At 34.0% G+C, this 144,179-nt stretch overlaps 4 protein-coding genes, 1 non-coding gene and 9 pseudogenes across 5 annotated transcripts; 5 read left to right on the top strand and 9 right to left on the bottom strand.

The window, feature by feature from the left end:
- Positions 1 to 4,437: 4,437 nt before the first annotated feature.
- On the bottom strand, positions 4,438 to 8,565 carry LOC120170317 (annotated as a pseudogene).
- Positions 8,566 to 15,589: 7,024 nt separating this feature from the next.
- Positions 15,590 to 21,553, top strand: LOC120170426 (annotated as a pseudogene).
- LOC120170425 (transmembrane protein 45A-like) lies at positions 18,360 to 25,349 on the bottom strand. The gene is made up of 2 exons (XM_039178357.1): positions 24,066 to 25,349; positions 18,360 to 18,370 (listed from the first exon to the last, which is right to left on the bottom strand). The coding sequence occupies exon 1, from the start codon at positions 25,280 to 25,282 to the stop codon at positions 24,314 to 24,316; it is 969 nt and encodes a 322-aa protein (XP_039034288.1). The 5' UTR covers positions 25,283 to 25,349; the 3' UTR covers positions 18,360 to 18,370; positions 24,066 to 24,313.
- Positions 25,350 to 50,793: 25,444 nt separating this feature from the next.
- On the bottom strand, positions 50,794 to 60,889 carry LOC120170396 (annotated as a pseudogene).
- Positions 60,890 to 60,961: 72 nt separating this feature from the next.
- On the bottom strand, positions 60,962 to 64,832 carry LOC120170325 (annotated as a pseudogene).
- Positions 64,833 to 65,530: 698 nt separating this feature from the next.
- On the bottom strand, positions 65,531 to 68,931 carry LOC120170324 (annotated as a pseudogene).
- A 9,998-nt stretch (positions 68,932 to 78,929) lies between these two features.
- Positions 78,930 to 80,252, top strand: LOC120170323 (annotated as a pseudogene).
- A 778-nt stretch (positions 80,253 to 81,030) lies between these two features.
- LOC120170395 lies at positions 81,031 to 83,167 on the bottom strand (annotated as a pseudogene).
- Positions 83,168 to 84,291: 1,124 nt separating this feature from the next.
- Positions 84,292 to 89,263, top strand: LOC120170321 (annotated as a pseudogene).
- Positions 89,264 to 89,666: 403 nt separating this feature from the next.
- LOC120170322 (enoyl-[acyl-carrier-protein] reductase [NADH], chloroplastic-like) lies at positions 89,667 to 93,050 on the bottom strand. Its single transcript, XM_039178285.1, has 13 exons — positions 93,006 to 93,050; positions 92,314 to 92,630; positions 91,922 to 92,031; positions 91,775 to 91,830; positions 91,604 to 91,688; positions 91,465 to 91,512; positions 91,194 to 91,268; positions 91,002 to 91,113; positions 90,828 to 90,879; positions 90,693 to 90,744; positions 90,544 to 90,601; positions 90,084 to 90,182; positions 89,667 to 89,997 (listed from the first exon to the last, which is right to left on the bottom strand). The coding sequence occupies exons 1-13, from the start codon at positions 93,023 to 93,025 to the stop codon at positions 89,843 to 89,845; spliced, it is 1,239 nt and encodes a 412-aa protein (XP_039034216.1). The 5' UTR covers positions 93,026 to 93,050; the 3' UTR covers positions 89,667 to 89,842.
- A 10,915-nt stretch (positions 93,051 to 103,965) lies between these two features.
- LOC120170394 (AP2/ERF and B3 domain-containing transcription factor At1g51120-like) lies at positions 103,966 to 104,868 on the bottom strand. Its single transcript, XM_039178334.1, has one exon. The coding sequence runs from the start codon at positions 104,866 to 104,868 to the stop codon at positions 103,966 to 103,968; it is 903 nt and encodes a 300-aa protein (XP_039034265.1).
- Positions 104,869 to 112,133: 7,265 nt separating this feature from the next.
- On the top strand, positions 112,134 to 117,168 carry LOC120170337 (annotated as a pseudogene).
- An 11,824-nt stretch (positions 117,169 to 128,992) lies between these two features.
- Positions 128,993 to 130,680, top strand: LOC120170278 (pentatricopeptide repeat-containing protein At5g56310). Its single transcript, XM_039178253.1, has one exon. The coding sequence runs from the start codon at positions 129,041 to 129,043 to the stop codon at positions 130,652 to 130,654; it is 1,614 nt and encodes a 537-aa protein (XP_039034184.1). The 5' UTR covers positions 128,993 to 129,040; the 3' UTR covers positions 130,655 to 130,680.
- A 341-nt stretch (positions 130,681 to 131,021) lies between these two features.
- LOC120170490 lies at positions 131,022 to 131,240 on the bottom strand. The gene has a single exon (XR_005520764.1). It is a non-coding gene; the product is annotated as a small nucleolar RNA U3 (small nucleolar RNA).
- Positions 131,241 to 144,179: the final 12,939 nt, after the last annotated feature.

Below are 144,179 nucleotides of genomic sequence, written 5' to 3'. Positions count from 1 at the left end.
ATAAAAATAATACATGGGACCTTTGTGCCACTACCACAAGGATAAGCCAATTGGTAACAATGAGTCTTCAAAATCAAGCGAAATGGTGACGATCAAGTGAGAGGTATCGTGCAGACTGGTGTCAAGGATATGTTCAAAAAGGTATTGATTTCAATGAAATATTTTCTCTTGTGGTTCGACTAACAACATTCGAGTAGTTTTAGCAATGTGTGCTACATTGAACTTACATCTAGCAGCTAGATGTTAAACATTTTTTCTTCATGGAAATCTTGAAGAAGAGATTTACATGCTCAACCTGAAGGTTTTGAAGAAAAAAAAAAGAAGAACTTGGTTTGCAGGTTGAACAAATCTATATATGGTCTAAAAACGCGTCGAGGTGTTGGTATAAGAGATTTGATTCCTTCATTATGTGCCTTGGATACAACAGACTAATGCAGACCCTTATGCTTATTTCAAGAGGTCTGGTGATAACGATTTTGTATATATTGATGTGTGAGACATATTGGTTGCAGGACCCAACAAGATTGAAGAATTGAAGGCATAATTGGCTAGGGAATTTGAAATGAAAGACTTGGGATCAGCAAACAATTCTAGGGATGCAAATTCACCGAGACAGTAATAGGAAGATTTGGCTTTCACAAAAGAATTACTTGAAGAAGATATTGTCACGATTCGCATGCAAGATTGTAAGCCAATTTCTACCCCTATTCCTATTAACTTCAAATTATCCTCCAGTATGAGTCCTAGCAGTGAAGAAGAGAGGATGGAGATGTCTCGAGTACCGTATGCATCAGCAGTGGAAGTTTGATGTTCGCTATGATATGCACAAGACCAGACATTGCACAAGCAGTGGGAGTGTTAGTCGGTACATGGCGAATCCAGGCAAAGAGCATTGGAATACAGTAAAGAGGATCCTGAGATACATCAAAGGGACCTCAAATATTTCATTATGTTACAAGGATCAACTTACTAATTAATGGGTATGTAGATTCTGACTATGCATGGGATTTGGATAAAAGTAATCTACTACAGATATGTTCAAAGTTGCTGGTGGAGCTGTAAGCTGGGTTTCAAAATTGCAGTCAATTGTGGCTACATCCCAACAGAAGCAGAATATGTAGCAGCTACACAGCCAGTAAAAAGCAATTTGGTTGAAGATGCTATTGGAGGAGCTGGGCACAATCAAGAGTGTCTCTCTGTTTTGTGACAGTTAAAGCGCTTGCATCTAGCAAGGAATCTAACATTTCATTCAAGGACAAAGCACATACGAGTTCAGTACCATTTCATTCGTGAAAAGGTGAAGAAGGAACAGTAGATATGCAGAAAATCCATACCAAGATAATATACAGATTTCATGACAAAGGCATCAACGCTGATAAATTTACCTGGTTCGATCCTCTTGTGGCCTGTCAGAGACGTAGCACATGATGATACAAGGTAAAAGATAGTGAAGATATGATTGTTCCAATCAATCTTCAAGTGGGAGATTGTTGAAAATCAAACCACATGGCTGCTAAGCAGCCGGTGGCTTTGAAAAAAAAATTATTAAAAGTCAATTTTGTTGATTTTTTATATGTCAAATTACAAACTTTAGTCATTAAACTTTAGTGTATTTACAAGATTAAGTCATTAAGATTTAGTTATAAATACCCTATCTCATTTGGCTTCAAAACCATCCCAAAGCATTCTAGCTTTCTTTCAATACTAGAGAATTTAGAGAGTTTCTTGAGAGTTTTTCCTCCTTTTTATCAGAGATAATTATCATTGTTTTCTCCTTGGTAGATCGAGAGAGGTTGTAATTCCTATTTTTCTCATAGTGAAATTCTTCCACCGTTGCCCGTGGTTTTTACCCTATATTATTTAGGGGTTTTCCACGTAAATTTTGTGTCTCTTTTAACTTCATTTTTTATTTTCTCAATTATTAGTTGCGATTTTACTTTATCCGATAGCCGTATTCCGCAACAGATCTTTTCGTTTATCTTTTCGAATGTTAGATTTAATATTCGATTCGACGGATTAAGATAATGCTTATTTTTATTTTTGTTAATCTTCTTTGCTTTAGATTATGGGATTGGATTTGAATATATGATATACTTCAATAATTTTTTTACGTCGTATATCTTTGATTTGTGGTTTTGTTAGTATTTTTTAGTTACTTGATCCTTTTGTGATTCGTTGTTATACGGTTAGATATGCTCGTATTTATATTTTTTGAATTTATTAGTTAGCTTTTTTTAACTTTTTTCTCTTATATGATCTAGAATGACTAGTTTATTGTGTTAAATTTTATAAGAAAATATCATAATTACCCGTTTAGTTTACGGTTATAATTATATGAGTAATATTTAATTGTAATTTTTAGATATTTTATTTTTAATAAAATTAACTATTTTTTTAAAAGAATAATTTAAATTTTTAATAATAAACTTTAAAACTCTAAATTTTTAATTTTAAAACTGAAATTTCATCGTAACATGTTTAATTTAAAGTTATATAATATTTAATTATAATTTAGATATTTTATTTTTAATAAATTAATTATTTTTATAAAAAAATAGTTTTTAATTTTTAATTTCAAAACTGAAATTTCATCATTCTAGATCCTAAATATAATATATGCCATTCAATAAATTATTTATATAATATAAATTTCTCAAAACTATATCAATATTTTTTATCATTTATTATCATAGCCCTCGAAATTTGAGCATAGAATCTCGTAAAACAAAGTACTATGGAGATTTCTAAATCACAGTTTTATTTTATTTATTTATTTCGAATAAAAATAATAATATGTTTAGTCCTGCGGCTACAACAGCACCTGGAAATTACAATGATTTTGACATATTTAATGACATGTTCAACATTTTCCAGCATTCCAAACACTTTCTTAGCTGGCTTTGCTTTTCCCTTGCTATTCTCTCTTTTTATTTATTTTCTAATTTTAAGTAAAAATATAATTATTGAATATACTAACGATTAAGGTAATTTCATTTGATGATTTTTATTTTGTTACTGGATTGAATTTCTTTTTAAATTATAGAATGATTAAAATAATATAATTGATGATATTTTTTCGTAAATCTTATTCATATATATAATAAAGAGTTAGAAGTCACTTATACCTAATGTAACATTTTTAGTTTTACATATTTTTAAGATCGTTAGGTGAGTGAAAATCAAAGGTTGAGATTAACTCATTGTTTATTTTCTAGTTAATATTCTCATTTCAACCGTTAATCTAAGTTTTTGTGTTTTTTCATCACCAATCATAAAGGGGTGAAACTAAAAAGGTTTACACTATGTAATTAGGTCCTAACCCATATATATATACCAATGAAAAGCCGGTACTTATGGAGATCCCCGCTTGAATCATATCGATCATTGAAAGTCATGTATGGTATGGAACTTGAATTGACATCATCAGTCATTCGATTCCGATCATCAGCCTCCCCGGCATTGCCGCATGTATCCGGAACTTCGGGCGTGGCGGCTGTTACGGGCGGAGCTTTCTTATTCGAATTACGAGCATTCTCATCACCAACCTCACCTTGCCCCGTTACATCAGCATGTAAACCATGTTTAAGGCATAAAAACAGCCATATCAAAGAACGCACAAATCATTCACTCTAGAACTCGAGACCGGACTAAATTATACCATTTGGTTTTCGGACGCGGAACCTTATTCGATCCGTGACAATGCTGAAATGAGACGTCTCAAAGATAATAACGACCAAAGAAAAAAAGAAGGCTTAAATGCATCATTGCTTCCCTAAATTATCTACTTTAAATAATTACTTCATGTGTTCTTATATCGTTATCTACTAAATGAAATTGCAACAAATACGGACAAAGACAATACATCATATACCCCAACAATCAAGGTCGAGGCATCAAAGCTAATCACACACTTCGGAACCAAGATCATTCGATAAGTTAAAATTATCCCTTTCAACCACAAAAGCACCGAAACTGCATTCTTCAAACGCAACACGTATTAACAGAAAAAAAAAAAACATTACACACTCCTTTGCATCCATTTTCTTTAATTATCATGCGTTCCAAGTGCTGTCACATTTGAGGTTTACTTCATTCTTGTGTTTATTGTTGATTTTTCGCCATTATGAGCTTACGAGACATTGAAACACAACCCAAACTCAAATTTAAAAGATAATTAAATTACTACCTTTGTCGAATATTTTTCATCCTAAACTAATCCATCTCATCTTTCTCAAAAGTCAAACCTGCCCCGAATTCGATTTAGAAACAAACGACCCTTGGGTTCGGGTCAAATTCCAATCCCCTATTATGTCTAAACAAAATAAGTTAAGAAATGCATTTAGATAAAAAAGACAATATTGTCCATTAAAAAATAGAAAAACAAACAAAGCATCGATTAAAATTACTCAGCATCCTTCTACAGAACTCTGGGATCTCGAAAACAAAATTAAAATAAATGAAAATAAATAAATGAAGGGTCAACATGTCTGCTGGAAATGGTACATATGCCTTTTAACAGTGTTGCCGGCTCTTCAGCCATGGAAGCTCGAGCATAATTCAAGCAACCCTTACCATGGATTCTCATCAGTGATTAGCCTTATACAATGGCTTTTCTGCTGCCAACCATCGACAGGGACCAGCTGCCGGAGACTCGTCGATTCAATACCAGTTTGTTTTATAGGAAGTAGTCAGGCGTCCTTCGAGTTACATCTGGCTCTCCTCTCCTCGGAGCTGGTTCAAACTGTTTCACACAATGGTTGTTAATGTTTATATAAACATGTCGTGTTCATACATACGCACGAAAAAACAGCTCGATCTGGATGCAGGGTGCATGTTTATGGTAGAGATCAGCTTACCTGAATGAATGTATGGCCCTGGCAGTCGTCAACTTCCAAGATGGAAGCCATGTTTCCACATCGATAGCAATAATTAGGAGCACTAAATATAGTAACACCTTTTGTTCCTGTGTAAGAAATGATATCAGTTGCACAAATCTCGTATAAGAAATCGGATTTCAAGATGAAGCATCAAAGCAGGTTGAGTACTTACATGACCCCAGTTGTATCCTTCCATGACCAGCTGATGAGCCCTAGCAATCAGCTTCAAATTGTTTGTATGGTTAAATTGCTCGGATATGTCCTGAAGATGTCATTGAAGTTATAAGGCAAGATAAAAATATGTCCTTTGACCATTTCCAAGACATAGAGGACTAAAAAAAAAAAGAAAAAAAAAAAATAATACTTGGCCAAAGGTATATCCAGCACCCCTAGGAGAAATACCCCAACCACATCGATCATCAGGGTCGGACCACAAAGATCGCACATGGGACCCTCGTGAGGGACTTCTTGAACACGGTCAAAGTTACGTATGTTATCCAGTGTTTCAATGGATGGAGACAACCCACCATGGAGGCAGAAAATTTCAGATTCAACCTTCAAAACATAAGAAACCCAGCAGGTAAGAACCATTACAGAAGATCATTCCAAACACCACTAAATAATACATAATGAATACTAACCAATGCTGTAAGTGGAAAATAATCAAACAGATCAGTGAAGATCTTCCAAACATTGGCACTGCCGTACCTGAAGATGGAAAAGAACAAACATCTTCAAAGATCAAAAATTAATTAAAGAGAAGCTTACTACTACTACTATAATACCATAGGACCAGCATGTGTGTGTGTATACATCATAGTGTAACTGAGAATGTAGTTTCTATCCTTTTAACTACTAAAATGTTTTTGTAAAAGTAATCCACTTTTAGTAGTCTAAACCAAACTAATACTAATTTAAATAATTTCTCACGTCAACTTGTTCTATTATAATCTATTCCCTTTGTTTATCTGTTTACCACAAGGTTCATGCATCGAATCTACTAACAAACAACAAAATATGACATTCAGAACACCTGTATTATTGATGAAAAGATATAACAGGGATGAAAGATCACAGGAATGGTTTGCAGTCGACATAAGGAAAATCCAACCTTAATCTAAACTTTCAAAATTAATTTATATCAGCATTGGCAAAAAATAAGCCTATAAAGATTCTAAGATACTCACTTCCTCAGGCATTCATCATAAACCCATATACTTGAGTAATCTGCATTTTAAACAGAAAACAACTATCAGTTTAAATTATATATATATCTCAACTGGATAAATAAGTTTCAAAGAAGAATGGATGATGACGACAATTCATTTTTTCCCTACACAAACAGCTAATAAAAGAACACTGACAACTTGTTCCTGCTTAATAAGCTCTCACAAGCAATTATAGACTGAAACATACATCATGTACTATCATTTAGAAACAAAGCATACCTGACGGCTCTCATGATTTCCCCTCAAGATAGTTATCCGTTGGGGGTAACGCACTTTGAGTGCTACCAAAAGCTGAACAAAAGCCAATCACAATTAAATCATGAGTTGCAACCACAACAAAACGTAACTGACTTAATTAATTAGAAAAGGTTCATATATAGAACTATTACAGTTTCAACTGAATAGTAACCATCTAAAAGCTGGAAATCGAAGATAGAAGCTCATACTTACTGTCACAGTTTCAACTGAATAGTAACCACGATCAACATAATCTCCATGAACAAGTAATTTGTATCTGGACACTGATAAAAAAATTGCAGCAAAAACTAAATGTTAAAAATAAAAAATCTCTGAAACATAGTGCCAGTCCATTTAACCCCATCCCACAAAGTATGGAAATCTATTGCACATAATTATAATTGGATGTGCATGATACTCGTGATTGTGTTCTATGAATGTCTGTTGCAGACCAGACAGAACAAAATACAACATGCATTGCAATTAGTTCGGCACAGTTAGCATCACATTTGAAACACATATCACAATCTGAACCAGAAAATTACCTTCCCTCCAATTCGAAAAAGCTCTGCAAGATCATGAAACTGCCCATGAATATCACCACAAATTGTAACAGGACTTTTAACAGGCTGTCTTGCACCAAACACAGAACATTCAAGTCATAATCAGTTTATCAACCATAGCACAAACTACTCTTGTGTACCTTATACGTCATCATATCAGAAAGAAGAAAAAAATAAGAGACCATGCATTTCTGATTTCAGTAAAAGAAAACAGACAATCTTACCATCAGTAGAAACAAAACTTTATCAGAATAAGAAAATAGACAACATAAATCTGTACTAACCCAACTAATTTCTAACCATATAATTGAGGAAAAATGTATTAGGAAACTCAAACATGAAAACAAAATGGAATTATGTGCATAAACTCAGAAATGCATGCTGAAAATAACAAGGCAAAAGGCACACATCACCATTAAAGAAACACTATCTTGAAATAGAACTAATAGAATAAAAGTGAGTGTTGACAGAGGTAATGGATGCTAAGGCACCTGAACATTGCTTTCATCCATCAGTATCTCCTTAGCCTTATCGCATAACACCCTAACCTAATTCATAAAGACATCCAGAATAACATCAGGTAACAATAACTTCAAAGAAAATTCATTATCATTTAAAAGGAGAGGTGAGCACAATGTGTTCTAGTAAGCAACAATTCTCTTAGCATAGTTTGAAATGTCAACTCCACTTCATTGCCAAATATATCTAGAAGATCAAGCATTGATAATATTATTACGCTCTACTACGAAGTTCCACACAATTCCATCACAACAGGTAGAAAAGACATCACTTTTCTTCTTGTCTTGATTGAAATGCACCTGAGTTCCGACATAAAGATAAAGATTGAAGAAGAAACAAAAAAATAGCAGCCTTTCAAGGTGTATGCATAGGCACAATAGGCATGTGAGTCAATAAAGGTTTGTTTTTGCTAGATTTATACACTGCTTTGGCCCTAAACAGGCTTCTTAGCTGCCAAGAAAGGCATCCAAATAAGATGCAAGTTAAAAGCAAGAAATAAATTTATAACAATTCAAATTATTGCACCTTGACTTTTTAATAAAGACAAACCCACCCAAATTGTGCCAATATGGCTACTTTTGGTAGATAACCAAGGCCTTTTTGTGCAGGGGTAACCAAATATATCAAAAGAGACAGCTGATAACCACGAACTTCAATTTGTCAATGGCAATCAAGTCCAAGTCTGAAAACAAGTTTCTTTAGCTAATTTTCAACGGCTACTACTATTACTACTACACATCCAATGACAATACTTTAATCTAGGAAGATGAAAGCAAGCAAGAAGAAAAAATCAATTTGCTATGGCTAATACTAAACCTCCAATTCCGGAAATGAAAACCAACCAAGAATACGGACAAACAAAATGGACCAGTTTAGGAAATAAAAAAACGAATCCACAAAGATCCACTATCCAGAAAATAAAATAGATCTGATCCAATATCCAGAAAATACTACAGAAGAATGGATCCGCAGCCAAAAAAAGCCCGGATCAAGCCGTGAAACAATAAATTTCAAACGATCCGTTCTCAACTAATTAAGAAAGTGAAAAAAGAACAAGCAATACCTCTTGCTCCGATAAGGGCTTGCACTGCATCAGCTGCGCAATCTGCTCGTCAAGGTTCCATGCGAATTAGAATCCACCGAAGACCCATCTTTCTTTTATTGTAACCCTAGATTCCGAAATTTCCCCCTAAATATTATAATTTTTTTCAAGAGATTTCTAGTTTTCTGGGAGAAAAAGGAAAGGTAAAGGAGAGGGAGTGTGGGGGGGGGGGGGTGGGATGAAGCGTAGGTGGCGAGCCCAATGCTCTTTGTTTAAGAGACGGAGATGTTTGTTTCCAACACTTCTAAAAGGATTAGCAATTGAGCATATACTTATTTATTTATTTCTCGACAGATCTTTAAAAACTATTTTAATTTCAAATTAATTTTTTTAACAATGATAGTTGAATTTTATTAATAAAAAATAATAAAATAAATCAAAATTATAATACCAAAACATAAAGGTAAAAATAAGAATAGTCACACAAAAAACTCGTATATAAAATAAAATATTAAATTTAAAATATGCGAAAAAACAAACCTTCTATTAGGTATCAAATTTGGGTCGATTTCTTAAAAAATCAAACAATCTTGTTTGTTCTTGCATACAAAACCGCCAACGTACCCCAACGGAACTAGTTTGCTAAGATTTCGTTTTCAAGATGGTAAACGACAACGAAGTTACTGAGGCATTTGAAGACCTCATGGTTGCTGTTAATCGACAAATAAACGTGCTTAAGTCCATTCAACGAAAACAAATGGATGCACAAAACAACTCGATGATCTACTCCAAAGACGACAACAAGAAAATAACAATATCTATTCAACCAGCAAAAGCTCCACAAAACTTAATGTAAAAAGAAAAGAAAGAAAAAAAAAAGGTTGAAAAAGAGACAAGACAAAAGAGGTCACTAGTCATAAAAACCAAAAAATTATAATCCACGAGTGGTGAGTGAACCTAATTATGAGAAGAAAGAGTGACTTAAAATCTATGTGTGACCACAAAGAATTGAGAGAGAACCTTCTTCAACATCCTTGCATCTTTGTTCGCTTTAGAGAATCAATTGTTTCGATTTTTATCATTACCAAGTATTTTCGTCTCTTTTACAGAATTTTCGAGAAGTGTTAGGTGACTCTCCTGACAAATTATCACTTGAAAGCCCTAATCATGGTGCAATATCAATAAAGAATCATGATGTACAAGAATCCAAAGATTCATGGATGAATCTTTTTGAGGAGAGGGGGAATGATACATGCATCAAATCTCATAATGACAAAGCCTTCGTCTTTGGACTAATGGTTCTACTCGAACCTATTAGAAGAACAAAGTCCCGAAGATTCAAAGCACATCTATCGAATTCGAGGTTGAATCCTTTTGAAGAGAGAGAGAGAGTATGATACATGCATCACAAAGCTTATATCAAAGGAAGATAGACTAACACTTCCAATTGATCCACACAAACAAAACTTGGAAAAGAAGAATAGCAGAATAAATACTTGCGACTGCTTTCGATTGGGATCCTGATCTTATTCGATTAACATTTCTATAGATATGACTGGTTGTCACTTAGCTTTCCAACGATTTTTGAATCATATCAATTCGATATCGGAAACTCAATATACGTCTATTTTACTAAAGACAACACATGCAAAAATTCTTATACGGGAATTTATAAATATTATGATTTTTCAATATTTTTATTGATTATTTGTAATATAATTTAATATAGGATGATACATTATCTTTTAGTATTAGATTTATTATTTTATTAGGAATTAAGATTGAGTTAAAACATTATTTTTAGTTTATTATTATCTTATTAGGAATTATGATAGAATCAAAACATTATTTTTATTCATTAGTCATGTTACAACAAGAACTGCTCACCCTATATAAAAGAGGCTTCATTCAACTTTGAAAAAACAAATTTTTTTATTAATAATACAACGAGAGTTCGTTTTTACAAGTGTTGATTGTCTTGTGCCTTCGAAACTTCTTTTCATTAAGTTCTTTCAAGTTCTTTGTGAGATATCAAACACTCCGATTTGCTTTTCATTGCGATTAGGAGGGTTGATTAGAGCCGATTATCGAGTTTGCCTAGTCAATTGCGATTAGGAGGGTTCGTAGGACAATTATCTATCAATCATCATCATCCGTTACGCTTCCCTATCAATTGGCGTTCAACATTAAAAAAAAATAAACATTCGTAATACTCCTTGTTTGGCTTGTCTCTGCCAAACAAGATACTTTACGGAGTGATAAATGAGTTATGAGCAAACCAACAATTTGACATGATGCGCTACACAATTATATGATTATATCAGCAAATAACCTTTTTATAAGAAAAGAGAATCTGACAATACGTGACCACCGACAAATCAATCAGAAAGAAATGTCATGATGATATTTGTGCGAGCACCAACATGACGCATATGTATGCGAAAAGCGTATCAAAAGGTATAAGGAATGTGCCACAATAACATAGAAAAGCGTGTACACAACATAAATTCTTATTTAAAATTGAAAAACTCGAGAAATAAAAACAAAAAAATAGTATGAAAAAGAACAAGAAAAATAATAATCACCGTTGATCGAACCTATATAAGATTGGTGCCGCCTAGGGGTGCTTAATGAGTTGAACAGCTCATGAGCTACTTGAATTCAATTTAGTTAAAATTCGATCATGCTCGACTCTGGTTAATTCGATCTCGAGCTCAACTCATATTAACGATTTGAGTCGAGTAAGGTTTAACTTGACTCGATAAGTTCGTGAACTATTTTGTTAATTTTTAATTTTTTAATAGTTACCTTAAAAATATTTCATTTAGAAAAAAAAGTCTAAATAATAATTATTAATTTGTTAATAGATAATAAGAAAATGATATTACCAGTTTACAGATTCAATTTGATAGTACGGAGGGTCTGAAGCTCACTCAAGCACCTTTGGCATCTCTGAGCTCGATTCCCCTGATTCGTTCTATTGATAATATGACGAGGAAGGTTTGGTCGATAAGCTTCAAATAGGTGTCGCGTGAAGCTAACAACCGGCTGATATGCTTGCTAAACTTGCTGATCATTCTCAGATTGCCACTGCTATCCTTAATGCTACGCCTATTGTTGTGCTTCCTTTGTTGAAAAGGGATGTTCTTGGACCCCCTGTATTTAAACTTTAAACATTAGTTAGGCTGGTTTCTTTTATCATTAAAAAAAAAAAACTATTAATTTATTGATATATTGTATTTATGGACATTGCTTAGAGTTTAGACTTTGAAATTTCTCGTATACTCTTTTGAATTTTTTCGGTTAAATTTGTTAATATATGTTTATATTAAAATTCTATATAATATAGTAAATTTACCTATAATTAAAAAAACAAGGTAAATATTATGATAAATTCAACTAGTAACAAAATTTTTTAACAAATACAAATTGAGCACTATCCAACTTGCGATTTACTTGTTCGATAAACACTCCTAGTGCCATTGTCGGCTAAATTCAATTTAATTACGTAGAATAAACTGCTTTAGATTAAATATGATCGTAATCCACCTATAAACCTCATTTTATAAAATTATAATATTATCTTGAATTGAGTAAAAAAATCATTTTAAATTCGAATAAGATTTAATCTTATCCTTTATAGAACTCGATCTAATCTAATATAAAAATAAATTTTTAAAATAAATCTTATATGATGATCGGATCAAAACCCGCTAAATGTAAGTAGAATTACCACTCTAGGTTTTAACTCTAGAATTCAAACTGGATTTCATATAGAATGAAGCATTGGATTGAAAAGTATGATATTCTTTTTTTTTTTGGATAATTAAGATATTATTACCCAAATAATAAAGTTATGCTACAAACCAATCAACCAAACAAAAATCTGCACAACCTATACAAATCAGGCACAACCTAGACAAAATCAATGATTGGTAAAAACTATAAGCCCCAAGTGTTACAAAGAAAAAGGTTAGTACTATCAAGCCAATTGAAGCTTTTCCCCTTAAGGTAGAATCGAACAGCATCTGAAATTTCAGTAAACAATTGTTCAACTGATCTAGATCGAGCTTGGAAAATTCTATGATTTCTTTCCTGCCATAAGAAATAAATGAAAGCAGACCACGTAATCTTTAAAAAAGGTTAAAAGAGATTTTCCTTTCCATAGTGAGCTTGCTCTGTTAACTATAATATCCCATGACAGATTTAAAGAATTTAAACCACACTGATTCAAAACAGAATTCCATAAGCAGACAACCATAGAACACTCAGAAAATAAATGATTTCTAGACTCTTGAGAGTTTATGCAATTAACGCATGTTTGCATACTGTCTCGAGTAGGCAATCTATTTTGAAGAGCCATCCAAACGATAAACTATGCTTCGGGATATGCAGTGGGAACCAAATAAGTCTATGCCAATGTACTTTCTACCCTTTTGTTCTAATCTCTTCATAAATTTCCTTCACCGTGCACATAACATAATTGAGAGACATAGCTTCTGATCTCAGTTTAAATATTCTTCTGGTACTCCAGCTGACGTTGGGGCCATGTTTAAACTGCCAAAATTTTGCTCTTTAATGACACATCTACTAACCCAGGCCACCCATAGAGAACCTTCACCAGCCAACATTTTTTATGAGATTCACAATACAAGTTCTATTCCAGTTTTTAGGTTCTTCAATCCGAGACCACCTTCCGATTTAGGGAAGCTGATTTTATCCCAGCTTACTCTAGCTCCAGTAGCCGGTTTGTCCGAGCCCTTCCAAAAAATCTTATACAAAGCTGCTCCACTTTTTTAAGTATCGAAACAGGCAAAATAAGCTGTCTGCACCAATAGTTGCTGATACTGAAAAAACAGATTTAATCAACTCGAATCTACCAGCATAACTGAGGTTCCTAGCAGACCAATGATGGAGTCTTTGTTTAATTTTAACAATAAGTGCTTCACAATCTTTTTCATTTAACTTGCGGGTGACCAGAGGAATTCCGAGATATCTGACAGGAAGACGTCCAATTTTGAAGCAAGTTATATGTTTGATGGCATCAATTGACATGAAGAAATTCCAGGATGAAATATCTCACATTTAGAAGAATTGATCTTGAGTCCCGAGATATCCTTGAAATTGTCCAAGACACTTAGAACACCACAACAGAATCGGATTACCTTTGTAGAAAATCAAGAGGTCATCTGCAAAGGATAAATGAGTGATCCCTATCTTCCTACATTTAGGATGATAACCAAATATACCCTTACTAGCAGCCAGATTGAGTAATCTGGACAAGACATTAATAGCAAGGACAAAGAGATAAGGGGAAAGAGAATCCCCCTGCCTAAGACCACGAGCTCATTTAAAATAACTGATCAAAGTGCCATTGAAAGATATGGAATACCTTGCTTGAGTAAAACATGCTTTAGTCCAATCGATGAATTTTTGAGGAAGATTAAAGCATTAAGAATAGCTGAAATAAAATCCCAATGAATTGAGTCAAATGCTTTATGAAGATCAATTTTCAGAGTGCACCTAGGCGAAATGGAGTTCCTACTATAACCTTTAACAATCTCTTGGGCAAGCAAAGTATTATCCACAATGTTTATACCTCTGATGAAAGCTGTTTGGTTTAAAGAAATGATATCAGGAAGAACCTCAGTCAATCTTTTTACAAGAATTTTGGTAATGGATTTGTAAATAACTTAACAGCAAGAAATGGGCCGAAAGTCTTTAACAGAACTTGGATTTGGAATTTTAGGAGCTAGAGCAACAACAGTAGAATTAAAAGCTGGAATTAAAGATGCAATCTAAAAGAAGTGCTTAACCGCATCAATGACATCCTTACCGACAATATTCCAGACTTTCTTGAAGAAAAGAGGGGAATATTCGTCCGGACCGGGTGCTTTATCATTTCCTTGGTCGAAGATGGCATCTTTAATTTTCTGCAGTAAGCTCTTTAACAAGGCAAGAAGAAGCTTTATAGGACAGATTGAAGTTAAGAATAGTTTTGATGAAGCTTGGGTCAATAGCTTTAACCGAGGGGTCGACAGTTCCAATAAGATAATAGAAATCAACGACTTATTTAGCCATAGAGTCAAAGGAATCAAGTCTATTTCCTCTATTGTCCATAAGAACTCTAATTGTATCCCTCTTGTTTTTTAAGGCCACCATGGAGTGGGAAAATTTAGTATTTTTGTCCCCCATTTTTTATCCACTGGATTTTAGCCTTTTGCTTAAAGAATAAACTTTCCGCTTCTTCCAAAAGCTTCAACTCATCTTGAATAGCAAGTTCCTTTTCAATAGTATCTTCTCCTTTTAGAGAGAGAATTTGTTGTTGCTCTAACTCAATTCTTTTTGCTTTTACCCGATCCGAGATGCTGCTAAAGTTATCCTTGTTAAAACGCTTAAGACTATCTTTGAGTCGTTTTAATTTGGAGAACAAAATCCTTAAAGGGTCTCCAGAAACATTTTGAATCCAAGATTGCCGAACCATTTCCAAGAATCCATGATGTGTAGTCCAGCAGTTGAAGAACTTAAATGGTTTAGGCCTATTTGCAGGAGCAACTTTAGAAAGCCAAGTAATGGTTATACAATGATCAAAAACTCCTGAGACAAGAAATTCTACAAAGGAATTATTAAAAGCAGTAAACCAGGCAGAATTAATCAGGACTCTATCAAGCTTCCTTGCCATAAAAAATTCTTTCTGTTTGTTACTCCATGTAAAAGTTGGCCCCAAGTAAGAGTGATCGGTAAATTCCATGCACTGTTGAAATCTTGAAACTCTTTCATATCCATGGTTAAATAATTGCCAAACACATCATAATCTGAACTTTCATGAGCATGTAGAAAAATATTGAAGTCACCACCTAGAATCCAGGAATCTTGATTAACCAAAACACAACTTTTTAATCTGTTGCCATAATTGTCTTCTAGCAATCCCACGTTACTTCCATAGATAGCCGATATGAAGACTGGAAATCCAAGATAAGAACCTTTAATAGTTATATTTTGGTCGGCAACATGAATTATAGTAAAATTTAAATCCTTCCTCCACACCACCCATATCCTGCCATTGGTAGAGATTTGACTCTTGTTTCAAGGAGGCAAAGAATATCAATCTTGTTTTGGATAGCTCTAAGAATTACTTTATTCTGCTTTAGAGGGCTGTTAAGTGCTCTAATGTTCCAAAAGCTTATGATCATTGAGGAAGAGGAGAACCCGAGAACCCTCCCTGACCACCAACCGAAACACTTTTAGCTTTAGTAAGATTTTCCTTCGAAATTGGATTTAATTCGGATGGGCCATTTTTGTAGTCCATTTTCTCTGATCATCGGCCATAACCGACCGCCTTGGCTGATCACACATCACTGGGTAATCAAAATTCAAAACGTTTTTCGTTTCATTTCCCTTCTCGACACCTTGCTTCTGTCGCTGCGCTCAGTTCAACTTGAAAACCCATCGGTTCAAGCCCGGCTCCTCTGCGGTTAAACCCTAGGTAATCCTGATACCATTTTGCTTCATCGAATTTTACACTGTTAAGTTCCAGTACTACGTTTTCGATTCTTATTTCTTATCCCCTGGTCCTTTTTCATTGAATGTTGGGGAAATTTGTCACCATAGAACTCACTAGTTTGTATGAATTTCATATTTTAAAGCTATTGCAATTCTTTGAATTTTTGTGTAAAGAAAGTTATACAGATATATTGAGGAATTATGATTAATATGTAAATTTAGTACGCTTATTCTCATGTTATTTATTTGTTATTTTTTTCCTGCTTTTAAATGATTATGTTCGTGGTGCTTTTTTTCCCCTACCATTGATTTTGTTTTGGTCTTTAAATTAGATATTTGCAGAAGGCTTTTATCAGTTAATTTGCTTTGATTTTACAGTGCTTGCTATTGGTTGTTGGTTTGAATCAATTTGGACTCCCTTTAAATAGATCGAGTTACGAAGAAAACCCAGTTGCTTGGACTACTAGGTTCTGTTTTTTTTTTTTTTTGTAGGAATGGAGATTGTGTATGATTGAATTTTTTCCTTTTTTCAAGAACTTGCGACAATAGTAGCTGATTGTATCCTGCATGGAGAGCTAGCTCCGTTCTTCTTTACCCTTCCCATTTGAAAGAAAAGAAGAAAAAAACTGCTCCTCGTGAGATAACGAGTTTGACTACTTCCTTTTTGATTGAATGATAGTGAACATGGTATTTTTAGCATTTGAAACTATATGATGGGTGCAGTTGTCTTTATCTATGGCAATTATACCGTAATGTAGATAGGCTCCTTTCTTGTAGAAGGTTTTAGCTTTTCATATTACAAATTGTCATGCATTAGCTCTCTTTTGCCCGGATTAAGGTCTAACAGTCAACCCATTTAAGAGAAAACACACATTAAATGCTGACTTTTTAGTCTTAAGTAGTGCCTCTACTTTGGTTTGGAGTCCTGTTGTTATTGAATCATACTGTAAGATTTTACATTAAGACTAAATGAAGAATTTATTGCTGCACATATTCTTTATCTTCTTCCTTTCTATCATATGTAGTTGCACTTGGAAGTTCTTTTGCCCCCTTTTTACCGTTGACAACTGACTGTATCAGTGGATTCCTCCTCTACTTTTGCTAATTTTATATGCTATACACATATGTCAGGGGCCATAGGAAGTTGTTGAGTGTACAGGATGAGTACAAAGATTGACCGGACACCTGCTGCTGGACTTCACGTTACCAACATGTCTGCAACTACTTCATCCACAGCATCAACTACAGGCCCAAAGTTCTCAAGGTTTGCTGCAAAGACTGGCTTTGTAATACCTAAAAATAAATTGTCGGGTTCATTGGTTCCTATCTTCCGAGGAGGTATAAAAATTTTTGGAGGAAATACTGCTGCCAATGAAGATATTATGGATACAAAATGGAGCCCTGATCTGACACAGGATGCTGCTGTCAGAAGGGGTAGAGCCTTAGCCTATCAGGTATTTGGTCGATCCCTTGGAAGTGCATATCGGAGTCATTTTGCAAGTGCATATTGAAATTTTGTGACAAATATTAGAAGTTCTTTCAACATGTTTAAACTATCTTGAGTAGTGAGTTGGAGGCATTTGTAGCCCTGGATTGTGGGAGGAATATTTATTGCTTATCTGATGGAAATTGAAAATTTACCTTGCCCCTCATTGGGTGATAAAATTCCAGTGTCCACTTTGCAATCCCTAGCATGGAGACTTAACATTCCTGGTTCCATTAAGCAATATTACTTCCTCTATGGTGGTCCAAATTTTGAGCAGACTCGAGTGTATCAGATTATCCAACAGCTGAAGTCTGGAACTCTGGATGTTGGGGATACGTAAGACTCGCCACTAGCTACTAAGAATATGGTTAAAAGCACTTCTGATATTCAACTTGAAAGTGAGGTAGACAGACAATATTGCGTGCTCTGTTAATTCCTTTTTGTTGGATTGATTTATTGGGGATTTATATTTGCAACTAACATAGAATTGTGAATGTAGAAATTAGAACTTTTGGAGATTGAAAGACGGGAAGCCATTGGTAACTCCGACAACTTTTGCTAGATAAGGAAATTTTCTTTCTCCAATTTATTTTTTTTCATTTTTTTACTTCTAGGTGAAATACTAAAATTGAATCCAAGTTGCAAAGCACCAGCAGATTATAAACCTTATTGAAGGAGGCAACTGTTCCATTCCTGTAAGCCCATTTTAATACTGACATATTATTGCATCAAATTTTCTTATGTTATCCTTTTCCTGCATTTTTTATTCTACTTCTGAAAGAAGTTCCACATTTAAGTAATTAATGACAATCTTTCTGTTCAAAGTTCTATGAAATTCTGTTGAGTTCGACGCATATGAATTTTTCATAGTAAGCAGCATTCATTGTGCATAATAAGGTTCACATTTAATTTTTCTGCATTTTGATTCTATACATGCATCCCCTTTGATCTAAATATATGAATTGTTTTTATCTCATCATCCACCCAAAGTGAAAGTTTTGACTTTGACCATCATTGCGCTTGCCTTGTATTTGTTCTTTCTTTTTGGAAAAGTTGCATCGTGGGACACTTTCAATCTAAATAACCCAGCGGTAGTACCAAAATGGAGTGGTTGATATGTTTATTAAGAACCCTGCTATGCTCATGGCATGTTGTTATCACCAGAGAAGTCATGGTGTTTTTTGTGTCAATTGTTCCAAAATGAAAGAAAAAAAAAAGAAGAAAAAAAACCTGGTTAATTGATAAAATGGGTTGTTATGGGAGCCTTCGATTTTGTTCCAATTTTCATAGCAATGCTATTCTCTCTCTAATATTAATAAGTTTCTTCCATCCTCTGGCTATGTGCATGCAACACTTGAATATTATTGTACTATATTAGTATTGCAGGTGAAAGAATATCCTGAATGCAATTTTGTTTCTCTAATCTTTGGTCGCGGAAGTGATACTAAGAAGCGACTAGAAAAGGTAAGTATTTGGTTTCTGCTATTTTGTTCAATTGATGCTGATAAACCATGAAGGCCGTTGAGACCTATCGAAGATCTGCTCTTTACGTGTGCGCGCGTGTGCTTGGACATATATACAGTCATTCATATTATATTATGTACGTGTGTACATATATTGATATGCTCTTCTTGAGTGAAAATTTATAATTTACCATTCATCTACAAACCAGGAAACTGGAGCAACATTACAAGTTTACGGCATTAAAGCAAATACTGGGGAGAAGGTAATTCTTTAGGCCGGGAGAATATAGCACCATCTAAGTTATTGCTGAAGCCTTTTCTATTTCTCACTTAAGAAAGATCTACCTTAAATATATGCTTCATGAATGCTTAAATTAAGCATTGTTAACTTGTAGCTAGTGTTTCGTCATCAGGTTGAAATTACTATTCCTGATGGTAATGAAACCCAGGATGCTTATGAAGAGTTGTATGTTCTCATCTATCAGCCGACACCTTTGAGAAAGTTGATGGAGCAGTGGCACTGATTGAGTTGCTAGTTAGTTCAATATCAGTGAGTTCATCACTTTGAACATCAAGAAAACTCTCCGAGAAAAAGGAGATTACGGAATGATATTTATTGCTACTGCTTTATGAAAATAACTTTTCTACTGCTTGAGTTGCTAGTTAGTTTAATATCAGTGAGTTCATCACTTTGAACATCAAGAAAACTCACCGAGAAAAAGGAGATTACGGAATGATATTTATTGCTACTACTTTATGAAAATAACTATTTGCACCTTTTCTGCTGGTAAATTTAGGCACTGGTTCGGTGCCTGCAATATCTGGGAATGATGTGAACGCTCTTAGTCAAATGCCCGACACAGCTGTATCGTGTGCAACTGATTATGCTTTAAATCAACAAGTTCCGCAACTTACATAGCATCTTCACGAGGTCAGTTTCAATACCACAATTCATGGTTCCCTATCAGCCCTATGCCTCCGAATTTTTCGGCACCTATTCTCAACAGTCCTGTACCTGCAAAGTCCTCACCTTCAAACCTGTCTTCACTCTTTGGGCCACGACCAGCTTCTGCAGCTGGATACAACACCATTATTCAAGACTCATCCCTTGTTTCATCCAGTCCACAGCTTCCAAAACCAAGACAAGTATATTCACAGCCACATGTTCCCGCAATGCATCCTTTGGGTCATATTGGTCAAAATTTTCTTGTTCCAAATCCAAATCTTCCATCTACGCAACCTGGCAATTTATCTTAACTGCCACTTACAGGAAGCCAGCCCCAAGCTCTGGGCCCACTCCCTCGCACAAGACCATTGATCCCTGCAGGAAATGTAGGGCACGTTGCTTCACCTGCACTTATTTCCCAGGTATCGAATCCTGTAGTTCCAAGACCAGTTGTTGCGTCAGGTTCTTCTGCCCCTCCGAACATGTTATTAACTTTTTCACCAGGGCAGTCTGGTCCTCGATTAACCAGTATGCATGTTAACCAGCCGCCTCGTCTTTTCCTCCTGGTCCTCCACTAGGGTCTTCCTCTGCATTATCATATGTTTTACGTCCAACAGCTGTGTCAGTACCTATGTCTGTGCCACCACCAATGCAATCGTCTTTACCTGCCATTTCCATGGCACCACCACTGAATCCATCTCTAAATCCAGCAATGTTATCGAGACCAATTATTTTACAAGCGCCACCCACATCATTGTCACCATCTCTGCCAAGAGGACCTTCTGGTTCTCTTCTGGAAACATACCAAATTTTGCTCCCATAATCAACCTGCAGCAGTTTCTGCAAGATCACTACATTCAAGTTCTGGGGATTTCACTTTTCAACCTCACCATACACACGGACCGACCTATCAAATGGTTCCAAGACCAGGCGATCAGGCTGCAAATCCACATGGTCTAGCCCCCAAATCAGTGGTTCAACAACAAGCACCACTTTTCCAGTTTCGTGTGCCCAATTGTACTCCCCAGCCAGCAATGCAACTGTTTCCTAGGCCACATAGTGGCAACCAGATGGGTTTGCCGCAAGCTCACACCTCTTCTTCACTGCCCAATGCTCAGCAAACTGCCACGTCTGCTCCACCCAGACCTTCAGCATTCCAGGTGGCGGTCCCATTCCGAATGCTCCTCCAGTTCCACAAATGGGATTGAGAAACTTTGTTCCATCTCCTCAAACGCCCAATATGGTCGGTCCCTTTCCTCCCAGGCCAGGGCATTCTTCGCTGCATCAGCAACACTACCCAGCTCTTCCACCTAGGCCTGGAAATTTCGCACCTCCTAACCCCAATTTCCGGCGGTATTTTCCCACAGTCCACCAGACCTACATCGAGCTGTCCTGCCGGACAACAAGTTTATGATCCATTCTCTCCCACATCTGTTCCTGGGGCATCTCAACACCAGAGAGGCGGTAAAGCAAATGCAAGAAAACAGGAAAGTGATCGAGTATGAAGATTTGATGGGTTCAGTGGAGTAAAGTAGTAAGTCGTTTTGATTAATTTGTTTTTGACAGCCATAATCAGTAGATCAAATGTCAAAGATTTAGACTCTCTGTCTGAAGATGTTAGATATCCAAAAAAAAAAAAAGCATAATAGAAAATAATTATTCTATTTAATTTTCTGGTTTTGCATGCATCTATTGACTCAGCTTTTACTCATTCCTTTGCTAAAACTCACTGCTTGGACCACTTTTAAGATTCCGAAAGAGCATTTGAAAATCCAAGTAGAATGGTCATTGTGAGAAATGAAATATTAAATAATTGGATGGCTTGAGGTTTTGAGTTTCAAATCCTTTTGGTTATTTTGGGTTTGGGTTATTCCGGTTTAAGGTTCTAGTTTTTTCGAGTTAGGTTGTCTTGGGTTTCGATCATTTCGGGTTCTAATCTATTAATGTGCATCTGTTTTGGTCATTTCGACTTTAGATCATTATGTTATGTGTCGATTTTTGTTCAGGTCAATTTAAGTTACGAGTTTGAGTTAGGGTTTAGATTGTTGGCATTTTGAGTTTGAGATTAGATTCAATTGAATCTTGGCAATTTGAGTTTGAGTTTAGATTCGATTGAATCGGATTGAGTTTAAATCAAAATTAACAAATTTATTAGGGATACAATTTGGGATTTAAATCACCAAAGAGATTATTTACAATAAATATAAAAAATAAAATGCAATTTGCTTAAAGTAGTCACCATCTTAGTGACTTGGAAGGCACCATGAAGTCGCATTTTTTAAAGTGTACCATGTTGCGGCCATTTGCTGTGACCAAACCATCTTTTGTGGTCAGCTGCCTTCTCGTCTGGAAGCAGAAACAAACCTACAAATGTTAGCAAATGCTCGCCGAATCGAATTTTATTTTTATAATATGAAAAACAAGTATATTATAATTTAAATAATAAAAATGATTTAAATTATTATGTAATAATTAATTATTTCTATTTACTTGATTTTTATATTATTTATAAAAAAACTTTAAAATAATATCAAAAACTATAAAATAAAGTCATTTTATCAAAATAAAATAAAAATAATAAAATCCAAATAGACTAAAGAAAATTAAAAATCGAACCAAATTAAACAATTCAAAAAATTCAATCAAACCATTCTCACTGCTAATCTTATACATCTCCGAGAATAAAAAGGCTAAAGCATTCTAACTTAACTAATTGTTGTTAAGTCAGTCGGATTTAATCAATTAAGGTGTACGTCCCTTGATTAATCAATAGTCGTTCATAAATATTCAGGGATGGACTTAGGCAGTGAGTAGATGTAGTCGTCCATCTTAAAATTTTTGATTTCTTACATACTTTATATTTTTTCTGTGTATTTTGTATACATAATATGTTTTTATTTCCCTCTAAAATTTAATAAATAAATCAGACAACGATATATCATTTGTAACACATTTAAATAAATATATTTTAAGCTTTTTTTTTTTTGAAAGAAGGATTTAACAAACTAAGAAATATGCCGAGGGAAAACAAATTTATTATGCCACATCCAGATTTTACTCCCAAAATTTGAGTTAGGTTCATATCAAATAAAATATCATCAAATATCGAATTAAGTAGGAGTCGGGTGAAAACTTTCTAATCTAAAATCGTAATTAGGGTAACAAAAAACCGACCCGACCCAATTCATTCGCATCCCTATATATAACCTTATTATATAGTCTTTATCTTATTATAAGTCTGATTGTACATTAAAATGATGGATTCTAATAATATTTTAAATATATATGTATATATATTAATATTTTTTAATTTTATTAATATAATTGTGGAACGAGGTAGTGATGTGTGCCATCCAAAAAAAATCAATTTTCGAAACATATTATAGATAATTTAGAAAGGTCTCTAACATTTGAGTTGAAAGGGCTGTGGCAGAATCAAAATCATTTTATGGAAGAAAACAAAATTAATTAAAAAATACATGGTGGGGTTGGTAATTTCTTGCTTGTGCAAGGATCCACATAGAAAGCTACTTCTTTATTATTTATTAAAATGCACTTTTAATAATTTAAAATATTAAAATAGTTTAAATCTCATCATTTAAAAAAAAACAGAAAGCTACTACCATGATATCATCTAATAAGAAAAAAAATTAACTCTAAATTTGTTGCTTTTCAAGTTATTATATATAATTTTTTTAATTATCGCTATCTAATTTATTAATCAACTAATTTAGATTAAATATTGTATAACTCTATATGAAGGTGATCCTCTTAACATAATTTACTCTATTCATAACTTTAAGATTTAATTTCTAATCTTATTTTAGAGATCTAATGTGTCATCGCACCAAAACGATTGGTTGGTGGCCAGGGATGGACTTAGAGGGGGCGATCGCCCTCCTAAAATTTTCAAATTCTTATATATTTTCTATTGAAAATATGTTTTCGCCCCTAAAATTTTGTAAGTTCTCCCATATTTAAAATTTTATAAGTTCGTCCCTTCTTAGATAAATCTTGTGTCCGTCCATGTTGGTGGTAGTGGTAGATGTAAGTTTTTCCATATGCCCACTTGAAATCCGAATTTCTTTATGTTAGTTGTTTATTTACTGATAGTTCCCACAGTAAAATTTATTTATATTTACCAATAAAAAATATTATATTATTAATAAATATATGTACATTTGTATATAAATTTTAAACTTTATTAAACAACTTTGTGTATACATACAAACCAAGATGAAAACACCTCAAACGCCAAATCCCATGAATTCAAACCAAACAATATTTCGCACCAAACTCTCCCCTATTAGTCCAAACAAGACATTTTCTTGCTGTTTCATTAAGCCCCCAAATTATTTGCAAAGCTTAATTAAGACCAAAGTGGGATATAATTCTACCTAAAAAAACTAAAACTTTGTACACATATTCACCTTCTTGACACATGTAATCTACCTTTCAATGTCCATAATTGCATACCCTTTTCCCATATGAATGAAGCTTTTAGGCTCACCATGTAGTTTGCTTTGACCCTTTTGTGATTCAACATCTTCAAAATCATCATCTCCAAGCTCAAATTTCTCATCTTCACGTTGTTCCAATGTGGAATACTCAACTTTTTCCCCATAGAACTTGACCGAAACCAAGTAGAAACTCACAGCGAAAATGGTGACACAGATAAGAGCCCAACTGAATCCGATGTTCACCAACGATTTAGCTCGATGAAGTGCCTCGTCGCTTGAGCATCGAACCACTTGATGACCCTCTTCGAGGTGGATGAAACAGCCTTTCGGGATCAGTTCCGGTGTCCAAAGCATGTACCCCATGACCATAAGCCATAACCCTTGGTACAATATGCTTAAAGACCTGGTAAAGCTCACCAGGAAGATCTTAGGGTACCCTATTCCCATTAGGGTAGTCACTAAACACACAACAATGGCACTTTGTAGAAGCAAATGGTATTGGCCTTCGACTCCCATGTGATCAGCCGAGTGAAGGTGGAACAAGAACAGCTGCTGAGCAAAGGCAACCGCTCCAAGAAGCTGCGTCAGGCTAGACTTAGCAATGGGGTTTATGTTACTGATTCTGTCGAGCACGATGGAGAAAGCTGCATAGACGAAGAACGTCATCGATATAGCCGAGTGTTCGAAATTGTGGAGATGGTTTGAAGGGATCGTTCCGTCGGGATCGAAAGGCTGGTGTCCTGCAGGGCCAATGAAGAGTTCCATGGATATGGAGATCGATGAGCAAACCATGATCAAAACCTGCTCTAAGTACCTAAATTTCGACGTGGGGAACCATGGGAAAGATGTGTAGGAACTTGGGTTTAAAGCATGTAGCTTGACGTGATTAAAAAGATGCCATAAACCAAGTGCAAAGAAGGCAAAACCCGGTGCAACATGTCCCACTAAAGTACCCATTTATTTTTTTATTTTGGGGGGGGGGGAGAAAGAAAGGGTTGTTTGGGGAGAGAGAAAATTGAGAGGGAAAGGTTTGATGAAGGGAAAATTGATGGGTGAAGGGTATTGGGGGACTTAGTTCTTAAAGGGGAGTAGGCTGGTTGAATTTTGGAGTCTAGACTCTAGAGGCTTCTATGGGGTTGGGGTGCTTTCAAAGGGTTTTAACATGAACTAGTTGACCAATGACTAATCTCTCAGGTTGTTCGTGTAAGAAATGAGTGCTTTCTAGCAAGTGGCCCCTTCTTTTTCTAGAATTCAACATTTTTTTTCATTATTAGAATTCCTTTGGAATTTACTAAAATTACCCTATTTTACTATTCTTCCTAAAAGGATTAGAAAGCAAATATGGGTTTATTAGTTTCTCGATAGTGTTAAAAAGTTCGAATCTTTAATGATTTTGTTTTTTGGTATAACTATCTGGATTCGATTTATTAATTTATTAATCTAGATTGAATACTACATAGATAATGATGATCCTATTAATCTAGTTCGCTCCATACACAAATGTCAAGATTCGAACTTCTGATCTTACTTAAGAAATATAGTGCATCATCCTATTAGACCAACTGATTGTTAGTTATAAATGATCTTATTTAATATATAATTTATTGACATATCATAATTTTATAAGATCATTCCTACTATTTAATAATATCAGATAAAATCCAATTAAATTGGTGCACAAATTTAATCATTTTTAAAAAATTATTAGAAAGGGTATTTGTGTGTTTCAATAATTTAACATATTTTTATAACTTATATAACTTTTTTAACAATTTTATATAATTTTTATACTATCCAAACCACCTCAATCCATATATAACGTTTAAGTATATTTGATTCCATGATTTTTCGTTCATTGTACTAACGATAATGTCAACCAAACTAAACTTAATGAACACAATTTACATAATTTAAACTACAATTCATGAGAAAAAAATGTCCGATCCGACTCGATCTGAGATAATGGTGTAATTATCCTTTATATATTTAGAGTTAATTGTAATAATATCACTCTCTATTTTTTTAGTTAGATATTTATTTTTCCTAACAGAAATGAGTATATATATATATATATATATATATATATTTGTGTCGGACAGAGTCTGGTTAAGTATATGTTTTACCCCAAAAAAGTGTGTCAAGTTTCGAATTAAGTAGAACCTTCTTAAACCTTAACCAGATCAAATTTCAAATGAAAGAGATGATTTTCTCGAATAAAGTTAATAAAAAAACTCGATCCAACTCGACATTGTCCATCTCTAATCAAAATAAATCAAATATTAATTCAAAGGGATATAAAATTCTTCAACATACATTACAAATGCCACTAGGGATGGACCTAGAGGCTAGCGGGGCAGTCGCCCCTAAAACTTTTAAATTTTTATGTTTCAAATATTTTTCTGTGTTTTTTATTGAAAATTTGTTTTCGTCTCTATTAAAATTTTATAAGTTTGTCACCCTTAATATAAAATTTTATGTCCATCCATAGATCACAAGATCTAATTACATAAAAAAATAATATTAAAACATATGATAAAATCGACTTGATATTAAAGTTTAAATAAATTTCGAGTCATATTTCTATCATAAACACTTTTAATTTCAAATTTATTAAATATTAATTTTAAAAAAATACCAATCAATCGAATTGAATTCAAAATCATCCGCTTAATATTATTTTTATGAGAAGCACGTGTTTCATGTTTTGATCTTTATATAGGTTTGAACGTCACGAAAGAAACGTAGAGGCTTTCCTTTTGCCTCTTGTGGGGCATGTGATAGATTTTTAAATTTTGGCTGCTTAACACATTATTTATTAATTAATTCTATCTAATAATTAAATAAATTATATTAAAGATCACTTAAATATGTTCAAATGATCATTTTTAATAATTTTAATAATTTTAAAAAATATATATAGTTCGTGTTTAGTGACGGATCTACAAATTTAAAAATAAGAGTGCAAAAATTTTAATACTCTATTTTTCAATAAAATAGGTATATAATTTTTTTTTATTTTTGTCGTTCCCTTAATATATTATACTATATTTAATAATTTATTTAAAATAATAAGTATGCACTTTGCCTCTATCAGGCGAAGATCGTCCACCCCGTTTGTCAACGTTTCTATAAATTATTTATACAATTCATAATTTTAATAACAATTAAGTTTAAAAGTATTTGAATTTATGACCGTTAGATGTTAATTAAATTAAAATTTCATCAATTTAATGATATTTTTAATTAAAAATTCTTTAAAATATAAAATTTTATAAGTTTATAATTCAAATTTTAATATTCTTATATTTTCACTTAATTTTATACATTTAAAAAAAAAGAGAAAATGCTTAAAAGGAAATTCCCTGAAGTTAAATACATTAAGCTTATCCACTAGTACCTAAATATAGCTTGAATGGTTCCTTAAATTAATTCTCTAGGTTACCTTATCCTATACGCATTAAATTTAGCACCATTTCCATATAGGGAGGGGTACGGGACGCGAATACAACGAATTTTGATTTGACCTAATTTTATCGGGTCATATTTTTTAAAAGATAATTCTAGGTTCGGGTCGAGGTCAGATTTAGGTAAAAAAAATTCAATTCGACCCGACCTGAAAAAAATATAATGTTAACTTATACTTTTAGGGATAATTACAATAATACCCCTCTATATATTATTTTTTTCAATTAAATTCTTATTTTTATTGAACAAAAGTAATATATTTTTTTATAAATATATTATTCCTGGTCGGGTTTGAATTTTATTTTAAAAAAGTTATTTGGGTCGGACGAAGGGTGTATATTTTTCGGATCGGTTTGAATTAAGTGGAAGATATATAATTTTTGGGTATGATCAAATTGACCAAAAACCCGACTCGACCATACTCATGCCCATCCCTAATTCCACCTAAAATAGTTATAAAAATTTCTCCTACAAAACTTAAATTAATTAGAAAAATATTAAAATTTGGCACTCCTTTTGCCCAATAAATTATTTAAGGTATAAAAATGTACAACCAAATTTATTGAGTATTAGTTCAGTTCACATAATTGATATTATAATACTCTAGAAATTATAAAAATGTTCAAACATCTCTCAATCTAATAAGTTAAGAATTCATCTTGAGATTTTTTTTATAGAATAATTACTTAAATTTTTAATGAATTAATATATTTTCTAAGAAGGAATTCTTAATTTTTTATATTTATTTATTAAACTAGAAAAGGAGAAATTAGACAATATATATAGAATTTTGGAGAATCAATTCAACTGGTTTTTTAAGGAATCATTGATTTTGACTTTCTATGTTCAAAATAGGACTGCCCAAGAAACTTGAAAATACCAAAACAAAAGGAAAATTCAATATCGCTTCATATAAAAGAATTTGAAAACGACTATTTTGGATATACATCGCTTCATATATATAATTACTAACATATAATGGGAAATTCAAGAAAATATTGTGGGGAAAAAATTAGTTATTTATCCCAAATTGAAAAATATTTGTATCCAAGGACGGACATAGAATTTTATGTTAGGAGTGACGAACTTATAAAATTGTATGTACGATATAATATATCAAGTGGCCTCAGTGATTATAGAGAGTGTCCATCTTCATAGTAATGGAAAACTCAACTAATGTATAAAACTGAATATTGTTTATTAGTTGAATTTACAAGTAACACAACTCTTCTTTATATACAAGTAAAGGTGATTATGTAACAACTATAACATCTATAACAAAAAGGTAGTTATGCTGCAAACGAACAGAACTTGCTAAGCATTGCTAAGCTGGTGCATGCTGCATGTTCGTGTATGCTTACGTTGTACTCCATCCAATATGCTCCCTGCTTCTTCCATCTTCAACTTCTTTTAACGATACAACACCTAATCTTTGTCTAAATGTATAAAAGTAATCTTTTGACAATGCCTTAGTGAAGCCATCAGCTACCAGATGCGAAGATGGAATATAGTTCACCTTCAATCTGTTTGTTGCCACATTTCCTCTCATGAAATGCACATCCAACTCCACATGTTTAGTTTTAGAATGGTAAATTGGATTGACACTCATCGATATGGCACTGGAATTATCACTCCAGATGACAGACGTGCCTTGCAGCTTAATCCTCATACTATCAAGTATTACAGCTACCAATGTAGCATTAGAGGATGCATCAGCCAAGCTTCTATACTCAGCTTCAATTGTAGACCTGAATACAATTTTCTGTTTCTTGGAATTCCATATGACCAGGTTACCAGTAAGATACAAACAATTGCCTGAGATTGACCTTCGATCATCCATGCTACTTGCCCAGTCAGCATCTGCAAATGCAACGAGCTGCAAGGGTAATTCATTTCGAGACAAAACAAGTCCATGATCCAGAGTTCCATTCAAGTACCTGAGAACACGTTTCACAGCAGATAAATGTTGCTCACATGGTGCATGCATGAACTGTGCCAATTTATTGACACTGTATGCTATGTCTGGCCTTGTGTAGCATGCATATAGTAATGACCCTACAAGACTCCTATACTCTTTTGGATCAGTGAGAGGACTACCAGTTTCTCTGGTCAAATTGAGAGATGAGACCATTGGTGTAGGCATCGGTGAGGCATTGCTCATCTGTACTTTATCCAACAACTCCATGGTATACTTCCTTTGACTCAGAAATATGCTATCACCCACATATTTGACTTCGATTCCAAGAAAGAAAATGAGTTTTCCCAAGTTTTTGAGAGAAAATTTCTCACCAAGCAAGCTAACCACTTCTTCCACTTTGCAAATCATATTGCCAGTAACAATTATATCATCCACATATACTAAGATATACACTATATATTCTTCGCTTTTTATTACAAATAATGAGCAATCAACAAGTGATGCTTCAAAACCAATATGTACCAAGTGTTCCTGCAGCTTAACATACCAGTTTCGAGGTGCTTGCCTTAGTCCATACAAGGCTCGATTTAGCTAGCACACCAAAGGAGTTCCATCTGAGTCAATTTCTTCAAATCCTTGAGGCTGTTGTATATAGACTTCTTCCTGTAAATCTTCATTTAAAATGCATTGTCTATGTCCACCTGTCTTAAGCATCACCTCTTTTGTACAGCTACACCAAGTATCACATTGATTGTGGAGGACTTTGCTACAGGACTGAAAATGTCTTGAAAATCTTGCCCAAAAATTTGAGAAAAACCCCTAGCCATTAATCTGGCTTTGTACCTTTGTAATGTGCCATCTGCATTTCTTTTTATTTTAAACAACCACTTGCATCCAACTGGAAATCTGCCCTCAGGAAGTCTAACCAGTGTCCATGTGTTGTTCTTGACCAAGGCATCATATTCTTCTTGAACAACTCCCTTCCACTTAACATATTTAAGTGCAACATAAATTGAGTGTGGTTCTTCTTCCTCATCATTTTGTATGCTCAGGTACACTTTGGATTTGAAAATTCCCCTATTGCTTCTAGTTATCATGAGATGACTAGGTACAACCTTGGAGCTTGAAGCATCATCTAAGCCTGGCTGTGTCAACTCTTGTTGCTCATTCATTATATCATTTTTAATAGTTATATGTTGCTCAGATCCAACCCCTTCAACACCATTCTCAGTTATATCTCGATGAACAGAATCAACATCTTTATCTTCAGCAGACTGATTCATCAACCTAGAGTCAGAATCTTGAACTGAACTGGCTACAGATGGTTGAGTATCAATATGTGGACTTTGACCTATGTTCATGCAATCATCAGCTCGAGCACATATTCTATGAGCACCATTGATGACTGCCAGCTTTCGAGGTGATATCTGACCTGAGTTAGTTGTTTTGTCACTACTTCCTGTAAAAGAAAAACAAGATTCATCAAAGACTACATGCCTCGAGATATATATTTTCCCACTTGGTGCCAAGCATTGATATAGCCCTTATGATGGGCACTATAACCCAGAAACGTGCATGGTTGAGACCTAAAGTCCAACTTATGTTGCTGAAACATTCGAAGATGTGGGAAACATCTGCACCCAAAGACACGCATACCACTGTAATCTGGTTGCTTGTTGTAAAGAGCTTCAAAGGGTGACTTGCAATGCAGGACCTTAGTGGGCAGTCGATTTATAAGATACACAGTTGTACTTACAACATAGGACCAGAATCTCAATGGTACTGATGTTTGTGCCATTAATACCAATGATGATTCAACAACATGTCGATGTTTTCGCTCAACAAAATCGTTTTGTTATGAGGTGTGAGGGCATGTCAATTGATGGTGAACTCCCATATTAGCCAACATTACTGTTAATGGTTTGTATTCTCCATCCCAGTCAATTTGAAGTTCCTTTATTTCAGTCTCAAACCTAGTTTTGATAAATGCATGAAATAGTTGAAATGTCTACATTGTTTGGTCCTTGTTCTTAAGCAAATATACCCATCAGTGCCTTGTACATGCATCCACAAAAGATACATAATACCTGAAACCATTTGAGATTATGTGCGAAGGTCCCCATAAATCAGAGAACACTAACTGAAAGGGTTTATCATATGCAATAGTTGACTCGTGAAATGGTATTCTATGGCTTTTCCCCATTCGACAAGCTACACAAACGTTTGTACTCTCTTTATTAAACGAGGAGACAACATTGACCCCAATTTATTTACAGATTTGCATCAATGAAGCATAAGCATGATGCCTAAGTCTTTGATGCCACAAGCCATACATGTTTATGCTAGTGGCTACATTTACTACTATTGAACTTGACTTTTTATTACAGGGTGTATCATCAGCAGCAAATTAATACAAGCCATCAGTCTCTTATCCTTGCAACAACACCTCTCTAGTCTTCTCATCTTTCACCAAGCAATTACTTGCATGAAACTCAAAAACTACCTCGTTCTCTGTAACATCCGCAATACCGGGTTAGTGACCAAATTGTAAAGTTTCAGAATTTGGTGACTAAAGTAGAAGAATGAAAGAATTCAATGATTATTTGAATATATATTGAAGGTTATTTGGTAATTATTAAAGGAAATTAAGGGTATTATGGTCATTTGACCAGAAAGATTTTTTATAATTTTTTTTAAGGGTAATAAGCACGTATGAAGAAGAGTCCAGAGCATTCTTCAGTCTTCTTCTTCCTCCTCTCCACCGTGAAGCTTGGTATAAGGTAAGTGAGTCTTTATTTGGTTAATTCTTTCGTTTTAAAGCTTGTTTTGATTCTTGGGATATTAAGAAAGATTAAGGAAAGCTTTAGGGGGCTTAAACCTCAAAGATTAACAAGTTATGAGAAATTAAGAAAAATGAGTTTTTAAGTGAATTTTTGATATGGAAGGAGTTAATAGATTGTGAAGTTGAATTTGACTTGTCAAGGATTAAATTAAGAGGTAGGAAGTGTTAGAATTGGAATTAGAACACATTGGAAATTTGGTATGATTTTTGAATCTTATATGGAAGATAGAATTTTGAGGTTTAAGATGAAATAAATGAATATAGATTGGTTTAAGTATGTGTACTAGAGTTAAGGATGAAAAGGGGATGATATATGAAGTGTTTGAGAGGAAATGAAGTAATTTTCGGGTTGAAATATGATTTCTGGGCAAGGGGAATCGGTACCATTCAAGGGGAACCGATACCCCTTCAAACGAACAAGAATTTCCAGTATGTCATAGGGGAACCGATACCCCCATGGGGGGGGAACCGATTCCCCCTAAAGGAAAATTGGGGATATGTATTTAATAAGTTCGTTTAAATTGATAGTATCCAATTACAAGGTGTAGGTATCTAATGATGGTCTCGAAATGTACATTTATGTAGATTCTACGCATAAAGCAATTCCGGAACGTTTAGCAAGTAAGATCGATCAAGGGAAAGATAAGAGATTGGATTTGGCTAGTGAGGCCAGGTGAGTGCATATTAGTTAGTTTATGGTGCTAAATGGAAACAAGACTTGCGACAAGTCTATTTCCTATGTTAGAATGCATGAATATATGATTATACGTATATGAATGACATGAATTGTATGTATGCATGAATATATGTGTTGACATGCTTTTGAATGTAATGTTATGAGAAGTATGTGCTATATAAGGTATATATATATACATATGTGAAACTGAACTATGTGACTGCATGAGAAAGATATGAGCCATATGACATGATATAGGTGAACATGAGAAAGTAAAGTATGAGATATAAACTATGTGATCATAGTAAAAATAATTATATTTTATATGATAAGTGAAATAAACTGGATAATATTGATCTATAGGATGAAGTGAAAATAGTACACCAACTAGGGGATTTGAACATAAATGATAAGATGAACGTATAAGATAAGCTAGATGGGAAAGATTCATAGGTTTAAATAAAGCTATAACACATGGGTTGAATGATAGAAATTTGTGAAGTTATATGAGAAGATTATAAGAGCTATAAGAAATTGAATTAAGTAACAGATTAGATTATATATAGAAATAATAGAAGTGAGATATGTTTATAAGTCTGCCCTAGATGAATACGAAATATAAGAGTGCTATATGATTTATATTAGGATAATCTTGAGGATATATATATATATAGATAGATATGAAATGAAATGAAATGAAATGAGTTATATGAATACCCAATTATGTGATGAAATGGTGAATTACCTGAACATGTGAATATATATGTTTAAGAGAAGGCATACGATTAAGATATAAGCAATGTGACTATAAGTATATGTGCTTTAAGTGATATGACTTATAAGTATTTCTATTATAATGTTACATGATATGTTATGTATGTTAAAGGAATTATGTGATGGTATAAGAATTGATAGGAAATATATATGTGAAAACAAGTATATGATACGAGACAAAACTTATGACTATAAGCTACGTGAAAGTGTTCTAGGTGTTTCGATATATTATATGAAGTATATGATCTTATGTGAACAAGATATGATAAGTATGTTTATATGAATAAAGGTGATTGGGTGAGAAATGATAAAAATTATATGAAAACATGACATATGTGACATGTGAATTATATGGAAATGATCTACGGGTAAGTGAACTACGTGACTATGTGATCATATGAAAAGAAGCTATGTGATACGTGATATGTGAAAGTGAATTACAAGTTTATGTGTATATTTGAAATGAAATAAATGATAACGCCCATGTTATGTGTCATGAGAGCTAGGGGTATAGTTGGCATGCCAAGAGTCGAGGGTTTATTCGGTTCTTTAGGACATATGTATATCCTTTGGAACCTGTGTGAAGTCTTGAAAGACACATACTTGATCCATAGTATATGTATATGATTCTTAAGGAATTCTACGTGGTCCTTATGGACATCATTCTACGGGCACTACGGTGCAATTCTACGGGCACTTCGGTGCAATTCTACGGGGCACTTCGGTGCATTTATACGAGCTGTGGTGACAGCATAGTGCACAACCTCTATAGACTCACATATCGATAGTTCTCACATATATACATGGGCTAATCCAGAGATATGAACAAATATAAGTTAGTGGTATGATAAATGCTATAGAAATTATATGATGTTGTGTGTATAGTGTTTGATTGAAAAAGTATGTGATTATATGATAACATGTGAATGATGAATTATGTGTATGTATGAATTTACTGCGATTAATCCGATATGATTCTATACGATATGAAAAATGCCTGGAATTGCTATAACATGATAGAACAGAACATGCATGTATCAATATATGTTTTAAAGTGCATTATAAGTGGTTATGCCTCACTAAGTCTTCGACTTAGCGTGTGATTGTTTCACACGTAGGTTTCGAGAAGAGTAAGGAGTGATGCGGAGCAAGACAGGTCAGTTTTCCTTACCAAAAGATCAGATCAGAAATATTTGATAAAGTATGTTTTTGGTTATGTATAAAGTGTTGGCATGTAATAAGTCATTAAGTACGAGCACTCTGATAAAGTCTGTATTTTGTTTTAAATAAAGTTTTAAATTTCCCGGGATTTTTCTTAAGAGTCAAGGTTTGAAAAGTCAATGTGACACTTCGGACTCGTATCAGGGTCGGATACGGGTTGGGGGTGTTACATTCTCTCTAGCAAACATAGAGACAGATAAAATGTTTTTAGTGACATCAGGAACATGCAGTAGATTATTAATGTAAAGAGCTCGAGATCTGGTTTGAATGAGGAATGAACCAGTCTTATATATATCAAGATTTTGCCTATTTCCCACGACTAACTTACTTGGTCCTGAATAATCAGATTCACTGTTAAGTTTGGAACTATCTGGGGTGACATGGTGAGTAGCTCCTGAGTATATAACCCATTTATCTGAGCTGGAAGGTGATGGAGAAGAGCTCTGTACTGGAGCACATCCATTATTTATACAGGTATAACATTCATTCTCGAAACCAGTTACCTGTGTATTGAAAGGCTCATGTTTGTCAACCAAAACTGCAGAAAATGACTGATCAAACTGATGCCAGCATCGATCCACAATGTGTCCCATCTTTCCACAAATTGACATTGCACCCTTGCTCTTCCACGACCTCGAGTACCTGTTCGACTGCGAGAGTACTGCTGTGAAATTCTTTCATTCCCAGTGTACTGTTGTTCAGTGTACTTCATCCAATACGTAGAGATCTTAGATTTGAACAGCTACATTTGTAGGATGAGTGCATTATACATGATTAAGAAAAATTTTAAACATATACTACATTTTAATCACCTCAGATTATTAAAAAAAGTATCTACGATAATTTTGTCTAAAATCATCTTTTGCTATGTTGAATTAGAAAACTATCATCGTTGATGACTTTGAGGAATTTTTCAATAGTTGTATGCGATCTGGACTAAATTGTAAGAAATAGAAACTATTTAAGGTTAAAATAGAAATCATGTAGGATGAAAATGAATAGAACAAAAATATGAAGAACCAGGTAAGAAATGATCCATTTTATCAAACTTGTTGCATATGGAGGGGCGCACAATCCATTTTATCCAATGCCTCACATTTTTTTATCAATTCACTTTCATCCTCACAAGTTTGCTTTAATTATATTTTGACCCTAAATAGTTTTTATTTTTAAAATTTAGTCTAAATCGCCCACAACTGATGTCAACTTCTCCAAAATCATCAGTCAGTGACAATTTCCAAAAGTAAAAAATCGAGTCCAAGTTATTATAAAATCGCCGTCAGCTATAATCGTAATTCGTTAACTAATTTATTTATCGAAAAAATAATTATATAAAAGTGATTTAAAAATGAAAATCAATTTATATAAGGGAAGCTAATCATACTTAGACATTGTTGACAAAATTATTTATTTATTTATTTATTCCAAAATCTAATGTCGGGTTGTGTTTGTATTTTGCATTTACTTGAGCTTGCACGCAATTTCCTTAGCCACCTTTGTGCAAATTCCCATGCATGCCCTTCTAAACCTTGACATAAATAAATAAATATTTTTATTATTTTTTTTATTATTTTTAGCATAATTGGAAAATAATAAAAACTTAAAAAATAATGAATCCATTTCTTGGGTGTATAATTTATATATTGCAAATTAATATAGATTCATCTCATTAAAAACTAAAATTTATTTGTTTATTTTTAAAATATTATAAGGATTTGTAATTGATATATATATATATATATATTATACAAAAAAGTTTATGTTAAGAGTGTCTCTCCCAGTTCAGGGTTAGGGCATATCTAAGACCCAAATAAGATTTACATAAGAATTTATAGATTGTCCACCAAAAATGACGACGGTAGGATTCAAACTTGGCCTTACATGATGTAATTCTTGAATCTCAACCACTTATACCAATACTTGTTGACATTTATGATTGATGTATGAATTTAAATATTTTTTAATATTATAATTTATTGAGTGACTTTAGTAGCCAAAGAGGTGTTGTTTTTCCTAAAGGCCTTGAGTTCAAACAATTACAACTGCATGATGTGTGTTGTCAATGATTAAGAAAAATTTTAAACATATATTATATCGTGAAAACTCTTTTCCAATAACATTAGCCTTATTAATAATGTTTTAGTTGAGAGACGAGACACTCAATTTCTTAATTAGGTTGGAATGATCATTTTTATAATATATTTTTATAATATTTGGTTCAAATTAATCGATCAATAAATTAAATATAAATCATTAAACAACGTTTTAACTGCATTGGCAAGGTTGATACCCTGGGTGTTCAAGTATCCAAATTTGATTTTCACAATGCATAATTATCATACTTGAATCCTTTTTTATATTTATTTTTGAATTTAAACCTCATTATTTGTGGACAATGTTTAGATATATTTTAATTTCATTCATATTATGTTTTCTATTGATTTAGTTGGTTTTAGTTATTTAAAAAAAATATTATTTGGGATTGTAATTAAAACTTAAAAAACTTTTTAATATAAATAATAAAATCGGGTGGGATTTTTTTTAAAATTTTAAAATTGTTTATTTTAATTCAATTCAACTCTTAAAATTATCGTATAAATTTTGAGTTTTTTTTTTTACTTTGTCATGACAAAATGATTTTATTTTATATTTTTTAACATCGTTTGATAAAGTCTCAAATTATTTTCATAAATATTTCTCGCAGAGTTAAATTTTAAGTAATAAAAACAATTAATTTTTATTATATAAGAATTTTAAGTTACTTATATTATTTAAAACATAAAAAATATATGATAAAAAATAAAATTCAATTTCATTAGACTGACTATAATATTAAATTTATAAATTATTAACCTTCCAAATACTATAATTCAATTTTATCTTATTAAATTTCTTTATTCACCATCATAAATACAACAACAACAACAACAACAACAAAACCCAATTCCCATATGCAATGGGGTAAGGGGAGGTAGGGTAGTATGCTGTCCCCAACGCCAGGTTGAGAGTAGCTTCCGTGGAAGACCTCCGGCAGTCAGAAAATTAAAAATATAGATAAAATGCAAAGCATGTATAAATAAATACATAAATACATAGTTGAACAGTATTCATATGCAGTCATAAATATCATTAATATCATATGTGCGTTTGAAATGGGAAGTAATCCCTGCAAATAAATCCCTGCAAAAAAATCTCTGCATATAGACAGAAACGTAAGACCCGACTAAATTTAAAAGTGAAGAGAATATTACACAGAAGTCCACGATAGCAAGCCCAGTTCTAAGCCTTCATAAATACCAATAACAGAAATGTATAAAAACTAGAATTCATGAAAATTACTACAAAGGCATTAAAAGAAGACAGAGATGATACACCCTAGAGATGTGACCCACACTACTCGACTACCCTAGTCTTTAGTCTCCATACTTTCCTATCAGAGGTCATGTCCTCGGTAAGGGCTAAATCCATCAAATCAGATCTCAAGCAGTCTTCCCACTTCTGCCTTGGTCGTCCTCTCCTTCTGGCACCGTCGACTGTAATCGACTCTACCCTCCTGACCGCATCCGATGGTAGTCGCCTAAGGACATGCCCAAACCACCGTAGTCTTCCCTCCCTCAATTTTTCAGAAATAGGCACCACCCCCAAGGACATCCTAATAGTAGAGTTTGTTGTCATATCCCACAGAGTCCTACCGCATGTCCATCGAAGCATTCTCATTTCTGCAGCCTCTATCCTCCTTACATGATCCTTCTTGGTTGCCCAACATTCTGATCCATACAACAACGTTGGTCTTATTGCCATTCTATAAAATTTTCCCTTAAGTTTTAGAGGCACCTTCTTGTTACACAAAACTCCAGTAGCAGCCCTCCACTTTAGCCATCTCGTCTTTATACGGTGTGTTACATCATCATCTACACCCCCATCTTTATGTATCATAGACCCTAGGTACTTGAAACAATCCTTTGAGGGGAGAACGTGTCCTTCTATGCATACTTCTACATCTTCATCGTTTTGGTCCCCACTGAAGTTTGAACATAAATACTCTGTCTTTTCAATATTGATCCTTAGACCTTTTTCTTCTAAAGCAGTCTTCCAGGTAGTCAGTCTATTATTCAACTCGGATTTTGTTTCAACAACTAGGACAATGTCGTCAGCGAAAAACATACACCATGGTACACCGTCTGGTGTCGCACAATAGATGTCGTCCATAATCAAGGCGAAGATGTAAGGATTAAGAGCCGACCCCTGGTGGAGTCCGATTTCCACCGGGAATGCCTCGGTGTCACCAACTGTAGTCCTGACGTGTGTAGTAGATCTACAATACATATCACGAATCGCCCGGATATAAGCAGTTGGGATCCGTCTCGTTTCCAAAGTCTTACAAATCGTATCTCGGGGAACGCTATCATAAGCCTTCTCAAGGTCAATGAACTCCATGTGAATATCTATAGACTTTTCCCTATATTTCTCTATAAGTCGTCGAAATAGATGAATCGCCTCCGTGGTAGACCTGCCTGGCATAAATCCAAATTGGTTTTTCGAAACCCTAGTAACTTGTCTCAACCTAGCCTCTATCACCCTTTCCCATAGCTTCATGGTATGACTAAGTTGTTTAATACCTCTGTAGTTACCACAACGTTGGGGATCTCCTTTATTCTTATAGATTGGTATCACCGTGGACTCTCTCCACTCCTCTGGCATCTTGGTAGTCTCTAAAATAATATTAAAGATGTTGGTCAACCACTTAACTCCCTCTTCTCCTAGGGCCAACCACACAGTGATAGGAATTTGATCAGGACCGACAGCTTTGTCCCTTCTCATCTTTCTAAGAGCCATTTTGACTTCCTCAAACCCAATCCTACTTGTAGGGCAGTCATTGGCCATAGTATGATGGTCGACTGACCCATCAACGGTAATATCTCTACAGGGAGAGGCACCCTCATTAAATAAGCCAAAGAAGTAACTACCCCAAACCCTCTTAATATCATGATCTTTCGCTAGAAGAACACCATTGTTGTCCTTAATAAACCTAATGCTACCTAGATCCTTTTTCTTATTCTCCCTAGATTTTGCAAGCCTGAAGATACCGTTTTGTCCTTCCTTGGTGTCTAATCTCTTGTACATTTCCTCGTATGCCTTATCCTTTACTTTAGCCACCATTTTATTGGCTTCCCGCTTTGCCTCCTTGTATCTTTGTTTAGCTCTCGACCTTTCTTCGTCGTCATTGCATTGTAGTAACTCCTTGAAGCAAGTTTGCTTTGTCTTCACCTTAGTTTGGACTTCGTCGTTCCACCACCACGATTCTTTATGTTCCTTGGCCTTCCCCATCGACAACCCCAGGGTGGTTTTGCCCATCTCTCTGATGGAATTTGCCATATTTTCCCATAACAAATCTGCATTATTTGAGATTGTAGTTCCAAAACCTGTATTAGACAAAACCTTACTCTTAAAGTCATCAGCTGTCGCTCCATGTAACTTCTTCCAAAGGATCCTAGGTTTACCCAGTTTAGCTCTCCTATGAGTGCTCCGCCCGTGCGGTACGCGGAACACCAAAACCAACAATTTGTGTTGTGATGCACATGCCTCTTCAAGGTACACCTTACAGTCAATGCAAGCCCATCGATCCCGATTTCGAGCCAGGATGTAGTCGATTTGGGTACAATGCCCCCCGCTATGAAAAGTAATCAAGTTCGCATCTCTCTTATTAAATAAAGAGTTAGTGACCACTAAATACATATATTTTTAATTATTGATGATCTTATATGAGATGAACTCTAGGTTTTAAAAAGAAAATAGAGTTCGGGGACTTTAAAATGGAAATGAATATCGAATTTTCTACAAGTAACTGTTTTGATATCATAGGTATCATTACAATGTGACAGATTAAAGGTTTGCCCAATATATGGAGAAATGAACACCATATGGGCTGCTAACTCCATTATATTTGAATATATGTCAAATTAACTGGTGAGTGCATATTGTCACGGGACCAACTAGCCGATTTTTACAGGGACGGGTATAAGTCGTGTTGGATCAGGTTTCCGTTCAACACGACTGACATGATTCGAAAATTATACACCTTCTACCAGATCTAAAAAGTATACATCCTTCATCTGATCTGAACCCGACTCGATTCGATCTGAAATAATGTATTTATAAAAAATATTATTATTTTTCAATAAAAAATAAGAATTTAATTGTAATATATATATGGAGATATTATTGTAATTATTCCTAAACCTGAACTTGACCCAACTCGAACATAACCTCTAAAAAACCCAACCTAATCTGACCTGGACCTGAATTTTTCAAAAAATAAATCAGACCCAATAAGATCGGGTCAGATCAAAACCCGTCAGGTTCGAGCCTCGTGCCCATCTCTAGATTCATACGGCTTTAGACTATCAGAATGTCTTGATAAATCGAAAAAATAGGTTTTAGGGTTCTTTTTTGACTAATATTGAATTTTCCTTTAAAAATAAACAATATGGATTGAGGGAGTTATCACCAATCTTTGTTTAGAGTGTGATTAGATCACCCAAAACTATATCGTTATTTTAACAAAAATTTAACAACTTTTGGGTCTGGTTTCTGAAAAAATGAGTTCGGGAGTCGATTACATATGAGGAAGGATTAACACCCCCACAACACCCTAAAATCGATACCTAGTTGATTAATTGTTATCTTTGCAATAGTAAATTAAAATTTCAAATTTAATTTAATTAGTGATCTATTTTCAAATCGAATAAATACAATGCCATTTAACCATTTAAAATTCTAAAGAAAAAAGTCAACAATTCATTGCATTTGACTGGAGAGAGTTAACCTCCTAATATAAGGTAGAACAACGCCCTAATATTTTCAACTAAAGCGATGAATTACCAATATTTCTTTTCAGGAACTTACAGTTTCTAATGTAAAAGGACAATATTTTATCATTTCGGATCGAAGAGAAATACCTCTAAAATGAAATAGAACAATGATTTTCTCATTACCAAGATAAAAAAAAGAAACATCGATATTTTCCTTGGGATTTAACATTAGTTTTTTACTCACATTGAGGCTATGCAACAAAACCTTTATTAATCGAGATTACAACATCATTTAAGACGAATAAAGAATATTCAAATATTTACAAATATCGAGACTAGAATTTCGAATAGGGCCAAACGGTATATCCTCGATAAGTTTAAATAGAAGACTATTTCTTTTTTCCATCCTCTTGATCAACTTTAATGTGTTATCATTTTATTTTATTTTATGGAGCATATTTATTTATTTTAAATCACTAGAATCAGACTATCTGTTGGTTTAGAACAACCCTTTTCGATAATTTAAAATAACTAAATATTATCTTTTAATTCAATTATGAAAAATATCGTCATACACACGAGGCTATTATGCTTTTTGATTGGATGCTTCTTGTATTCCTCAAAACTGAAGTGAAAAATGAGGTTGTAGTAGACCTCAATTTATAGTTGAAGCCCATAAATCCAATGGTTCATAATAAACTACATGGATGATTGAGATTGAATTTTATCTAAAAAAATCTTATTTTATAGATTTTAAATTTAAATCAATATCATGTTTACATTATTCATTTAATTTAAGTAGTTATCTTCTTAAATTAACATAATATATTTTATCTTTTAAAAGTCGAATCAAAACTGATGGGCTGGACAAATCTTATACTCTGCGCAAAATTTCTTCGACAAACATTTTCACATATATCTTGAACCCAAACTCGCAATCCGTAATATTATGCAACAAGTATTCCACCAAAAGTCAAATTGACACACAATTATAATTACTATCGTTGAATAGATACTTAAAATCAATTGCTTGTAGGTGAAGAGACTTACGATGAATAAAAAATATTTTAAAGGAAATCACAAAAATATAAGAATGAACACTTCAGCATTTCTTATGGTATTTTGGATAATTATATAAAAACAAAAATACATTATTGAATTCTAAGTTCCAGCATAATAAAGGGGCCAAAGTTGAGTTTAACCATTTATTGTAATGTTCATAAATATAAGGGTAAACTATATCATTGACCACAAAACTAAGCAGCCCTTTTATTTTTGCCACTGATTTTCAATTTTGTCAATCGAACTATCTAACTGTTTAATTGTTGTCAATCAAGCCACTAGTTGTTAGCAATTAACGGAAATACTGACGTGTCAGTTAAAAAACTATCATAATTATAAATTTAATCTTTAATATTTATATATTATATCAATTTGATCATAATTTAAATTTAATTTAATAAATTAACCATTCAATCAAGATCTAACATGTGCCAACACATGATCATGACATGTGTTGTTAGTGACACATGTCACCACCTGATTTAAAGATTTTTTATTAATTTTAATTTATTTAATTAAATGAATTTTTTATCCAATCAAAATAGTAACACGTGTTATTATCTGGTTAGAAGAAAATTAAGTTACAAAAAAGATAAAATGTGGTGGTGGATTTGAAAAGAACCGGTCATAGGGAAGGTAGACGCATGCTAGAAAACCCGAGTTACAAAGAAGATTTTTTTTATTAATTTTAGTTTATTTAGTTAAATAATAAATATATAGATACTACAACTAATGCCGGAAAAAAATGAAAATGATAAGATTCGAACATTGACCAAATAAAAAATTTGAAAGCACTAAATGATTGAAGAAAATCTTATATTTGAATAATAGTGGGGATAGATTTCATAAAATTAAATTTAATAAAATTAAATTTAAGATTTATATTTTTTAAAACTAAATTTAATATTTATATTTTTAACATTTATAATTTAATGATTATATATATAATCTTAAATTGAGTATTTTTAATGTAATTAATAATTTTTTATTAAAAATAAAATGTACATAAAATATAAATGATTCATACATTTAAATATATAAATATATTTTTATTTATACATTTAAATATATAAATATATTTTTATTTATACATTTAAATATAAATATATATTTATATAAATATATTTTAAATAATAGTTTATACAAAAAAAATTATACGAAAAATATGAATGATTCGTACATTTAAATATAAATTGAATCATTTATATTTTCTATATATTTTATATTTAATAAAAAAATTATTAATTAAATTAAAAACTCAATTTAAAATCATATATATTCATTAAATATAAATGTAAAAAGAAAAGGAAATATTAAATTTAGTTTAAAGAATATACATATTTTAAATTTCAATTTTGAGGGTGGCATTAATTATAGCATCAATATAGGGTGGCATTAATTATAGCATCAATATATACATTATTGTATACTACTTGACATGAGTATCTAGGGTGGCTCAATTGCTCCAGCGTATGTCCTCAATCTTAGTGACCCAGATATAATATATATATAATTGGTATGTTAATAATTAAATTAGGGTTAGGATTTACTTACACAATGTAAAACTCTTTAGTTTTTCACAAATTTAGGATCGTTAGATGAGTGAAAATAAATTGTTGAGATTAACTCTCTTTTTCCCCCAAATATCTTCTCGTATCTTGCTGTTAATCTTAACCATCTAATTTCATTCATCCAACGTGTAACACCCTTACCCGTATTTAATTTCCAAATACGAGTCAGAATGTCACAAACTAATTTTATAACATTTAAACTTAAATCATTTTTATCGATTTATCAAGTAAAGTCAATTTATAGTTTTTAATTAACCAAACTAAATCCAATTTCAGGTAGTAGTTTAGCGGTACATAACTAATAGCTGTTAAAAAATTTCCTATATTCAACCTAAATCAATAGCTCCATTTTATTCTATTGGTTACCATATTATTAAACTTGTAATTCATTTAATAATTACAAACACTAATATAAACTATCCATTGTTTATTTTAACCATTATCCATCATTACCAACATGACTAACTTATAATTTATTACTGGTTATATCTAAACTAGTATAAACCAACTATTATTATTATATACATGCTAACTACAAATTTAAATTACATCAAATTGATGTAATTACTGATATTATAGATATACCTCTTGATGAGTGTGATGTTTGATATTCCTTACTTCAATTTTTTGCTTTTTACCTACGCGTGAAAATCATCACACGCTAAGTATACACTTAGTGAGACAATAATAATAACCAGTGCAATACGATGTATATATAAAGAAATAACAATACTCAATGCATCATGATTACTTTACCTATATCACCTTTATGTTACACATATTAACATGAAATAAACAATGTACATAATTTCTTACCAATATACTTGTCATTTATTCCATAAGCCCATAAGCTTAATCACCTGCTTATAATTTATTAACCAATAAACCATAGCTTAGATATAAGCCTATAAGAACATGTGTACAAGAGTCAAATATGCACCGAAGTGCTAATGCAAATAAGGTTGTGCCCACCATATGCACTAAGTGTCATTTATATACACTATAGTGCTAAATCAATATGCAGCTTGCTGTTGGACTCTATGGCATGCCACCTATACCATTGTCCCTCAATGACCTACTTGGACATATAAATCTATATCTATTTCATTCATGACATTGTATATCAACATAATTTTACATTGGGCAGTTAATACCCGAAATAACATTCATAATATAACATTCATAATATAACATCATAAATAAACTAATGATCAATTGCATTATATATATATATATATATATATGTAATGACTGATGCAAGTGTATTTCAGGATGAGCAAATGTTTATTTTAAAATTTGAATTTCTTTCAGTTAATTGTTTATTTTACTTATGGTGTGCACCTTGAAATTTCATTTGTGCTTATTTCATATAAAAAAATTTATGTTGTTGATTATATGTACCTACTCTAAATAATATTTTTGAATCTATCATTGTGTATCGTCGATCAAGAACAAAATTAAAATATTAGATTGAAAGATAAAATGTAAATAGATATAGAAATTAAGAAGCAAATTTAAAATAAAATTAAAAAAATCTATCTATCTATCTATATATATATATATAAACAGTAACCACAAATTTGTCCTGGATCCTCCATAAATGAAGGAAGCTATTGATCCAAGAGGAAGAACACTAGTTTTAGTTAACGTTTAGTTGCTTACTTTACATTACCAAAAAAAAGAAGCAATTATTTAATTGATAAACATAAACTAAAAATTACTATTTAAGATAAGGTGATAAGTGAAATGACTAGTGGCTATGTAATATAAGTCAAGGATTAATCTTAAAGGTCTTTTGTTTGGGTAGTAAATGCTTGAATATTTTAGTATCATATTGCTTTAGATTCAGGTAGGGGAGTTTTTTTATTCAATTTTAATCGAACTAATTAAGTAAATTGAAGTTTAATGCAATTAATTGGTCGAGTAATTAGATATTGGATAATTTTTTTAATATTCGATTATCGATCAATTTGATTGGAAATATATTAATTAATCAAAATAACTGAAAATATTAAGTATTAAATATATTATATAGGGATAGGATCTCGTACACAATGTAAAATTCATTAGTTTTACATACATTTAGGATCGTTTGATAGATAAAAATAGATGTCCGAAATTAACAATAAAAAATAAAAATATATTTCATAAAAAAATAAAGAATTAATATAAATCATATATTTTCAATCATCTTATCTTAAATTTACGTAAAATTAAAAAAATAATATATTGTGTGAGATGAAAACTAAAAAAAAAAAAGAATAAATTTCATCCACTAACTCACTCCGTGTATAAAACCAAGTCGCCACTCCACTCTCTCTCTCTTCCAACACACAGCCCAGTTGATTCTAGAGAATTTTTCTCTTTCCAAGAAACAGTGATTCCCTCCCACTTTTTCTGTATATAAATCCCATATACCAAAACCAGTAATAAAAAAACCCATAGCCATGGCTAGAAACTACAACAGATACACAGATTCAGTCCTTGACTACCTCTCCCCTCCACCTCTCCACTTATGTTTCTTCGTCCTAGTCCTCTTCTTCGTACTGGGTTTGTCATGGTTCATAAACTACGAGTCCAGGCTCGAAGATCTCATGATCCAGTTCAAGTTCTTCCTCATGTTGACGCCGGTGGTGTTGCTGCTGCTGCTTCACTGCTTTTCTGCAGAAAGGGTTGGTTTTTACGATCAGTCGGCGTATGTTACCGAGACGGATTGGTCGCCGTTTGGGGTCGGACTTGTGCTTGTGTTGCTCATTTATATGGTGTCTTACCAGTCTTATTTTCACCAGCATTGGTTTCCTTTTGGTGTTAAATGATGTGATTCTATGGATTAGGAGACGTATATGTATGTATGTAGATTTGTACGTATTTTGTAAGATGTTATAAACAATAGATCAATAGATTTGTATGCTTACTACTAACTAGTTAGTTTAATGGGATGATACACTAGTTTATACTAAGTAAAGTCACATGTTTAAATAAAATAAAAAACGTTTGAGAATAGAGTAAGCTGGGAAGGTTACTCTCGTCTCTACAGTATTTAATTTAGATTATTTAATTTATAAATCGAATATCGATAATTATAAAAAAATTTGTACGCATATATATGTATGTATAATTTTATGTATTTACTCTAAATTATATAATAAATATTAAAACATATTAAAATTAATAATTTAAATATTAAATGTATAAATTACTTTAATATTTATTTTATCTCTCAAATTACGGATTTAAAAATTCTGTTTGAGGAAGTAGAAATTTAGATTGAGAGGAGATTCTTAGATTTTTTTTTATAATGACATTCTATTTAATAAATCATTGTACTTTGAAACAATTTAGTTCCATCAATATTTAATCCTAGTTCCAGTTTCACAGTTGCTTGAAGTTTCAAGGTTAAATTCTATGATTAGTACTTGTACTATGTACAAGTTGTGATTTTGATTTTTTATATTTTAATTTGGTCATTTTTTAGTTTTTATACTCTTCAAATTTCATAATTTTATTTTTGATTTAAATAATAGTTATAAAATCTATTAAATTAAATTTTGTGAATCCTTATATTGTACATTAGTTATAGGTTTAATCGTTGTTCTTCAATTTGATAATTTTAAAATTATGCAATTTAGTTGTATTCTCTTTGTTATTTGGGTCAAAATTGAAACTTTAAAAAGTTTAAAAACTAAAAAATTGATTAAGTTAAAGTTCAAACACTAAATCCATAATTTATATCTAGTAAAAGCACTAACCATAAATTTTGACCAAATATTAAACATACATATAGCTCATATGACCAAAAGATAAGGTAACGGTATAGAATTCATGCAATGGTAGGTTAATTCACAGGTAGGTCCAATATGTTTAAATGTCAAGTAACACGTAGCAACTTGATAGTAACATTGTATAATTTTCATGCCAATTCACATAGCCAATAGTACAATGCAAATAGTAGGAAGAATTATTTGGTGGATACTATCCTTATGTATCTAATAATATGCTTAACGTAAAAAAAAACGTCTAAATTAAACTTAAAGTTAACTTTTAGTACTTAATTTTTTTTCGTTAAAATCAATTGCCTAACGTTTTCTCTAGTTACACTTTTAGGTGTTTATCGTTAAAAAAATATTAAGTGATCATATTTATATTTTTTATCTTTTTAAAAATAAAAATATTATTAAAAAAAAGATTTTTTTTAAAAAAATCTTCTCCGTCCTGCATCGTCCCCTCCTCCCACCCCTTGCTTTCTCTCCCTCTCATCCCCCTATCTCTGACGACAAAAGGGTCATCACTAGTTAGGTTTTTTCAGAGTAGGACAAGGAAATCAATGGTGGCGATCGTGTAAGGCACAGATAGCAGGAGCTGTTGGAATCGTCGAAAAACAACAAAGGAAAACTTGAATTCCGATGACCCTTCGTGATGCTTTCTACGACGAAAGACGTACTTTTACGGTGGGTGGGAGATTGAATTTTGATCGTGGTGGTGGAATGGTTCTGATGGTGTTAAAGGTGACATTCACGAATCGGTGGTGACTAATCGAAGGTGGAGAAAACAAATAATGTGAGTTTTTTTAATAATTTCAAAAAAATGGATTTTTTAAATTATGATATTAAGTGTTTTAATTTTTTTTGAAATTTTATATGCATGACACGTGTTGGATAACAACCAAATTTGATGGTGATTATGGTCCAGTCACTTAAAAGTGTAACATTGGAAACGTTAAACACCTCTACTTTTAACGTTTATGCACCAAAAATTAACTTTGCATACACTTTAAAATCTTATTTTTTTCATTAACCCTTAATAATATTTCATACTGTTACGTTCACGTAAAATTCATTGATCATGTTTATTTAATAATAAATTTGTAAATTAATCAGATACTTATAATTAAATTTAAAATTTTACTTCATCAATTTAACAGTATCAACTAATAGCACTATCAATTTGCACATATTAATAGTATTGTGTGCAACTTTTGTAGAGGATTCAATTACAAATGTCAGCATAATAAAGGGACTAAAACCAATGTTAGGCCAGACTCAAAACATTTAACACGGCACGTTTAGATGACTGATATTCAAAACTTTTCTCTGTTATACTGTACACCAGTGTGAATCAAACACTTCAAAGAAGAAAGGAGAGAAATGAAAGGATCAGAGATTCCGATGAAAGGCAGCAAGAAAATCCAAAGCCAAACGCAGCCGAAGAGCGAAAACCCATTGAAGCCGCCGTTCAAGCCTGCAAAAGACGACACCAAGCCTCATCTCCAAGACCCAGTAAGGACCTTTAAATCAAATTGTTTGTTATACAATCGAATTTCAGCACGTCGTTGGTTTTTTTTCCCCTTCTTTTATTTGGTTGAAAATGTTTGGGTTTTTTGTTTACAGATACTGAGATCGGATCCGAATGAAACGGAGGAAGCAGTGCTGCGGTTGCCTCCTTTTCATCCGCTTCGTTGAGGTTTTCAAAATTTTCATTTCCCTGTTCTGTTGTAAGACGGTATGCGAATTGAAATGTGTTTGGTTTTTTAAACCTCTCCCTTCTGTTTTCTTTTGATTGTTGGATTGGGGGGAAACTATAAATTGCTGCTATTTCTGGTTAGATTGTTCGAGCTAATCTCATGGTATTATTGGGTATGGTAATGAGTCGGATTTTTATTTAATCCGACTCGAGAAACATATTCTCTACACTCGTTTAGATCTGAACTTAATATAAATATATATTTTTATTTTTATTTTTATTTAATAAATTAAAGATCTAATCGAGAAAATTATAGTGTTATAACAATTATATTTAAATATATAAAATAAAAATTATACTGATAGGATCAAAGATTCTTTATTCAAAAATGATCCGATCTCACCTTCTACAAAATTTGATTCAAACCCAATTAAAATTTGTTTTTTATAAACATATCAGATCATCACGTCAACTCAAATTTATATTCAAATTGGCAATTGCAAATTTCAATTGTCCGTCTTGTGAAACCCTTCTCGCCTTTAAAGTAAGCTTTGATATTGTACCAAAATATTATATTATATATGTTACAAATAATCAAATTAACAGCTACTAGTAAAGAGTGTTAACACTTGTATTCCAAAATACAGAAACTAAATTAGAGGGGCTAAATTGCAATTACAAGGAACTGTCAAAAGAAAACTGATGAGAGACAATAGGTAGGGGAAGAAAACAAACAGCGATTTTTTCCCAAGAAAAATTGCAGCCATTCATATCGATTTCATGATACAGTCCTTCCATAGCATAGACAAGCGAGATAGAGATTTTTTGCCCATTTTTCCTACACAGGATAACAAAATCCACTTGAGAATAAAATACATGCATAACAACAAAATCCACATGAAGCATACGTTGCAGGTAGCAAAAGAAAGCATTACCATTACATGTGTGCTGGGAAATTGAGATGTGCGTAAAGTTTCTTGATTTTCGTCACCGGGCTTGCGCTTCGGGATGCTCAAGATTAGAGCAGCTTGATCCGAAGTTGCAGCTGTCGATGTGATTCTATAACCACTATCCCAACGTCTGTGTATTCCTTCACTTGGGTAGAGGAAATCAAGTTCCACAACCTACAAAACCGGTCGATAGTTAATAAGATAGCAGGTGAGGATGAGAAAGGACCGAATGAACTCGAACCAGTGCATCTGAGAAAACCTGATCACTGAAGCCTGCATTGCGAGACATAACAACAACCATCGGCTCCCGGCGGTTGTCATCGAGGTGACAGAAAAACCCTCTTTCCACTTTTTGTTTATCCACTTAAAAGGGAAAGATTCACTCACTTTATACGATTGTTGTGTGTATTGATACCTAAAGAGATTATCATGATTGAGAAATCTTGAGCCTTAATGTAAATTAAAAAAGAGTGTAAAGTACCCCAAAGGGTCACTCAACTATGCTCAAATGGCCATAGGTCACTGAACTTTCAAAAGTTACAAAATGATCACTACGTTGTAATAAATTGAAAGATAATTGTTAAAGATGAACTGACCTTTGGACATGACAACAAGGGAGCTTCCACTGTTTGAACCAGCAATAGAACTGATGTAATAATTTTTCTCCCACTGATCCATGATCCATTCCTGTATATTTGGAAGAGTAAGCCAGTCCTTAACATAAATATTTTTCTTATAATACGAAAAGAATAAAAAAATAGCAATCACAACAATATGCAATGGGAGGTAGGTAACCTTATGTAAGAAAGAAGGTGATAGCTCATAAACTTGGCTAGTAAAACCAGTCCCGGCATCCATAATTAATGCCCAAAGATTGGAACAAGATGCCACACAGCTTATTAGCAGACCATCTGCTATTCCTTTCTCCACATGTTGAGCAACCTTGCATCAGTGACATTGTAATGATACCTAATTGCATGATAACAAACAATTAAATTGCAAGGTCAAAAACGGAAAGTGAAAACTGGGGCAATGAAAATGAAAACTATTCCAAATACCTCTGCTTCATTGGAGGTCTTGCATTGTAGACTGAAATCCACTGTGTAGCAGGAACACCAACACGAACCTTCTTCTTGGGTTGATCTTCTTCTTCGTCAATATTCAACCTACCTCGCTTTTGGCCTACTTGATAAATAATCTACCAAATATTCATGGTTATTATTATATGATACAGATTTTCTGAAGGAAAGTCTTCGATGCAAATGATAGTGGGAGCCAGGGGAAACATTGGCCCCCTCCAAGATCTTTTAACCCCCCTAATATGAATATGTATTTACATTGAATACATTCAAATTGGCCTCTCTATATCAAATTACCCTTGTTATTTTTTATACACATTTGCATGCAACCTAATTTGATGCATTGACAAAAGGACTTTAAATATCAGTATTATATAATTATTATTTTAAAATAAATAAAATAAGTATCACAAGCAACATGCATGAAAACAAATTTCAATAGTCTAGTACAATTGGGTCAGGCATTAAAAGAAAGTCAGAAGTGCAGAATGGAGGGAGTATCAAGTGGGTGAGTTTGCAGGTTTGGGGTTGAGAGATTAAAAAATGACGGCTGATGGGTCTAAAGCCCAATCAGAAGAAGATGGGTATTCTGGCCCTAATGTAATAAGGATTATTCTTGCTGGGCCAAGAATTAAAATTGATAAATTTGGGAAAATGGTTCAGGATCAGAATTTGGCTAAGTCAGGAATTTATAGTAAAGAAGAAGAGGGGAAGAGGTCAGATTCAGAGATTATTGAACAGGTGGTTTACGAGTTAAGGATTCTGAGTTAATGGTGATAGAGCCTAGAATTGATATCTCAGGAAGCAAATCAAAGGGTAGACTATTTTGCCGGTCTGATAGCTCGTTAAGTACCAAAAGTGAACCGTTAGAGAAAAAAAATCAGAAGCTACAAAAGGGTTTACAAAAGGTGTAGGGACAGACAATACTGGCTTGGAAGTCTCTTGAATTTTAAGTCTGGGAAAGATAATGCCTTAATCGTCAGGGACTGAAAAAATATGAATTCCAGAGGTATTCAACTGGATAGTTTGTCAGCAGATTTAGAGTTTCAGGGTTGAGGATGTTAATGATGGAAGGAGTTCGGGGGATAGTGTGGATAGGGTGGCTGAAGGATTGCAGTCAATGGGCGAAAACCAAAGCTTCGAATCTGGTTTTTTTAACAGAAGAGCTAGAAGACATTTGTTAAGGGAAGCTCTAGAAAGAGTGAGCATTTCAACAGCTTCCTCTTCAGTCTTTTCAGATTTATTGGAAGAAGCTATAGCTACTTGGGATAAGTAAGCTGCTGGGGATTTCTTTTAAGCAAGGACAACAAGCCTTTTGGATAAGATTATTAGTTTGGAGAAAGGCTTGAGTATGGACAAACAGGGGGTTTTGCGGGGGTTTAGCTGGTTGATTTCTCTATGATGATGTTAAAGTTATCTATAGTAACATGGAATGTTAGAGGTTTGGGTAGAAGAGAGAAACAAAGGGTTGTTCAGAGGTTAGTTTCTAAATACTATCCTCATTTTCTTTGGCTGCAGGAAACGAAACTGGAGAAGATTCAAAGTTCTTTTCTTAGAAGGAACGGGTTAAATAATTTGCAAGGGTTATGAGTCTCCATCGGTTGGTCATCAGGGGGATTACTGATTTGCTGGGATGACAACGATTTTGAGTTGCAAAATCAGTTTATAACCAGAAGATTTATTGCTATATCGGGAGGTTTCGTGCCAATAATTTCAGGTGCAGATTCATTAATGTGTATGGTCCTTCGGTTGAGGAGGAAAAGGGAGCTTTTTTGAAGAGTTAAGCACTTTCATAGTAGGATACTGAGCCTATTTGTGTTGGAGGGGACCTTAATGTTTATCTACATGAAGAGAAGATTGGTAGAGCCCAGAACAGGAATTCAATAGAGATTTTCAGTCAATTTCTTCTTAATACAGGTCTAATTGATTTGCCCTCGAGTGAAGGTAGGTTTACTTGGTGTAACAACCAAGATTCCCCGACCTTTGTTAGGCTAGACAGATTTTTGGTTGATAGCCAATTCATGGCTGCTTTTCCAGATTTAACACAATCATTACTGCCAAGATCTGTGTCAGACCATAATGTAGTAATAATCGAAAATGGAGGTGTTAATTGAGGGAAAAACCGTTTAAACTGTTTAATTATCTGGTGGATGAAGCTGGATTCGAGGATTTGGTCAGCTTTTCAATTCAAGAATGCAAAGAAATTCAGAGGAATACTGGAATTTTCAACATTCTGAAAAAAACCAAAACAACCATAAAAAATTGGACAGGGAGGAGAGACAAGTTTCCAGGAGCTTTAATTTCAGAATTAGAATTGAAGATTCAAAAGCTAGAAGGGGAGATACAACAGCAACAAGATGGTTCTAATGGTGAGAAAGCAGTTGAGTTGAAGGAGTTAAGATCAGAATTATGGAAGTTGCATAAGATAGAGGAGCAGATTTGGTTCCAGAATTCAAGATCGAAGTGAGTTGAAGATGGGGACAGAAATACCAGATTTTTCCATACATGTGCTTCAGTTAGGAGAAAGAGAAATGCTTTGAATGCTCTTATTAGCAGGGGTAATGTTATTCAAGACCCAAATGTTATAAAGACCACTGTCAAAGACCACTTCTTTAAGGCTTTTAATGATAAATCTACCTTAGAAGTGAAGATATTGGGTTGGATTTTTCCAGTATTTCAGTTCAACAGAGTTTGAGTTTGGAGAAAGAATTATAGAGGAAATATGGGATACTTTAAAGTCTGGAAATAGCAATAAAGCTATGGGCCAGATGGTTTTAATTTGGGATTTTTCAAAAGATATTGGCATGTACTTGAAGGAGAGATTATAAAGTTCTTCCATAACTTCTATTTGGGGAAAGATTGGGATCATGGCATTAATCATACCTTTATTACTCTTATTCCTAAGGTCTCTAACAGTGGTGATCTTGATAACTATAGGCCTATTAGCTTAGTTGGTGGATTATATAAGATCCTCTCTAAGTGCCCCTATCGAGGAGCAGAGTTTGAGTTTGGAGAAAGAATTCACAGAGGAGGAAATATGGGATTCTTTAAAGTGTGGCAATAGCAATAAAGCTCCGTGCCAGATGGTTTTAATTTGGGTCTTTTCAAAAGATATTGGCATGTACTTAAAGGAGAGATTATAAAGTTCTTCCATAACTTCTATTTGGGGAAAGATTGGGATCATGGCATCAATCATACCTTTATTACTCTTATTCCTAAGGTCTCTAACAGTGGTGATCTTGATGACTATAGGCCTATTAGCTTAGTTGGTGGATTATATAAGATCCTCTCTAAGTGCCTATCGAGGAGGTTGAGGAGCTGTATTTCAGACCTAATTAGCCCTACACAATTTGCTTTCACCCAAGGTAGACAAATATTGGATTGATCTTTAATTGCTAATGAAGGAGTGGATTATTGGAGGAAAAATGGTCTTAAGGGTTGTGTTTTCAAGGCAGATTTCAAGAAAGCTTATGATTCGGTTGACTGGGACATTTTGTTTCTAGTAATGGAGAAAATGGGATTTGGTTCCAGGTGGAGAGGTTGGATCAGAAAATGCGTAACCATGACTTCAGTTTCTGTTTTAGTTAATGGAGTTCCTTCTGAGGAATTCCCAATGGCTAAGGGACTTAGACAGGGATGCTCAGTATCACCTTTGTTGTTTAATCTTATTGGAGAACTCCTCAATCTGCTGATTTTAAAGGCTGTTGCACAGGGACTTTTCCGGACTGGTTATAGGCAGGGAGGAGGGTTCTTTTAAATTATCTCATTTACAGTTCGCGAATGATCTCATTATATTTTGCGAGGCTTCTAAAATTCAGATTTTAAATGTGAAGAGGGTGCTTAGAGTGTTTCAAATCATTTATGGTTTACAGCTTAACATGAAGAAAAGCAAATTGTTTGGTGTAAATTTGAATGAAGATGAAGTTCAGCAGTGGGCTAATACTATCAGATGTTCAGTGGGTAGTTTTCCTTCAGACTATTTAGGACTGCCTTTGGGTGCTACTAGAAATTCAGCAGCTCTTTGGAATCCCGTGGTTAATAATTTTACAAAAAATTAGCTGGGTGGAAGGCTTCTTCACTGTCTTTAGCAGGGGTTGGTTTTGATAAAGTCGGTTCTATGTTCACTCCCAACTTAATATTTATCTTTATTTAAGATTCCAGCTTCGGTTCTTAAATCTCTCAACTCCATTATGTCGAAATTCTTATGGGGAGGGGGAATAGGTAAAAATAAGATTCATTGGGTTAGTTGGCCGAATGTGTGCAAGTCAAAAATCGAGGGGGGGTTAGGTGTTCGAAATCTTATTTTCATGAATAGAGCTCTTTTAGCAAAATGGACTTGGAGGTATGCTAATGAAAGGGAGTCTGTTTGGAGGGAATTTATTTGTTCTAAATACAATCTGGATCCATCTTTGTTAATGTTTGACAGCAAAGTCCCACAAAGAGTATCTTGGATTTGTAGATCTGTGGTTACTAATCACTTTAAAGAGGACAGTATTGGCTACAAGTTTAGAAGTTTGTACTCTTTCCGAGTTGGAGATGGCAAATTGATTCGGTTCTGGCAGGACATTTGGGCTTTGGATTATCCTCTTCTATTCATTTTCCCAAGATTATTTTCAATTTCCACAAACAAAATGGGCAGATTATTTGAATTTGGGAATTACAGCTCATTGGGATGGAGTTGGGATGTGCAGTTTCGAAGGAATTTAAATGATTGGGAAGTAGAGTAGTGGGCTAATTTGATGACTGTTATTTCCACTTTTTCTCTATCTATGGAATTCTCTGATGGGGTGATTTGGAAAGATACTGGGGATGGGGTGTACACTGTAAAATCCGGTACTAAAGTTTGTTCATCCATTACTTGGGTTCGGAAGAGGTATACTTTTGGAAGAATATTATTTGGAGGGGTCAGCTACCGCCAAGAGTGGAGTCTTTTATGTGGCAGGTGGTGTTAGGGAAGCTGGTTGTTAGGACAAAACTTGTTGAAGACATGTTATGTCCTCTTTGCAAGAGGGAGGAGTCTCCCTTGCATTTGTTTTTTTCTTGTTCGGTGGTGTGGGCTATTTGGAACAAATTTCTGAATTTCTGGAAGATAAAGTTTGTTTTTCATGTTAATGCTAAAAACTTTCTTCTAGCTTGGGTTGATTTGAAGTCTAACTCTACGATTTGGTCTTTTATTCCTGGGGTAGTCCTTTGGACAACTTAGAAAGTTAGGAATCATACTGTGTTTGAAGGGAAGTTAGATAGGCTGAATATTTTTTCCTAGCAAGGTTTAGACTAGCTTCTTGGTTCCTAGCAAAGCACAAAGAGGTTTCTATTCCTAAGGATTCTCTTATATCAGATCCTTCCTTAAGAGACTCCTGCTCTCTCAATTCTAATCAGATTGTAACTATATTGCCTTGGCCTCCTCCTCCTAAAGGTTTTGTAAAGTTAAATATTGATGCTGCTACTTCAAGAGATTGGAAGAAGAGTGGGATAGGAGGTGTTTTAAAGGACTCCTCGGGATTGACCTTAAGCTCTTTCAAGGAATCTGCTGGTCCGAGTCCTCCAACTTTTATGGAATTAAAAGCTATTCAGAAGGGACTAATGTTCTATGCGAATTTACGAGAGAGGATTAAGGGTCGTCTGATTATTGAAAGCGACAGCAAGGTGGCAGTAGACTGGGTTAAGGAGGTGGATTTAGTTCTTGATGTTTATGTTTCTTTTATTAAAGATATTGTTCATAGGCTTAATGTTTTAGAAGGTGTTGTTAGATGGATAAATAGGAAAGCCAATTTAGAGGTTGATGCCTTAGCTAAAGAAGGAATTGGTTGATTCTGTGTTTTTTTGTTTGGGTGTTTTATGGGTGTTTCGAGCTTATTTGGTTCTGTTGGGGTATTTTGTTGGGTGTATCTTATGTGATTTTATTGTTCAATAAAATCCTAAGGCACTCTTTTCTTCCTTCCGCTGATTAAGGAGCTTATCTACAAGCTCCATTAATCAAGAAGAGGGTTTTTAACGAGGCTTGAAATTCTTATAAAAAAAAAGTGCAAGTAAATACCTTTTGAGCACCATCGGTGTTTATTGGCCTTATAGCTGGATTTGGTCCAATCAAGCCCTCAAATAAGGATATTAGTTTGGAGTAGTCGGGCTCCTCGTCAAATTTCATATTCACCACAGTTTCAAGAAATTGTTTAGTGGTGGAGGACAGAAGCAGCAAAGCATTTCAGGGGATGTAGCCATTTTCTTTTTGCTGACTAAGAACGATTTGTTGTCACCCTTGATTTAGAATGCAAAAGAAGAAAGAAAACAATATATTATAGATGATGAATGCTAAAATGTTTTGATAGGCAATTCACTGTGATGATTATATCAGTCATACCTGATAGCCCTGCCATGGTAATCGACCTCGATGCAGGAATATTAGAGTATATGCAAGAGACTCAAGATCATCTCTTCTGCTGGCAGTTCTTCCCAAATGCGCATGAACACTTGCATATCGAACAGTTCCTCTGGTGAATACCAAAATTAGAGAACAGAATATCTCAGCAAAAATAGTTAATTATGAACATCTCCAACTAGATAAAAAATTATACACCTAAACATATCAGGACGTTGATCATAATCAACATGCAGTCCACTGCTGCTATCTCTCCACTTTGTTGCTGCGATGTCATGGTGTAAACAAAACATTAGAAAAGAATCTAAAAAAGTTAAAAGATATACTGTAGAAATAAAATGAAATTTACTCACCTAGTCCAAGGTCGACAAGAAACAATTTCTTCTCTTGTGGTGTAGATGGTTGACCAAGGAGAAAGTTCTCGGGCTTAACATCCCCATGCACATAACTGGTATAACATAGGATTAACATTCAAAAAAGTTCGCAAACTAATATCATTAATTTGTAGAGCTTGCATGAAAACTGATATTCATACTACAAATGATTAAAATCACCTCCTCCGGAAGGGTTCATAAAACTTAATGTAGATGGTGCGATGGTTAAGGGATGGGATAAAGGAGGAATAGGTGGACTGATTAGGGATGGCAGAGGTATGCTGCTAGGTTCGTTTTCAGAGAAGGTTGGGGCAGGTCCTCCTATACTTGCAGAGCTATTGGCGAACAAAAGAGGGTTGATTCTTATTGAAGAAGCAGGATCTATTCCAAGTCAGAGGATTATCCTGGAATCGGATTCTACTAGTGCTTTGAAGTGGATTAAAAATCAAGATTATGTACCCCTTTGTTTCAGTCCTACTCCTTGGTGAGAGATATAGCTACTCGTGTGGAAGGACAGGGTATTATTACAAGGCATATTCTGAGAGCTGCTAATTGGGAAGCGGATGAGTTAGCTAAAGCTGGTATAAGTTGATTAATAGGTTATGTGTTGCTGTTCTTAAAGTGCTGTGTTTTGTTTGTATTTCTGAAGGGTGTTTTGGTTTAAGTGTTATGTAATTAGTGTTATGTATTAAGTGTTATGTTGTAAGCAGTTAGTGGTTAGGGACTGGATGTGTATTATTGTTCAGCTTAATAAAATTAAGAGGCACTCTTTTCCTCCTTCCTATGTCCTTCATGTTACTAATGTAACATGTAGGGTATGAAGGGGGGTTTTAATGAGGCCTAATCTTCTATCAAAAAAAAATATCACCAACCCTTTGGAGTGAATCTCTCTAGTATTGATAGGGATTCAACTGCTATACAAGCTATCATTTCTGCTGACATCCTGCACGTGAAATTAAAAACAAAAATTTTTAAATACAAGATCAACGGCTTATCCCATCTAATAATCTGTCAGTCACAAAGTTTATAAAAAGGATGAGGTAAAAAGATTCCATAAAACATGATAATATTGGGAAGAAAGCTTCAATACAATTTTTAGTGGAAAACTAAAATGGTAAACGTTGATGGGCAAAGCAAAAAGGTAATGAAGTAATTTCAAACTTATATTAAGTGCTTCAACTGTTGTTACAAATAAGTAAACAAAAAGAAAAAGGAGGCAAGGACAGGACGGGGGAGATTAACAAGGTAAATAGAAATGTGACTCACGCTTGTCCTGAAGAATTCCAAACATCCCATAAGTGGGCCCTAATATGTCCATAACCTGAAAACAGAAGCAGAAGTCAAGCATGGTTTTGAGATAGATTCACAAATACAAGACAAGCTCCAGATCATACCATCACATAATAGTCTCCTGCTTTCCTTTGTAATGTACTTTGGGAACTCCATGACTGCCACCAAGAGCACTGTTCACCACAAACTCAACATGCTGTCAGATATCGTGATTTAAAAAAACTAGAAATGCAATAGAGCCCTACTTGTAAACTGCCATTCATGGAGGACCATAATTACATCCTTTGCTGTTTCTATGCTCGAATTTCAGAGCCACTAAAGGAACTCAAAAACAGTAACATAACTAATATAAATAGAAAGAATTAGGACCATATTAAACTTTCTATAGGTTTAAGATAGTTGAAGATGGTGTACCTCCATGGCTGTAGATCCAGTTGCATGCTCGTTTCCACCACTAAACCGCCGTCCAACAAACACCTGTCCAAATCCACCTTTACCAAGCTTTCTCTCTATTTTGTACATAGGAGACCCCCCAACTTGAACCTTGTGAAATTAAGAAGGAAAATAAATTTGATTATCCAAATTGACTAAAAATTATATCACAAAGATTGGAAACAAAAATTGCCAAAAAGAGAGTAGAAGGAAAAGGTTTCTTTTTTCAATTCGCCGTTCCTAAGACCTAGACAGATTTCATAGTAGAGAAATAGGGGAAAGAATTAAAATAGGTAGAATTAAAATAGGTAGACAGATTTCCTAAGACCATGTGATTGTCCGATGGACCCTGTATTTCAAGAAGCTGAATGGACAAGTGTCTCGATAAATTCTCACCTTTGAGTAGCAAAGTAAACTGGAAGAGCGACAGCAACACCCTATAAAATGAACATAAAGAAGTTCTTAAAACAAAATACTTACTCTATTACGTATATATTTATCAGTCATGGGATATAAACCTCGCACTGGTAGTTGATAAGTCAGTAGTAAAACAATCAACCAAAATGATCATTTTACCATAAAACACTAAATTCGATATATACTTTTTCTGGCTTAAGAGTAAAGGGTGCCTAAAGCCCTTGAACTTTTGAGAAAAAAAAAATCAATTAAGCCACTTAACTTTTTTTGCACCCAGTTGGACACTCGAACTGATAAATTGAATCAATTAAGCCCTTGACCAATTTTGACCGTTACGTCTAAACGGTTTTTACTGAGATATTACTGTCACATGGGATACTACGGTCTTACAACATGGCATTTGTAGATTTTTTTAAAATGTAATTTCTAAATAAAAAGTTTCATGAAAATGCTACATGGCAACACCGTGAAAAAGACACGTGACACCAACTGATACAAGAAAACCGTTAGATTTAACAGTCAACACTGTTCAAAGGGGTGAACTGATGAAATTTCGGGATACATGGGCTTACTTGGGTGGAAAAAAAATAGAGGCCTAGCTGTTTTGCTTTCAAAAGTTCGAGGACTTCTGGCACCCATAAGCCTATTTTTATATAAGAAAACATAATTTATTTTGATTATTTTGAACCAGTTAAACCGGGGCCGAAGACATAAGTGGGTTGTTTTCAAGGTTAGCTTCAAAGTTACTGGATTAAAGAAAAAGTACCTCTGGGATATTGTGTAAAGCAATGGCCAAAGCCAAATTAAGACCAACACGAAGGCCCTATATGACAAAGATTAGGCAAAAAAAGGAGATTCATTAGCACACATATAAAACATTGTGTGGACTCTAAGTAAGAAATTAAAGTTCCAAGGCTTTATAGGCTTAAGAACTAATCCCACTTCCAAAGAGAAAGGAAGTTAAGAAATAGTTGTTCTTAATTGCTATAAATGATATCTAAAATAAAGAATAGTTGAAGCATCATCTTCGGCACATCAATAATCTAGAATCATTGAAAAAATCATCAAATAATAGCGGTGAGTTATTATGAAAACAATCATCGCTAACAACTATCTGTAAACAATGATTGTTTTCATGATAACACAGGTTGGGACTACCTACCTTCATAGATCCAAGGAAAACTGCCATCCCCTCCGGAAAATTGTGCAAGCTTATGCCTGCAAATATTTGGTTTGTAAGTGAAATACCAAATAACTCAAATATTCGAACCAAATTCCAGTGCAAGAAAGCTTTACCTATTGCTGTAATAATGCCACTAAAAAAAAACCTGGCGTCGATGCTTTTCATCATATCTTGCATCCTTCATCACCACTTTTCTGCTCTCCAATACATTATTAAACAGTAAATGAATATTTTGGTATTTTTTTGTTTAAATAAAGATGCATAACATGAAAAAAAATTGTAACAATCATTCAGTAGTATAACACATAAAGATCGTCCAAACCTTTTTTCCTTTCACCTCAGAACTGTGAGGTAGAGTAGGCTCGGGTATAAAATTGGCAACCACAGCAAAGAAGATAACACCAGCAAAAAACTGCATTGTTGCAGAAAGAAATATTAGATACCGAGAAAACATAAATGAAGCATGAACTAGAAAAGTCGTGCATGACAATTAGAATGAAACTGATAAGATATAGCTCACCCAGAGGTTGCCTTTCAAGAACCCGATAGAGTTCATAGCATTATGAGCTAAATCAAGGAACGATATGCTTATCATTAGACCTGCTGCAAAACCCTGCATGAAGGAGACACCAGGGCATTAGACGATATCAGCATATAATCTATTCATTTCTCTAAAATGTTGCCTAGCATCCTCGGATTAAAATACATAAATTTGACAGCATTTTACTATGAACTTTGAGAAAATAAACCTTACGAAGATAAATGGGAACAAAGAGCATCAATCTCTTTCGAATAAAATAAAATAGAAAAAAATCATTCAATATGTAATTGTTAGAATTACGAAGAAGTTAGTACTCAAAGGATTAAACAGTTAAAATTAAACATCGGATGTCCTAGCATTAAAAATTCCCATTAGAAAAATATCACCAACTGATCTTTGGATGAAGAAGGGTTTCATCTTTCTTCTTTGGAACCAAAACTTGTAGCATTACCTGTAAAAGCCCAAGCATTTTCAAATTGGGCGATTGATTGAGAATTACAAAAAGAGCACCTGTCCCAAAATGGAAGACAAGCCGTTAGAATGAATTGCAAACGTTTACTAGTTGCGTACTGTTAATTGAATAGAAATGAACAAATAAGTAATGAAATAAAGAAAACAATGGAAAATATGAAGTTATACATTTCATGATAATAGCATATCGTTTTATGTTTTAAGTTTTAAATTTATCTGCAAAACTTTTTAAGTACAACATCATTATGTTGTAGACTAAACAAATTCGAGACCAAGTACCCAACAATAAGCAACTTAGGACTACCTTCAACAATAAAATCGAAGCTATTAGTGAAACCGATGGTGACGAAGGGTGTAACAGAGTTGCCAGGGTGTGCTTTCTGCATAACTATCTGAAGCAAAAATCATTCCTACACTTTCTACCCAAAAGCAGCAGTTGAGCACAACAAGCCACCTCGTTTTCTACAAGATATCAGAGGCTTTTAATCTGAAAAGGCAACTAACCACAAAGGCTAGAGGCTAATGTCATAGGTAACCACAATCAATTATCTATTTCCTTTCTCCAATTAACACAAAACAGAAAGGGTTCCCTGTAATAAACAGGGTTTACGGTCTCTAACATTCTCTATCATCCTACAACACCAAGACCAGTAATTGTCATGTTCAAAATCCCTATGAAAAGATAACATGAAAAGCTATGTTACTCCGGCTTCATTTTTTCAAACATATTTGTATCCGACACTCCACCTAAGCCCGAGTAACATAAAATAAAAGCATGTTCTAACTTGTTTGGGATTTAGAACTTTATAAATAAATATTAAAATCGAAAATTCATCTCAGCATCAATTTTTTTTTATTAAACAATACAACCAACTACAATAGAGAACTTTAGCAATTGCCAAAGATTGCAATTCATATTATGATTTCGAAGGACTGGAATTTTAGCACAAGTCCATCACATCTGTACAGATAAAGTCCAAGAAACAAGCATTAGAGAACTTTAGCTGTGATGAATATACTTCAAAAAATGAAGAAAATTTGACATCTCACATAGAAGAAATTTACACAAAAACAAGCAGGGAAAAAACAAAGCACAGTCAAAGTACCCAGAAACACATACATAAAAAAGAAAAAATTAAGATTTTACTGATCAAAAACAGCTTAGAAAAATAGGGGAATTGATGATGAAGAAGAAGACTGTTAACTGACCCAGAGAAGTACTGAATCCGCCGACAAGAGAGAGAGCAAGAGCCACCATAACTTGAGAATCCATGGAGAAATTCTGCTTGTTTCTCTCAATCTCTCAATTTCCTTCACTTACAGCCAGAAAGGACTCGATATTGAGTGTGGAGATTGACAATTCTGGGTGGGTTTTGGATTTTAGACTGAAATTGACAAAACGGTAAACCCAAAGCCGAAAAAATGGAATAATTGCAGAGAAAGAAAGAGAAGATGAAGAAATAGGGACCTATTCAGCTATGGGTCTTGCTGTTTGTTAAGTTTAGACCACCATTTTGCTTGCTCTACAGTCTATTCCATGCTTCAACTAGTTGTTTTTCAATGCAAATTGCTTGAATATTGGAGGCTAAGACATAAAATGTGAAATATTAATATTGGAGGTATAATTTATTTTAAAAAATGTTAGATTCAAAAATAAAATATATTATATTCTTTATATATATATATATATATTTGAAATAATATTATTAAAAAAAATCACCAATTTTGAATATAAACAATAAAATATATATTTTAATATTGTCATGTTCACCAATTTTCGAATCCATCAACAATTTTCAAACAATTTACATCATAAACGGTTTTTAAAATCCCACAGCTTCTATGGTTAAAACTAAAGGGTTGTTTGTTTATTTCAGAATAATTAAGCGTTGAATGATTCAAATGTTGAATGATTAAGAGGCTCTGTATGAATTAACTCTGAAAGTGAGTTTGATAATGGGTCTTAATCATTCAAAATGTACTTTTATATTGAATCATTCATAATGTACTTTTATGTTGAATCATTCAGAATGTACTTTTATGCTGAATCATTCAGAATGTACTTTTATGCTGAATCATTCAGAATGTACTTTTATGCTGAATCATTCAACACTGTTTTGCTGAATCAGTCAGCACTGAATCATTCTTCAGAAGTGCGAAACAAACGCACTGAATGTTGAACTATTCAGCATTCAGCGCTAAATATTTTCATTAAGAGACAAACAAACAGCCCCTAAGACTACAGTTCACAAATAATGCAGTCAGTACAATGTAAGCAACATATGAGAAACAATGTCGCAGAAGGACCATGTGAAGCTAAACTAAGAAGTAAACTACATATGAATCTATTTCGGATTCGAAAACATCATCGAGTTGCCTGTTGCTGGATTTGTTAAAACCTGAAATCATTTCCTATGATCTGCTGGGATTTTGTTTTTAGCATTCATCAAGCTCTTTGTCAACCAAATAGCCGTCTCCCTTGATGAAACTCCCCGAATGGCCTTAAAATGCCTGCAAGTTCCTCGAGCCTTTGTTGTTTAAGTAAACTTGCACATATCTCCAGCAGTGATTCCAATGCTACAGCTCTTTGTAGGCTCTGGGGATCTAGTTTGATCTTTCTTTCGTAATTGTGCAGCATCGTTAGCGTACTCATTATCGATCTTTCTTGCGGATTCTCCATTGTTTTAGCTTGGTTTTCCGGTCAGAATCTCCATCTAGTCTCGATTGTTGTCTTTTCGGGAGTTTCTGGTGCACGTAATAACTCGAAATCTCCGTTGTTGCCTTGGGAATCCACAGTTTCCAATCCCTTGCAATGGCTTTCATTATCATGCTTAACTTCCTTACCGGCTTCTTAGATCAGTTTAAACGGTTCGGAGGTAAGTTCTTGCCGTGCTTCTTTACTATGAACGCTTGATGTACACTCCACGATTATTCTCGAGTTACCGGAATCGTCGGTTTTGCTGTCATGGATAGTTGTTAATTCCTTTGATGGGTTTGTCCTATCACCGTGTGGATTCCCGTTGCCATATTTGTTAGGCAAAGGACCTCCTTTAGGCTTCCCCTTGATGCTGCTCACCTCGGATTTCACGGAGAGAAAAACAGGAGATAGATTCTGGCATTGAGCAAGATATGGCTGTAAATGTGGATGCCTCAAAAGCTCAGCAGCCTGAAAGAACAGTTAAATGCGGTAAATTTCATAACATGTCATGGGAAATAACGATATCGGATAGTCGAACTCACGGTCAGTCGGTGTTCCGGATTCTTTCATAGCATTGTTCTGATCAATTTCTTCCTGCAGACAGGGAGATTCCATCGTATTAGTTAATAGCTTAAAGTTGGGAATTAATCGAAGTATTCAGAAACTGCTGAGCTATACTAACAGTGCAGATGAATACACAGTTGGAAGTGGAGAAATGGTAGATCTATTGATTTTATTGACTAATCCTGCCATATCCTGTTAGAAACATTTGTCGGGAACCGAAAGTTTAGTTTGATGTTCTTGTCTGAAGAACAATGAAAAAGATTGAAACTACATATTAAACCAATGCTTACAGGTGCTCTGAATGCGGGTTGATGGGCTGCTATTTCGAACATGCAGCAACCTGTAAGAATATTGCAATTCCAAGGATGTCAACCACTAGGTTCATTGTCCTAAAAATACATACCCATACCCATACTCGTACACATATGCATGCGCATACGCATACATATGTTACTTCGACTCTTCATTTTTCAAGAAGCTTGTAAATAGGAATATGGGGTTATAACAATCCAAAGATCATCCATATTACAAAATCAAATGTACTCGAGCCCAGACACAACCCGTATATGACACTCACGCCCGAGTCGGAGTGTGTATACATATAAGAGTATGTCAGGTTCATATATTTATTACCTAGGGACCAAATGTCTGATTTGTAGCCATATGGGATATCTGCAAGAAGCTCAAGACACATGTAGTTTGGAGTTCCTACAACCTGTGTAGAACAGAAGTAAAAATATACCTACATCAGCTATGATCTAATCCTCAAACTTTGACACCTATAACTTATTGAATTTAACAAAGAAAACAAGGGAAATTTCAGTGTCAACAAATCAACAGTCTTTTTAGTTTCAGTTTCAGATTCTTAAAAGGTAAAAACAACAGACAAATCAGGTAAGAGGAAAGAAATGCAGGGGCATTACAGTTGAAGTGAGATCTTCTTGGTTTAGCAGTTTTGCTACTCCAAAGTCACCTATCATGTATAAAAATGAAGAACTTCAGTTTTGAATGGCAGTGGAAGTGAAACACAAAGAAAAACAAGTCTTAGTTTCTGACCTAACCGATTGTCACTGTGTTCTATAAGGAAAATGTTGGAGCACTGAAAATTTAAAGACAAAGTTAGCTGACAAAGGTATGTCAAACAGAATAGTACTGTCTTAACAGAAAGTAAACTTTTAGATATATATATATTTATACTTTGAGATCCCTGTGAAGGACACGGTTGGACTGAAGGTAGTCCACTGCTAGTAACAGTTGTGTCATCCATTTGCAAAGCTTCTGAAGAAGAAAAACAAAGGAATATGGTGAGAGTGGTGAGCACCAAGTAGGAGTAAGAACTAAGAAGGGATATGGAGAGAATCCCCCGCAGACCTTTTCTGGAAAGTATGTTCCTCTACTTTTCTTTATAATCTCAGCCCTGCAATAACAAATTTGTAAATATTACCATACCTACATATGCTGTACAGATCCATGTATGTATGCATGTACATATACATGCATGAATGTATACTTACATGTCTCCTCCCTCGCAATAACTTGTTACAATGCAGACAAAAGATTCCTGCAAAGAAAATAAAAGAATTTTGATCGTTTGATTTAGGAATCAATCCATCCAGAAATAAATAAATAAATAAAGTGAATAAACAACCTTTTCCACCCATCCATCCTTGTGCCCCACGATATATGGATTGTTGAGCTTTGCAATCAAATTCATCTACAATAGAAATAATAACAATAGAGCTGGGTCAGTTTATGTGGTCAGTCTTAAGATATGATATTGATATCTAATAATTTGTGTTCGAATCTCAACATTTATAATCTCATTTCCGATTCTCAAGCTGTCAACTCATTTCTGCAAAGGGGAATGGAACATGAGATAATGCAAGAGAAATCAATGTACAAAAACATGTGCTGAAAAATTCTTAAAAAAAGAGAGCAAACCTCTTGATGTGCTGTACGCTTAAACTTCTCAGTTTGTTTAGCCAAGCGGATCTTCTTCAATACATACCTGCGGATAAAATATATACACACACATATAACATCAAAGATTCATCAAAACAACAATAATCACACAATGAAACTGCAATATTTTGTTGAAAATATCCAAGATTTATTGGATACAGATATGTTTAATTATGCTCAGAGGGTTATATCTTCATACCCATATCCGGATTTGTGTCAGCTATTGATAGTAAACATCTATGTTGCTTGAATATAGTTGTGCTTAACATCTTCATACTCATGTTCGGATATTTGTCGAACACCGATGTTAAATATCTTCATACTCATATCCGGATTAGTGTCCGATGTTAAATACCGACAATTAAAAAAAGGAAAACAACAGTGGATTTTGAGTTATATGTCCTACTTTTTCTCTCTCAGCTTTATGAAGAACAAGAAATGCAGCCCCAAAAGCTCCTCTCCCAATCTGTTCAATCACTTCATAGTCATCCATTTTCGATATGGTTTCTCTGTCTTTCTTCTCCCTGAAAACACCATTCAAAGCCTGCACTGGAGCAAAGCTAAAAGAATCTGAGGCTTTTCAATATGCAAAGCTATATCCTATTTTATTCATTGTGCTTTCAAATAAATGATTGTCCACACTAGGTTGAGAGCAACGTCCGTAGGAGACCTCCAAATTATGAAACACCCTCCATGGGACTCGATCCCACGACCTCAAAGTTAAGAACCTTGTGCTCTACCAATTGAGCTGGATGGTCATTCATTCATTGTGCTTTCAGTTTTTCCAATTTTTTCACTAAACTTTTAAATTACTCATGTTTTGATCACTTTAAAATTATTTTATTATTGTTATTATATGATGTGCCATTTTTATCATTATTAAAATATAAAAATAATTTAAAATAAATATAATAATAATAATTTATTATTAAATAATTTAAAAAGCTTTAAAATAATCACATCCCTTATCGTTATCGTCGACCACCGTCGGCCTTTGGAACCGACAACCGTTTGATCACAAATCATATCGAGAGATTTGCTTTGACACATTGAGTCTAAATATGGTGTTTTTTTCACTGAAAAATATCCTAAAACTCGTGAATCTTGACTAAAACATTTTGGTTTCCACACATTTGATCTCTTATTCGTGGACTTCGAAGCATGTCCCGATAAAATGGAGGTCAGATTCAGATTCAGGGGGTCGAGATGAAGTGACCCATGAAATCTGAGACCGAACGGCCACCATCTATGGCAGTCGGTGTTTTATTTTCCTCACTTTTGATCAAATTCAGAGCATGTTCCAACAAAATAGATGTCAGATTCGATCTCAATGGTTTGAAACATAGTGACCGATGAAATCTAGGACAGAACGACCACCTTCTACGGTCATCAACAGTGGTCTTCAACGACAATGAACAGTTGACGACCACTATATGATTTTAATTTTATATTTTATATTGTTTTTACCTTAAATTATTATAAAAAATTCATATCATATCAAAATAATAATAAAATAATTTAAAATGACTAAAACATGAACACTTTAAAAATTCAGTAAGTAAATTAAAAAATTAAAAATATAATGATTAAAATAGAAGAGAGATTAAAAACCAACGATAAATGATATAAAAAATTGCGTTGGAGACAAAGAAAATAAAGAATGTTGCGCAGGGAAAGAACGGCGGGATTTAGTCCATGGTTGGTATGTCCTCATAATTGATAATTGAATTTTATATGTCTAAAACTTTCTAATTGTATGTTTTAAAATTTTTAATATAATTTTTTTAAAATTTGAGTGAGTTTGTTTCTAATTTATCAGCACCATTATAATTATATATATACGGATGATTTTTTTATCGTAAATGATCAAAATAAAACCAAAACATAATGTTTAGTATGATTTTAAAAAAAAAAAAAGTTGACCGACTAAAATGGAAGAAATATCATAGTTGGGGTACTAAACGTATAGTTTACCCTTATTTTTATTTGTAAATACAATTACTATTTTAAAAAATTAGGTTAATTTCAAAATAAATAAATGATGCATTGATTTTAAAAGCTAACCTAAATCAAATCTTTCAACCAATGCTTGAAAATTGAAATAGGTAGTTGGAAAATGATGACTTACTTTGAAAATGAAATACCTATTTTTAATTTCATATTTAGATTATTTAAATTAAATTTTATCTTATTTGACATTTAAATAAGTAATTTATTCAGAAAAATATATGTTTATAGTTGATATTTTCATTGTTTTAGTTATTAAATAGTATTTTTTTTTAATTATTTTATTTACAAGTTATATAAAAATATGAAAACAAATAAACTCTTATCATATTTATAAATTATTAGTGTTGAATATAAATTATGTGATGCACTAGATATGCCTATACAATAGTGAAACGATGATATCATATATATATATATATATATATTACTTTTAATAAGATATATCATTTGATTTATTAATTGTACATAAAATTACACATCATCAACATAAATTCTAGGGTAAAGTACACAAAGGTTCTCTGACTATAAGATGTTATTTTGTTAAATCTCTGATTATTAAACGTTATAAAATGGTCCCCAACTATATAACGTTGCTTCGTTGAGTCCATTGACTATTAAAAGTTACAAAATGGTCATCCAACTATTCATTATGTTCCAAACTCATCTTTTTTCGTTAAAAATTAACAAAAGTTTGAGTTGGACGTTAAACTATTAACTGAGATATGATAAAAATTGATCTCATAATCTCAAAAGGCTATCATATCTTTGTCAGCATGTTAATATTCAGCTCAGATGGTCGTTAATTTTTTAACGAAGAATGATGAGTTTGGAACATAATGAATAGTTGAGTGGTCATTTTGTAACTTTTAATTGTTGAAGGACTCAACAAAGCGACTCCCTATAGTCGGGGGATCATTTTATAACTTTTGATAGTTGAAGAAATAAAAAAATGGTATTATATAATCGGGGCACCATTTGTATACATTACCCTAAATTCTATATCTCGGATTGTAATTGTGGACTACTGATATGGGCTAGAACCCACATCCCAAAGGACTGCGAAGTAGGCTCTTGTTAATGGGGCAAATAGCCTATTAGATATTATTGCTCCATAAAATAAAAAAAATGCATATTGGGAGGTCCAAAAACAATCCAATTTTTTTTACTCAATCAAACTATATAAAAGCTACAATAACTTTTTTACTCGATCGAGCTCGATTAAATATTAATATTCAACCTATAAGTGACCTCAATTATAAAAGGAATTATTATTTTTTCTAGAGATTTCGGATTTGAGTAACTACGTATATAGGGTATGTGTGCGATGTCAATAGTTAAAGAAAGATTTTGAACATATACTACCTTATAAATAGTAATCAAAGAGACTAATAAAAAATATCAATATCCAAGTTAAGACTCAACTCGAGTTATAATTAAGCTACTCGAACTCAATTAAGTTCACTCGTATTCAATAATATATATAATAAGGGTAAAAATATAATTTAATAATATAAATATATTTATTAAAATTGAAATTTTTGATTAAGTCATAAGCCATTCGAATTGGATATTAAGATGCTCAAATTTAACTTGATTAATGACTCAAATGATAAAAAATCGAGAGGAAAAAAATAAAATATTGTTACACTAATGGAGAATATATATATATATATATATGAGTTAGTATCCATTTACACAATATTAAAAAAAATTAATTTTACATTGATTTAAGATTGTTGGATTTGTTAAAATAAACAAATGAGGTTGTCTCTATTTCTTTTTCTTTTTACTGAAACGTTTCATTTTCTACTGTTAATTACATGCATCTGTTTCCATTAATATGACGATTATGAATGACTATAAAAAATAGTTTTACATTTTATAACTAAATCTTAGCTCTCTCTCTCTTTGTATTTATATTTAATTTGTTATACTCATAGCGTAAATAAACTACAATGTTATATGTATAAAAAGTATTTTAAAAGGTTTATTTAAATGAATTATCATAAATACAGTGATAAGATGTTTTTATATATATCTATTAATTTAATTAATTTAAATATTAAATTAAAGTAAGAAATGTCACTATAATACTACTTATTATTATTTAAAATAATATATTTTAATTAAATTAATATATATCAGATTAACTTGTGACATCAACATATATACGACTAAAAGAATTAAAAAAATCCAAAACTATAAAAAATCATGATTATTCAGTATTTGTGGGGTTTAATCACGATCACATCAGATCAACGGTTGTAAATGAGAGCTTGCAAGATGCAAACGTGTGGAGGGTCCTTTAGTTCAAACAAAATTATTGTACACAAATTGTACATTCCTTGCATCCCACTTTAACCATTATTGCAAGGCAAAGAAGCTCCCTCCAAAGAAACCCAACCTATTAAGTTATTATACATCAATGATTTTCCATTATGATGGAATCTCCCATATTTTTCTTCCCTTCCAAACAATTTCTCAAACTTTGATCTTCTTTTTCAAGTTATCCATTGATGTATATGTTATAAATATCTAAATTCATATTTGTTACATTAAAATATGAGTAATGATAAATATATTAGTTATCAGGGATAGTAACAACGTAGTTTGTGTCGACATTGTAGAAGTGTAACGAAGAATGTAACAATTTTTAGATCAGATACACAAACTCATAATTTTTGTAAAGGAAGACTATATATGTCATTTGTAGAAGTGTAACGTAGTTAAATTCTATATTCTCTCCCGAAAGAAAGAAAAAAAAGAGTTTCAACCCCTTTCTCAGGTGCTTGGGCTCACTTCCCCTTCGTACCAGAGTCATCACCTTTGTTCTCTGAGTGCCCATCATGCACATGTGTTAGGCTACCGTGACCAACAACTTCTCACACAAAACAGAAGGGATGAATTACGATCAATCGATTAATTATCTTCGATATGTCCGACCACCTTTAACTATAATCTCTCCTATTATGCATTATCACTAGTAAATTTTTGAAAACTTAAACCCTAATTAAAAGATACAAGTCCATGAAATTAGTTTGGTGGGCAAACAACCATTAATCTAAAGTTAATTGGAATTTAAATATTTAATCTTTTAACAATTCTTTTTCTTTGGGTGTTCCCCTTTAAGTGACCCTAAAACATTTTCAAATTGGAAAACCAAAAAGGGCATCTTTTATGTGGTGAAATCATGGCCGACAATATCATCATCACCACCATCAAAGTAAACATAGCTTTTCCTTTAAACTGCATATTTGTTCCTAACATTCACATTTTGGTAATTAGTCCTTTTCTCTTTGCTTTTACTTTGAGTTTGTGCATAGGTGGAAGTAGGCTTGTTCATGGTTTAGGTTAAGTAACAATTAGAATTTATTTTATAACTAAATCTTAGTAAAATACCTTTAAAGTTAAATAATAATTTAAAAGCTTAGGGTGCACAAAGACTTAATTTTTTATTGGGAAAAATCAATTAAACTACCGAATCTTTTGTCCCTACTTAAATCCTCGAACTAAGAAATTAAATCAATTAAGCACTCGAGTCGAGAAATTTAATCAATTAAATAATTTGACCAATTTTGACTGTTAAATCCTAATTTTTTTTTAAAAAAATCACAATCATGTGGAAGTCTATAATTCTACCACATGGAATTTATATATATTTTAAAGAAATTTTTTAAAATTCTAAAATAAGTATATAAAAATATTAAATTAATATATTTCTCAAAATATCGTTATACTACATGTGGTGTCAGTTAATCATCGATTAAAGGGTTGAATTGATAAAATTTTATATGGACTTAATTAGATAAAAACATTTAGAGGCTTATTTTTTTCTTCTTCTAAACTTTGGCAGCTTCATGCCCCTTTAAACCTAATTCAAATGAAAAGAAAATTATTGAATTAAATTAAATTATAAAAATTATATTTAAAATTTAATTCAACTGGATAAACTTATCAAACCAGATGATAATTCAACTCTTGAATGGATCAAAATAAATATGCTTGGGTGGAAGCTTACATTTTCTCCCAACCAAATGATGGCATTATATGAAACTTCAAAGAGAAAAAAAGAAGAAAACAATTTAGAAAAATTAAAAGAAAAATGTTGGTGGGGTTGTAGGGGCTAAAACGATAGGGAAGAAGAAAATAGTAGAAAAAGATTTTATGTATCCTAAAGTGAGGAAACATGGGGTTTGTAGGTTTGTATATCATTTTCCAAAGAATTTCTTCTATATGCCAAAGTCTTGATCCCATCAAACAAGTTGCTCTCTTTCTTGTTTTTTTAAATTGGATAAAATAACTTTTAGTCCATAAATTTTGTAACTCTTTCCAACTTAGTCTTTGAATATTTGTTTTATCCACATTAGTTTCTAAACTTGAAATTTTGGTCATTTTGATGGCGTGACACTGTAAGATTATGTCATGTGTCATGATCTCATAGTGTCATATCATTAAAATGATAAAGAACGAGAAAAGTCACCAAATTCAGTGATTATTGTGAAAAAAATAAATCTAAGGACTAAACTAGAAAAAATATGAAACTTAAGGACTGAAATTTGTTTTATTTATTTATTGATAATATGATATCTACTAACTTACTTTATGATGGAGTTATCCATTAAATACTATAAAGAAAGAAGGAGTCTATTTTCAATGTATAAAGTGATTAGTTCTATATAAATTTATAATAATTTAATTAATCTAGATGAATAGTTGAGATTTAATTATTTTTATACAGTATAAGTGAATTTTATCATACAAAAATATATTCGATTTTAAAATATATTATTTTATATGAACATACTTTTAGTTAAAAATATGTTGTAATATGTCGAATATTCGATTAAACAAGCGATGAAAGATAAAGATTCCATGTTTAAAGCTCAAAAACTTACTTTGTTGTATTAAATGTTGTATATTTTTTTTATCACCAGCATTTGATTTATTGATCGATTAATTTATTAATTCATGCTAAGTATCATATAAGTTCATTATGAAAACAATTCTCTTGACTCGATTTTATTCATTTATAACATCATGATTTGATTCCTTGAATTTTCTTAAAAGATTTGATGTTTCATCTCGTTAAATTAACTGATAATTTATCAAAATATTATATATCGATTACCATTTGATTTACTTTTGATTTTTGTTGACTATATAAAGATAAAGCTTCCCTATTTCCCTCCAACTTCGTGACATCTTTTAAGCTCATAATTCATAGTTTGTTGACCAAAACTCAAGTACATAATGTTTTAATTTAGTACAATACACTTGTTAGCTACCTTATCTTCTTTTTTATAGCATTACAATTTGTTGAACTTGAAGCTGACACAAGTACAAAAATAAATAAATGTTTGAATTTCTATGATCGTTCGATATAAAAATAAGTGTTCAAATTACATCTAAAGTTCATTTTATGTGTCCAAAGATTTTTTGGTCAAAAATAGGTTTCTATCGTTTGTAACGTTACAATTTTAAGTGTCAAGACTATTAACACCGTTAAATTCGATCGTTAAATGACACGTGTCAGATACATAAAATTTTAAAAAATTAAAATAAAATTTTCATATTTTTATAAACCTAAAACGTGTCATTTAACTGCTGAATTTAATGATAAGTATCTAAAAGTGTAAGGTCAGAAACGTTAGACACTACTTTTAACGAAAAATTCTTTAAGCACTTAAAGTTAATTTGAGCATAGTTTAGACCCTTATTTTTTACATTAAGCCTTCATTGATTAATACAGATAATTCATATATATATATATATATATATATAATTTGATACGAAAAAAATATTAATATTGTGACAAAGAATATGCATAATATTTTTTATCAGGAGGCGTGAAATTTTAAAAATTATATTAAAAATTTAAGAAACATAAAATTATAAATTTCATCAAATTAATTTATTAATAAAAAATTAAAAAAGTGTTTAAATTATACGATTATCTAAAATTTTCAGAAATATAACTGCATTCAATACTCTACCCGATCTGTCCGTGATTATGACAAATAACATATATGAATGTACCATTAATTCATGACGGTGCACGGTCACATTCTCATCTCAGATTACGGGGGGATCCCCATGTGAAGCCCGTACAAAAACATATATAATATAAGGTAGATTATATTAAAGGTGATTCAACTAATAAAAATAATCTTTTTAGTTAACAATTTTTTAAATATTATAAAATAATTATTAAAATTTTAAAGTGATTTTAAAATAAGTTCTATAAAATTAAATGAGAAATCTCGATGATTTTAAAGATACTTCTGTAATAGTTTAATAAGTTCAAAGATTATTTTATAACTATTTAATAAATTTCAGTGACTATTTTTAATCATTTGAAAAGTTCAATAATTATTTTCTAACATTTGAAAGGTGGCTCACCACAAAGATCATTTTTACATTTACCCTGTGATACATAAGTCAAATCCTCTCATTAGCCCCTATATCATGATTAACTTATGGATTTAAACTTCATAGTTTTCGAATTTTAAAATTTTAGTCATGACATAAAACTATTGAGACTAAAAAACGATTATATTAGAATACATAAATTAAATTTATAATCAATGCATAACATGCGGGTTAATAAAAAATAGGGTAAACTATGTGAATAGTCCCTTTTATTTTCGGTTTGTTTGACTTTGGTCACCAATTTAAAAAATTAAGGGTAAATGATCCCTAACATTATCGATATGTTCGATTTTAGTCCCTCATCCTTTAACTCCCGTTCGATTTTAGTCCCTTGGTTGTGTCACATATTTGTTGAGGGTTAACGGCGGAGGGACTTAAACCAGATGAACCGATAATGTAAGGGACCATTTATCCTTAATTTTTAAATTGGTGATCAAAGTCTGACATACCCTAAACAAAAGGGACTATTCACATAGTTTACCCTAAAAAATATCCCTAAATTTAACAACTACTAATTAAATTATGATCAAGATTTTACAATTTAAAAAATATAAAAACTTAAAATAATAAAAATAAATTATAGAGACTAAATTTACATACAATATTGAGATTAGTACAAAAACTTTATGGTTGGTATATATTCTTATTTTTTTTGTCTTTTATTTGGGTATATGCATATTTCCTTAACACCGTACACGTGTGCCCCAATTTCCATTGCCAATTTGTTGTTTGTTTAGTAAAAGAAAGGGCAAAAGGAAAAAAAAGAAAGGCCAACCTATTATCCACTTTAACCAACTCGTTGCACATAAAAAGACCTTTCATATGGAATAAAATCATCGTGCTCTCTTAATAATAACAAATTATTTTAGAGAATAAAAAAAATTCCAGAATTTCAGAAATATATATATAAAAGATGCTTTTACGAGAGTACACAAAATTATAAAATTGTGGATATAAAATTAAAATTTTAAAATAAAAAGTACAAAGACTAAAATTATTTAAATCAAAATATGGAGACTAAATCCACAAATAACGTATAGTACAATTACTAATCATAGAATTTAATCCCATAACTATAAAATTGTTAATTAATAAAATGACAGAGGCTTAAGGGTGGATGAAGTCTCAAACTTTTGAAAAAAAATAATGTTGTTAAACTTTATTTCATTCTATTAAATTTTATATTTTAAAATTTCATCAATTTTACTTATGTGACTGATGTTAGACATTAAATATAATATTTTAAAAAAATCAATTAGTGTTATGTGTCATATCGTGATATGATCGGGTGACATTTTTAGAAATTTATTATTTTTATTATTTTTTTAGAATTTTGATAACTTTCTTTAGAAAATCAATAATTTTCACATGGCATACTTTTAAAGGATAGGGTTAAGATCAAATATTATGAGAGACAAATTACTTAAGTTTAAAATAATAGGGATTTATTATATATTTATTCTAAAATAATTGAAGGGATAAAAGTCTAATTTTATTTAAGTTTTAACAGATTGAGACCTCAACAAATTTCACATGACATAATTTCCAAGGATAAAATCATGATCAAATATTGGGAGGAATAAGTTACCAAAGTTCAAAATAATATGAATTTATTAGGTATTTAATCTAAACAACTGAAAAAGATAAAAATCTAATTTTACTTAAATTTAAATTGGTAGTGACTTAAATGTTTTTGGTAGCGACAAAAGTCTTCTCCCTCCCACTCTCCATATAATTTCGTCCTTAATAATTCTTGTGTGCCATGTGATAATAATATCTAAAAATTATTAAGAATTTAATTAATTTAATTTAGTAGCTTAAGAATTCAATTGAATGAAAAAATATTTAAGGGCTTAATTGATATTCTTCAAAAGTTTGAGGGCTTCCTAAGCACTTTGATATACACCCTCCACAGTGTTTGAATCATATCCCACCACTCCACCCCACGAAGGAGCCTAGTCTCTGTATCACTTAACAAAAAGAAAGTATATAAACCAAACCCCAACGATCAATACCCAACATTCTCATCTTTCTTCTTACTTTTCTTCTTTTTCTTCTCTACCATGGAGTCTCCTTCACCTTCAGATTCTCTACAGTTCAATTTAGAAACCCTCAAAGCTATAAAATTCCTAGGCAAAGGAGCAACGGGCACCGTCTTCCTCGTCCACGACATCGCCACGGATCTCACCACTCGTTCTCCGTTTGCCCTAAAAGTTGTTCAGAGGTCGAACAATGGCGGAGACCGTCGAGCTCGTTGGGAAATTGGGGTTTTAAAAATGCTTCACCACCCTTTTCTTCCTCGTCTTTTGGGTTACGTAGAAACCGATGAGTTTTTCGCTTGGGGTGTCCCTTATTGCCCCGGCGCCGATCTCAATGTCCTCCGTAACCGCCAAAACGACGGCGTTTTCTCCGCCGGTGTTATCCGGTTTTACCTGGCGGAGATCCTCTGCGCTCTCGAGTACCTTCATTCGCTGGGCGTCGTTTATCGCGATCTCAAACCGGAGAATATACTCGTTCAATGGTCGGGTCATGTGACATTAACGGATTTTGACCTTTCACGTAGTTTAAAGAAGAAGCCATTATCGGAGATTTTGAGTTACGGTGAAAAACACGGCCGGCAATTATCGCCGGAGATTCCAGTTCGGTGTAAATGTCGAGTGAAAATTATCCGATGGATCGCCGGAAAGAACAGATATAACAAAGCTATGAAGAAACCGAAATCAGCTCGTGTCAGCCCAGTGAATCGTCGGAAGCTGAGTTTCTCGAACGGGGAACGTTCCAACTCGTTCGTCGGCACCGAGGAATACGTCTCGCCGGAAGTGGTAAGCGGCGACGGTCATGAATTTGCCGTCGATTGGTGGGCTCTCGGGATTCTGAGCTACGAGATGCTGTACGGTACGACGCCGTTTAAAGGGAAGAATCGGAAAGAAACGTTTCGAAACGTAGTTGCCAAAGGCCCCCGTTCATGGGTCAACGTAACGCTTTGACCGATTTAATCGGACGGTTATTACAAAAGGATCCGAAAATGAGACTCGGGTATCACGGCGGCGCGTGTGAGATCAAGGAGCACCCGTTCTTCGAAGGAGTGAGATGGGACCGCTTGACGGAGGTGTTACGGCCACCGTTCATTCCGTCGAGAGACGACGGTGAGTTGACGGGGAAATCAACGGCTGGACAAATAGATATAAGGGAGTATTTCCACAGCTTGAAGGCTCCGTCGTCTATGCCACCATCACCGCTACGGTCATCGTCGTCAAAGCATAGACGGAGCGTTTCTTTCACGGAATTCTAACGCACGTATGAGAGAGTTTGTATGCACGTATATAAAAGCCCGAGTTAGATATAAATTCATTTTTGCTTTTTATGTTATAAGTGTAACTTTAATAATCGTAGAAATAGTCAAATGGCTAATGGATTATAAAGCCATTATAAATTGTAACACTACGCAATCGTTTATGCATATACCATGTGTATATATATTTTTATTTATAAGGTTTTACCAGCGAATATGATAGAATTCTATTTAGTTAGTTCAAAAAGTTTATAGTGTGATCTAAATTTTATAATTGATAAGTAGATTTTGTTGATAGAATTCTATTTAGTTAGTTCAAAAAGTTTATAGTGTGATCTAAATTTTATAATTGATAAGTAGATTTTGTTGAGTCAATCAACTATTAAAAGTTATAAAATGATATTTTAATTATATGATATGATTTAGTTGAGTCAGTCAATTATTAAAAGTTAAAAATAATATTCATATGTTTCAAATTCGTTCTTTTTTGTTAAAAATTAATAGTAATCCAAGTTAGACTAGACGTTAACATGCTGACTAGGATATGATAGTCGATTAAGATTATAAGATCAGATTTTATCATAGTAAGTTAACGTCCAACTCAGATCGTCATCAGTTTTTTAACATAAAAGGAAAAGTTTGGAACATATGAATAGTCGAGTAACCATTTTATAAATTTTAATAGTCGAGAGACTCAACAAAATAACGTCCTAAAGTCGAGAAATCATTTTCTAACTTTTAATAGTTAAGAGACTCAACAAAACAACACCTTATAATCGATGAATCATTTGTGTATTTTACTCTTATTATTATTATTTATCAAAATATGTATACAACATAAAAGCCAATCAGGGTATGAAAGCACCGCTACAATTTATTAAGGAAAAGGGAAGTAAAAATCTTTTCCACTATTGTATATACAGAAGTTTGCAATCTTCAATTTTTGGGTATTTGTGATTTTTGTATAGCATAACTTTAGAGTGATGAACTCACGAGGAACAGGATAGCATGCACACACACCAGGACGATAAGCCCACGCCGGAGAACGTGTGTATTTTTCCATTCCCGGTTGCTCGTCATATGGCCGCTCCATTATTTCAGAGCCGTGGTTAGGTTGTCGAGGATCCTGTACAAATTCTTATAAAAAGCCACTGTTTTCAAAATATATTCGAATTCATATCAACAATAGTGGCGTTTTTCTGACAAACGCCACAATAGGTCTATCTATATTAGTGTTTATTAAAAAAAGGCCATTATAGATTAACTTTTTTGGGCCTTTTTTTTGGGGCCTGCGCCGGCTCAGCCACGGCTCTGCATTACTTTAAGCAGCCTTCGGACTTCTTAGAAATCGCCCATTTCAGCTACATCGATAGCACTCTGACATAGGTACTTCCTGAGAATGTATTTAGGTTCACCGAGTCCATTGAAGCTTTCCTCTCCTCATCCGAGATGCTGCTCGCCACAAGCTGCAGGGAAAAAAGATTGTGGTATTTCAACTATAATCAAGATTATCGCCTGTTATACGTATGTGCATATTCGTACGACCAAGAACCAGTCGTACCTCTTGAATGTAGGATTGTACCCAAGTTGTCCACGCTTCCTTGCTTTCCTTGCCAATGTCTACAGCAGGACGGACTTCAGTGGCACCAACAACTCATCTTCTGGAATGCCGGGAACTGCTTTGATATTGGAAAGTGCCCGAAAGAAGTTCGTGTAATCCACTTAATCAACAGCCAAATTACCAAGAAGTTTATTGATAAGCTGTTTATTGTATTTTTGAAGGCCAAGCTTTCGGGTCATTATTGCTTGATACTCGTCCATAAATTTCGTCCCATATCTGTAGCGGGACAATGTATTAATGGTATACCATGGAATACTTTATTACTGTTACAAAGAAAATGGTACACAAATCAGACTGACATACCTTTCCATGGCATAATTAGCTTCTTTATCACTTAACTAGTCTGCAACCGTTAATGTTGCGGCGAATTGTGCAATATTCCATAAGCCAAAATCGGGCTGATTTGCGAAACAGTATCTTCTCCCAGGAAGATCGATAGTATTTGGTGTGTAACTCGTATCGAAAGCATCCAAAAATCCGAAAGGACCATGTAGTCAATGGTGAGACCTAAAATGCTCATGTTGTCTGTGCTCAGCACACCATGAGTAAAGCCAACTCCCTGCCATTTTGCAACCAAAGAAGCAGTACGCTCAGCAATTTCCACTATCCAGGCTGTACATAAACAAAAGGAGTAGACACTAAGATTATCAAACCCAAGACATTTACACTTCATACAACATGTGGTAATGAATCCTCGTGTTTACCTGCATACTTGTTGGAAGTCAAATCCACAACTGATTGATCATCGTCGCCGGGGCTAAAAGACAAGCTCTCGCTTTTGCTCATGTTCTCGATACGAGGAAAGTGGTGATGTCTGATGGCATAGTCTGCCAAAGAACGTACAATAGCAAGGTCCTCTCCTCCTCTTGAAGCGTGTATTTGGTATGAACCAAACCGGAGAAAGGACTGGGAAACTCTGCAAACAACTGCACCCGGCTCATCCTTTGTATTGCCACAGCAATAAAAGATGTAAAGAGTTAAGATTACACATTATATGAAAGAAATGTCTTGCTAGCCTGTGGTGATCTTAATTACACATACTCATAAAACATGTCTCGGGTTACAAATTTTGCTATAGTCACAAGACAAAGAGCACGAGTAGTTGGAATTCCTATAAAACGCACAGTAAATTTTCTTGTGGCGAAAATACACGCAATTCTACCGATTCTCCTCGCAATATTTTTTGGATTTGGTGTGGCAATGAGTGGGAGTTTCTTTGTAGTTGAGATCCTACCATGCAGAAGAAGATGGCAGCGGGGTAGATCGGAGCAGCACAGTAAGCCGCGAACAGGTTCTAATAACGAAAACCAGCAAAGTGCAGAACCTATAGCTGAATTTTTGTAGCTCAACATCTGCGTTGTAATTTATCCAAATTTGAGGTAAATCCAATAGTCTCTCAAAACATTCCAAACTCATTTAGGTTAAACAAGCATGGATCATGTCTCTCAAGCCAAGAGATTACAACAATGAATCGGTGGTCGTGTAAGGTTTGCAAAAGTAATAATAAAATTTTACTGCAAACTCTGAATCTAAAGTATTTGGTAAAGGGGGTAGTGGGACAGTGGATGAGAGGGAGAAGGAAAGGGAGACGGGAGGGAGATTTTTTTCAAATATTTTTCAAATATAATAATTTATTTTTATTTTTTAAAATAATATCTTTAAAATGATCGAGATATGACACGTGTCACTTAATGAAATTTTTTAACAGTTATTACAGATGAGACACTTAAAATTATAACGTAAACATCTAAATTGATCGAAAAATAATTTAGGCAACTAAATAGAAAAAACAATATAATTTAGGCATTACTTTTATATTAAACTTTGATAACGATGATAGAAAAGTTAATTTTTTTTCATATAAATACGAGAAGAAAATGACCATGTTATTATGTTGTTAACGATTTAACTATATAATATATAAAAAAATAATTTCAAAAGTGAATATATTGAGTGACCTTAATAGTTAAAAAAAACTATTGTTCTCTTTTGAGATCTTAGGTTTGAGCAATTTTATTTGTAGGGTATATACATTATTAATATTTAAAAAAAATTATAAACAAATATTATATTATAACCAACTCGGACTATTTAAAAAAATTAAAAGTCTAATAGTAAAATTAAAATTATTAAAGTTTAGTAAGAAAACTGATTCAAAAATTAAAAGCTCAGTGACTGGAAGGGTTATTTAACCAAAACTAGATTTCATGTCCTCTCTCTCTCTCTCTCTCTCTCTCTCTCTCTCTCTCTCTCTCTCAATCCAAGCCAAATCTCGTCAAACAAAAATTCACTCTCTAAACTCTTGTTTCATCCCTAATTTTCATCTCCAAATTTCTCCTTAATTCCTTAAAATCCCAGTAGTTACTCAAATTTCAAGCAGAATATTGTCCTGAAAGGAACGTGTTTGATTATCGAACAATTTTTCGGGAGATTATTTTATTCAATCTTTTTATTGCTTGGGGTTCGAAATAACTTTCTGAGAAAGATACGTTTTTACAGCGTTGGAGCACCTCGGAGTTTATCTTTCGAAAGAGATTCGTTGAATTTTATTGCTGCCTAAGCATATTTCAATTGAATTCTGGTTAAGTTTTGAGGAATGTTGGGTGAAATAATTTTCTTTCCCTTCTCTGAATAGGAATGCTTTGGACAGGAAAGGTAAGCCCGTAAGGTTTTGTGATTTTCTTCGATTAATTGTTGGAGCGTAATTTTGTGTGTGTGAATTTAGCGTTTCTCTTCGATGAACTTGACATAAAACCGATCCTAGTTTTTTATTATTATCCCGGTTTACTGTTATGGCGGCGAGACCGGATAAAAAAATTGTGAAGCTTGATTAGAGTTGAATGTTGATACCTCTGAATTATCTTTATCTTCATAGTTAGGACATTACTTTTCGTAATTAGGGTTTTTGTTTCAACGAATTTGCTTTGAATTCATTTTTTTTTGGTTTTGACTATTTGCCTTCTGCTTCATGAAAAGCAGGTTGCAATAGAGTTGAAGTAAATTATAGAAGGCAAAATCATCAATGTAGTAAAAATTATATAATGGCTATACTACAATGCCAATCTTAACATAATTGCTATATGCTGAAGTGGAAAATCATGTATTTCTTCTAAAAAGTTAATTTGTAATGTTTCCAGCTGTTATTTGCTTCCATGTCCTAAGATAGCTTATTATAAGGAAAAAAAGTAGAAGTAATTAATTGATACCTCAATAATTGGCATTTGATGCATAACTAGGAGCATTTACGAAGGCAAACTCCTTAAGCCAGACACTTCACAGATTTTAAATTCTAAAATGCTGAAAGAACCATCACTTTCTTTCTATTGTACTGTTTCCATAGCTAGTTTGAAGCAGAAAGTTACAATTATAATTTCTAAGCATATTATTTTAAAGGCATACTATAAGGATCTTGCATTCATCTAGAATTCTAGGGTATAATCGGCAGTTGAGAAGTCTTGTATCACAGAAAATTCGGATAGTGGGTTTATAGCCAGTTTAGTTGATTGATGTTCTCAGTTAGCTGAATTTATGACTATTTTGGGTTTATGTTGATTGTTTCCAGGTATTTGTACCTTGTCATTCTCAACATTTATTAGCTTGATTCTGGTTCTTCTGTTGGATGGAAGTGTTTTCATAGCATTAGTGAAGATTGAGATTTGAAGGAGCTATCATGGATTATGCACTTTCTGATAGCAGCGGTGAGTTGAGTTTAAAGTTTTGTTTCAGTTTATCTTTATTTTTCGTTGTAAACTGATGATTTTGAGATGAAAAGAACTTGGTTTCTTTAGCTTGGTTAATTGGCCCAAAAGTTATATTGCGTTCCTCGGCTAATCTTGAGCATCTAGGGTTTATGAAACGTGCTAGTCAATCTAATAGTAGTTTGTATTTGCCAAGGATTGAAGCCCCCTTTTTCTTGCACACCTGCTTCTCTTTCTCAATGTTGCAATTTCTACATTGTTCAAAGTGATCTGAAATGCTCATTAATGAGTGATTTCACGAAACAATTTAACAGCTTGTAACTTTATGAAAGATTCTGTATCAGATTTCTTTTGATTATACTAGGTTCATTATTCCTTTTGAACCCTTCCATAGATATTTTGACTCCTATAAACTTAAATAATGAATCTTTATGAGCTTACACAACTGCAGGAACAGATGATGACCTACCTCCTTCACATCAAAATAGGTTTCAAAGAGGGGGTCGCACTGCTGCTGGGAATGGGAGATCAGCAGTTGTAGGTTCTGCTCCTTTGCCTCGAATGCATGGTGACATGGAAACTCAAATCCATCTCATTGAGCAGGAAGCATACTGTTCGGTCTTACGGGCCTTCAAAGCTCAATCAGATGCTTTAACTTGGGTATATTATTCAATATTTTGTCACATTTAAGATTATTTCATAGGTTTTGAAGCTATAAACCTAATATGCTGTCTCTCACAGGAGAAGGAAAGTTTAATTACTGAACTCAGAAAGGAGTTGAGAGTATCTGATGAAGAACATAGGGAACTTCTATTGAGGGTTAATGCGGATGACATGATTCGTAGGATAAGGTCTGATTATACCAATGTCATGCTCTGCTGAGCAGCTTTCATCAATGATTTCTGGTTATCTCTGAATTGTGATGGGAATTATGATCAATCATTACTGTTAGGGAATGGAGTACGATGAGTGGGCTCCAGCCTGGAATGCTCAGCACCAGTCAGCGTATTCATGACCCTTTACCTAGTCCAACTGTATCAGGATCACGCAAAAAGCCGAAAACGTCGCAGTCTGGAGCTTCATTATCTATGCATCCATCTATGCAACCATCTTCATCGGCAATGAGACGGGGTCCTCCCCCAGGAGCAAAGAGCAAGAAGTCAAAATCAGTGAGTTAAATGGTTTCAAAGTGACGTGAGAAATGTTGATGATTTTGATATGCATATTCTATTTTAATCACTTACTGATTATGTATCTTATGTTGTATCCTCAATGAAGTCGACACAGTACCCTTCCACAGGTGTTCCTGGAAGGCCCCAGGCTCCTAATCGTTCTTCTTCAAGGGCTTTTGCAACTAATGAAACTGCTGAAGCAGCACCGTATGATCCGTTAATTGGAAGGAAAGTTTGGACCAGGTGGCCTGAAGTTAACCATTTCTATGAAGCTGTTATATCAGACTATAACCGAGTTGAGGTATACTTCACTGTTAATAATACTTTAAGCTGTTAATTACTGGAGCTCTTTGTAATCCTATCCTATGTCTCAATATTGACAGGGGTGTCATGCTTTGGTTTATGATATTAATACGGCAGATGAAACCTGGGAATGGGTCAATCTCAAAGAGGTAGAATTGTTTTATCCTTACGCGGTTACTTACAATACATTGTTGCTTTTTTGAACTGATTTACTTTCAGTTAGTTTGTTACATACCGTTTTTAACATATCAACCACTTATCGGATATTGCAGAATTTATGTGCTAGTCCATCCTTGCCTATTGAATTCATATTATTCGTGAGCTATGGTTTAAATCTCATAGAGTTCCAGTATATTTTCAAGCATACCAATGATCAATATGATTTTTATGAATTGCAACCACTGTATGTCTGGAATTGTAAATTTAGGAGGCTTGCAAGTTACTGTTCAACATATTTTGGTATATCTATTATTTTTTTTATAGGATTGGTATATCTATTATCTACTGATGTGAACGGGGATTTTGTAATTCAGCAATTTTCATCCAAGTTATTGTTCCAACCTCCAAATACATAACTTTATTGAAGTTACATCACCAACCTTTTTCATAAACCTTCTGCATATCTTCACAATTTGCTCCGAATTAATGGTTGTGCATTACATTTATAGGATAGGATCCATGTTTTGGAACTGCTATATCTCTGATCATGTAAATAACATTGTCGTAGGCTTGTATTATTGCATGCTGAACTTATAATTTTGATAATTTTAATGTCTCATTGTTTTTGTTACATCCTAGGATGTCTTTTACCATCTGTTCCTACTTTTTATTACTTGATCATAGAGCAATAAGAGATTAAAAATGATATTTTATTTTCCTGTCCTTTTCGATCATACAATACAATATTAGAATAAAATCCTTTTGATTGTGCTTTTCTGCCATCCATTGATTTGTTATATGTATAATGGCAGATATCTCCTGAAGACATTAGATGGGAAGGTGAAGATCCTGGAATATCCCATAGAGGTGGTCGTCCAGGACCAGGCCAAGGAGTTAAGAAGTCCATGGCTCGTGGTGGTGGGGTTGCTGGAGCAGGAAGAGGTAGGGGATATTGAGTTTAAAGGGTGCCAAAAAGGATTTTCCTTCTAAGCATAATGGCGTTGGAAAGAAGGCTCTTGGTGATATTGAGATACTTCATACAGATACCCTAATTAAGGAGGTATAATTGCTATTGGAAGCTCATCTATAGACTGCAATTGTCTCATGTTGTGTGTATTATTTTCCTGTATAATTGTGTCAAGTTTCAACAGGTGGAAAAAGTTTTTGGTGCAAACCATCCTGATCCCGTTGAGATTGAGAAAGCAAGGAAAGTGCTGAAAGTAAGTATTGTCTTTTTCTTTGTACTGCATAAGCTGTAGCAGTAATCATGGTGGATATTTTATCATTGTAGGAGCACGAACAAGCGCTGGTTGATGCAATTGCTAGGCTTGAAGATGCATCTGACAATGAAAGTGGTAACGACTAGTTCCATATAATTATGATATGCTAACAGTAAAAGTAAGAATGCATCATCATCTGTTGTATAATATGGTTGTAGCTTTTTGATGCTCAATTTACTTTTTCCCAAGGTGTACAAATTTCCAATTAATTATTGTTTTCCTCACTTCCATTTCCATAATAATGAATGCAAATGATATAAATTTCAAACAGAGGATATAATATTTAGTTCATAACTTCTGTCTCAAGCCTATCTCGTTTTTTTTGGGTGGAACTTTGACAGCAGCAAGAAGAAAAAAAGGGATTGACATGTTTAAAGCCATGTGGCTCAAAACAGTGAAGATTTATAACTATATGCATGAACAGCATCTCTTAACTTCATTTATTTGTTTGGCTTAAAAGCAGATGGAGAGCACCGATTCTCACAAGGGCAATCAATGGATCAAGAAATAGTGTGGAGAAAACGGCAGTACGATGAGATGGGTGAAGTTAGGATGATCGAAGGTCTGCTGGCAATAAATGACCAGCCAACGAGTGATAGTTAGCAAAGCAAGATTTTTTTTTGTTTGGGGGGGGGGGGGGCTAACGCATGCAATTTTAGCCACAACTTCTGTATATCCGTAGCAGTAGCAGCAGCAGCTTGTCGACTTTGAGTGCTTGTATCTTGTTTAATCCTGTTTACCTTCCCAGCAAAGGTAAATGTCTTCTCTTTTTAGTTATCTGGCTCTTTGGATTTAGTTTTGTTGTAACTTTAATTTAAACTCTAAGGTAGGGAAATGTATCATGAATCTTTTAGAGGCTAGTTAACATATACCTGACCATTTACAAGTTTATAAGTACACATTTTGTTTGCTTTTTTATCCTCTCCTTATTCTGGTTTGCTGCCAAGTTTCAGATATATGTAAAAATCAGAAGAAGCTGTTTTGTGCTTGTAAATCTATATCGAGTTCCCATAACGAGAGTTTCAATTTATCTTATAGTGACTATTTTTAATTAAATCAGTGTTTGTTCTACATATAAATATATTTAACTTCTAGTCATTTCGGGTTATTTGGATGGTGTACTTTTTTCTTATTAAATCAAATCGGTTTCGGTCACTCTTAAAAACAACAACATGGGACGTTGTGATGTAAGCATCCATTCACGATTCTTTAGTGCAATTAGGATAATTGAAAATTGTTCACTGAAGAAAGTTCATTCATGCTAGACAAATCATCAAAAACCACTTTATAAGTCTAAAAAGGGCAGAACATTAACTTCTCATGGCAAAATGGGACCGGTGACCGAACATCCTAGACCAGTACGGTACTGCAGTAAACATCTTAGATCATTCAGCAACCAAATTTGAATCAGTATCCTAATGCTTGTCGCCAGGAATGTTGAGATCTTTAAATATGGGACTGTCAACTCCAACACCCATTGCATTCAGACCGTTATCGACATATAAGACAGCACCCGTGATAGCAGAAGCCAAAGGTGATGCCAAGAAGGCAGCAGTGTTCCCTACCTCATCTGTCTCATCATCAATTTCCTTAATTCAGTAATCATGAAAACAAAATAAGTAACACTTAAGAATCGCAATAGTTCCTCAAAATAACCTGCTGATAGTTCTTTTTGCAGAGGTGCATTGGCAATTGAGTATTCAATCATTGTATCGATAAATCCGATTGCTTTTGCAGCACGACTTCTTAGTGGACCTGTAGAGCAGAAAAAAATAGCAACTTACAGGGTACTGCAAGATCGTAATATTCGAAAAGAACAATCTCCGGGGTATTCTCAAATCCAAATAACCTTGGTGCTTTCGACACTATGTGCTGGGCAAAAGTAAATAATGCTATAAAGTTAGCATCAATACGAGATACAACAAGGTGTATCGATGATAATCAAATGTCTTCGGAACATTTTACTGTGTCAATATATATCGACTGAATTATCTCATGGCAACTTCCAAGGCAATAAAACATTGGAATTACAAGTCATGGATCGGGAAAACACGGCGAATTTCAGGTTATAATACTAAATATGTTGGTAAAAGATGAGAGCATGAATCATTCATACCAGCAGATATTGTGTTGACCCTAATCTTGTTCTTTCGTCCTGCTTCAAAAGCAAGTACCTGAAAATGAATAGAGAAAGGCACAAACATGCCAGTTTCAAGTACCAAAATATCCAATCAATTTAACATACAGATAAGTTGAAGAACCCACTCTTGTATCGCTTTCTAGAGCGGCTTTAGCAGAACTCATACCTCCACCATATCTGCATCATCACTTCATTTTAGACTTCTTGTCACCTAATGACATTTCAGGAACATTTAAGAAAACAAAACATAGAAGACATACCCTGGAATTATTCGCTCGGAGGCAATGTATGTAAGAGAAAGTGAAGAGCCTCCTGTACCAGCAATAGCATATTTTAGAAACACATCTCCGGGCATGAAGTCGGCCATTTGACAACAGAGCAGCATAAGATATATAGTGGACCTAATGCTAGACTAAATCACACAAAAGACCTGCCTGGATTCATTAATGGAAGAAAATGCTTGAGTAAAGAAACATAGGAGTAACTTGAAGCAGATAAAGCTGCAAGATATCCATTCCGGGATGTCTCCAATAGAGGTTTGCTGACCTGTAAACAAGTAATTGTTTGTTAAGAACAAAGAATCAAGCTGAAAGCGATTGTCATTTGGAAGCTAAAAACTCATGTACCTCTGGTCCATTAGCCAGTGAATGCACAAGAATGTCAATGCTGCCAAAGTCCTGTCTAACGGATTCAGCAACTTCCTGTAACACATAGGAAATAACATAACATACTGAAAAATTTCGTTTGCCAAGTATACAAAAGTACAGATAGAAAGGGACCAGATATCCTATTCTTATTTATACCACAATAGGTGTGTGAGCTCAAGTCTACTGAAAAAAAGTTTTAGGTTCTAGAAATCCCTAGACATGCATTTATGGAAGGTATTTTGGTACATACCTTAACAGTCCAATTTTTAGATCCTGCATATCGCTTATTTGATTTTATCTGCATGTAAAAACCAAGATAAAAAGATGTAAAAAGGATATTTGAACTTATCAACATTTAGATTCTCTAGTGTGTCAAACTTATCCCTTACATCTTCGGGTACATCATCAAGTTTGTCAAAGACTGCATCTAGGGGATATACTTTGGTAATCTCCATTAATGAGCCATCAGGTAATCTGAAATATCAACTTCTGTCAGAAAAGCCATTAACCATTAATTCAAGGAAGGATCCACTATATTGCAACATATAACCAGCTCTTACACTCGTGATTCATCAAACTTTCCACGGCGCAAGCTGGTTTCAAATATGTTTAAAGCCTACAAGGGAAACTTTGTTGTCAGCATGCCACATTTTTGTCAAGACCTGCAAAATCCTAGATAAGGTCTACAAAGATATAATTTTGCTTACAGGCACCCATGTTCCAACTAGAATTTCAGCACCCGCAGCAGCAAGAGATTTCGCTATTGCCCATCCATATCCGTTGTCATCAGCTACACCAGCAATAAATGCCCTCTTACCTGCAGAAAGCATCACTACTAGTGTTAGAAAAATGCCTTAAATTATTAAAGAATTAAAATAGCTTAGTTGAAGTCCTTGAGGCAGCAGCCTTCCAGTTTGGTAAACAGCATTAAAGCTAAAAGAAAACCAACAGAAATGTGGTAGAGGCATCCTTTTTTTGGAAATTGTTGTTCTACTAAAGGATACATATATTGGATCAGTCTAAGGAAATCAGACAGAAACAATCTTAAGCAACTTATACGAGAACGCAGAGCAGAAGCATTACGAGTAGCAAGTCAAACCTTTCAAGTCAATTGGCAACCCAGAAGCAGGCTTATTTTCACTAGATACAGACATTGCTCTTGTCATAACTTTTTTAAAGTTTATTGAAGATGATGCAAAACCAGGTCGGAAAGGCTCCAAAGATTGTGATAAATTGCGAGCACTTGCAAGCTTAGTCCATGACACGGCTTTGGAATCGGCAACTAGATTGGCAGCGCCTGCCTTAAATACCCTGTAAGAGGATGCAATGCAGGGTCTTGCTGAAGCTAGTTGAAGGCCAGAAGCTGCAATTGCCGCCATTCTCAAAAACTGATATTTGAAAGCAGAAACTGAAAATCTGCACAGAGAAAAAAAATGAATCAGGCCTGACTCAGAACAAAACACATACAGAGAAATGAGAGCATGTATAATAACACATATTGTGCTTTAAGAATACATTTCATTTTGCTTTACCATAGAATATCTAAGCCACTAAACTAAACTGCCCATCTATTCATCAATATGACATGTTTAGTTCACATAAAGGAAGTAAAGAAAATTAACTAAACAACTCAAACCGGAGAATAAAATGTTGGTCGATAAATGTATGAGGAAATTCCTCAAAGACCTAAATTAATATGAAATTAACTCATCAAAGCTTCCATCTTTTTTTACCTTACTAAAACCCCAAAATTATTCACTATTTATCTCTAAGAAACAGATATAATCTTACCCAAAATTCAAATATGGCATTTTACATATTTCCCTGAAAAAAATGAAAAGAAACCCACAAAAAGGCCATGGAAGCTTCGAAATTTTGAGAATGGAGTACCCATTTGGGATATAAAGCATAGAACTTGGTGAAAGTGAGAGATACATACCTTTGAGGGGCAGAGAGAGCCAATGTGGAGAGTGAAGAGAAAGAAAAAGAAAAAATATTAAGGAAGTTCAAAGAGATCAAGGTGATTTTATAAAGGGGTATTGTTTTTGTTCAGTGTCAACGGAAAAGGCAAAGTTAAAGCTAAAAGCAAATCGATAAAACGATTATATATAGCGAGAAAAGCGGAGATTCAGCGCAGTTGTTTGCTGGCGGGCGTAGCTCTTTCAGTGCTTGCTAGGTTTCTTTTACACTGTGTGTATTCGAGTTGAATTAGTAATTAAGTTATTAGATGATTTTTTTATATTTATAATACACTATTCGTCATTTTTTGTTAAAATATTAACGGTCATTTGAGTTAGACCTCAACATACTGATTGATATATGATAAAATTATATTTTAATGATGAATATTAATATCGTTGTTGCTTTCAAACACTGATTTAACGACATAATATTTCAAACAATAACTTAACAACATAACGTAAGCAGAACATGATACACAAAATACAACTTAAAAGGTTTTGAGATCATATTTTATTATATCTCAATCAACAAATTAATGTTTAGCTTAGATGAATGTCAATTTTTTAACAAAAAATTTCGAGTTTGGAACATATAGACAGTCGAGTGATCATTTTGTAACTTTCAATGATTAGGAGATTCAAAAATGCAATAATGCCTTATAGTCGAAAGATCATTTCGTAACTTTTAATATTTAATGGACTCAATAAAACAACACTCTAAATAGTAAAAGACAATTTGTGTAGTTTACTCTATATATGATAAACTACAAATTAGTTACTAAAATTTAGGTCGTATATTGATTTTACCATAAAATTTTAAAATGTTTCCATTTATACATTAAACTTTAATTTGGAGTTCAATTACGATATTGGGCCGTTAAAAATATGATCCTACAAAATAGGTCTAATCAATATCCAATTATATTTAAATATTTTGGCAATAGAAAGTGTAGACACTCATTTTCACCTGAATTTGAGTTTTTTTATTTTTATTTATTATAGGCATATATACGATAATATAGTATAATTTTTGAAAGTGTTTTTGAAAAATATAACATATAGTTTACAAAAAATGGTTTCTGAAAATATATATAATATAGTTTTTTTAAAAAACGTTTTTTGAAAACTTATATACAATATATAAGTTTTAAAAACATTTTGAAAATTATATAACATATATTTTTGAAATCATTTTGAAAATATAATGTATAGTTTAAAATAAAAACATTTTTGAAAATTTTATATAATATATAGTTTTAAAAATATTTTGGAAAACTCATATAATATTTTTAAAATCATTTTTGAAAACTATATGGTATATAGTTTTGAAAACATTTTTAAATATAATATATAGTTTAAAAAATATTTTTTGGGATATATATATTATATAGTCTATATTATTATTAGTATTATTTCTTTTCATTTTATTCACTTTATTCATTTGATTTCATTTATTATGTTTATGGTCCAGGTCCAAAGATTGGGTCTAAGAGAAGTCCACTGTTCGGGTCCAATATGTTTGGGGCCTGAACCAGCCCAAACTCTACAAGTTAGGGTTTACTCGGTCAAGCATTGCACCGCACGAGGGAGGAACAAGTCACGCACAGCCAGGCGAGAAAACCGGCCAAAATCCGATCACGAAGCAACCAGCCCCGGCTAAATCGGGACTGACCCATCCCGTTTTAGCCGATCAACCCACAACGGCCACCAGCCCCGTATTTCGGAACAGGAAAACGGCCGATGAAGGCCTATAAATACCAAATGGACAGACCCCACGACGGGGGGGGGGCATCTTAACCACGAGAGTAAACAGAAGACCATCAACCACGATCTACCCAGGAAACAACCACCAAAGCCTCAACAAGGCACAAGCACAACATCATCGAGAGGTAAAACCACCACGACAGTACCATCAACGGTACCAAGATCGACCAACACAGATCAAAAAACCAGAGAACACAACCAAGAGCCAAAGCACCATCATCAAACCGAATCATCGAAACCACGAAACCATCGAAACAAAAACAGTACAAAAATACAAAAAACCAAGCAAGAGATCAAAGAACACTCAAGTTTTTGAAGGATATCGTCACAGCCGAAGGCTTTCGTCTGTGGTTGCATCGGGAAGGCGAGGAGCTTTCGTCGGCGAAGGTGAAAAGCCAAGTACATTTGTGTAGATCTACTCCGATCTAGGGCCTAGTTCGTTGTTTGGTGGTTAGATCCGGGCTCAGGGGGTGGAGAGGAATATTTTGAGGGGTTTTAGTTTTACGGCCGCCGCGAGCGGCGGCCGTCGGCGGCTGTAGACGACGGCGGCCGGTGATCAGCTTCCCATCGGTGGGATGGCCCTAGAGAGAAGCCAGAGTTCTCTCTTTTAAGAGAGATGGAGCAAAGTTGCAAAATGGGGTGAGTGACCATTTTCGGCCTGAAATACCCCTTATATAATGCGCGTAAAACGGCGTCGTTTTGCTCAGGGACTTTCTGCGTAATTTCGTTCATGGGTAAACTATGTATCCGCTCCCTGGAACCTGTGATGCTTACGTTATAGTCACTGATATTAGCTTTTATTATTTTTAATTCTGACTTCAAATTTCAGGCGTATTTTATTTCAGTCACTAACAATTCCTTTTTTTTTATTTTTTGGGCCAACGTTTTTCATTTATTTAACATTTTTTTTTTCTTTTCCGTTTCCTTTTAATTATTTAAAATTTATTTATTATCTTTTGTCTAACATTTCGATTGTTTTTTAGAAACTTCAGTCAATCAAAAGTAAGCTTTTCAAATCGAATAATTTTAATTTTAATTTAAGTTTTTAATTTTCGCAATTAAAGATAACCGAAAAATTAATTGGTACCGAAAGGGCGGTTCAAGGGTGCTGATCCTTCCCTGACCGTAACCGACTCCCGAACCCGACACGTTTCTGGTACAACGCAGATCAGGTAAGATGGTGTCCGACCTACCTAAATTCGTTTTAAAGTGGTCGGTGGCGACTCCAACCCAATTATTTCAAGTCGAAGCCCATTCCGGGGCACAACCGAAAGACGGTTGCGACAGCTTGGCGACTCCGCTGGGGACAGGTAAGTGAGTCAGGCCGAAATTAATTTTCGGTTGTCTTTTTATGCGAAAATGGTAAATTTAAATTTAAATTTATTTATTCGATTCCAGTTATTTACCTTTGATTATTTTTCAAATAAATAGTTGTACTAACATTTTTTTAATGATTTCAGAGATTTTTGAAAAGTTTCTATCTCAAGCTCTATACCCGAGCTCCAAACCCTTTTAAGTGGGGGTGAAAGCAACGCATTCGTGTGAATTTATTCACCGCATATGCCTAGCAAGTAGCCTTCGGGATTCATATACCTTATGTCTTCGTGTGAATTTATTCACCATGCGGGCATAAGGGAATGTTTCCTCTCGAGTTTAACTTAGTCCACACAGGCCTGTGATGGGTTTAGGACTAAGGGTCTGGCAAGCCCAAGGGGGCACCGGCAAGGAGAACTCGAGTACCGTTTTTAAGACCTAAACCGGGAGAGTGCAGGGAATTAGAGCCCACCCCAAAACCTCATTCCAAACCTTAGGCTGCTTTGATTTTATTTCCTGCCTTACTTTATGTTCAAAGCATGCGAACTAGACAAATATGCGATTAGGATTTGTTTGAGATTAGCATGCGGGATAGAGATCATGTCCGGGTAGGAATAATAAACATGTGGGGTAGATATCATGTGGGGTAGGATTTTTTCATTTTTATTATTGTTTTGATTTACCTCACTAACCCTTTTATTTTTTGTTCTTTTTTATTTTGTGTTCAACGTTTGCATCATTTAAAACGATGTGTTGATCCACCAAAAATGTGTTTGTTAAACATGAATAATCTGCATTAATGGACAAATGGGTTATAATACAAAGAGATAAAAAAAACTCAGAAGTCCAACCGTGGTCAAAGAATACTCAAAGGTAAAGTTGCAGGGGCAATACGAGGAAAAGGTCACCGACCCGGTCGCTCCTTTTGAAAACTACAAGAACAAGATGGTGAAACACTAGCTGAGCTGGATGCCATTACTGACGAATTCAAGAAGCAAGCTTCGGATAGTTTCCCTCGATGGAGGGCTTCAATGACACTTTCGTTAGAAACAAGCTCGGTAGAAAGTGAAAGTCGGACATGCAGTCCTTCGAGATCTTTTTTTTGGGGGCAATCATCTCATTATTCGCACATTTTAGCCAAAGGAGCCGGAATGGTTCGACAGGATATTCAACTAGTGAAAAAGACGAATCAACTTGTCAGAAGCTGTACAGGATCTATACCATCAAAAAAGTTTTTTGTCTCTTCAGACGTAACATTTTTGTCCCCAATAAAGATTATTCAGAATAATAGGCACATTTTTCGGATCAATGCCTCGAATATTTCATGCATCATACATTCAGACATATTGTGCATTTTGTTACTTTTCTTTACATTCGCGTTATGATTCCTTTTTTTTCATTACATTCACATGTCTCATCAAAAATGAGAATATTCCGATCCTATGACATATAAGGAGCTTTACCAACAGTTGTTTGACGCACACGTGGTGTCACCATATCCAGAGAAATCCATGAAGCTCCGTACCCCAGGTAGTATGATGAGAACGCTCACTGCGAAAATCATAGTGGAGTCCCAGGGCGCACTATCGAGAATTACTCCACAATCAAGAGTATCATACAGAAAATACGTAACAAGAATCGGATCGACTTCAACAACTTGGGGGCATCCAAGTGAGGAAGACCATTTCATCATTTGAGACATTTTTGTTTGAATTTGTTTTTTCATTTTTTTTTTCTCTCAAGTTTTTATAAGGACTTTTAAATAAATTTATGTTACTTTAAAGATGTTAAGCAATGGATCACATTTGCAAACTTGCAATTCTTTGAATATCATTTGAATTAAGAAACTCTGTGAATGGTTCAAAGTTACGGATCTTTGACAAAGTAACATGTTTTAAAACAAGGACCTTGACCTTACCCAAAATATACCCTCAAACACCGTACCCTGCTCTTACAATTAACTAATACAACATTTTCCTTTCATAAGGTACGGACAACATGGGGCATCATTTGCATATGACAATTACTATGTTTTTTTATTTAAGACGTTCAATGACGATGATGATCTTTACAAATGAAAGAGTCGAGTAGGTGAATCCAGTTTAGGTCAGTTGCTTGAAAATTGAACTCTAAAGATGAGATTCCTTGACTTTCAAAAAACACCTAGGCTATAACAGGTTCTTCTTGACAATCTTAGGAAATTAAATCCGTAAAACTGAGCTATTCCACTAAGGCAATTGGTTACAGAGGAAACTCGAAAGCCCTGGCTTTATGAATAGATTGTATTCAAACCATGACATTGCTCGGACACTTGGCAATTCGGTGTTTGCTCCACTGTTTTTGTCAGGCCGAAGACTTTGTGATGAGATGAACCCTTCAGTTAAACCTGATAAAAGTGATTATAATGTTAAGCTGTCCCTCTAAAGTAATTGGTTAAACACCCCGACTTTATGGATTCAGCTAGCCAGACAATGGAAAATTAAATCAAATTTATCTGAGCAGGAAATTTTCGGTAATGTTGGACTAAGGGAGTTAAGGAACACCTGTTATAGTCGACTACACACGAGCACTCAAGAATTTCATTTTTAGACCGATATTTTTGCACTGCCTTCGTTAGAGGAGCCTACAAAGCTTGAACAAATGGAAGATTTCAGAGGACCGAAATAAAATGTCTAGTAATTGGTCATTCTAGTTGCGTCATTATGTCCGCACCCAAATGAAATGCCAAAGCATGTTGCGATATTTAAAAAAAATGAAATGACATTTTGTGTTACCAAGACCTTAGAAATGAAGCCAGCCTAAAACCAACTCATCCGTTTGAACATTTGTCAAAGAGTTGTAACTCTGAAAGCATTAAAAGAGCTTTTGATTTCATTGATATTTTTTGAACTCACGTTTACAATGTGATTCAGTTGCGAACAATATTTTACAACATTTTTATCATGTCTCTCTCCTAAAACAAGAAAAAGGAGAAAAACATTTTAAAGCGGGACAGTCTCAAATATGAAAGGTCTGTAAAGCCAAAGCTCGAGAAGCAAATGGGGCACGATCAATTCTATGAACCAGATTGGCAGGCAAGACGCGGGACTTCAATCCAAGAAATAAATCATAATTCATTCATGATTGCATGCATCTTATACATACCTAGGTGCATCACATCCATCATTTTCAGCATACATGATTTGTTACAGCCTTTAGAGCCAATTTCAACTTCACAACGAAGGATATTGGACTCCAGACAACGTAAGTTCAACTTCACGACGAAGGGACCGCTGGTTGTCAATAAATAACTTCTCAATTTTAGAGCCAATTTCAACTTCACAACGAAGGATATTGGACTCCAGACAACGCAAGTTCAACTTCACGACGAAGGGACCGCTGGTTGTCAACAAACAATTTCCCAATTTCAGAGCCAATTTCAACTTCACAACGAAGGATATTGGACTCCAGACAACGTAAGTTCAACTTCACGACGAAGGGACCGCTGGTTGTCAATAAACAACTTCTCAATTTTAGAGCCAATTTCAACTTCACAACGAAGGATATTGGACTCCAGACAACGCAAGTTCAACTTCACGACGAAGGGACCGCTGGTTGTCAACAAACAACTTCTCAATTTCAGAGCCAATTTCAACTTCACAACGAAGGATATTGGACTCCAGACAACGTAAGTTCAACTTCACGACGAAGGGACCGCTGGTTGTCAACAAACAACTTCTCAATTTCAGAGCCAATTTCAACTTCACAACGAAGGATATTGGACTCCAGACAACGCAAGTTCAACTTCACGACGAAGGGACCGCTGGTTGTCAACAAACAATTTCTCAATTTCAGAGCCAATTTCAACTTCACAACGAAGGATATTGGACTCGAGACAACGCAAGTTCAACTTCACGACGAAGGGACCGCTGGTTGTCAACAAACAATTTCTCAATTTCAGAGCCAATTTCAACTTCACAACGAAGGATATTGGACTCGAGACAACGCAAGTTCAACTTCACGACGAAGGGATGACTGGTTGTCAACAAACAATTTCCCAGTTCCAAAGCCAATTTCAACTTCACGACGGAGGATATTGGACTTGGAACAATACAACTTACTTGGATTTCAACTTCACGATGAAGGATATCCAATTTCTTTGCTCAGCTTAACGACGAAGGGTCACCCGCGGTTTCAACTTCATGACGAAGGGAATCGTGCACACAAGCAACATCAATCTCTAGATTGGATTTCAACTTCACGACGAGGGATATCCAACTCAAAGAAGGAGTATCTGCCAACCAAAAACCTTTGAGTTCGACTAGGCTCAGCTACAAAGCACATCATTTGCAGCATAGCTTAAGTCGAGAAGGGCTATCTGCTAAAGACATTCGAGTTCGATTATATTCAACTTAGAGGCAAATCAAGCTTACATAATAGCTCCAGGCAAGAAGGGCTATCTGTCAATAAAATTGTCGAGTTCGGCTCCATTCAGCTCGATGACACCTCAATCACACTACTGTTCGGCTACAATCGAGGTTTTCAAGTCGAGAAGAAGACCTGGGTTAACCGTGTCTTAGTGACAATAAGCCGTTTTTCCGGTAACATAGCTTAGGTCGAGGAAAGCTATCTGTCAGCGAAGACCTTTCGGGTTCGGTTTCATTCAGCTCGAGGGCCTATCAACCACATGATAGAGTCAATGAACTACTTTCCAGTCGAATTTCCAACCAGAGTCTTTAAACCGAGGAAAAGACCGAGGCGCACTACAACGAGAAGCCACATTCCGATTCAAATCCCGAGCCATCTGCTTCAATTCTATATCATTTCAAGGTGGACTCGACTTCACGACGAAGGAGCCATCTGCAACCCAATTCGACAGGGAGTTATTCTTCAACTCTACCGAGCGAAAATTTGTGTCTTTTTATCTTTGTCCTATTCTTCGTTCCACGAAAAAGGACAAAGAGGGGCAGCTGTAGACACTCATTTTCACCCGAATTTGAGTTTTTTTATTTTTATTTATTATAGGCATATATACGATAATATAGTATAATTTTTGAAAGTGTTTTTGAAAAATATAACATATAGTTTACAAAAAATGGTTTCTGAAAATATATATAATATAGTTTTTTTAAAAAACGTTTTTTGAAAACTTATACAATATAAGTTTTAAAAACATTTTGAAAATTATATAACATATATTTTTGAAATCATTTTGAAAATATAATGTATAGTTTAAAATAAAAACATTTTTGAAAATTTTATATAATATATAGTTTTAAAAATATTTTGGAAAACTCATATAATATTTTTAAAATCATTTTTGAAAACTATATGGTATATAGTTTTGAAAACATTTTTAAATATAATATATAGTTTAAAAAATATTTTTTGGGATATATATATTATATAGTCTATATTATTATTAGTATTATTTCTTTTCATTTTATTCACTTTATTCATTTGATTTCATTTATTCTGTTTATGGTCCAGGTCCAAAGATTGGGTCTAAGAGAAGTCCACTGTTCGGGTCCAATATGTTTGGGGCCTGAACCAGCCCAAACTCTACAAGTTAGGGTTTACTCGGTCAAGCATTGCGCCGCACGAGGGAGGAACAAGTCACGCACAGCCAGGCGAGAAAACCGGCCAAAATCCGATCACGAAGCAACCAGCCCCGGCTAAATCGGGACTGACCCATCCCGTTTTAGCCGATCAACCCACAACGGCCACCAGCCCGTATTCGGAACAGGAAAACGGCCGATGAAGGCCTATAAATACCAAATGGACAGACCCCACGACGGGGGGGGGGCATCTTAACCACGAGAGTAAACAGAAGACCATCAACCACGATCTACCCAGGAAACAACCACCAAAGCCTCAACAAGGCACAAGCACAACATCATCGAGAGGTAAAACCACCACGACAGTACCATCAACGGTACCAAGATCGACCAACACAGATCAAAAAACCAGAGAACACAACCAAGAGCCAAAGAACCATCATCAAACCGAATCATCGAAACCACGAAACCATCGAAACAAAAACAGTACAAAAATACAAAAAACCAAGCAAGAGATCAAAGAACACTCAAGTTTTTGAAGGATATCGTCACAGCCGAAGGCTTTCGTCTGTGGTTGCATCGGGAAGGCGAGGAGCTTTCGTCGGCGAAGGTGAAAAGCCAAGTACATTTGTGTAGATCTACTCCGATCTAGGGCCTAGTTCGTTGTTTGGTGGTTAGATCCGGGCTCAGGGGGTGGAGAGGAATATTTTGAGGGGTTTTAGTTTTACGGCCGCCGCGAGCGGCGGCGTCGGCGGCTGTAGACGACGGCGGCCGGTGATCAGCTTCCCATCGGTGGGATGGCCCTAGAGAGAAGCCAGAGTTCTCTCTTTTAAGAGAGATGGAGCAAAGTTGCAAAATGGGGTGAGTGACCATTTTCGGCCTGAAATACCCCTTATATAATGCGCGTAAAACGGCGTCGTTTTGCTCAGGGACTTTCTGCGTAATTTCGTTCATGGGTAAACTATGTATCCGCTCCCTGGAACCTGTGATGCTTACGTTATAGTCACTGATATTAGCTTTTATTATTTTTAATTCTGACTTCAAATTTCAGGCGTATTTTATTTCAGTCACTAACAATTCCTTTTTTTTTATTTTTTGGGCCAACGTTTTTCATTTATTTAACATTTTTTTTTCTTTTCCGTTTCCTTTTAATTATTTAAAATTTATTTATTATCTTTTGTCTAACATTTCGATTGTTTTTTAGAAACTTCAGTCAATCAAAAGTAAGCTTTTCAAATCGAATAATTTTAATTTTAATTTAAGTTTTTAATTTTCGCAATTAAAGACAACCGAAAAATTAATTGGTACCGAAAGGGCGGTTCAAGGGTGCTGATCCTTCCTTGACCGTAACCGACTCCCCGAACCCGACACGTTTCTGGTACAACGCAGATCAGGTAAGATGGTGTCCGACCTACCTAAATTCGTTTTAAAGTGGTCGGTGGCGACTCCTAACCCAATTAATCCAAGTCGAAGCCCAATTCCGGGTCCAACCGAAAGACGGTTGCGACAGAAAGGAAATATATTCTTTTCCATTTGACTAATAAAAAACAATTCTAATAAAAATGGTAAAGTACACAAATGATCCCTCGATTATAAGATAACACTTTGTTGAATCCTCCAACAATTAAATGTTATAAAATGATCCGTTGACTATAGGACACTACTTTGTTGAGTCTCCAGATTATTAAAAATTACAAAAAGGTCACCGACTACTTATATGTTCCGAACTTTTTGTTAAAAAATTGTCGGTTGTATGAGTTGGACGTTAACTTGTTGACTGAAATATGATAAAATCTTATCACATAATCGTTTGAGTGTATTTTGTGGATCGATTCTCCGTTTACATAATCTCGTCAAGTCAATTCTTGAAAATTTCGAGCCAATGCTTGAAAGTAGCGACAATGCTAGAAGACATCATTAAAATATATTTTATCATATCCCGATCAATATGTTAATGTTAAACGCAGACGATTGTCAATTTTTTTAATAGAAAAGTACGAGTTTAGAACATATCAATAGTTAGGTGACCATTTTATAACTTTTAATTGTACGAGGAATCAACAAAACAACACCCTATGGTAGTCGGGGACCATTCTATAACTTTTAATAGTCAACGAACCATCTATGTACTTTAAAAAAAGGTTTTGAAATAAAAAAATATTAATAGTGTTACGGTTAATTAATCTGTGCTCCAAACAAAGTAACATTTTTTCTCTTTACATTATCAGATGATTTCAATCCATTGAAACCACAATGTTCTCCATTATTCTCGTTATCATTATCTAATTTGCAGCAAAATTTCTTCCCCAAATTCAATCCCAAATCTACATGCAAATCACCCTGATCATGATGAACCGACGATGATTCTTTTCTCTGAAACTCCCTATTTTCCCCTTCACCATTGATATAATTCACATCAATCAAGAAGAAACTCACACCATCTTCTTGTTCATCGGGGCATTCGCACGCGTAAAACACAATCACATCTCTTTCCCTTAGTTTCTTATCCTTCACGAATCGACTCCATCCCCTTGTAAACACAAAGCTTTGGCTACTCCGACAATAACAATACCGGAACTTCCAAGTTTTCATCGACTTATCGTAAAATATAAGTTCGAGATCTTCGTATCCACCGTTGATCAAGCGTTGGTGATTGTTTTGAATGCACGGAAAGTGTTTGATTGCATGTCTCTTTGGGATCACGAGCCTGTTCAACTTCCCAACATCACTCGGAGTTAATTCCTTTCGAAATAGTTGGATACACGTGAATTGGAAATCGCCATGGATGATGCTCGATCTCTCGTCCTTTTTTACCATGGATTGATAAGAACCGCAGTTGACTATGCTTAGTACATCTTGAACGGTATAAAGGTTTTGGAAATTAGACTCTCGGATGTTGTGATCGGAGCATGGAAAATTTGTACGACAATCTCTGGTTCGGAATTCGATCGTTGCCCTGTCGTATGTCATAGTTGTTAACGTCTCATTAGTTTCAGTCTTTAAACGTTTGCTAGCACGAAATACAGCATCAATATCATTGTCGGAGATGTTGGATTTCGAGGTTTTTATCGTCGTCATATTAGCTTTGCTTGACGTCTTCTTCCTCCGTCGACAATGGATTTATATATAATAAAAGAAATATTTATTCAAAAGGTTTTAGGGAGAAAATCATGCAAACAAAAACAAACCTTTTTGTTGTACGAAAGTGATTGTTAAATACCATACTTTTCTCAATAAAATTGTTTGATTTTCCATTAAAATATAAGGTTAAGAAACAATTTCTTTCTTTTTGATTTGAAAAAACCATGAGAACATAGAATTACCACCTTGTCAATTAGTTATTAAAGAACAAAATTTGAGGGACTTGATTCTAAAATTGTCTTGATCTAAAGATTATAACTTTCAGAAGTTAAAAATTGGTTACTATTTTTTTGAATGATTATAAAATAGTTTATGTGACGTTGTAATAATAATGAAATTTGATAAATTCAAAGACTATTTTTGTAACAGTTTGATAAAGTCTAATGGTTATTTTGTAAATAATGTTTATTTCATTATTATTTAAGGTGCCTAAAGTTTCATTATGTTATCATTTTAAGGTCATCTTATTAGCGATCGTTAAAAAATTCTATCAACTAGTCAAATTAATATTAATATTGAAAAAATATTTTTAAATTTTTTTAATTTTATAATTTAAAAAAAAAAACTCAATCTGTAAATTCTTAAATCCTCAAATTTCTTTAAACAATCGAAGACCAGACGTCGAGAGAAGGTTTAGGACTCAATTTTGGTTCGAATGAAGATTATTTTGTAAATGCTTAAAAAATATAATGATTATTTTGTAATATTTGAAAAAAATACCGATTAAAATAATTATTTTACATAGTTCCTTTATTCTAAAAAAACTAAATCGGAGGCATCGTTCCTTCCTTACTATTTCAGTGTCACCTTTTTGCTCTTTTATTTTCGTATTTTAAAAGCTACTTTTCTTTTCAATTCAAAAACCTCCCGAGTTCACAGATTGAACTCTTGTTTGAACTCTGTCTCTAGGGTTTGCTTACAGCCATCTGGTACGCCATTTCTTTTTTTAATTTTCATTCGCAACTAATGTCTGATGTAAGCTTCTAGTGATCTGTTTGTTTCTCGGGAATTTGCGGAAAACAGATCAATAGAAAGTGGAAAACAGTTTTGGATTTTGTGCAGTTTCTTTCTTTAAAGTTTGAATTCGTCTGTTAAGGCGCTGATGAACGAATGCGAGATAGTAGGCTTTGATGTTTTGAGCTTAAAATTGATATGTCGAGTGTTCTAATTATTTTTTTTTTCTCTTGTTTTTAGAAGAAAAAGGAAAGGTTATAGAATGTGCTAATTAGTTAGCTTCCTTTTTATCAACATTTAGTTTTTCCTAAAAATCTTACGTATTCTCTTGACTGTTCTAGCCAGAAGGCCTCGCAGCGAGGCAACCAGTGTTCTTTACTTTGATGTTGTTTTATTTGTTGTATGTTTGGCACATGATCTCTCTGCTGAAATAGCTCTTTAATTAACTTGCATTGGCCGATAGATATTTACTTTTATATATAACCTGTTATGAGCAGAATTCTGATGTTTGGGTTTCTATCATTTGCTGTTGTAGAATTTGTGACTTACCTTTACCAAAATGTCTCGAGCGGAAGAGCTATGGGAGAGGTTAGTACGGACGGCGTTAAGAAGGGAAAGATTTGGGATGAGTACAGTAGGTCAGCCTGCTGGTGGAATTGCTGGATATGTTCCTTCGTCTATTGCGAACGATAGAGATATATATACAATTCTGAGACTTGCAGATGAAATTCAGGATGAGGAACCTAACGTATTGAGAATTTGTATGTTTTTTTCCTTTTCCTTTGGTTTCCATGAATCTTTTGTTATTCTATCATCTGATCCATCATTGCTGCCGGTTTTTATAGCTTATTTATTTTTCCTAATTATAAATCATAGGAATCAGTGCTGACATGTCTAGATTTTTATTTTTTTTGGATGATATGTTAAAGGCTCGAAGTTTATGTCCCAAGAATTCTGCATATTTATAAAACGCACATGGGACACTTTTATTGGTGGTGTTATTTTCAAGCCGCATGGCTAATGAAGTCACATGTCATACACCTAGTATAAGCTTGTGTGACGAGAAGATATGATCCTCAATTTTAGTGGAATTTTTGTACCCTTGTTTCTTTTTTTAATTTTTTGTTACTTACTTTTTCTGGTGAATGAATTATGGCCTTATAGGGTTTTGGGTTCTGCTTGGAAGATTAAGGATCGGTTAATGGTAACACATCTAATATAACTTGAACCCCTGAAGAATACAATATTTCTTACAATTAAAAGATTCTTTAATTTTTTTTTGATATGATAATTGATTCTTTAATGGTTTAAGTTATATATGGTATAGTTTAGTAGGTAGTCTGTACTTGTGAGTTCGAGTCCAACAGATGATAGCTTGCATGCTGAGTATAAAAAATCAAAGACACTTGGATACTGCTGATGTAGAACAACCAAAACTGCATATCTGCACACACATATGGGTATAAGTATCTACATGTCTGTGAGATGTTTCTTTTTTGTTTCTCTGCTAAGGAGTTGATCTCATTTCTGTTAATATAGTAAGCAATTTCTCTATTTCAGTTATGTGACCGACGAGAATTATGCTGCATATGAATCTGTTTAACAGTGAAGCTATCATTTTGCTTTGGGGAAATATCACAGGTCTTCAATAAAAGCTGTTTAATGTTTTTGACTTGCTAAATTTTATTGTTTTCTTGCAGTATGTTAGCATGCCTATTCATTTGCTCAAAATCTGGATCCTAATAGTGAAGGCAGAGGCGTTTTACCATTCAAGACTGGTCTAATGTCTGTGATCAAGGTAAGTTAACAAAGCAAGAACTTCTATTTGCAAGAATGAGCATGAGTAGTCTCTCCAGTATCCATTTTGTGTGTGTGCATTTTATACTATCTTGTGCCTGTTGGTTGTTACTTGTTCTGTTAAGTGCAGTTAGCATTTGGACTCCCTTGTGCAAATTTATGCTCACGACACATTCTTCAAATCGGGTTGGCTAAAGGTCCTTGAACAATTAAAGTGATTATTTTATGATGTTTTAAATTTTAAAATGAGTATCTAACCTAAAACCAATTGGTTATATGTTGAGAGGTCCTTGTTATATTCATATTCCCCAGTTACCCCAAATCAACAGATGTGGAATATACTTTATCTGCACTTCAATATTCACGCCTTACGTGTTGGGACAACAGTCCTATCATGTGGTACGAACTTCACATGCATCACAAGCCTCTCTTGCGGTATCAACTTTGCGTCAATAGAAGTAATGCTTAACTTTGATACTGTGTTAAATTTTTAAAATGGGCATCCAAGCTGAAACCAATTGTTAATAGGTGGAATGGAAAGCCTTATTTTTTTTTTTGTTAAATTTATGTGCTTATGATGATTCCTACTTAATGTTGTGAGATTTACTTTATGTCCACTTAAATATGATGAAGTATTACATACTTTCACACTGATGTTGGTGCCTATGAGGTTTGGATATTAGGATGTCTTGGAGAAAGCTAGGTTGGAAATGTAGTTGGTTTATTGTATATGCATATTTAATGCATTTTTTTGTAAAGATGTTTTATACAGAAATTGTTATCCTCAATGTTTCTATTTAATGTAAGTTGCAATTCTTGACACATTCTTCAATTTTTCAGCAAAAGCTAGGAAAAAGAGAGGTTGGGACCATAGATAGTAGCCAAGATATTGCTCGCTTGCAAGAGTTCTATATGCTTTATAGAGAGAAGAACAATGTTGACAAGCTTCGGGAAGAAGAAATGATGTTGAGGGAGTCGGGTGTTTTTAGTGGCAACCTTGGGGAGTATGTATCATAAAAAACCATGCCGTTTTAACCATGGCTTCTCTAAAGTTCTCTTCCCTTCAAATGTGCTTTTCATTTGTTTTTTGTTTGTTGCTGGAGTCTTGAAATGAGTATATTGGGCAACTTGGTCTATTTTTACTCATAATTCATACATGTTATAGTTGGATTGGTTCCGTGTTTATGTCTTTTTTGTCTCATGCATAATTTTGTAGGTGAAATGAATTAGGTCAATGTTTTAACCATGTAGATCATTTTCATTAGCTTCATTGTTTAAAGAATATGAATTGAAATTGAGTCTACTCTAGGTTCACCTCATCTAGATTCTAGAAGTGTTAGAAAAATAGCGATCTAATTGTTGCTTGCTATGTTATGCATTTATTTGACCTTTATGTGTTAGTTTTGGTTTAACCTTGAGCTCTCTTAATTTCATAAGGTATTTGTTATGAATATAATCCTGTTGCTTATGATGAGTTGGATTTTTTTAAAATAATGTTTTGTAAATGGATAGGGTTAGTCTCGGTAACTTTCATGTTGACTTGCAGATTGATCTCCTTTGTTTTATTCTTTATTTTTAAGTTGTTTATTCTCTCATGCTTTCTTAATCTAGGTTGGGTTTGCCAAAACTGCCTAGTGATTTTTCTATTCCCGATACAAGGAGTTCTGATCTTATGGATTTTCTGCATTATGTTTTTGGATTTCAGGTTTGTACTTCTATGGTGAAATGGATTATATTGTGTTTCCTTTATGCTTTTTTTTGACAATTTGTGGAATTCTGTTTGCAATACTGGCATTTTTGGAGGCTAGGATGGGTTATTTTTCTTAGCTTCTGCTTGTTTGGTGATTTACCTTTGCATGTTGTCAGCCTTGGTCTGGTTTCTTGCTTGTTTATCCCTAGTTTCAGTTTGTGAAACCCGATTACCTCCTGGATGGTTTAGGGTATGCAGAAACTATCAGCCTCTTAATGTCCCTTGATTTGTATGTACAAATTTAACCAGCCAGTTAGCTGTAAGGTGATTCTGTTGCTCATGTTTGATGCTGGGTTGAGCATATCTTGGCTTTTGTTTTGCTTGTGGTGGTTTTTCTTTCTACTTAGCCTACGGGCTACAGACTTGAGGAATGCATGGGATTTGTATGGCATTGTCTACAAGCTAGATGTACTGGGAACAAATACTTCATTGACGGTAACAGCTATACTCATTATTTGATTGTTAAGAACGTTTATTTTCCACTCTGTGGTAAATTTTCTTGTTCGTAATATATCCTCACACACGCGCATATATTTGTACTGATTATCAATGTTGCTTTCGAACTGATTAGTGCCATTTGGTTCATAAATGTATTTTATCTCTTCTGATTTAAACAGGTTTTCACGTTCAGCCAGAAGATTTCGGTTAATTTCCAGCTTCTGCTGCGCTTCATCCAAGGGCTCTCCTTCTTGTTAGTAATAGCTGGTTTGGCTGCTGCAGTTGTATTTACGGATTTGACTATCCCCGACATATTTGCTTGCATCTTAGCATTCGTACCCACCGGATGGGGAATCCTCTCTGTAAGTTCTTCTTTCTCATTTTTTCCCTAACGTATTCATTCAAACGCCCAACTGCACACACAAATTACAGTAATGTGCAATGATTTTCATCCCGAGATTATACATGATATAAATTGCAGATCGCAGCAGCTTGGAAACCATTAGTGAAAAAAGATAGGGTTGTGGAAATCAATTCGGTCGATAGCACGATTATACGATGCTGGAATGGGAATGCTAATATTCGTCCCCGGTAGTGTTTCTCTCGTGGTTCCCGTTCTTCTCGACATTCCAGACGAGGCTGATGTTCAACCAAGCTTTCAGCCGAGGTTTGGAAATTTCCCTTATCCTTGCTGGTAACAATCCCAACACTGGCATTTGATATTTCTTTATTACTATAGTCTTACCAATATTTACACCAGCCTGTCTTTTGTTAACTGATTAAATTCAGCACTGAAAATATTGTAAGTGTTAACTTTTTAATTTAATTTTTTATTCAATTTGACTGCTGAAAATATTTCAAGGTAAAACTAGGTGGGGGTAATTTGACCAAAATCTAACGGGTTCCGACTCGATAGGATTGGGTTTTGTAAAAGTTGAGGTCGATTATTCGAGTTTTATTTTATAACTCGACTCAAATTTAAGATTTGTTCGAGTCGATTCGAATTTACAAAATTACGAATCGAATCAATTTGAGTCGAAAAGATCAGTTTTCTAAATCGAGACAAATTTTGTTCACCGCTAACTCAAACAGCATCATTCAAGATAAAACACAGATGGGGCAAGTTTGTAGTACGTGAAAAACCTCAAAAAGACCACACTCCTAGCTAGATTAGGAAGCTTCCCATTCATCCATTTGTCTAATCCAACGAACTCGAATATCCTTTCAATCAGGACGCATGTACTTACAGTCGATAACGATGCTCCCAAATTCTCGTGGAAGAAACAGCACCTATAATCTCCTGTGCGTCTGAGTAAACGCCAGCCAGCAAATGGTGTCTTACCATTGTAGAGCCACGGCCACTCTTGGAGTGAAAAATCCTGGACTGTGTGCGACCCCAGCGACCATGAATACGCCGCTCATGTTACGGACTATAAAACCAATACGTTGTCGATGTTCTCGGGCAAAATTTGTTGTCTACTCAGCAGTTCCAAAGAGCAGTTGGACCAACATCATTCGCCGAGGACATAGCTGGACCTGCCAATCTTTCAAATATCGCAGAGAGGTGTAATGAAAGCTGGTGAAGACTGCACATTATTATTCCATATGAACTATTTCCTTAACATGGATTTTATTAGAAGTTATTAAAATTCGACTCCCATAATTGTTGAATTATTTATTTAAGCTTACCTTCTTTCTTTTTGTATCACGAAGTACATAAACAGAAATAGAGTTTGATAAATTATAAGTAAAAGATATAGATGAACGTATCAACGATGTCCATTGTGTAAGAGCATGTGCGGTAGTGTCTGTCGTGTGCCGAATAGAACAAACTTTAATAAAATTTGAGGTTTATCAATTCTTATAAGCAATGATTGGCGATGACATTAACGTTTTAATTATATATATTTTTAAAAATATTATGATTTGATTGCAACTTATTAATAATAGAATAATTTGTGGTGTAATTTACACATGAAAATTATGCACGTGACGTGGATGTCGTATGAATAACATATTATACTTCATACAATCGTTGAGATTTGATGGCACAAGATTCAATTGAGTGATTGAATTATAATTTTTAAAATATGATGATTTAATTGTAAAATTACTAATAATAGAGTGGCATGTGATGGAGTTTAACAATAAAAAGAAACATTTTCGAGGGACAAAAACATGGGGAGTCGGTATGGTCCTCGCCTCTTTCCATCCCCCAATTTTCATTTCCTTCAATTTTCTTTAGAATTTTCTCCACAACTTTTCTCTTTCATCCGCCAAACCCTAACCCTAATCCTCAAAATCCCCCCTCATCTTTTATTCATCTCTCTAATTAAACCCAGGCTTCCTTAAATTTCTTCTGGAAATAACAATTTCCCCCATTAATTTCAAATTTCTAATAAATATCTTCCATGTACAAGAAACTATCAAATGATTGAATTACTGGATTTTCCTCTCAATTGTATGGGGTTTATGAAATGCCTGAGCTTCGAAAAGGAGTCTGTAGAGGCCGCGCCAAGTTAGCGCTGCCGCAGCAACCAGAAGAAGCGGGAAATCAAACGAGACGGAGGAATCGAGGTCGGAAACGTGCGGCTGAGGTTGTTGAGATAGGTAGGCCGAGGACGAGGTTGGCGGCTAAAGGATTGAAGGGGGAAGACAATCCTCAGGTCGTTGTAGCTGCAAACGTAAGCGAGGGTCATAATTTTAATCATCAGGTGGTTGTGATTACGGAGGGAGGGAGCAATATTGTGAGGAAGGAGTTGGTGAAAGTTGATCAAGAGAAGGGGGTTGTGATGGGGGACGATAGCGGTGGGTTGAGTGCTAACAAGGCTGCCGGACGGGAAGAGGAGGGGAATACTGCACCTTTCCCGGAGAGGGTATGCTTGTGGTTTTGCCTTGTTCTTCATTTTGTTTCTCTTTTGTTTTATGAATTGGTTTGTTTTATTGTTGAAATTATTGTTGTCTTTGGAACTTGCTTCTCCAATAATTTTAATGACAGCACCCTTTCATCTTTTTATTCCTTTATGTTTGTGTGATTGCTGTCTGGTAAAAATGCTGAGAGCCAATTAATACCAGGCTATTTGTCTACTAAACTGTGTTTAATTATATGAAGTGATTGGTTTTATTAGCTGAATGAATGTTAATTATATGAACTGTGTTTAATTATATGAAGTGATTGGTTTTATGAATGTTTTCCCCAAAATGAAAAGTCTTTTTTTCTCCGTTCTGTTTTTTTCTTTCTTTCTGGTAATAATTGTTTTCTAGTTCTGTAATATAAGTTTTCAGTTTATTTTGGTTAATGAGATTTGTTTTCCTTTTAACTTTGAAGGTTCAAGTTGGGGGATCTCCCATGTACAAGATAGAAAGAAAGCTTGGTAAAGGTGGTTTTGGTCAGGTGTTTGTTGGAAGACGTGTTAGTGGTGGAAATGAACGAGCAACAGGTTCTGCGGCCATGGAGGTAAACCATCTTCAACTGTCTCAAGCCGTAGAAAGTTCCATATAATCCTAATTCTTGATATCAATATAAGTTCTCTTATCATTTTTGCATTCTTCTAGGTAGCTCTGAAATTTGAGCATAGAAATAGCAAAGGCTGTAGATATGGTCCTCCTTATGAATGGCAAGTTTACAAGTGGGTAGCTGTATTTCCTTCTTAGCCTCTCTGTAACATTTCTAAATTATATGACTATCTGATACTGAGTGTTGAGTTTTCGATAAACAGTGCTCTTGGTAGTAGTCATGGAGTTCCCAAAGTGTACTATAAAGGAAAGCAAGGAGATTATTATGTGATGGTATGATCTGCAGCTTGTCTTTCTATTTGTGCATCTATCCTAAATCCTTCGTTTAACTTTCACTTGTGTATTTTCAGGTTATGGACATTTTAGGGCCCAGCTTATGGGATGTTTGGAATTCTTCAGGGCAAACGTAAGTGACCTGTCTTTTCTACCTTGTTCAGACTACCCCCTCTCCACCCTGCCCATGTTTTTTTTGTTTGCTTATTGTCTTGTTCAGAAATGAGAGTCAAAATATACTGAAGCCCTTTATTAAGCCCAAGGACCCTCAAAATACTTTGAAAAACTTAGAAAAAAATGAATGTACCCATGTCGAACACACAACTGCATCCAGCGCTCCCACTCATGTCAGACAGAATAACAATTGTTCACAGTTTCTTCCATCAGACACAATTCAAAGAAGCAAAAGCACTCCCTTTTTGTTATCGTCTTAAGAAAATGTATTCAAGTTTTTCACCAAATTTGTCACTTCCTTATGGAATATTTATGCCTTGCAATCCTTTGCATAAGCAGATAAGTGGACTCTAACATGGAATAAGCCCACTAATCTTGGATATAAATTTTTGTTCTCAATTTCACGTGCAGGATGTCTGCAGAAATGGTAGCTTGTATAGCAGTAGAGTCCCTATCAATACTAGAAAAGATGCACTCCAAAGGGTATGAATGCTGGTTTCCATGAAAGCTCTATAAATCTATAATATTGGTTTCATCTAGTTTTCAACACTTTTTTTGTCTTTGTATCTACTATCTTTTGATCTGAATGTTGATCTTATGTAATACAGTTATGTGCATGGGGATGTTAAGCCTGAGAACTTTTTACTTGGTCAACCATCCACACCACAAGAGAAGAAGTTGTTTTCTTGTCGATCTTGGTTTAGGTAAGTAATTTATTTTGTCCCAACAGTATCTCTTTATGTTTTGATTTGAGGTTCTTTTTCTTATGTTTGATCTACACCATGACATTGCAGCAACAAAGTGGAAAGATAGCAGCAGTGGACTGCATGTTGATTATGATCAACGTCCTGATATGTTTCGGTGTGTATAATGTTTGTCTAGTTGGAGAATTGTTTCTGATAAACTCTTTTGCTGATATTGCTGTGTTCTGTAATTTTATTATTCATCAGAGGAACTGTTCGATATGCAAGTGTTCATGCGCATTTGGGAAGAACTGCTAGTAGAAGGGATGATCTTGAGTCACTTGCATATACACTCGTATTTCTACATCGAGGCCGGTTACCATGGCAGGGGTATCAGGTATGGCTGATATAATTAATTGTCACAGTGAGTTGCTTATCAGACACTTGTTTTAGCTTTCATTACTTATTTTGTTTGCTTATTCTTTCTCTTGCTTTCAAATTAAGGGTGAGAACAAATCATTCTTGGTCTGCAAAAAGAAAATGGCTACATCACCTGAAATGCTTTGCTGCTTCTGCCCTCCTCCACTAAAACAGTTTCTTGAGATTGTGGTGAATATGAAATTTGACGAGGAACCCAATTACTCCAAACTAATATCGCTATTTGAGGTGTTGATCGGACCGAATCCAGCTGTAAGGCCAATAAACACAGATGGTGCTCAAAAGGTATTTATGTGTACTAGTTTTTGTTTTCAAGAGTACTGCATGTGATACTTTTTATTTATATAATTAACTAATGATTATAAATAAAACTCCAATAATTTTACGGTATAAACATTCTAGAAAAACAATATTCATGATTCATGAATGTTTGGTAGATTATTTATCAGGTAGGCCAAAAGCGAGGTAGGTTGAACATTGACGAAGAAGAAGATCAACCCAAGAAGAAGGTTCGTCTTGGTGTTCCTGCTACACAGTGGATTTCAATCTACAATGCAAGACTTCCAATGAAGCAGAGGTATTTTGGAGTATTGTCTGCATGTACACCATTAGGAGAAAAAATGTTCATATATGCTTTTCCTTGTTTGATGTTTTGATTCAACTGTTGGTTATCATACAATTAGGTATCATTACAATGTGGCTGATGCAAGGTTGGCCCAACATGTGGAGAAAGGAATGGCAGATGGACTGCTAATAAGCTGTGTGGCATCGTGTACCAATCTTTGGGCACTAATCATGGATGCTGGAACTGGTTTCACAAGCCAAACTTATGAGCTTTCACCTTCCTTCTTACACAAGGTGACGTAATCCTATTATAACTAAAGTGTTTATGATAAGGAATGACTTATTCTTCCATGTATACAGGAGTGGATCATGGATCAGTGGGAGAAGAACTATTACATTAGTTCTATTGCTGGTTCTAACAGTGGAAGCTCCCTCGTCATTATGTCCAAAGGTCAGTTGGTATTCTGGTTTGTCTAAATTGTCTGATGAAGTTCGGGTTTTGATGGATAAGGCAAAATCGAAAGGTCTGCATTCTAGATTGATGGATGTACCAATTTAGTTCTAAACCTTTTTTTACAGAAACCTGAATGGTATATCTTTGTAGGCACCCAATACACTCAACAATCATATAAAGTCAGCGATTCTTTCCCCTTTAAGTGGATAAACAAAAAGTGGAGTGAGGGCTTTTCTGTCACCTCAATGGCGACTGCTGGAAGCCGATGGGGTGTTGTTATGTCTCGCAATGCAGGTTTCAGTGATCAGGTTTGATCTCAGTTGCACTATAAATATTTGAATTCATGTTAAATTGGAAGTCAATACGATATCGACGGGTCAAAAAGTAAAACACAAGGATTTAGGCTAATTAACCACAACTTCTAGTAAGTTATTCTTGTGGAACCGAACTCTAATCATAAAAGTTTATTAGATGTAAAACGTTAAAAAGCTCTTATTGTATTTTAATCATCATGGGTTCACATCAGTAATGCCTGAATGTTTTGTTGAGTATGAATTTAGTCCGTCTATCTCATCTGCACCCGCTTTCTTATTAACTTTTGTAGGTCGTGGAACTCGATTTTCTCTATCCAAGTGAAGGGATCCACAGGCGTTGGGATAACGGTTATAGGATCACATCGACAGCTGCAACTTCGGATCAAGCTGCTCTAATCTTGAGCATCCCTAAGCGCAAACCTGGCGATGAAACTCAAGAAACTTTACGTACGTCGCAATTTCCCAGCACACATGTTAAGGTAACATGATCTCTGATACTTGATGATCTGCAATCTATATCAACTTATCAATTCTAATTACTGCTTAAATCCATACGATGATTATGAATGTATATTAATTTCATGTGAGCTTTGTTATTCTGTGTAGGAAAAATGGGCAAAAAATCTCTACCTTGCTTGCCTATGCTATGGAAGGACTGTATCATGAAATCTGTACCAATGGTGGCAATTTTGTGGTAAAAAAATGGAGTTTGTTCTCTCTTCCCCTGCATATTATCTCTATCTTTTTCCTTTTTTGATGTTCCATCTGTTAATTATGTATCAAGTCCTTGTAATATTGAAAAGTTGCAATTTGGTTCTAATCTAGTTTATTTTGTATTGTAAAATACAATTGTTAACACCTTTTACCATCTACTGTTAAATATGCTGTGTTGCATACACATGGCACTGACGTGTAATATTTTATGATATAATTATGTACAATTAAAATATTACTAGTGTTTACATATTGTGAACCATTTTTTTTGGAGTTTTTTTTAAAGTTATCAATTCAGTTGGAGCGAGTGCAAATGTATTTCTATTATGAAAAAATAACCTCAGTGACAAAAAATATCTTATAATATACGATTTTAATCAATTTTTTTGGATTTGTCAAAATGATCAATTAAATCGTAATGCGATTGATAATTCGCAACGTGATCTCTGGTATCGCAAATTAGTTTCTAGATTTGCAACGCGAACTTCGACTATCGCGTTGCGATTTATTCCAAATTTGTTGCGATAGTCTAAGTTTGCGTTGCGATTTATTACAAATTCGTTGCGATAGTCTAAGTTCGTGTTGCGATTTATTCCAAATTCGTTGCGATAGTTCAAAATCGCAACGACTGGTGGTATTGCATTTGTTTCTTAAGAATTTTCTCTAAAAAGATAATATTCGCGCGGACGTGTCAAAGACACGTATTACCACGACCACGAGAATAGACGAGACGAGACGGACGGCAGCGGCGACGCGCGAGAGTCCCCCTTGTTCTCTATCACTCAACAAGTAAGTAGGAAAGCCAAGCCTTAAATACCATTCCCAATAGTATTTCCAATACTATGTGGGATTGAGCATTACCAACACTTGTTTACAATACTATGTGATTATTCAGGAAACAATTAACAATCATGCACCTTAAAACAACTAAATCAGCAACCAATTGCATTAGTATTATACGATTAAATATGTCATAATTAAAAGTCAATCTATAATCAATCGCGATTATTGCAATTTTAAGCAAAACATTCAAAAAAAATTGCATCACTCGCGAGAATAAAAAAATTGTTATCGTACAATTACAATTAATTGAAAATAAATTAGAATTGCATGAAAACTAAACGAACCACAAATACTTTTCATACAAATACTAAAGTCATTAACTATAATTCACAAATAATATCACTATTTAAGGCTCAATCCCACATAGTATTGGGAACAAGTGTTGGTAATGCTCAATCCCACATAGTATTGGAAACACTATTGGGAATGGTATTTAAGGTTTGTCTTTCCCACTTCCTTGTTGAGTGATAGAGAACAAGGGGGACTCTCGAGCGCCGCCGCCGCCGTCTCGTCTCGTCTCGGATCGTGGTCGTGGTCGTGGTCGTGGTCGTGGTCGTGGTAATACGTGTCTTCGACACGTCCGCGCGAATACTATCTTTTTAGATAAAATTCTTAAGAAACAAATGCAATACCACCAGTCGTTGCGATTTTGGACTATCGCAATGAATTTGGAATAAATCGCGGACTTCGACTATCGCAACGAACTTGGAATAAATCGCAACGCGAACTTCGACTATCGCAACGAACTTGGAATAAATCGCAACGCGAACTTCGACTATCGTAACGAACTTGGAATAAATCACAACGTGAACTTCGACTATCGCAACGCGAACTTCGACTATCGCAACGAACTTGGACTATCGCAACGCGAATTTGGACTATCGCAACGAATTTGGAATAAATCGCAACGCGAACTTGGACTATCGCAACGAATTTGGAAAATCGCATTGCGATAGTCGAAGTTCGCGTTGCGATAGTTGATGTTCGCGTTGCGAATCTGGAAACTGATTTGCGATACCGAAAATCGTGTTGCGAATTATCGATCGCATTGCGATTTAGTTGGTCATTTTGGCAAATCCAAAAAAAGTTGGTTAAAATCGTATATTATAAGGCATTTTTGGTCACTGAGGTTATTTTCTCTTTTATTATTTATGGATTGATAGCTAATTTCTCCTTTGTATTAGATCTCAATTTGGTTAATGAACTTTGTACTACCAGTTTGTTTATCATTTTGCCCCATGTTAAAAAGATGACCTGACCTAATTAAAATATTTACTTTTAAGAAAACCATAAAAAGGTCAAAATTATCATTTTATCGGCAACAAATAACAATAAATGATACAAAAAAATATATAGGACCTTGGCATGCTAAATTAAACTAGAATGATTAGATCCTAAATTTCAATATAGGAGAGGGACTAAAACCATAATTAGACCATTGATATTTTCCACCTGATAAACCAGCAATTTTTGGCTACTGGGAACTCTATGCAATCTAGACTTGCTACTTAACGCATCTATGTATTTTATACAACGTTCATACCTTCTATTTATTGCAAAATTATTTAGGATGCGATTGGTGAAAAATTATTTAGAGATTTACTACCTTTGTTATAATTGATTAGACGCTTTTCCCTTTTAATTATGTAGGGTAAACCATATGTCCAATCTTTAAACTAACAAAGATTCTCAAATGTGGCTTTCAACTTTAAGAAAAGTTTAGTTTAATCCTTCAAACTTTGATTTTCTTTCAATTTGTTGAACTTATATTTTGATATAACAACTTAAGGGCAAAATGGTTTTGGATTTGATTGAATTTGTTCAAAGTTTTCAAAAATAATTCAAAGTCTATTAAACCAGAATTTGAACACAAAACAGTTTTCTAAGTAAGTAATACCGATATGGTCCCGATACCAAAGATAAGAAAAATATTGATATTCTCTTAGTAGTATCGATACTACATGTTTTCCAAGATGTTCATATTCCATAATGCAAAATTAGTACAAATATTCAAGGGGTATCAGTACTACTTTACATAGTGATATCGATACTGTGAAATCCTAGTATCGATATTGGTCAAACCCAATAGTCTTTAACGGTTAGTGTAATTAAATATTACAAAGGCAGTACCAATACTCCTAACCCGAGTACCGATACTCCCTATTCTGGACAGTGTCTTTTTGTAGAAAATTAATCCTGAACGACTCCAAAACAACTCCAACGATTATAAACGGTCACAAACTCATTTCGACATATAAAAACAAGTTGATGACACTTGAAGAATGTTACAACATATATCCAAGCAATATAAATCAAGAGAAAAGTTATTCTAATCTTATTTTCCACTTTTTTCTTGTACATAATGTTTTGAGCTTAATTGCAAATCTTTAGGTTTCTTTCTTGTGAGCTAAAATCTGTAAACACGTACCTTGTGAGGTTTATTTGTTTACTTCTTTTATCCTTTTGTAAAAAAAAAGAGTGGTTCTATCTTAGCATTTGAAAAAATAAAGATTTTTAAAGGTTACTCTTTAATCTAGAAAAAGAAATAACAAATTAGTGAATTTGTTAGAAAATACTTAGTGCAGAGCTAAGATAGTTTATGTAGACTTGGTTGAAAAGTCGAACACAATAATTCTTTGTTCAAATTTTACTATTATTTATTCTCTGTGCCCAAAATTTTCAAAAGGCAATTCATCCCTTCTTGACAACTTTTTCAGTTGATTTTTGAGCTTCAATATTCCTAACACAATTGACACTAAATTTTCAAAAATCAAATGTTTTTTTAAAATTTGATTAACTTCGTCAAAACTTCTAATCTAAACCATTAAATGCTTTAGTAAGTTTGTATCAACATTAGATACCGTTATTTATATGATTGAGTTTTGAAATGTGTGTAATTTTTAGAATTCTTTTCTTGTAGTGTACATGTCATGTTTTGTACGAGTATGTAGATAATTCTATCGCCCTTTTCGATCTAGATGGAAGAAAAAAAATGTGTAAGTGCAAAGCTTATTTGTGTTCTTTTTTATGTAGGTTGATGGTAAGACCAATGATAAAACAACCAAGAGGATTGAGATACCCGTTTACTAGCATAGAAAAGGTACAAGGACAAAGGTTCAGCTCGTAAAAGCTCAAGATAAAGAACTTAAGTTGGAGCAACATGACCGAACTATGGAGCAAACGAAAGAGAAAAAGAATGCCTTGGAGGCGTAAGTGTTAAAAAACTTTGAAAAAAATATTTTTAGGTGGATTTTTTTATATTTAATATTATATCTAGAATTATCTATAGAAGAAAAAAAATATTTGTTAGATGATATTTTTAATATTTAATATTATGTCCAGAATTATCTATAGAAGAATCTAGTTATTTTTAAGATTAACAATTAAGATTTTGACATGTGTAACAATCTAATAGCTACTAAAATCTATATATAAGAATGAGATTTAATATTGTTGTAATGTGGAATAGAGTGATAAAGAGTATAAAAAATACGACTCAAAGAAAGTTTAGTTATATATGAAACGAATAGACCAAGTAACATAACTTTGAAATTAATTGACTAAAATCATATTTATTTGATTTTATATTACATTACAAAAGAATTTAATCCAAATTATTATAAAAAATGATAATATAATTGGAAATGAAACCAATTAACTCAAGCATGCACAACATGTCACAACCAGCACAGTTACTTGGAACTCAAACAATAGTTTAATTTATTAATATCTTGTAACCTTTAAAACTACATCAATGAAAGGAAAAATTTCTCGCACAATTGAAGAAAACGACAGCTATAGGTTGCAAGTTACATATCTTTTAACAAAAATGCATGCAAATCAAAACCTAGAAAATCAATCTCCGTAAAGAATAAGCATCACAATAAGAAAAAGAAAGCTCCCTGTCCAGAAGATGAGGCTTTTTTAAAGTCCTCAAGAACGAGAACAAGGACATCATATGAATCATTGCAAAATTGATGAAAGTGCTCAACATGAGAAGAAGTCAAGCATCAAAGGCACTCACTGCGACAAGAAACCCTAAAGCTCAAGAATCCCATCAAATACAATGGAACTCTAGCAACGACGAATGATAAGAAGACGCTTTTGGAGTCCCAACCCTTATGCATAGAGGTGGAGTAGTCGAAAATTTTGGAATGTAACCAGTTCATGATGAGACTTGTTAATACGATTTACATATGAATAAAACAAGTCATTTTTTGTTTATGTTATAAACAAGCTCATATTATTAAATGTGGGCACTATAGCAAAATAAGTTTTTAGCGGTGTTTTTCTGTCATATAATGGCATTTTTAAGCATCACAAAAAATCCTCCTGACGCTAGAAAGAGCGCCGAAAGAAGTAACGCTAAAACAAAACCGCAATAGTTAGCGGCGTTTGTAAATATAAAACGCCATAAAAAGTCAAGGTCTATTGCGACATTTTAAAAACAAACGCCGCTTGTTGTGATATATAACATTTTTTGTTTTCAAAACGACAATAATTACCTTGTCTTTAGTGGCATTTGTTCACCTAAACGCTGCTATAGGTTGTGATCTGTAGTGAAGTTTTTTACCACACACGTCGATACTGAATATGTATATAGTGGCATTTGTCTTGACAAATACCGCAAATGTGTATGTCAATAGTGGCGTTTTAGTATCAAAACACTGTAAAAGATCGTGATTTGTAATGGCTTTTTTTACAAACACCGCTAAACTTAATTGGTTTGACAGATTTCATTTTCTGCTTTGTATTACTCAAATTTAATATCTTGTAACATTAACCTATAACAAAAAACTTGAAATTTAATTACGACATGTATTAAATAAAAGGGTAAAGTATAGTAATGGTCACTGAACTTTTCTAAAGCTTTCATTTAGGTCCCTCAACTTTTAAAATTTACAATACAATCCCCCAATATTTAGTTCATTTGCAATATGGTCCCCGAAGTAACCGGCCATTTTATGTCATTACACTGTCGTAAGCACGTTTGCAATATGGTCACTGAACTTTTTAAGCACTTGCATTTAAGTCCCTCAACTTTTAAAACTTGCAACACAATCCTTAATATCATTCTAAACCCCAAATTCCTTTTCGATCTCAAATTTCCTTTTTTGCTTCTCTCTTCTCATTTCCAGCGTAACTTTTTAGTTGGGGATGCATGAGAAATTCTAATCTAACTTTGAATTTTGTGGAGGTGTTGACTTGAATAAGGGTCCATTGTGAGAAGACTCGACCAATGGACTATCGGAACCATCAACGATTCAAGGTGTAATATTAGATACAGGTCATCTCATGTGAAGTATAGATGTTCGATGAAATGCTTGTGAGAAAAAAATAGGGTTAGAAATACAGAGTTGACAAATACTACTAAGATGAACTAAGTATAATTGTTGAAAGTCACCAACAAAGCTGAAATTATTTTGTATAAATGACATATAATAATTTCTTCGTTTAATCCTTGTGGTTAAATATTTTCCAATAGATGATCAAATAGCGCATTCACCTCTCAGTCTCTTTTGCAACTCGAAAGGCATCATGACAGGGTCAAGTAGCTGCTCCAAATATACTACCCTGTCACGATGCCTTTCGAGTTGTGTGCATGCATAATTGTCTTCTAAAATTATAATTCAATACAATTCAACTGTAAAATTTCCAAAACATGTAAAAAAATTCAATTCGTTCACGATATATCAGTCCCATAATCAACATGAACTTATTAAAAAGAATATGAGCTCACATGACGCCGAAACCTACAGGTCGGATCAATACAATTCCCAGTAAACTAGTATCAACAGTCTCTCGGATTGATCCTGGCGATTTCACTATGTCGATACTCACAACCAATTCTCTGATTTAAAGAAAAACTAAACCAGAAGATAAAAAAATAGCATAGGACCCTATTTCACTTATATTCTGATAGAATGAATATATTTCATAAGGAGTACTAAAAGTTTTGATTAAGAAGAAAGAAAGAAAATTAGATGGTTTTGATTCAAAACTAACACTGAATATCCAGATCATTGACATGCAGTTCCAGAAACTTAAAAATTTCAACAAAAAAACACACAATGCTAGCTGAAAATGGGAAAGTGCGAAAAAGGAAAAGCTTACTTCCGAATAGCCCAAAAGAGAAAATAAATACCTTCTTGCAAGTGAGGGGAGAGGCTAATAAATAAACGCAATCGGTGTTGCGTTCCAACAATTCTTCCTCTATTTTTTCTCTGTAAATAAAATGCTGAAATACAGAGCACTGCTTGGGTTTACAATTTTACATGGCGGAAAATTGAAGAACAAAAACCAAAAGAGAGTGCATGTGAGCGAAAGAGACTGAGAGGTGAATGTGCTGTTTGGAATTTCATTATATTTGATCATCTGTTGGAAAATCTTTAACCACAAGGATTAAACAAAGAAATTCTTATATGCCATTTATACAAAATAATTCCAGCTTTGCTAGTGACTTTCAACAATGATACTTAGTTCATCTTAGTAGTATTTATCAACTCTGCATTTCCAACCCCATTTTTTTCTCACAAGCATTTTATTGAACATCTATGTTTCACCTGAGATGACCTGTATCTAACATTACACCTTTAATCGTTGATGGTCCTGATAGTCCCTCCTGATAGTCCTTGGTCGGGTCTTCTCTCAATGGACCCTTATTCAAGTCAACACCTCCATATAATTCAAAGTTATATTAGAATTTCCTATGCATCCCCGACTGGAAAGTTACGCTGGAAATGATAAGAGAGAAGCGAAAAAGTAAATTTGAGATCGAAAAGGAATTTGGGGTTTAGAATGAAATTAAGGACTATTTTGCAAGTTTTAAAAGTTGGGGGATCTAAATGAAAGTGCCTGAAAAGTTTAGTGACCATATTGCAAACGTACTAACGACAGTGTAACGGCGTCAAACGGACTAAATGTTGGGGGATGTATTGCAAGTTTTAAAAGTTAGGGGACCTAAATGAAAGATTTAAAAAAGTTCAATGACCATTACTATACTTTATCCTAAATAAAAATACTTCATAACAAAAATAAATGAAAGTTTATAAACATTAAAGTGAAATATAATATAGTTATTCTCGATTAATACTAATAATATGATATAGTGGTGTTTATCACTAAAATACACAAAGTATGAACCTAAGTAATCATTTAAGATGCTTCCATGAAAAAAAATAAGATGATGACTCAACCATGCACATGAGATGCGAGTGCTTTATGCCAACTGCGACTTTAGAAACACGAAAGGGCATATGTTCTCAAGAGCCTTCATCCACTTGTTGTAGTCTCTCTCTCCTATTCTGCGCGCTTTCTTCCTCCTCATGACAGTATGGTGAAAAATACTCGGGTTCAACTGCTTTATTGTACATGTTAAGGCACAAAGCAATCCTGGACCGGAAGGCAGTTTGTAGGCTCATTTGTAGAATAAATGTCACCTGTCACTCTCGACACCATTCAACCATTTGCATGATCCAATGTAGTAACGAATAAGAGATACTGATTTTGCGTAATCCAGTCCTGATGACAATATTTCACAAGCGGACTACAAGGTTTTGGGTCTTGTCAGTACTGGTGCTAGAAAACTTCTCTGCAACACTTTAAAACAGCTCCAAGTCACCAATTCGTACAGCCTGAAAAGTTGAGCCAAGAAATTAATCCTTCTTTTTGAAATTAAAACCAAGATAAGCAATTTACTTTCTCTTTGAAAAGTTGCGTTGGAAGCTGTAACGGAGTTCAGGGTCAATCTCGAGGGTGTCGTCGTCGTCAATTTGGGAAGAGGCGGACTTGCGGCGAAGGACGTGCATTTTGGCGGTGGAGCCCGGCTGGCTGGTAACCTTGAGCTTGGCATCGGTGAACTTGTCTTGGTCGACTTCGACCTTCCACGGTGCTTTGCTATGACACATCAATGGTTGGTGCTCAATTTCACTGCTCTATTTCTTTGCTTATTCTTGGAGAGGAGTGAGTCGAGAGATTAGGGATTTAGTGTACCGTCCAAAAATAAAGAAGAGAGAAAATAGAAAATAAAGAAGAGAGATTAAAATAAAATGATAAAAGAAAAGAGAAGAAATGAAGAATCTGTCTCATGAAGTTGCTTTATTGTTGAGGATGGAGAAAGAAGGGATTAAAAAGATTCTAGGTTAACAGTGGAGACGGAAGAAAGACTAAACAATTTGTGGCGTTTGTTATTAAAAACGTCATTAAAGTATAACACTTTATGTAGCGGCATTTTTTAAAAAATGTCACTATAACCATTGATAGCAGTTTTTTACATAAACGGCACTAAAGTGTCGTTTATAACGGTGTTTTTCTAAAAGCGTCACTATATATCGGTTTAGCGCTATTCCCTCTAAAAGCGCGGCTAAAACCGCCTTGTTTTGCTGTAGTAGTGGGTGACCTTGAAAATGATTTACTTGTTAAAATATAGAATTAAAAAATAAAAGTTTTTTATTAAATAATTGTCACATCATGGGCTAAATTCAATACCTATTACGAGCTCGGTCAATGGGCCTGGAATTGCTCTCTTTGCGGCACACTCAACGGCCTATCTTCTCAAGCCAACTAATTCATGGGAGAGAACCCCTGGGACTGGTCAAGAGTTCGATAGTGCGTTAATGGGTGGTCGAGGTTTTGGTTCAGTAATGGAAGCTCTCTGCAATTACCTTGGGTCAGAATATGGAAATACATTGCATTAGGTATGCATGATAAGCATAGAGATTCTTCTGATTTCCAATGTCTTTATTTATTGGTTTTTTGGCATCATGAATATCTATGTAATGTGCTACATTATGTTGTATTCTCTGTACGTAACTGCAGCTAGAGTGTTTGCCTTTCTGTTGTCTTCTGATTTCCGGAGAGTGTTTGTCTTCTCTGTGCTACATTTCTCTGTACTAGAAAAGCTGCACTCCAAAGGGTATGAAGGCTGGTTTCCATGAAAGCTCTATAAATCTATAATATTGGTGTCATCTAGTTTTCAACACTTTTTTGTCTTTGTATCTACTATCTTTTGATCTGAATGCTGATCTCGTGTAATACAATTATGTGCATGGGGATGTTAAGCCTAGCCATTATCACTCACAATTTCTGAATGTTGTTCTTATGTAATATCTACTATCTTTTTTGTGTAGTTTTTCGATTTCTTTGAAAGGACATATGACCATAACCGGGACCAGTATGTAGAGCCGACTGAGCAACAACCCTAGCCATCATCACTCACAATTTACACACAAAAAACTTCAGTAAAGCTGTAAAACATACGAGGTGACAGCTTATTCAAATGAACACTCAAGCAACTAATATAGAGAGAAAATTAAGGTAAAGCTATAAAATATTGATGATATTATTAATTCAAAATCATATTCAACGTTAAGTTTGGTTTTATTTTTGTCATTTATCGTTAAAAAATTAATTGAATTGCTGACATGTTATTTTTTTTATTTTTTCAATGATTATTACATATCAGCACCGCTGTTAACTTTGTAACAACATGTGACCAAAATGAAATCAAAATTAAACGTTAGGTATGATTTTGAAAAAAAAATAGTTAGATGGCTAAAACAAAACAAAAATGATAGTTAAATACTAAACATGTAGTTTATTCTATTAAAAAATATAAATTAAATAATTTGAATTTTATCTAATCATATAAAAAAAATTGATCTAAAAATAAATAGGTAAATAAATTTAACCTCCTAATAATTGATAAAATAATAACATAGATGAGTCCAAGAGTATTTTTATTAGGGTAAACTACACAGTTGGTCACTAATGTTTAAATAAGTTTTCATTTTTCTCACTGAAGTTTCAAAAGTTACAAACTGGTCACTAGCGTGGCATTTTTTGGTCATCTTCTTCCCATAGTTTCGGCAACCAAAAAACCTCCTCCCACAGTTTTCATTCGTCCAAGCAGTGGTCACCTTAGTTGGGCATCCACAGTTGCAAAGTGGAACATCAATGGAATCTTCCATCTTCACAAGATTTCTTTTCTCTTAGAATTTTCATATATATATTTTTTTAAAAGAATAGAGGTATGAATGGAAAGCCCTAATAGTTTAGGGATTGAGTTTTTTTAAAGGAGAAGATGTGGTCGTTGAAGGCTTTTGGGTCTCCAACGTGGCAGTCAACCCAGTCCATGTAAGCAGTTAATGAGTCAGCTGTGTTTTTTGTCACGTGTGTTAACGGTTGTTAACGTCGAGTGATTAGTTTGTAACCAATCGATAACATTAGTGACTGATTTGTAACTTTTGAAACTTCAGTGGAAAAAACAAAAATTTATAGAAACATTAGTGATCAGTGTAATTTACTCTTTTTATTATTAAATAAAGATTCACATACAATACGAAAAAGGATTCTGTTACTATTTTTCAAAAAGGTAATCAACTTTATCCATATAAATCTTTTATATACTTGTTTTAAAATTTAAAAAATAAGTAGTATTTTAACTGTACTTATCTTCTTCTAAATAAATATAAATTTTATTTATCCAAAAGTAGGCAATGTGCTACAGATAAAACAATTCAATTATCCATTATACATCTCATCAACCTAAACTGAACAAACATTCTATACCAAACCACAATTTATACCCGATTCCACTCTATGCACCACTTTATTAACAGAGTAGAGCATGGATGTTTCATAGATAAATTGTTTAGAGATATCTTCCAGAGATATAATTTTTGAAATAATATATCGTTCACAATGACTTTAGCTTATATTATTCGGACGATTATAATCTTTCGATTAAATCTTCGATAGTCTTACATGATTCATGATCTATAGATAGTTGTCGTAATCACAAGTCTAACATCAATTATCTTATGATCGAGATATTTATATTACGTGAAAGGTGAAAAGAAAGTCTCCTTCTTAATTTAGATTGTCTTTTCTCTTATGCTACTTTTTTTCCTCCCTCTCCTCGCAAAAATCAATCAATTAACAATTGTTTCTATATCGATTACGATATCCGTTAAAATTGAAAGGAATAAACTATAAACGATAAATGCAATTCAGTTATTCTTCTGTATCTTTTAAGGATAATGATTCTAATAAAACTTTTCGGTTTTATGACCAAATGTAAACCATCAGTGGCTACATATATCAAACGAGTTCAGAAGTTTTACCATGTAATAATAGACAAAAATAAAATTCTTCTGATAAAAATTACCGGCGATTTATAGCTCAGCGGCACCGGCACATGAGAGAGAGATTGGGTTACTTGCTTAAGCGCTGCTCTAACCTGAAACATGTTGAGACGGCTCATGGGTTCATGGTGCGTACAGCCCTCGATCATGGCAATCTTCTTCTCAGCCAATTCATCGAAACGTGTTCTTCTCTGGGCCTCTCCGCCTACGCCCACTCCGTATTCGCCGTCACTCCCCAACACCACCGCCACACATACGTTTTCAACACCATGATCAAGGCGCTGACACTCTGTAACTCTGCCTTTGAGGCTCTCCTTGTTTACAAAACCATGGGAAAGGCGGAGTTGCAACCCGATTGTTACTCCTTTCCTTTTGCGCTGAAGGCGGTTGTCGATCTTCGGGCACTTAGTCTGGGTACCCAGATTCACTCTCAAACTACACGTACCGGGCTTGACTCCAATATTCACGTAGTTTCAGCTCTCATTCAAATGTACTCTTCGTGCGCATGCATTTTGGATGCACGGAAGGTGTTCGATGATATGCAGCTTAACTCCGTCTCTCCTGATGATGTTGTCGTTTGGTGTGCCATGATTACTGGGTATGTTAAGGTTGGCGATCCGGAAAATGCAATGGATTTGCTGGACCGTATGCCTCAAACTCAAACCATTGGCGCCGGACTTGTTTCTTGGACGTCAGTGATTTCAGGGTATACTCAAACGGACCGTCCCAACAAGGCCATAGCCGTGTTTCGCAGAATGCGGTTGAAGAATGTAGAGGCTGATGAAATAGCAATGTTGGCTGTGCTTTCTGCTTGTGCGCAGTTAGGTGCCATGCATATTCAATTGGGGGAATGCATTCATGGCTACATTCAGAAACGCGGATTCGATCAAATGGTTCCCCTTAAAAATGCACTGATTGAGATGTATTCGAAATCAGGCAATATAAGTAATGCATTGCAGGTGTTCGACAATATGACTCAGAGAACTCTTATATCTTGGACAACGATCATATCAGCATTGGCGTTCCATGGACTCGGAACACAAGCTCTTGACATGTTCTCTCGGATGGAAATAGCTCAAATTAAACCCAACGACATCACTTTCATTGCGGTCCTCTCCGCTTGCACTCATGTAGGATTGCTGGACTTAGGTCGCTACTATTTTGATGCTATGCCATACAAGTATGGAATTCAACCCCAGATTCAGCACTACGGTTGCATGATCAACTTACTCGGTCGAGCTGGTTACCTAGCAGAAGCGGTCGAACTAGTTAGCCGGATGCCATTTTGGCCGAATGCAGCTATATGGGGGTCTATTCTTAGTGCTTCTAATATTCATGGTGATGCTGAGGTGGGAGAGTTAGCTTTGCTAAATTTGATAGAGTTGGAGCCTTGGAATAGTGGGAACTATGCACTTTTATCTAATATATATGCTTCTTCTGGAAGGTGGGATAAGTCGGTAATGGCGAGGAAGATGATGAGGGACAAAGGTGTTCGGAAGATGTCAGGTTGGAGTTTCGTTCTGGTGAGTAACAGAGCTCATGAATTCGTTGCCGGAGATACATCACACCCTCAATTTGAAATTATACAAGGAACATTGTTCAACATGAACGAGCATATAAAAATTGCTCATTGTATTCCGGTGATCGAATTCAGTGGAATTCAATGAGCTTCTTGATTTTGATGGATGCATCTAGCCGAAATAGGATGATAAAAACTCAATTCGATTAAAAAAATCATTTTTCTAGTTATTTGAATCTCAGTAATTGGAATCAACTTGAATTTTTGTTTGAGTTGAGTAATTCGTGTCAAAAGATATAGTTTATTGCAATTAACTTACCAAATTCACGAGACAAGAGAACTGCTGCTCTTTTCCAAATTCCCGGCTTTCTCTATCACCTCCATAACTTGAAGGAACAGACTACAAAGAGAGAATGAAAAGCATAATCTTAGATTATTTTAGGATTTTGCTTAGATTTACTGCTCAGTGTCGTAAATCCGATGCAAGATTGGGGAAAAACGAAAGAAAAGTAGGAAATCTGTCAAAAAACTGCTTGACCACCCCAGTCAGGCAAGGTTGGCTGGGAACGATTCTCTGCGGTCAAAGGCGGCCATAATGACGAGACACCAGACCAGTAATAACGCTCCGATCACACAGTCTCGGTTCATCAGCCAGACTTAAAATCCTGACTCCTTAGAACTCAAAGATATAGAGGTACGAGCCTATAGAACAGATTCTGTTCAAGTAAGGTCACAGCCCTGCAGCGTCTGCTTCAGAATTAAATACCAGCTAGTTTTGTCTTTCCTTTCTAATGTGGGATTTTGTTGAGATCCTGGCTACAAGTGACATTTAATATTATATCATGATTTATCAAGTAATTTTTTTTAGATTTATAAATTTTATGAAGATTTATAAATTTCATGTGAGATAATCATAATCATATTGAATCATGTGATAATAATAACTAAAAAAATATAACAATAAAATTCATTCAAATATTTTAATTAATTCAATTTCTCAATTAGCTTATTTAATTAATTTAATTTATCTATTTAAAATTTCAATTGAATGAAAAAGATCAAGAGTTTAATTTTTTCCCTCTAAAATTTGAGGACTCCATATACTCGTTGACCTTTAAAAATGGTGATAAACTATGTATTTAGTCATTCAAAAATCATTTTGATTCCATTTTAATCATTCAACTATATTTTTCAAATCATGTCTAACGTCACGTTGTTGATTTTGTTTTGATCACCGACTTTAAAAAGTAAACAAAACTATCAACGTGATATTTTTTAATTTTCTTCAATGATAACGTAGTATTATCTTACAAAAACACGTTAGCATCATTGTTAATTTTTTAACGTAGAAAATAAACAACCCTCGTACAAATTTTAATTACCTACACACACCAAATATTTCAAAGAAGCAAAATCATTCAAAACTAACATATGAGCTGATTGTTGCAAAATAGACTGCAGATCATATTATTATTTCCTACGACTTACAACATCATTCACAAAACTGATAATAAAATGCGGATGGAATCCTTAACATGGATGAATAAACAAACATACGAAACTGAGTTCTGAATCATATTGCAGCAAAACTACTTATCTCTCGAAACCGAGCTCGTGGTGTTTGTTTAAGGCCATAGACAACGGTCTTGTGCAGTTTCAAAGAACGAACTCCTAGATACCATCAAGGACAAAAGCCTTATTACAACATAAAGACGCTCGGTTGCACCAAACGGACGATCAATTACCTTGTAAACTGTCACTGTAATTTTAAAATTTTATTTTTCAAAAAATATCAGCTGCTTCTATTTGCATAAAAAAGAATATACCTTCTTTCATATTTTGTTAATGCTTTCAATGTTAGAATCAAATCATAATAAATATGAAAACAACCAGGATCTAGTCATGCTAAATCATCAAGAATAAAATAAACTAGATTTATGGAAGCGTACCTGAATCCATTGTTGAAGATTATCTAGAAGGTTGAGATCTTGAAGATTGTCTTGGTTGTCATCTTCCAAGAATATAGAATTCTCTTCAGTATAAACTCTCTAAAGGGATAAAAGAAAATACGAGATAATCTATTTCTTGGGGACCATAACCCCTTTATATAGCTGATTTAAGAATCAGTTATTGTCTGTACTTATAACTCTGCCCCTCATCGAATTATAAATACAACTTTAATAGTGTCTACACTTTTATTTCCATGACACTTCTAATACCTTGTGACTTTATAACATAATTGGCCACTTAATTTATGTCATATTTATGATAACATATAAATTAAAATTTGTGCTCATAATTATGGATTTTAATCCAACAATCTCCCACTTTGGCAACATATATTTCCTGATAAATGTATAACCTTATGAGCTCAAAATTTGTTATCATGCAATAAATATTCTATAACAATCTCGTCCATCAACTATATTCATATAGGATCAAAGCGACCTTTGTTATATCAATCATGACTAGATCCATCAAGGGTCACGTATACAAACACTGTCAAATGACATAGATCAATCATGGAGTGTAGCATGAAAATTACATGCAATGTGAATCGTACATTTCTATTTTCAACTGGTCCTCTTTAGTGAGATCAAATTTTACTAAAACCAGAGTGTGGATAAACTAAAACAACTTTTATTTCTACAGAAAATAACCTTCAAATAAATATCCTCAAACTGAAGTAATTGAAATTGTGTTTACAACCAACGAGCATTTAAATTACAAATTCCCACTAAAACTGAATATCCTTAAATGATATTACACACACGTGAGTAGTGTGCTCATGAAAGACCTAGGGTGACAGTTCCTTAATAAGCGCACAATAATGATTTGTACCAATATGCTCTATAAACACATAACCAACTCTGTATTTTCTTTAATAATCAAAACATAATGTTTATGTGATTAGACTTTAAGGTGTTTCTGTTGTATATGGAATAAATGATTGCAATTGTGTTGTCACAAAATAACTTAAGTGGTCTTTTTTATCAATCCATAATTAGCAGTTCATGTGACAAAATTTTGCATCCATGTTTCAATAAATCGGAGTCCATAAACCTAATGATCCATACCCAAATTGCTTAAATATTTGCTTAATATCCCAAAATCATAAGCTACGACTGAATGCGTACAAACCTGAGTATACATTAAACTCTTCATTTATTTATAAAGTATAAGGAACCTTTTTGCATTTCCTTAGTTTCAAAAACCATTCTTAGAGACTGATCAAGAATAAACTTGTTTCCTTCAGCACTCAGGGGTATCTCTTAGTTTACTCCCACTGAACTTGTAGTATATACAATAGTCAACCAAAATTTTCTCTAAGCCAAACGAGATAATCACTTGATTAAATTTGTTATACAATTAACTGGAGTCATACTTACACAATTATCATGATTATCCTGGAAGAGTCTTTCAATGAAACCAAAAAGAAAGTCTTGTATAAACTTTAGATACAAGATGCACCTATACCTGTCAACATCACTTTTTGCATCCATCTTGGTTTTAAATATCCATTTGCAACCAATCATTTTTGCACCTTTAGGTAATGAGACAAGTTCTCAAACTTTATTATCTTGTATAAACTTTATACTCTTCTTACAGAACATTAATCCACTTTTGAGAGTGAAAACTTTTATGTCATGACGAAATTTGATTAGATCATTTTCCATCATTCTGCTATCATCCTTATTTATTTTAGAAACACAATAATCTATTATAATATTTCTCTCATCTAGTGGATCTTCAAAATGACACTCGTTCTTTAAGGTTATTGAGTTTGTTCTTCCGTAACAGTTTCTACTCTTGAATGGAGAGTTGTTTAATATTATCTTATTAAAGTTCTAGATTCACTTTATTATTAACAACTTGTATGAACACATGGTGTAACACCCACGAGCCGATGCGGGTGGCTCGATCTGATCCGGGGTGTCACATTAGGGCCACCAGAGTGACCCACCGTAAAAATCTCAAAAAAAATTAATTTATTTGTTAAAACATGTAAAATCATAAAAAAATTATAAACACAAAAGTAAAAATTAACAATATTCAGAAATAAAATAGATTCCAGACTCGGATATAAAAACAAAATACAAGTTACATGGCCCCTAATCACATGAACCGTACTCTGCAAGCAACGTCGGTGGAACTCCTTTACTGAAGTCGATAGTTGCATTGGTTCAATCATTTCAACCTGAAAATGTGAGTAACAGAGTGAGCTTTTGAAAGCTTAGTAATACAGAACTACCAAATAATACTGAAGAACATGCAGATAACAGATAAACATATATTTCCTTATTGGTTCAGACATCTACAAACTTTTATGCTGAGCTGAAGTCCCACTGATATCTCAGATAGTAAAAGACAATAAGCTTTCAATTCAGAGGAAAATGTTTCGGATGAATAGGTTCAAGATATCAGAATAGGGTGTCTATTGTGTTCCCACAAAATCAGTGAAAACATATAGATCTTTTTAAAACAGTAGCAGTTTAAAATGTATTTTTCAAAAACCATAGTAATCCCACTGATACTCGTTGACCTTTAAAAAATGTGATAAATTATGTAGTTAGTCATTCAACAATCATTTTGATTCCATTTTAACCATCCAACTATGTTTTTTAAATCATGTATAACGTCACGTTGTTGATTTTGTTTTGATCACTGACTTTAAAAAGTAAACAAAACTATTAACGTGATAATTTTTTTATTTTCTTCAATGATAACGTAATATTATCTTACAAATTTACATCAGAAACTGAACTTAATTGAGAAACCATATTGAACCCGAATGTAAATCACTGAAAAATGGCTTACCATATACGAATTTGGAAAAACAGACTTCATATTCAGACTCAGGATGTCGAAAAACATAAAATAGGGATTTTGTTCGAAAAATTTAACTTTTTCGGTCAAAGTCAACGATCAATTGTCTAACCGGTCAAAATCAACGATCAGACTGGTCAACGATCAATGGGTTAACTCGGTCAAAGTCAACGAGTTAACTCAGTGACTGGACTGGACCAGACAGGTCGGGTCGGATCATGCGAGTCAGGCAAACGGGTCGGGTTGACTGGTTCGGGATGGTCCAGACCACTGAACCGGTCCAGAAGCTTTCAGGGAATGAGAAGAAGCCCACACACACTGTCGGTGCGTAGCGGTGCGTGCGACAACGAATGAGGCCTGGTTGGTCGGTCGATTACTCCGAAAGCATCCATACATCCAAAAATAACGAAATTAATTCCAAACCAAGCCAAAATCATGATTGAAATACCCATAAAAGTGACCGATGACTTACCCACGACGATCGAATGGAGCAGCGATGGTGAGGCAATGATCCTTATCGGATTTTGTTCATAAAGATATGAGGAGCACGGTAGTATAGGCGGTGTGTTGTGTTGGTCAATGGTTCAGCCGAAATTAGTGAAAAATCGAGGCACGTGGGGGTGGTTTCATCGAACTCTTAGACGACCCTCCACGGCGAATGGTGGGGGTTCATAACTGAATAGGGGTCGGGTTTTGATTGAAACAAGACGATGGTTATTTTTGGGGTATCGATGTCGGCTTAGGTGGTTGGACGGTGATAAAATCGGGGTAGTAAAGGGGTCGATGTGAGAATGAATTTGGGGTTTAATTTGAGGGAATATATTGCTCGATCGGGGGGGGGTTAAATTTTCACTGAATAATAAAAAATGGGTAAATTTAGGTTCAAGGCCCTAAACATTTCAGAGGTTTTAAAACAGAGCTATAACTTTTAAAAAATTATAATTTGGTCCCCTAATTTTTCCCATGTTAGAACCTTAATTTGATACTTAAAATTATTAAAATTTAGCCCCTAAATTAGGGTGTGACAATTTTCTCCTCCTTAAAATAATTTCATCATCGAAATTCACTCAAGTCACAGAAATGCAGAAATGAAGTTTCCATCAAATCTTCAAGTAACTTTTACAGAAGTATGTGTCCTCTACTAATCTTCAACCAGTTGAGTATACATTCTTGCTAGAACTCTCACTCATTCTAATAAAAATAATCGAAACAAAATTATCCTTATGGAATCAATTCAACCTTGGTTACGAGGTTAGGTTCATAGAGCGGTAACATCTCCCAATTTCATTTCTGGAGTCGGGTTAGAATTTCTCGGATAAGTAACTATCACATTACTCGTGAGATACTTTACAGGATTTAGACAAATGTTACTGATATTTCTTCAGCATTTGAAATTAAAATCACTATCGAAAGAGTTCATTAGTTGATGAAATCATTAGTTATTCAGAACGTGATTTATCCTGATCATATAGTATTTAGACATTTTTCGGAGGCACTATGAAATAAGCAAGGTATTCAAAATCCTTTGAATCTAAGTTACTTGTGTTTCTAGATATACCAGGAGTAATTCCATTATTCAGGAAATCAGAGGCATTTTGGGCATTAGGTTCTTAGTGATTTGAGTTGAGAAGAGAGAAACAAAGATTCAGGCCATTTACGATTTGTATCAATCTATAGGAATATTGAGTTAACCGAACTGTACAAGTACCATCAAAGATACATGTCAACCGATCAAATCGTTGCACTTCCAGAGCATTCACTTTTTTAATACAGACAATTCTTGTCGAATTGATCGTCTTTATAATCATCACTGAATGAATCTTAGGGACGGTACATCATGTCAGTTCGTCAGCGCTTCCATGCTTATCTAAGTCACTCACTTAACCCTAGGTCATTGAGGGTACTTAGGTTATTTAGTAGTCAAGTTTATCTCGGTCACTTCGGAGTTTCCAGAGTAATTCTATCATTTTCGAAATTTGAATACATATAATACTTCTATTTCGTTTAACTTGGTCATATAATATAGTCATATTGATATACGAGGTTGATTTGTTCATTTCAGAGCTGAGGTATTTAGCTATTCTAGAGCTTGGACATTTTTCAAATCATATTACGCTTCAGGGGCATTCCAACTAAATCAGGAATTTAATCGGTGATTCCAAGATTCAAGTAGTTCATAATTTAAGTTCTCAAGTCGTCTCCATTATCATATTCATTCATAGTCCTTTTTACTCTTTAAGGGTATTATCATCATTACATTTAATTTTTGTCAATGGTGTTACTTCTAATAAATTAGGCTTGAAAATATTCTAGTTCTTCTAGAGTTCAGAGTACTTTGCTCAATTGATCACTGGATGTTATTTTCACCACTAAGGGAAATCTTGGTCCTTTTTCAGTACAAAGGCATTTTCATAATTTTACCTTATAGTGCTATTTTTGGTAATTTCTTTCCAAAGATTTCCAACATTTAACCTTTAACGATATTAATCAGAATTTATGCATTATGAGATTGATTGATTTACTGATTAAATCATTGAATTGAAATTTGTTTCCGATCAGTCTACCAATTCCTTTATCAAGCCGTTAGAGTCTTATACAGTGCTCCGTCTTTAATTCAATTTCCGTCTGAGTCCAAAGATAGTTAAATACCCTAATGGACCAATCATTTTCATTCATGCATTTATCATTTATCGGTGAGTCCTGAAAAGCATATAAAAGGTAGTAAAGTATTACCTACCTCATTTTCATACCATACCGGTCAACCATTTAAACTCCATTCGATCACTCTCGAACTTGAATTCAACGTCCAATAATTCTTCGGATACATAACAACCAAATTTATGTCAGAAACTGAACTTAATTAAGAAACCATATTGAATCCAAAGTTAAATCACTGAAAAACGGCTTGTCGGGTGCGAATTTGGCAAAACATACTTCAGATTCGGACTCAGGGCGTTGAAAAACATAAAATAGGGCTTTTCGAAAAATTTAACTTTGTCGGTCAAAGTCAGTGATCAATAGTCTAACCGGTCAAAGTCAACGATCAGACCGGTCAACCGTCAACGGGTTGGCTCGGTCAAAGTTAACAAGTTGACTCAGTCGAGTTGACTTAGTGACTGGACCAAACCGGACTAGGCAGGTAGGGTCGGATCAAGCGGGTCGGGTTGACCGGTTTAGGTCGGTCCAGAAGCTTCCAGGGTAGGGAAAAAAGCCCACGCGTGCTGTCGGCACGTGCGGCAGTGACGGAGGCCTGGATGGTCGGTCGATTACTCCAAAAGCATACACACATCCAAAAATAACAAAATTAATTCCAAACCAAGCCAAAATCATGATTGAAATACCCATAAAAGTGACCGATAACTTACCCACGATGGCCAAACGGAGCAGCGATGGTGAGACGACGATCCTTACCGGGTTTTGTTCGGAAAGATACGAGGAGCACGGTAGTGTAGGCAGTGTTTTGTGTCGGTCAACGGTTCAGTCGGAATCGGTGAAAAACCAAGGCATGGGGGGGAGGGGTTTCGTTCGAATTCTTCGACGGCCCTCCACGGCAAAGGGCGGGGGATCACAACGGAATAGGGGTCGGGTTTTCATCGGAGCAAGATGACAGTCGTTTTTTGGGTAGCGACGGGAGAATCAATTTGGGGGGTTTAGAGATTCGGGGTTTAATTTGGGGAAAATATTACTCGATCGGGAGGGATTAAATTTTCACTGAATAATAAAAATGTGCAAATTCGGGTTCAAGACCCTAAACTTTCTAGAGATTTCAAAACAGAGCTATAAATTTTAGAAATTTACAATTTGGTCCCTAAACTTTTCCCTTGTTACAACCTTAATTTAATACTTAAAATTATTAAAATTTAGCCCCTTAATTGGGGTGTGACACATGGATATCATCAAAAGTGATAATAGGAATTGAGTTATAATTCAATTCTCCCTCAAAAACAATTCCTTAAAGCTTATTTCTCCCTCCAAACTCAACATCCTCAAAAAAATAATGTTACAGATCTCATCTTAAAAATATTTCTAATTATGATATCATAAAACTTATGACCCTTGGATCGCTTAGAATAATCAAAGTAGTTGCTTACTGTTTTAGAATTTAATTTCTCCTCATATGTCCTAACTTATCTCAAAAAGAGAACAACCCTTTATAATATATTATTGTCTCTTTTGAGTTGGACCCTTAACAACTACATTCTGATTTTATTTTTACCCTTATCTTTATATGCACTTTTCAAATGAGTACTTTCAAAATTATTATGCTTCAACCTTTCTTCCTCTTGCACACAATGAAAAATAAACTCATTTAGAGTTCATATCTCATTTTCAGTTGATTAAACTCTATAGGAAGCGATATTAAAATCACAAGAATAAGTAATCCTTCAAAAAAACTCGATCCCAAGTGTCTTAAGACTTGAAGCAATATGAAACATATCCAAAATGTACTCATCACATTTCCTTGACCCTTACACTTTATAAACATCAAAGAAGTAAAAAATGATGTCATGTAAACCTTATTGTTTTTAGGAAAACATTTCTTAATTTCGTCAAGAAAACCATTAGCCTGAGTAATCTTTTCAGAATATATATGCCCCTAAAGGCTTCAAAAATATTGTTGCTTCATGACCACTGGACTCATGCAATTTGAACAAATTTCACCTCTCAAAATCCGTTATACGAATTAAGAATGTTATCCCCCATGAGAGGTGCAAATTGTTCTTTCCTTAATGCAAAGTCTATGTTCATACAACCAAAACCTTATGTATATCCATCTTTTCATTCCATGAGATTCATTTTTCTAAGCATGAGCATAAAGTGTATAATAGTAGATATTGTGATAGTAATAAATAAATAATTAGCTGAATATAGAACAAAACATAATTAAAATTGAAGCTCGCATTAAAATTCTTAAGTAAACAAATAAATTCAAAATAATGGCTAATTCACATCACAAGATACCAAACACTACATCAATATCAGATCTTTGGACAATAATATTAATAGTAAACGGCACTCTTGTTGTAGTAATCAAACATTGACAATAAGCTATATATAGACTAATCTTTGGACTAGTGTAATGCTCGCATAAAATACCTTATAATTGTACATGCTTAAACTGAATAATTAGTTGAAACAAAATCTTCCTTTGGGTTGATTTATTACTCACACATTAAACCGAATAATTATCACATGCTTATTACTAAAGTTGTATATGCAATTATGTCAACTATTAATCTTCCTTTGGCCGATCAATATTAACATATCCTTAATTACATGTACATAACCTTTATATTAGACGTACATTCAAAATTTTAATCCGAATTTATACCATTAATAATATAAATTACTAATCTAACTTTATAATGCATGTTGATTCCAGAATCATGCATTCACAAAAAGTTACCTTGAATATGTTTCAGAATAGATAAAATAGCACAAATATACATTTTAACTATATGAAAACAATGGTATATGCTTCGAAACATATATATATATATATATTAACCGTACAATATGACTCATAAGGAAGGATTATTATATCAACCTCGTGGAATTAAACGTATTTCATACAAAATTGCATAGCAATACGTAATAAAACAAAATACAATATAAAGTATGTAACCCCTCAGACCGATGCGGATAGCCCGATTCGATCTGGAGTGTCACATTAAGGCCACCAGAGCGACCCACTATAAAAAATAGTTGAAAATTTAAAACTTTTCTTAAAACATGTAAAATCATAAAATGATTTATTATTATTCAGAAATAAAACAGGTTTTTCAAACTCAGATATAAAACAAAATACAATCTACAAGCTCCCTAATCACATGTACCATACTTTGTAAGCAACGCCGGAAGAACTCCCTTACTGATGTTGATAGCTGTACTGGTACAATTCTTTTAACCTGCAATGGTGAGTAATAGAGTGAGCTTCGAAAAGCTCAGTAATACAGAACTACCAGATAATGTTATAGGACATGCAGATAAATGAAAAGTCATATAGTTTCCTTCTTGAATCAGACGTATACAAATTTTCGGTAAAGCTGAGGTTCCACTGGTAGTTCATCGATTTGAAGCCATGAAGACCACAGTTCATAGGAAGCATTCAAAGCATGACATTTTTAGGAGATCGAATAGGATGTCTAGTGTATTCCAACAGTACCATAAATTCATAATAGGTACACTGATCAAATGATAGTTCAGTAAATCTCATAAATCATACTGTAGTGGAGCTTTTTAATCTCATAGTTTAAAACCATCATATAAATAGTTAACCTAAGGGAATATCTTACGGCCTGAGAGCCTACTCAAGAAAGTTCGGGGCCACGGGGCCTACCTAAGAACACATCTTAGGGCCACAGGGCCTACCTGAGAATGATCTCAGGGCCTCAAAGCCTACCTAAGAGTCACATTAGGTCCATAATAATTTTCCAGCTTGATCAGAGCTGTACTTTACAAATATGTATCACCAAGATACAATTTATACCGTGATACAAATCCATAAGTCATCACCATTAAGTTAGTGCATCCATAAAACAGTAACCATAAATTTCAGTGTACCTCATGTTAAAACAATTTATTAAAATATAGGAACAAACTAGAGAAATCCCAATATTTATCAGAGGCATTTTGTAGTCATCAGTATGGATAACAGAAAACTTATGCAATTTGATCAAATTCCAAGAACGAGGTCCTATTGAAGAGAATCGGTTACTAACTGATCTAATCAGACATTTAAGATTGATACTTTAGAATTCCACTAAGTTTCCATGTGCATTAGGAAAACGTTCAGGAACTTTTATGCATAATAATTCTAAATTCAGAATTACTGCGAGTGATTCCATTACCTAAACAATCAGGGTTATTCTGGAATATACTTTGAATTCATATGATTTCAGCCCAATTGAACCAAATGAGGTATTCAGAATCTTTCATTCTGCATTACTTGCGTTTTCAAACATGACTGAAGTGATTTTAGATGAAAATATAGAATCGAAGATTCAAGTCATTTACAATCTATGATTATCGATCGCATTATCAAACAACTCGAGTTACACAACTCCCAAACTGATGCATGTCAACAAGTCAATTCATTATCCTTCCAGTGTATTCACTCTTTAATACCATAATATAGATCCATAGATCATCCCCATAATCATCGCTGAATAGATCTTCCAACGATCTTTATTTTATTTCCACGTTTCAACGATATCAGGAAATACGAGCGTACTTGATTCATGGTACAACCCATAAGGACAATTCATCATGTAAGTTCAATAGTGTTTCCAAACTCATCAAATCAACTATTTAATCCTCAGTCATTGAGGTTACTTTGTTCGTTTAGTAAGCAAGTCTATCCCTGTTACTTTAGAGTTTTCCAGAATAATTCAGACGTTTCTGAATTTCAAATACATGTTGTACTTCCTTTCAGTTCAATTTAGGCATATACTAAAATCGTTTTGCTATTCGTGATTGATTTATCTCACAAATAGCCACTTCTTAATATCGAATGCGCTCTAGCGTTGAGTTGAACTGAGTACTTCCATAATTATCATAAATCCAAACTTGGGGAAATGAACTAGCATTCAAGTGGTACATATGCCATTCAAGTACTGATATAACACTTGCATTGTTTGACCGGCTTAAGTTGTGTTCCATAATCTTTAAGAGCAGTACAACATCCATGTTTATTTGAATTTCTTAAATAATCCAAGACATTTACTTAGTCTAGGACATAAGGGTATTTTGGTCTTTTTTTATGCTCAATGATCTTCTATTCATTTCAAAGCTTGAGGATATCTATTCAGTCCTGGCTTGGTGAATTCTTTAATCATTTCTATTACAGGGGTATTATGGTTATCTCACAGATCTAGAATATTTCAATCATTTCCTTCCGTCGGGTCTTATTATTTAATTCAAACTTATCATTTATTTCAATCCCTTCGAATTATTCCGACAAAATATCACCATCGATAAATTATTATTCTTCATGTACTTACTCAAGTCGGAGATTTCCAGGTTAAATGCCTTCTCAGATGTTACTAACGGATTATCAGAATTTTCCATTCAAAAATAAGATTTCAACAATCAAATAAGTAATTTATCGATTTAAAAACAAATTCTCATGTTACGTCCTCATTCAGAGTCAACTTGGACTATTTTTACCTCTCAATGGCATTTTCGTAATTTTGTAACCGGATAATTTCGGTATTAACTCTTAACGAAAATAGTTATACTTTAAAGATCCTATGGTCAATTACTTTCTTGAACATTCTTTGATCTTGAAATTATTCCTTAACAAACTTTTAGCATCTTGCGCAAACCTTTTTTAGCGTTAAAAACCAGTTATCCAAATTTTCTAAACAAAACTATTATTTCTTATTCACATCTGTAATTATATCATATCAATATGCCTTTTCAGAGTTATTATCCAACTTCCAGGGACAATTCTTGTCATCCTACAACATAAGGGTATTTTCGTAATTTTACCCTACCGAAGTATTCTCATAATTTCCCATCCAAGTACCTTTAACATTTAACCTTTGATGATATAAAATATATGTTACAAATTCAAGGCTGATTTCTTTATCACCAATCACAAACTTGTAATTTAATTCTAACAATTCCTCAATCTCTTATATTAGTCATTCGGTCCGTATTTAGTTACCGAAATTATACCACATTCATATCGAGTGTATAAATTATTTAACACCACAAAAGTTATCAACATTATCATATTCATGCATTTACCAATATCAACATGTTTCATAAAGCATAAAGAGGTAGTAAAATATTACCTCGATTTTCGTATCGTACTGATCAACCATAAAAATTCCATTCGA

Source organism: Hibiscus syriacus, unplaced genomic scaffold (genome assembly GCF_006381635.1).
Source record: "Hibiscus syriacus cultivar Baekdansim isolate YM2019G1 unplaced genomic scaffold, ASM638163v2 tig00111779_pilon, whole genome shotgun sequence".
Classification (NCBI taxonomy): Eukaryota; Viridiplantae; Streptophyta; class Magnoliopsida; order Malvales; family Malvaceae; genus Hibiscus; species Hibiscus syriacus.
This window is presented reverse-complemented; position numbering and strand designations above follow the sequence as displayed.

Bases quoted from the DNA above. Each gene is read 5' to 3' on its own strand.
- LOC120170394 (XM_039178334.1), bottom strand. From the start codon at position 104,868: ATGACGACGATAAAAACCTCGAAATCCAACATCTCCGACAATGATATT.
- LOC120170278 (XM_039178253.1), top strand. From the start codon at position 129,041: ATGAGAGAGAGATTGGGTTACTTGCTTAAGCGCTGCTCTAACCTGAAA.
- LOC120170322 (XM_039178285.1), bottom strand. From the start codon at position 93,025: ATGCCATATTTGAATTTTGG. The intron at 92,032-92,313 runs GTTTGACTTGCT...TGCTTTCTGCAG, and splicing joins GTTGCCAATTGACTTGAAAG to GTAAGAGGGCATTTATTGCT. The intron at 89,998-90,083 runs GTTATTTTGAGG...ATGATGAGACAG, and splicing joins GCAAAAAGAACTATCAGCAG to ATGAGGTAGGGAACACTGCT.
- LOC120170425 (XM_039178357.1), bottom strand. From the start codon at position 25,282: ATGGGTACTTTAGTGGGACATGTTGCACCGGGTTTTGCCTTCTTTGCA.